General features: G+C 37.4%; 1 protein-coding gene and 1 long non-coding RNA gene across 2 annotated transcripts; both read right to left on the bottom strand.

The window, feature by feature from the left end:
• Positions 1 to 42461: 42461 nt before the first annotated feature.
• LOC128636080 (zinc-alpha-2-glycoprotein) lies at positions 42462 to 123642 on the bottom strand. Its single transcript, XM_053689145.1, has 6 exons — positions 123511 to 123642; positions 90314 to 90574; positions 79936 to 80220; positions 51437 to 51709; positions 49290 to 49394; positions 42462 to 42705 (listed from the first exon to the last, which is right to left on the bottom strand). Exons 1-6 carry the CDS (start codon positions 123563 to 123565, stop codon positions 42668 to 42670), a joined length of 1017 nt encoding a protein of 338 aa, XP_053545120.1. The 5' UTR covers positions 123566 to 123642; the 3' UTR covers positions 42462 to 42667.
• A 7831-nt stretch (positions 123643 to 131473) lies between these two features.
• On the bottom strand, positions 131474 to 138374 carry LOC128636079 (uncharacterized). The gene is made up of 2 exons (XR_008398657.1): positions 136466 to 138374; positions 131474 to 134196 (listed from the first exon to the last, which is right to left on the bottom strand). It is a non-coding gene; the product is annotated as an uncharacterized LOC128636079 (long non-coding RNA).
• Positions 138375 to 144179: the final 5805 nt, after the last annotated feature.

The raw sequence follows: 144179 nt of genomic DNA, 5'->3' as shown, positions 1-144179 counted from the left end.
GACAAAACTCTAAATCTAGCCGTAAGGATCTTAACGGACAATAAGGACATATAACTACATACAAATCTAATCATATTTATACACTATATTAAGAATCTAATATTATTTATACATTATATTAAAAGACGCACTTATTCCACTAGGAATATCATAAAAAATAATAATAATAAAAAGATATTAAAAAATGTACTGAAAAACCTTTTGTTAAAAACCTTTTGTTAAAAAACTTCTTGATAAGAACCTATAGATAAAGGACTTCTAATAAAATGTCTAATAAGAGCGGCTCAACTCTTTCCAAATTAAACAGGTTATTTAAAAAAAGGAAAGATAAAAATAGAAAAATAAAAATATATAAAAATAGAAAAATAGAAAAAAAAATCGTATACTTATATATACAGTATATACATATAAATGTTGTACTCGGAATACAACCTGTATCCCTGGGACATATGGGGTATATTTACACATACATATATATATATATATATATATATATATATATACATATACATATATATATATATATATATATATATATATATATATATATATTCATATATATATATATATATATATATATATATATATATATATATATATATAGATATATATATATATACATATATATGCATATGTACAGATGTATATAAGAACATTTCAATTTATATATACACCTGTATATCAACATAATCTTATTAGGTAAATGACATCTACACATGGCAAATTCTTCTTCTTTATATACAAAAAGTGGTGATAATAATATACATAAATATAATAATACACATTGAGGGTATATTATTGTATTACTATATCAGTGTTCATTATTGTATTATTATATTAATGTACTAGTCCTAAAGCCCGTGTACACAGGCCATTTTTTGTAGTACAGCAGTCCCACCCCTTGCTCTCTCTCTCCTCCTCTCTTTTGCTATCTCTCTCTCTCTCTCCCCCCCCTCTTATGTGCTCTCTCTCCCCTCTCTTATGCACTCTCTCAACCCCTCTCTTTTGTGCTCTCTCTCTCCCCCTCTCTTTTGCCCTCTCTCTCCCCCCTCTCTTTTGCTCTTTCTCTCCCCCTCTCTTTTGCTCTCTCTCTCTTCCCATCTCTTTTGCTCTCTCTCTATACCCCTTCTATTGCTCTCTCTCCTCCCTCTCTTTTGCTCTCTCTCCCCCCTCTCTTGCTCTCTATCTTCCCCCTTTCTTTTAATCTCTCTCCCCTCTCTTTTGCTCTCTCTCTCTCCCCCTCTCTGTTGCTCCCTCTCTCCCTCCCCCTCTCTTTTGCTCTCTCTCTACCCCATCTCTTTTGCTCTATCTCTCTCCCACTCTCTTTTGCTCTCTCTTCCCCTCTCTTTTGCTCTCTCTCTCCCCCCTTTCTTTTACTCTCCATCTCCCCACTCTCTTTTCCTGTCTCTCCCCCTTTATTTTGCTCTCTCCCCCCTCTGTTTTTCTCTCTCTCTCCCCCTCTCTTTTGCTCTCTCTCATTCCCCCTCTCTTTTGCTCTCTCTCTCTCTCTCTCCCCCCTCTCTTTTGCTCTCTTTCTCTCCCCCTCTCTCTCTCCCTCTCCCCCCTCTCTTTTGCTCTCCCCCCTATCTTTTGCTCTTTTTCTCTCCCCCTCGCTCTCTCCCTCTCCCCCCTTTCTTTTACTCTCCCTCCCATTCTTTTTTCCTCTCTCTCCTCTCTTTATTTTGCTCGCTCTCTCCCCCCTCTGTTTTGCTCTCTCTCCCCCTCTCTTTTGCTCTCTCTCATTCCCCCTCTCTTTTGCTCTCTTTCCCCCCTCTCTTTTGCTCTTTCTCTCTCCCCCTCTCTTTTGCTCTCTATTCTCCCTCTCTTTTGCTCTTTCTCTCTCCCCCTCTCTTATGCTCTCTATCCTCCCTCTCTTTTGCTCTCTATCTCTCCCCCCTTCTCTTCCTCTCCCCCTCTCTTCTTCTCTTTCTCCCCCTCTCTTTTGCTCCCATCCCTCTCTCTTTTGCTCTCTCTCCCCCTCTCTTTTGCTCTCTCTTTCTCCCTCTCTTTTGCTCTCCCCCTCTTTTGCTCTTTCTCTAATTTCTTTTGATCTCTCTCCCCTCTCTTTTGCTCTCTCTCCTCTCTCTTTTGCTCTCTTTCCCCTCTCATTGCTTGCTCTCTCCCCCTCTCTTTTGCTCTATATCTCCCCCTCTCTTTTCCTCTCTCTCTCACCCCTCTCTTTTAACCTCCCCTCTCTTTGCTTGCTCTCTTCCCCTCTCTTGTGCTCTCTCTCTCCCGCTCTCTTTTGCTCTCTCTCCCCATCCTCTCTTTTTCTCTCTCGATCTCCCCTTCTTTTTTGCTCTCTCTCCCCCTCTCTTTTGCTCTCTCTCTCTCCCCCCTCTCTTTTGCTCTCTTTCTCTGGCCCTCTCTATTGTGCTCTCTCCCCCATCTCTTTTGCTCTCTCTGCCCCCTCTCTTTTGCTCTCTCTCCCCCCTCTCTTTTGCTCTCTCTCTCCTTCTTCTCTTTTTCTCTCTCTCTCTCTCTCTCTCTCTCTCTCTCTCTCCCTCTCTTTTACTCTCTCTCTCCCTCTCTTTTGCTCTCTCTTTCTCCCTCTCTTTTGCTCTCCCACTCTTTTGCTCTTTCTCTAATTTATTTTGCTCTCTCTCTCCCCTCTCTTTTACTCTCTCTCCTCTCTCTTTTGCTCTCTTTCCCCTCTCATTGCTTGTTCTCTCCCCCTCTCTTTTGCTCTATATCTCCCCCTCTCTTTTCCTCTCTCTCTCACCCCTCTGTGATAACCAAAAGTTATCTAATAGTGTAATAATTAGAATATGAAAAATAAAGGTTTTGTTGCTCTTTTCTTAAAATAAGCAAGAGAAAATGATTTATTAAACTTACTTATTTAAGGTGAGTCATTAATTTTGTAATTGATAGAATATTATGAAACTTCACTAAGATACGAGTATATAAATATTCAGGAAAGATTTTGAGTAACTGAGATTTAAGTTCAGAGTAAGTCATATGTGTTACAAAATAATGCAACAGTTAATGTTGATTAAAGCAGATTAAGCAAAGCAAAGGTTTAGACTGCTTGATAAAGTAAAGGTAATTTCTTCACGCACTCACACTTTCACGCAATAAAATATATACACAGTCCAGACATACTAGCTTGAATCCCAAACCGCAATATACTGAGTCATATGAAAATCACAATAAAGGTTATAGATGACTCCAATAACAAACAATGGTGTTTAAGGTTTAACCTTTGAGAATGATTAATTTGTAGCGTGGAGAGCGGTACTTATCTTAACAGTAGCGGTGGAAAGAAGCGTGGAGAGCGGTAATGCCTTTTAGAAATAAAGGCTGAGAGGTAAGTTGCAGCTCTTAGGTTCAGTGTCTGTTTGGTGTGAGCGCGACTTCGGCGTGGTGAAAGAAGTTCCGATTGGCGGATGAATCCGGAAGATGATCCCGGTCAGAAAAGAGGTAACTGTAGATACCCAGCGGGTATCGAAGGCGATGTCAAAGACCTGAAGGTTAAAGAAACAATAGCACAATGTGGTAGTAGCTCCACAGAGGAGCAAGGAGAAGTGATAAACAGCTTCAATTTTCAGGCCCTGATTGAGGGGTAAGCACTTCCTTAAATAGGAAGGAAGTGCTTATGCAGGTTCAGATTTAAAGGGATATCACATGCCCCCCTCCTCAGGGAATCACCCCTGGGGATTCTGCGTGAGGTTTAAGTGGATATTTCTTATGGAAGAACCTGATCAATCGGGGCGAATGGACTTCAGAATGAATGAGCCAGGAGTTTTCTTCAGGGCCGTAACCCTTCCATTTAATGAGATATTCCAGTTTATTTCTGTGTATCCTAGAATCCAATATGGATTCAACCTCGAATTCTTCTTGATGATCAACCATAACAGGTGGTGGCGGAATAGAAGAAGGATGGTTTTTGGTTGGGAATGGTTTCAACAATGAGATATGGAAAGAAGGATGTATTTTGTAGTCTTTTGGCAGTTTAAGTCTAACCACATTGGAATTTATCACATGTTCTATTGGAAATGGACCCAAGAATTGATTCGCAAGTTTCTTGCTAGGAACTTTGAGTTTAAGATTTTTTGTTGAGAGAAGTACTAAGTCCCCAACCTTATAATCAGGACCCTTACGATGTTTTAAGTCATAATATGATTTTTGATATTGTTTGGCTTCATATAGATGTCTTTTCAGGACAATTAACCTTTCGTGGAGGTTAGATGTAAATTCAGTTGCTGTGGGAGAGTTTACAGATTTGTTAGAAAGAGATATAGTGTTTGGGTGGTAACCATATGTTGCAAAAAAGGGGGAAGTTTTGATAGAAGTATTTATGGAATTGTTATATGTGAATTCGGCCATGGGAAGAAAAACTGTCCAATCATCTTGTAGATGTGATATGTAACATCGTAAGAATTGTTCTATGGTCTGATTAAGTCTCTCTGTGAGTCCATTAGTCTGGGGATGGAAAGCAGTGGTATAAAGGTGGTCAATCTTTAGCAATTTACACAGAGATCTCCAGAAGGATGAGGTAAATTGCGTTCCCCTATCTGTAATTATGTTGGTAGGTAAACCATGTAGTCTGACTATGTGGTCGATAAATACCTTAGCCGTAGTCATAGCTGAGGGTAATCCCTTAAGTGGGATAAAATGAGCTAGTCTGGTTAAATGGTCAATTATTACCATGATAGTATTATATTGTTGAGTGAGTGGGAGTTCAACAATAAAATCCATGGCTATGGTACTCCATGGTTTATCTGGGATAGGCAGAGGTGTAAGTAGACCAATTGGTCTTTTATGAACTAATTTATTTCGGGCACAATTTTCACATCCTGATACATAGTCATAAATATATTTGTTCATGCCAGGCCACCAGAAATTACGTCGGGTTAGTTCAATGGTCTTTTTAATTCCAGGATGACCAGACATTGTATCATCATGAGTGTGTGTGAGTATTGAAGATCTCATGCTCTTGGGTATATACAATTGACTGTTATGATAGTACAATCCAGATTGAGAGTCTTTAACACAAGTTTGGTGGGGTATTGAATCTTGTTTTAAAGCCTTATGAACCTCTTGTTCTATAGGTGTCAGGACTCCTATGATTTTTTCAGGAGGGATAGTAAAATTAGGTGGTTCATGAGTTAAGCTTTCGTTTATACGTGATAAAGCATCAGCCTTAGTATTTTGACTGCCTGGTTTGTAGGTAATTAGAAAGTTAAAACGGTCTAAAAATAAAGACCATCTCGCTTGTCTGGCTGTCAAAGTCTTGTTCTTTTTTAAATATTCAAGATTCTTATGGTCAGTAAAAATAATGAATGGAAGTTTAGAACCTTCTAGGAGGTGTCTCCATTGTTCAAGGGCACTCTTTATTGCTAACAATTCTTTGTCCCCCACACTATAATTACTTTCTGCACTAGTTAAGGTTCTTGAATAAAACGCAATGGGGTGAATTTCCCCATTCCCAACTTGTTGTTGGGAGAGTACTGCTCCTATGCCAGTATTAGAGGCATCTACTTCAAGTTGGAATTGGAGATCAAAGTTGGGTAGTGATAAGATTGGGGCTGTAGAAAATAACTCTTTAAGTTTTTCGAAAGTTTCTTGAGCTTTTTGAGACCATTTAAATTTTTGATTAACACTAGTCAGTTGTGTCAGTGGTCTTACTATTGAAGAAAAGTTTTTAATAAACTTTCGATAAAAATTAGCGAAACCGATAAAGCGTTGTAACGCTTTTACAGTAGTGGGAGCTGGCCAATCTTTAATGGCGGACACTTTGTCAGGATCCATTTGTACATGGTTAGGAGTTATTATATAACCTAAAAATTTTATCTTAGAGACATGGAATACACATTTTTCTAATTTAGCATATAATTTGTGCTCCTTGAGACGGGTGAGTACCCATCTTACATGCTTTTCGTGATCAGAGGGTGTTTTGGAGTATATTAGAATATCATCTAAGTAAATTATAACACAGATGTCCATAAGGTCGTGGAATATTTCATTAATAAAATGCTGGAATGTTGCAGGAGCATTGCTTAAGCCGAAGGGCATTACATTATATTGAAAAAGCCCATAACGGGTTCTAAAGGCGGTTTTCCACTCGTGACCTTCTTTCATACGGATAAGATTGTAAGCCCCCTTAAGATCAAGTTTTGAATAAATTGTAGCTTCGTTTAAACGTTCCAATAATTCGGGTATGAGGGGTAGAGGATACCTGTTTTTAACAGTAATTTCATTTAAAGCTCTATAATCAATAATGGGTCTTATTGTACCGTCCTTATTACGTACTAAGAACATTCCAGCAGCAGCTGGAGATGTTGAGTGGGATATAAAACCTTTTCGGAGATTGTCGTCTAAATAGGAACGTAAGTAAGTAAGTTCCTCTTGTGAAAGTGGATATATTTTTCCGTGAGGAATTTGAGAGCCCGGTATCAAATCAATTGGACAATCAAACTCCCTATGAGGGGGGAGGTTTTCTGCCTCTTTTAGATCAAACACCTCTGCCAGATCCTGATAAATTTTTGGTAATTCGGGTTCAATAGCAGAGATTAACTGATATGGATAACATGTTTTTAAACAGAATGGTGATGCTAATGATACCTGTGGAGTGGACCAGTCAATGCTGGGGTTATGTTTTTTTTAACCATGTAAAGCCAAAAATAAGTGTATGCATGTGGATGGAAATTAAGTCAAAAGTAAGATATTCAGTATGTCCATTGTCAGTTGTCACTAGTAAAGGTATCGTTTGATGGGTAATGGGACCATGTTGTATGAGGGAACCATCAATGAGTTTAACAGAGACTGGTTGTGCCTTACAAACAATAGGAATTTTATTTAATTCAACAAAAGAAATATCGATATAATTTCCGGCTGCCCCAGAATCGATCAATGCATTAGACTGCACGTTTTTCTGATCCCACTGTAAAGAAAGGTTAAGAGTCAGTTGAGGGTTTTGAGTGAAGTATAAAATATTATGTTTTGAATGAATCTTACCCTTCTTCTGCTTTTGAAGAATTGGGCAATTATTAACTGAGTGTTCTTTTTGCCCACAATATAAGCAAAGATTCTCAGATCTGCGTCTGGCCTTTTCTTCAGGTGTTAAAGGTCCTTTTATGGCACCAATCTCCATTGGGGTTTGATTTGAAGTACCCTTTTCCTGGTTGGGTGTGTAAAGATATGGACGTCTAGGTGGTACGTCATAGGTAGCTCTCTCAGCCTTCCTTTCACGTAACCGCCGATCCAGGGTAGTATTTAATTTCATCAGTCCATTCAGGGTTTCGGGCATCTCCAAACGGGACAACTCATCTTTTAACAATTCTGAAAGGCCCAGTCTGAACTGGTTCTTCAAACTAATTTCATTCCATTTGGAATCATCTATCCACATTTGGAATTCAGTAATATAGTCTTCTATATTCCTCTTACCCTGTTTTAGGGATCTCAATTTCGTTTCTGCCGTCATCTGGGAATGAGAGTCCTCATATAAGGATGTCATGGCTAAAAAAAATTCTTCCAGGGAATCTAAGATTGGATGGTTATTCTCAAAATATCTATTAGCCCATGAGCGAGGCTCCCCCTGGAGGAAGGAGATGGTAGTACAAACCTTGATTCTCTCAGAGTGATAAGTTTTAGGCCTTAATGAAAAAAGTAATTTGCAAGCATTTTTAAAGTCTCTATATTCACTTCGTTTACCAGAAAAGGGTTGAGGATAGTTAATGTGAGGTTCAGGGACTTCTGAGCTCTTGGCTGGTAAACATTCTTTTACTAGAGTTTTAAGTGCTTTATTTTCTGATTGTACCTCAGTTAAGGCCCTGGCTAGATATTCTAATTTTTGATGAATGTTGGTGAATTCATTTTTTATTTCACTAGGATCCATCCTATATTCTACAGGTTATAACCTTATAGGCCTGAAAATTCTGTGATAACCAAAAGTTATCTAATAGTGTAATAATTAGAATATGAAAAATAAAGGTTTTGTTGCTCTTTTCTTAAAATAAGCAAGAGAAAATGATTTATTAAACTTACTTATTTAAGGTGAGTCATTAATTTTGTAATTGATAGAATATTATGAAACTTCACTAAGATACGAGTATATAAATATTCAGGAAAGATTTTGAGTAACTGAGATTTAAGTTCAGAGTAAGTCATATGTGTTACAAAATAATGCAACAGTTAATGTTGATTAAAGCAGATTAAGCAAAGCAAAGGTTTAGACTGCTTGATAAAGTAAAGGTAATTTCTTCACGCACTCACACTTTCACGCAATAAAATATATACACAGTCCAGACATACTAGCTTGAATCCCAAACCGCAATATACTGAGTCATATGAAAATCACAATAAAGGTTATAGATGACTCCAATAACAAACAATGGTGTTTAAGGTTTAACCTTTGAGAATGATTAATTTGTAGCGTGGAGAGCGGTACTTATCTTAACAGTAGCGGTGGAAAGAAGCGTGGAGAGCGGTAATGCCTTTTAGAAATAAAGGCTGAGAGGTAAGTTGCAGCTCTTAGGTTCAGCGTCTGTTTGGTGTGAGCGCGACTTCGGCGTGGTGAAAGAAGTTCCGATTGGCGGATGAATCCGGAAGATGATCCCGGTCAGAAAAGAGGTAACTGTAGATACCCAGCGGGTATCGAAGGCGATGTCAAAGACCTGAAGGTTAAAGAAACAATAGCACAATGTGGTAGTAGCTCCACAGAGGAGCAAGGAGAAGTGATAAACAGCTTCAATTTTCAGGCCCTGATTGAGGGGTAAGCACTTCCTTAAATAGGAAGGAAGTGCTTATGCAGGTTCAGATTTAAAGGGATATCACACCCTCTCTTTTACTCTCCCCTCTCTTTGCTTGCTCTCTTCCCCTCTCTTTTGCTCTCTAACACCCCCTCTCTTTCCCTCCTCCTCCTCTCTTTTTCTCTCTCGATCTCCCCCTCTTTTTTTCTCTCTCTCTCTCCCCCTCTCTTTTGCTCTCTCTCTCTCTCCCCCCCTCTATTTTGCTCTCTTTCTCTGGCCCTCTCTATTGCGCTCTCTCCCCCGTCTCTTTTGCCCCCTCTCTGCCCCCTCTCTTTTGCTCTCTCTCCCCCCTCTCTTTTGCTCTCTCTCCCCCCTCTCTTTTGCTCTTGCTCTCCTTCCTCTCTTTTCCTCTCTCTCTCTCTCTCTCCCCCCCTCTCTTTTACTCTCTCTCTCCCTCTTTTACTCTGTCCCCCCTCTCGTTTGCTCTTTCTCTCCCCCTCTTTTGCTCTCTCTCCCCTCTCTTTTGCTCTCTCTCTCTCCCTCTTTTACTCTGTCTCCCCTCTATTTTGCTCTCTCTCCCCTCTCTTTTGCTCTCTCTCACCTCCCTATTTTGCTCTCTTTTTCCCCTTCTTTTGCTCTCCCCCCTTTTGCACTCTCCCCCCCCTTTTGCACTCCCTCCTCCCTCTCTTTTGTTCTCTCTCTTCCCTCTCTTGTGCATTCCTTTCCCTCTCTTTTGCTCTCTCTCTCTCTCCCCCCTCTTTTGCTCTCTCTCCCCCTCTTTTGCGCTCTCTCCCCTCTTTTGCGCTCTCTCAAGCCACGCCCACTCCCTGCAGACCATACAAACCCAACGGCCATGCCCCCTCTTCACGGCCACACTGCCCGACCATGCCCCCAGCCACGCCCCCCCAATGGCCGCTTCCGCACACCCTCTCTGCTCTGCTATCAGATTCTAAAGGCCAGGTATGTTTGTCCTTGTGCAGTCTCTACTGCGCATGACTGCATCGGACAAACATTCTTGGCCTTTTACTATATAGGATATTATTATCACCACTTTTTTGTATATAAGTAAGAAAAATAGGTTCTAGCTGCTGATTGGTGGTTGCATATATATTCCAATAGTCATTGGCTCACCAATGTGTTCAGTTGGAAACCAGTAATGCATTGCTGCTCCTTCAACAATTGATAGAGAGAGAATAAAACAAATTTGATCATAGAAGTACATTGAAAAGTTGTTTAAATATGTCTGCTCTACCTAAATCATGAAATCATTGTTTTGTGTTTCATGTCCCTTTAACTGCAAAGGTCTTCAATGCAAATAAGGTAGAAGTGCACTCTCACTTTCTTTCATCCACCAGGGTGTTAGCAGAACCATTGATATCCAGCAAAACATTGAAAACATGTTTTGAATAAATACTTTGAAAAAATTCAAGAGAGTGCAAGCTGTTTTGCTGTATATATATATACTTGTATATGTATTTATGTGTTTTTATATGTGAATATATATCTGTAAATACATATGTACACACACACACTTATACATCTTTAGACTTATCTGTATGTATCTCTGTGTTAATGCCCTTTGCCTGCCTTTTTTTCCTAACACCTGTGACCTCATATCTTTCAGCTCTTATAACTTTTTTATACAATGTTTTTTTTTTTTTTAATAATTTTTATTAGATTATGTTATTATGAGTGCAACTGTGCTTTGTAATGTATTTTGTATGCGTTTTGTGACACTGTTAACCAGAGTCCTGAGGACCCGCTAACCTGACGAGCATTAACTTGAATTGCTCTCAAGCGATTGCGTTTACTTGTAATACCAGCACCGACGTGCAAACACCCACAATAAAACCCCTTTTTGCTTGCACGTAACTGTTAGCGCTCCACTCGTAGTGTAGCCCAAAATATCTATGAATCTCCCAAAGACAGACTAAAACAGTTAAAGGGACATTAAACCCACATTTTTTATTTCATGATTCAGATAGAGAATACCATTTTAAACAACTTTCTAATTTACTTCTATTATCTAATTTGCTTCAATTTCTTGATATTCTTTCCTGGGGGTCGATCCGATAAAAATCGTTGCCCGCAAAAGTCGGTGACGCCAATATTTGCGCGGGTTTGGTATCACATATACGGCGTAACCTAGAAGTTACGTGAGTATATTTCTGCCGTCGCCCGTAGTTTTTTGGGCCATAGGCAGGTATACCAAACCAGCGCAGTTTGGTATCCAATATACAGCGTAAGGACTTACGTGGCGAAAATGGAGAAATCTTACTCCATTTTCACCTCGCCACAAAAAGCAGCCGTAAGAAGCCTTTACGCTGAGTATTGGAGCCCCGTAACTCTCTAAACTAGCTGCTAAATAAAACCTAACACCTAACGCATGCGCAATTTCTATCTAACTGTCAACCGCAATCTGCTAAATAAAACCTAACACCTAACGCATGCGCAATGTCTATCTCCCTGTCAACCGCGATCCCCCGCCGCAATTCCTAATAAATTATTTAACCCCTAAACCGCCGCTCATGGACCCCACCGCCATCTACATAAACTAACCCCCTACTGTGAGCCCCTAAAACCGCCACCATCTAACTGATCTATCCCCTAATGTGAACCCCTTACACCGCCGCCATCTACCTTATCTATCCCCTAATCTGACCCCTTACCCCGCCGCCACCTATATAAAAGATATTAACCCCTAATCTAATCCCCCTATACCGCCGCCAGCTATATTAATATTATTAACCCCTAATCTAATCCCCCTAAAATAATTATCTCTATTACCAGCCCTTAAAAGGGCCTTTTGCGGGGCTTTGCCCCAAAGTAAACAGCTCTTTTGCCCTATAACCTGCCCTCCCTACACCGCCGCCACCTATATTAATAGTATTAACCCCTAATGTAAGCCCCTTACACCGCCGCCATCTATATTAAAATTATTAACCCCTTATTTAATCTACCTACCCCGCCGCCAGCTATATTATCTATATTAACCCTAAGTATATTATAGTTAATATAGTTATTACATTATATATATTAACTATATTAACCCTAATTATATTAGGGTTAATATAGTTAATATAGTTACTATAGTATTTATATAAACTATATTAACTCTATCTAACCCTAACACCCCTAACTAAATTCTTATTAAATAAATCTAATTCATATTATAAACTAAAATATTCCTATTTAAATCTAAATACTTACCTATAAAATAAACTCTAAGATAGCTACAATGTAATTAATAATTACATTGTAGCTATGTTAGGGTTTATACTTATTTTACAGGTAAATTGTTAATTATTTTAACTAGGTATAATAGCTATTAAATAGTTATTAACTATTTAATAGCTACCTAGTTAAAATAATTACCCAATTACCTGTAAAATAAATCCTAACCTAAGTTACAATTAAAATAATTAACAATTTACCTGTAAAATAAATATAAACCATAACATAGCTACAATGTAATTATTAATTATATTGTAGCTATCTTAGGGTTTATTTTATAGGTAAGTATTTAGATTTAAATAGGAATATTTTAATTAATAATATTAATATTAGATTTATTTTAATAAGAGTTTAGTTAGGATGTTAGAGTTAGATAGGGTTATTATACTTAATATATATATATATATATATATATATATATATATATATATATATATATATATATATATATATATATAATATAATAACGATATTAACTATATTAACCCTAATATAATTAGGGTTAATATAGTTAATATATATAATATAATAACTATTTTAACTATATTAACCCTAATATAATTAGGGTTAATATAGTTAATATAGCTGGCGGCGGTGTAGGGGGATTAGATTAGGGGTTAATACATTTATTATAGGTGGCCGCGGTGTAGGGGGATGTAGATTGTAGGCAAAAGAGCAGTTTACTTTGCGACAAAGCCCCGCCAAAGCCCTTTTAAGGGCTGGCAAAAGAGCTGAATTCTTTGGGGCATGCCCCGCAAAAAGCCCTTTTAAAGGCTGGCAAAAGAGCTGTTACTTTGGGGCAATGCGACGCAAAAAGCCCTTTTCAGGGCTATTTGTAGGGTTAGACTTAGGTTTAGTGGTAGGGATAGATAGATAAATAATTTAATATAGATGGCAGCGGGGTAGGGGGATTAGATTAGGGGTTAATAATTTTAAAATAGATAGCGGCGGGGTAGGGGCTCACTTTAGGGGGTAGGTAAGGTAGATGGCGGCGGTGTTAGGGGCTCACTTTAGGGGGTTATAGATTTAATATAGCTGGCGGCGGTTTAGGGGTTAATAACTTTATTAGGTAGCGGCGGGCTCCGGGAGCGGCGGTTTAGGGGTTAATATATATTTTATTGTTAGGATAGTGAGGGGGGATAGCAGATAGAGGGTTAGACGTGTCGGGCTATGTTTAGGAGGCGTGTTAGACAGTGCGGGTGATTTAGACTTTAGTCAAGTTTTGTAGGCGCCGGAAGTTTCTAACGTGGCGCAAGTCACTGGCGACGCCAGAAATTTGTACTTGCGCAGATTTCTTGACATCGCTGGTTTATCCGACTTACGGCACGTTAGCATCTGACGGCGCCGTATATGGGATAGCTCGAGTTGCGAGCTGAAACTGCAGGCGACGCGGGTTCCCTCGCTTGCGCCGCAAACTACGCCGTTTAACGGATCGCGCCCCTGAAAAGCATATCTAGATAGGCTCAGTAGCTTCTGATTGGTGACTGCACATAGATGCCTCATTTGATTGGCTCACCAATGTGCATTGCTATTTCTTTAACAAAGTATATACAAAGATTGCAGCAAATTAGATAATAGAAGAAAATTGAAATGTTGTTTAAAATTGTATTCTCTATCTGAATCATGAAAGAAAATGTTTGGGTTTAATGGCCCTTTAATTCAAAAACAAAAGGTGTGGGATGCGTTCAGACTGAGCAAGGTTAAGGATATAATATAAATAACAATGATATAAATAAATAATAGAAATATAAATATGCAATATTAATTAATATTTTAATAAAATCATAAAACATCAGACAATAATACAATATGGTTGTGGCCAAAAACCAAACTAAATTTAAAATCTAAAATCCAAGAAAAAGAAAAAAAGTCTTATAGTAATTTTAAAAATTAAATTAAATAAAGACAGATTTTTGATTTGACATCAAGATTAAAATAGATGGAAAAACACAAACCTTTGTAATAGAAAATATAATAAAAGTAATATAAATGAGATACCTTTATTGACAGACTGAGAAATAAGAGAAAAAGTGCAAATGTTTTAAGCACTGTGGTTTCATCTTCATCTTTTGTATATGAGCCTGAGTTCTCATATCCTGACCCCAGAGTAACTTTCAAATAATAAACACAAACACAAATTAATAAATATATTAACATATAAATATAACTGATTGAAAAAGCCTTCTTCTTAATAAAATAACTCAGTTATCCTCCACAGAGGTATAACACTTATTTATTTAGGTACATCACAGAAAGCATAAAACATTTTGGCATTTGAAAAGTAAATGGCACATTGTAGATTTTTTTTTTTTTTTGAGTGTGAAAGAAATGGATATAGAAAGGAGGGGAAGAAGACAGACAGATAGATAGATAGATAGATAGATAGATAGATAGATAAATAGATCATTAGCATAGTAAAGTAACATAAAGTATTTTCTTTGGTAACAAATCCATACTCCTTTAGGTATAAATGTAATATTAAAATGTTTTAATACAAAATTAAATCCAAAAGACATAAAAAGGAGAACACTTTAACAAAAGGAAAGTAATAATATAATGTAAAGTAATATAATTATTTTACAATTAAAAACTATAACAACTTTAAACATATAAAAAAATATAAATAGGCAACAATAAATGAACCATTCAGTACAGTAAGCGAGGTGACCCCAAAAAAGGATATATATTACAGCAAACTTTAGTCTTAAAGGGCCACTAAACCCAAAATCTTTCTTTCATGATTCAGATAGAGAATAGAAATTTAAACAAAATTACAATTTACTTCCATTATTTTTTTTTTGCATTTTTTAAATATCCTTAGTTGAAGAAAAAGCAATACACATGGTGAGCCAATCACACGAGGCTTCTATGTGCAGCAACCAATCAGCAGCTAGTGATCATCAAAGAATATCAAGAGAATAAAACAAATTAGATAATATAAGTAAATTAGAAAGATGTTTAAAATTGCATTCTCTTTCTAAATCATAAAAGAAAAAATGTGAGTGGCATGTCCCTTTAAATATCTGTATTATGTAAATAAAGTTTTACAAATAGCACACTTTAGTCTTAAATATCTGTATTGTGTAAATAAAGTTCTACAAATAGCACACTTTAGTCTTAAATATCTGTATTTCGTAAATAAAGTTTTACAAATAGCGCACTTTAGTCTTAAATATCTGTATTGTGTAAATAAAGTTTTACAAATAGCAAACTTTAGTCTTAAATATCTGCATTGTGTAAATAAAGTTTTACAAATAGCGCACTTTAGTCTTAAATATCTGTATTGTGTAAATAAAGTTTTACAAATAGCGCACTTTAGTCATTAGTCTTAAATATCTGTATTGTGTAAATAAAGTTTTACAAATAGCACACTTTATTCTTAAATATCTGTATTGTGTAAATAAAGTTTTACAAATATCGCAATTTAGTCTTAAATATCTGTATTGTGTAAATAAAGTTTTACAAATAGCAAACTTTAGTCTTAAATATCTGCATTGTGTAAATAAAGTTTTACAAATAGCGCACTTTAGTCTTAAATATCTGTATTGTGTAAATAAAGTTTTACAAATAGCGCACTTTAGTCTTAAATATCTGTATTGTGTAAATAAAGTTTTACAAATAGCGCACTTTAGTCTTAAATATCTGTATTGTGTAAATAAAGTTTTACAAATAGCAAACTTTAGTCTTAAATATCTGTATTTCGTAAATAAAGTTTTACAAATAGCGCACTTTAGTCATTAATATCTGTATTGTGTAAATAAAGTTTTACAAATAGCACACTTTAGTCTTAAATATCTGTATTGTGTAAATAACGTTTTACAACATCTGTGTGTTACACATATTGATTTTTTGTGTGTGTGAAAGAAATGGATAGAGAAAAGAGGGGAAGAATATAGATAGATAAATAGATAGATAGATAGATAGATAAATAATAAGCATAGTGCAAATCAGAGTAACATAGAAAGTATTTTCTTTGGGCAATAAATCCATACTCCTTTAGGTATAACTGTAATATAAACCTTTTGAATACAGAAATAAATTCAAAAGATAAAAAAAACCACACAAATTAACAGAAAGTAATAATATAATGCAATGTAAAATTATTTAACAATTAAAAACTATAACAATATTAAAGGGACACTGAACCCAGATTTTTTTTCTTTCATGATTCAGATAGACCAGCAATTTTAAGCAACTTTCTAATTTACTCCAATTATCAATTTTTCTTCGTTCTCTTGCTATCATTATTTGAAAAAGAAGGCAACTAAGCTAAGGAGCCAGATAATTGTTGGTTCAGAACCATGGACAGCACTTGTTTATTGGTGGGTGAATTTATCCACCAATCAGCAAGAACAACCCAGGTTGTTCACCAAATATGGTCCGGCATCTAAACTTCCATTCTTTCTTTTCAAATACAGATACCAAGAGAATGAAGAAAAATTGATAATAGGAGTAAATTAGAAAGTTGTTAAAAATTGCTGCTCTATCTGAATCACAAAAGAAAAAAATTGGGTTCAGTGTCCCTTTAAGAATATAAAAAATACATAAATATGCAACAGTAAATGAGCTAGTCAGTACAGTATGCGAGAAGTAACTTACCTTAAGAAATAAATGTTCACCCTTATAATGTATGCGCATTAGCTACATCATTGTTTAATAAGAGATTTTATATTCTCTGTTTCATATATTCCACAAGGTACAGAAAACCCTTAGGATATACTTTACAGACATCCTGTTAACTAGAGTTTGCTAGGAACATCAAGAAACAAACGTTCATGATAAAAATTTACTAATTAATTTATAATAAACATTATGTTATTATATTTATTCATTTTGAATTATATTGATGAATTCATTTTCTAAGATTTATTAAACCAGAACTTAAAGGGGGTGTTAAACTCAAAATGCTTTTCCCCATATATGATTCAATTATGCAGAAAAGAAAATTATGATAAACTTTTCATTACTTATTTTGCATGCTTTTCCTGTAATTTACATCTAAAAATGTAAAATGTTCTACACCCTTTAGAGAGGCAGGAGTGCATTCCATGGAATTCCACCACAGACCTTTCTGCATGCTACACACTGATTGGTTGGTATGTGCAGGAGCTCATGTATATGTGTCCATAATTAATCACACCAAACAAGATAAGATAAACCACTCAAAGGTTTTCCAAGGAGAATATTCTTTGCCTGGAATTTTAATATGATAGTGATAATGTTTATTTATGATAACAAAGTAGTTCTTTGGATTATATAAACATATTCATTATTCCAGGGTTCTTCAAACCATGTATCAGGACCCATTACTGGGTCGCAACACCATGTTTACTTGGTCGCGACTTGTATATGTATTGTAGTGTGTGGTGTGTGTGTCTACAGTCTGGTGTATGAAAGTGTGTGTGGTGTATGTGTGTTTTGTTTGATTGTGTGTGTGTTGTATGGGAGTGTGTGTGGTGTGTGTTGTATAAGAGTGTGTGATGTGTGAGTGTATGTGTGGTGTGTGTTGTATAAGAGTGTGTGATGTGTGAGTGTATGTGTGGTGTGTATTGTATAAGGGTTTGTAATGTGTGAGTGTATGTGTGGTGTGTGTTTTATTACCATTTACAACACTTTCAAATTTGAATGTAATCAGAAATAAAAGTATGCATACATTGTAGTCACTTTGCAGCTATCTTGTTGTATATTACTTCAGAAATGTTCAGACCAAGCATAAAAATAGGGCAATGAAGCTATGTGGTATCATGGCACTGGGTCTTGTGAAAAAAAAAAGTTTGAAAAACCCTGAATTATGTAATTACTAAAAATTTATTGCACACCATGAATGAGTAGCACAACTACTAACATAGTTGTGAAGCTGATTAAGAGGTTAAAATACTTCAGATCTAAGTACTCTAGATTGTGGGAGAAAAGTCACATGAGAGGGAGTATTGTTAAGTCACTTGATCTTGTCCCTCTTCTTTTCTCCCATTTTTGATGTGTTGCCCGGTCCCATGGCAACTCATTTTTCTTCTCTTTCTTCAAACTCTGCATTTTTATCTTTCACACTGACGGAAACCCCTCTTTTTAATTTGTTGGTCCCCATTCTGCTCTGTGTTCATATGGGGCTGTTCATTTTCTGCCCCCACTAAGTTCTCTAGTATGAAGGCCTTCATCCATTCTGTAGTGCAGACTGTCGGGGGTGTCTAGTGGAGGTGGGAGGACATTGGAGTGGGGGTTGTAACATATGTATAACTCTTGATGCTCCATGTACGGGTGGTGACCTGTCTGAGATTAACTCCCTGATAGACCAAAAGATGCAAGATGGTGATCACCAAACAGCTACTGGAAGTTCTTAACATGGTGCAAATAGAGGCCCTGCCCCTTTTGCTTATATACATTTTTGGGGTATGAATTCAGATGCGGAGGAGAAGATAACAGCAGAGGTCAATACATGTTGAGTGGCATGGGATAAGGTGAATGCTAAACAAAGACTCTGGGAGGTGAAGGTTTTGGGTTAAGATTGTTTTTTAACTGCTTTGCAGGAAGTGACATCACAAAATCAGGCTCCAGTAGTCTCTCTATTGATCAGACACAGTGATCTTGAATACTTTACACAAGATGAGGTGACCCAGAAAAAGGATATAAATTACAGCACGATTTAGTCTTAAATATCTGTATTGTGTAAATAAAGTTTTACATCTGTGTGTTTATTAAAAAATCGCAAATCACATTAAAAATAAACTCTTCAGCAACTTAATGGTCAGTTAGTAGAATTAATTACCACTTCTGCTGAGTTAAGTTGAAGCATATTAGAATTATTAACACCTTAAAGACCAGGAATTTCAAAATAAAACTTCACCAAAAGACCAGAGCATTTTTAGCTTTTTTGCCCTCTCTCCATTTTAGCAGAAATAGAGCCTTCTTTTTTATTCACCTATCAAAACAATATAATTTTTTTTTAGTAGACAATTCAAAGTATTGATCTAGGCCCATTTTGCAATATTTCATGCCACCATTTCACCGCCAAATGCGATCATATTAAATATAATTCTTAACTTTTTCACAAACTTTGGGGTTCTCAATGGAATTATTTACATACTGCTTGTGCAGTCATAACACAAATGGATGTAAAAACTTCTCTGCGATCCCCTTTGTTCAGAAATAGCAGACATGCATGGCTTTGCTAATGCTTTTTGGTAATTAGAATGCCGCTAATTGCAGCTGTGAACCACATTTTCATTATGCCCGGTGAAGAAGGATTTAATCAGGTAGCTTGTAAGGTTCATTTTAGATTTAGTGCAGAGATTAGCCTCCCACCTGACACCTTCCTCCCCCTGATCCCTCCCAAACAGCTCTCTCCCCTCCCTCACCCCCAACTGGTCACCCCCATCTTAGGTACTGGCAGTCTGCCAGTATGCGTTTTTAATACTTTTTAATTTTATTTAATTTTTATTATTATTATTACATTGTAGGAATTTCCCCTTACCTTCTCACTTCCCTGATCCCTCCTAAAAAAGCTCTCTAACCCTCCCCCTCTAAAAAGTATCCACCATCTTAGGTACTGGCAGCTGTCTGCCAGTACCCAGTTTTCTATCAATTTTTATGCCCCCCTCTACACTCTAGGAACCCCCTCTCCCTTCTTCTCCCTCCCACTCTCCGCCTTTATTTTTTTCTGTAGCATAGCAGTCCCACTTGTTCCCACCTTTCCCTCCCCCTCCAGAAATGGGCCAATCCTAACCCTCCCACACCAACAACTATCGGCACCACCACTAATCGATGTAGAGATGTCTGCAAGTCTATTTCTGCACTGCCCCACTTATGGGGCATACAGAAATAGTGCAATCTTGCCACTATTAGCAAAATCCCGGGAGAGAGAGGCCAAGGCCAGCAGTGTCTTACATAGTACGACGCTAGTCCTTAAGGGCTTAATGGCCAGCTCCGAAGCCCGAACAGGGTACGGCGCTAGTTGTTAAGAGGTTAAAACAGGGGCTTGATGTAAGTATAAGTGCTCACAATATAAATTAGGTTAGTGATATGAAATAGAGTTGATGTGGCCACAAACTGCTTATACAAAAGCAACTAATTCTACTTATTTCATAAAAATTATTGTTAAAGTTTTTATTTCGCCCAGAGCTCAATAGGAGCAAGTGTAACCACATTTCATAACATGCTCAGCTTTATTTACATAACTTGATATTACTTGAAAATGATTTTTCTGTTAAGCCCATAAGCTAGGAGCTGTTAAAAGATATAGGGATATAAGTAGCACGCTATTTAGTGCTTTTGCACAAGTAAAAACACCGCCAAAAGTAAACATTTTGCCCATGGTTAGCACGTGCATTACAAATTGAAAGTAAAAGTTTTATGCGCAAGCGAAACCCAATGCACATTAACCAAAGGACTCCAGATATTGTGACTGTGCTAACTTGTACTCTGCATAGAATTCAATCGAGAGTGCAAACTAGGAAAAATAAAATAAAACCTATTGCTTGCACGATAACCCAACACTCATTAGACCAACTGCTTTATCTCAAAGGTAGTTATAAATATTTTACATTCCAATGTTCTTCACATAGGATAAAAGAGAGAGGAGAGAGATAAAAGAGACAGAGAGAGAGAGAGAGAGAGGGAGAGAGAGAGAGAAAAAGAGAGAGAGAGAGGAGAAAGAGAGATAGGAGAGAGAGAAGAGAGAAATAAAGAGAGAAGTGAGAGAGAAGAGATAGAGGAAGAGGGATATATGAATATATATAGGAATATATATTTCAAAATACAAATAATATTTTCCCCTATGCAAAAACACTGGAATGTAAGATATCTGCAATAAATACACACTGAAACACATTTTTAAATATTACTATTGAATAGAAATTACATTTTCTTGTTTCCAGGTTTTTGTGTGGAAAGGGCTTAAAAGTACATATACTTATGTATATGTGTGTTTAATTGTGTATATATGTACATTTTTTATAAATATACCCATATAAACATAAATACACACACATATATATATATATATATATATATATATATATATATATATATATATATATAAAAAAATAAAATATATATATATATATACACACACACATACATATATATATATATATATATATATATATATATTATATAGATAAAATATAAATATATATAGATACAGGGTCGGCTCTAAGGGGGGCAATGCCCCCCAAATGGAATGCTGTGCCCCCCAGGGCAAAATAAGTGATTTTAATCTCTTTACTCTCCTCTATTTACAACCAGATAACAAATAAAGTCGCATTTCCCTGCTGGTGCTCTCACAGTTAACCTAGGGCTTGCAATGCCCCTCCTCCTGCTAGCCCACTTACTACTGAGCTGCAGTGAGATGATGACATCATCAGACCTCTGCAGGAAGTGCTGGGAGAAGCTAACAGTCAGTGAGAGGGAAGGCAGAAGTAATTTTGTGAAAACACAGCCGTATAACCAATGTGTGTGTGAGAGTAGTATCCCTTCCCTATTGTGCTTTATATCCTGGCAGCCACAGATAAAGAAGCAAATTGGGAATTCCTTGGTTTCCCTACTGTAGGTCACAGTGTGTGTGTGTGTGTATATATATATATATATGTGTGTGTGTGTGTGTATATATGTGTATATATATATATATATATATATATAATTTGTGTGTATATACATACTGTATATACTGTGTGTGTGCTAGTAAATATCATTAATAATATCTGTACAAGTAATGTACTGCTTGGCACTCAAACTTATTGTCACGTAAAAGCTTATTTGATCATTAGTAGGGTCATTGGTAGAGCTACACATGCAAACAGTGTCCACTGGCTGTGTCATATGTGGGAGACATTCCTGAGATATGACAAATGTAACCCCTGCACTGATATCAATCTGGTAAATGTAACTGCTGCGGCATTGCCAGACATCTTATAAATGTAACCCCTATACTCCTTGAGATATGACACATGTAACCGCTGCACTTCCAGAAATATAAACAAATCTAACTCCTGCACAGCTAGAGATCTGATAAATGTAACCCCTGGACTGCCACAGTAGGTCTGCTCTTATTTTGACTCTCATACATGCTTTTTAAATGCGTGCCCCCTGGTGAAAAAAAAATGCCCCCCCATTTCATTAGTTCTGGAGCCGACCCTGTATAGATATAGGTATATATATATATATATATATATATATATATATATATATATATATATATATATATATACACACATTAATACAAATGTACAGCATATGTATGTGTATAGCCCTTTCCATTCAGATATCTTTGAAAACTTATAACTTTTTTTAAATATTTTATATTTTTATTTAGATATAGTGATGTTGCGAACTTAAAAATTTCGGTTCGCGAACGGCGGACTCAAACTTCTGCGACTGTTCGTGAACCGCCATTGACTTCAATAGGCAGGGGAACTTTAAAACCCACAAGTACTCTTTCTGGCCACAATAGTGATGGAAAAGTTGTTTCAAGGGTACTAACACCTGGACTGTGGCATGCAGGAGGGGGATCCATGGCAAAACTCCCATGGAAAATTACATAGTTGAAACAGAGTCTGCTTTTAACGCATAAAGGGCCTAAATCACCTAACATTCCTAAATAGTTTGGAATAACGTGCTTTAAAACATCAGTTATGATGTTGTATCGATCAGGTAGTGTAAGGGTTACGCCCGCTTCACAGTGACAGACCAAACTCCAAGTGTAATGCACCGCAAACAACCGCAAACAATCCATTTGCACAACCACGAGATAGATAGATTTGATAGATAGATACATAGATTACTTAGCTCAATAGATGCAATATACATACGATCGATACAAATTACATAGATCAATAGATGCAATATACATTTGATAGATACGAATTGCATAGATCAAAAGATGCAATATACATTTTATAGATACGAATTACATAGATCAAAAGATGCAATATACATTTTATAGATACGAATTACATCGATCAATAGATGCAATATACATTTGATAGATACGATTGATAGTTAGATAGATTTGATAGATAAATAGATAGATTTGAAAGATATATAATTTCCCTGACAAAGTATAACAATAAGACATGCGGTCTGGGACCCATGGTGTGTTAAGTAGTACTATTCTTAGCAGTTTACTACTACCTGTTACTCCCCCTATCGGGGGAGGTCTATATGGCCTGCATTTTTGGAACAGGGAGATGGATGAAGATGATTGGTTTGTCCTCCTACTTCAAATTTGTCCTAAACACAAGTGGCTGTCTCAAAACAGTCCGGCCACGAGATAGATAGATTTGATAGATAGATATACATAGATTGATAGTTAGATAGAATCGATAGAAGATAAATAGATATATTTGATAGATATATAGTTACCCTGAAAAAGTATAATAATAAAACATGCGGTCTGGGACCCATGGTAACTAGGTTGTGTTAAGTAGTACTATTGTTAGCACTTTAATCCCTGTTACTCCCGCTATCGGGGGAGGTCTATTTGGCCTGCATTATTACCCTTACAAAGTATAACAACATGACACGTGGTCTGGGACCCATGGTAACTAGGTTGTGTTAAGTAGTACTGTTTTTAGCAGTTTAATTCCTCTTACTCCCCCTATCGGGGGAGGTCTATATGGCCTGCATGATTACCCTGACAAAGTATAACAACAAAACATGCGGTCTGGGACCCATGTTAACTAGGTTGTGTTAAGTAGTACTTTTCTTAGCACTTTAATCCCTGTTACTCCCCCTATCGGGGGAGGTGTATATGGCCTGCATGATTATCCTGACAAAATATAATAATAAGACATGCGGTCTGGGACCCATGGTAACTAGGTTGTGTTAAGTAGTACTGTTCTTAGCAGTTTAATCCCTCTTACTCCCCCTATCAGGGGAGGTGTATATGGCCTGCATGATTACCCTGACAAAATATAATAATAAGACATGTGGTCTGGGACCCATGGTAACTAGGTTGTGTTAAGTAGTACTGTTCTTAGCACTTTAATCCATGTTACTCCCCCTATTGGGGGAGGTCTATATGGCCTGCATGATTACCCTGACAAAGTATAACAACAAAACATGCGGTCTGGGACCCATGTTAACTAGGTTGTGTTAAGTAGTGCTATTCTTAGCACTTTAATCCCTGTTACTCCCCCTATCGGGGGAGATGTATGTGGCCTGCATGATTATCCTGACAAAATATAGAAATAAGACATGCGGTCTGGGACCCATGGTAACTAGGTTGTGTTAAGTAGTACTATTCTTAGCACTTTAATCCCTGTTACTCCCCCTATCCCTGTTAATCCCCCTACTCCCCCTATAAAACTGTTATAACAAATATGATTGGTGGCAATAATTGGCAGCAAGTGGGCCTGGCACACATGCTGGCAGGCAGGCAACTTCAATTAGATTACACTAGCAGACTGATCTTTCACAGTCCAAAAATATTTTTTTAAAATATTTACACTACTGTTATAACAAATATGATTGGTGGCACTAGTTGGCAAATGGGCCTGGCACACACGCTGGCAGGCAGGAAACTGCTATTCAATTGCACTAGCAGACTGATGATTCACAGTCTAAGAATTTTTTATTTTAAATATTTACAATACTGTTAGAACAAATATGATTGGTGGCAGTAGTTGACAGCAAGTGGGCCTGGCACACATGCTGACAGGCAGGCAACTGCAATTCAATGGCACTAGCAGACTGATGATTCACAGTCAAAAAAGTTTTGATTTAAAATATTTTCAATACTGTTACAACAAATATGAATGGATGGCACTAGTTGGCAAATGGGTCTGGCACACACGCTGGCAGGCAGGAAACTGCAATTCAATTGCACTAGCAGACTGATGATTCACAGTCTAAGAATTTTTTATTTTAAATATTTACAATACTGTTAGAACAAATATGATTGGTGTAACTAGTTGGCAAGTGGGCCTGGCACACACGCTGGCAGGCAGGTAGGCAACTGCAATTCAATGGCACTAGAAGACTGATGATTCACAGTCAAAAAAGTTTTGATTTAAAATATTTTTTAAACTGTTATAACAAATATGGTTGGTGGCAATAGTTGGCAGCAAGTGGGCCTGGCACACACGCTGGAAGGCAGGCAACTTCAATGAGATTACACTAGCAGACTGATCTTTCACAGTTAAAAAAGTTTTCATTTTAAATATTTACAATACTGTTATAACAAATATGATTGGTGGCACTAGTTGGCAAGTGGGCCTGGCACACACGCTGGCAGGCAGGCAACTGCAATTCAATGGCACTAGCAGACTGATGATTCACAGTCAAAAAAGTTTTGATTTAAAATATTTTCAATACTGTTACAACAAATATGATTGGTGGCACTAGTTGGCAAATGGGCCTGACACACACGCTGGCAGGCAGGAAACTGCAATTCAATTGCACTAGCAGACTGATGATTCACAGTCTAAGAATTTTTTATTTTAAATATTTACAATACTGTTAGAACAAATATGATTGGTGTAACTAGTTGGCAAGTGGGCCTGGCACACACGCTGGCAGGCAGGCAGGCAACTGCAATTCAATGGCACTAGAAGACTGATGATTCACAGTCAAAAAAGTTTTGATTTAAAATATTTTTTAAACTGTTATAACAAATATGGTTGGTGGCAATAGTTGGCAGCAAGTGGGCCTGGCACACACGCTGGAAGGCAGGCAACTTCAATTAGATTACACTAGCAGACTGATCTTTCACAGTCAAAAAATATTTTTTTAAATATTTACACTACTGTTATAACAAATATTATTTGAGGCACTAGTTGGCAAGTGGGCCTGGCACACACGCTGGCAGGCAGGCAACTGCAATTCAATGGCACTAGCAGACTGATGATTCACAGTCAAAAAAGTTTTGATTTAAAATATTTTCAAAACTGTTATAACAAATATGATTGGTGGCAATAGTTGGCAGCAAGTGGGCCTGGCAAACATGCTGGCAGGCAGGCAACTTCAATGAGATTACACTAGCAGACTGATCTTTCACAGTTAAAAAAGTTTTCATTTTAAATATTTACAATACTGTTATAACAAATATGATTGGTGGCACTAGTTGGCAAGTGGGCCTGGCACACACGCTGGCAGGCAGGCAACTGCAATTAAATTGCACTAGCAGACTGATGATTCACAGTCAAAAAAGTTTTTATTTTAAATATTTACACTACTGTTATAACAAATATGATTGGTGGCACTAGTTGTAAAGTGGGCACAGTATGTGCTGGCAGCCTGACACACAGGCTGGCACTAATGGCAGCCAGACTGGCCTGGCAACTAATATTAAATAACACTAGAAGAGGACTGATGTAAAAAATTTTTTTTTTAAAAATTTACACTAATGTTACACCAGATATAAGTGGTGGAAAAAAAGAGCTATTAATCACACTATATGATGTGGGCCTGACACACAGGCCTGATGGAAAATGAAATTAGATTACACTAGCAAAATTATTTATTTATTTATTTTTTATTTACAATAATGTTTATGAGTGGTGGCTGGAGTGGTGGCGAGCACAGCAATTAACCACAGTATGCTGTGTAAGCCAGAAACGCACAGGCCTGATAGAAAATGAAATTAGATTACACTAGCAAAATTATTTAAAAGTTTTTTTTTAAATTTTAAATAATGTTAAGCTGATATGAGTGGTGGCTGCTGGCACAGCAATTAAACAACGTTGTATGCTGTGTAAGCCTGACACACAGGCCTGATAGAAAATGAAATTAGATTAAACTAGCAAAATGATTTAAATTTTTTTTTTCAAATTTAAAATAATGTTAAGCAGATATGAGTGGTGGCTGGAGTGGTGGTGAGCACAGCAATTAACAACAGTATGCTGTGTAAGCCAGAAACACACAGGCCTGATAGAAAATGAAATTAGATTACACTAGCAAAATGATTTGATTTTTTTTTTTTTTAATTTTAAATAATGTTAAGCTGATATGAGTTTTGGTGACTGCTGGCACAGCAATTAAACACTGTTGTATGCTGTGTAAGCCTGACACACAGGCCTGATAGAAAATGAAATTAGATTACACTAGCAAAATGATTTAAAAGTTTTTTTTAAAAAAAAATTTAAAATAATGTTAAGCAGATACGAGTGGTGGCTGCTGGCACAGCAATTAAACAACGTTGTATGCTGTGTAAGCCTGACACACAGACCTGATAGAAAATTAAATTTGATTACACTAGCAAAATGATTTAAAAGTTTTTTTTAAAAATTTTTAAATAATGTTAAGCAGATATGAGTGGTGTCAGATTCTACAGTGTAGCTTATGCTGTCTCTTTAAGCAATTGTCCTTACTCCCTATATAACCTTCCACTTCTCTTACCTCATTGCTGGATTAATGTTTTCACATCCCTGCATGAGAAAGCTTCTCAGCCAATCTGCTATCTGACATAGGGGAATCATTCTTCTGCTACACAGAGCAACCACTTCCTGTGCTGCAGCTCTCTCCCTTTCACACAGAACCACCTGTGTGCAGGACTGACATCATCAGCTACTGCCACAGCTCTCACCTCTCACTCTCAAGCTTGTTACTTGCAGTTCAGCATTCTCATACACGCTGAACTCTTCTGTTCCTGGGAAACCTGTAGCAGCACTGGACTCTAACTGACTAAGGTCTAAGGCAGGTTGTATAACTTATTATCTTATGCTAAGTCAATTTAGCTTCATGCTTAGTAACCTGTGAATTGTTACTGACATCTCTCTCATTTATACCTGATTGTATTTGTATGGTTACCTTCTGCTTAAAGCTATAACCTCCAAGTCTGCAGTGACTCTGGAGAAATAGTTTATAGGCAAACATTAAGACAGATAGTTTAATATTGCATATTGTAATTAAGCTATCTGTAACATCTATCACTTTGCTTAAGTTAACCTATTCAAGTAAGCTGCATAAATTCTACAGAACTGCTTTCAGGAAATCCTTACAAAAACAAGTACACTCACACTTTTTGTTCAGGGTTATAACAAGTGGTGGCTGCTGGCACAGCAAGTAAACAACGTTGTATGCTGTGTAAGCATGACAAACAGGCCTGATAGAAAATGAAATTAGATTACACTAGCAAAATGATTTAAAAGTTTTTTTTAAAAATTTAAAATAATGTTAAGCAGATATGAGTGGTGGCTGCTAGCACAGCAATTAACCACAGTATGCTGTGTAAGCCAGAAACACACAGGCCTGATAGAAAATGAAATTAGATTACACTAGCAAAATAATTTAAAAGTTTTTTTTAAAAATGTAAAATAATGTTAAGCAGATATGAGTGGTGGCTGCTAGCACAGCAATTAACCACAGTATGCTGTGTAAGCCAGAAACACACAGGCCTGATAGAAAATAAAATTAGATTACACTAGCAAAATGATTTAAACGTTTTTTTTTTTTTAAATTTAAAATAATGTTAAGCAGATATGAGAGGTGGCTGCTAGCACAGCAATTAACCACAGTATGCTGTGTAAGCCAGAAACACACAGGCCTTTTACGCTAATGTTACACCAGATATCAGTGGTGGCACAGAGCAATTAATCACAGTATATTATGTGGGCCTGACACACAGGCCTGATAGAAAATGAAATTAGATTACACTAGCACAATGATTTAAAAGTTTTGTTGGTTAAATTTACACTAATGTTAAGCAGATATCAGTGGTGGCACTAATCACAGTATATGCTGTGAGCCTCACACACAGGCTGAAAGCCAGGCAAATGCAAATAAAATTACAAATAATAAAAAAAAAGACTGAAGTTATAGCCCTAAAAAGGGCTTTTTTAGGTGCTGTCCTTACAGCAGAGATTAGATGAGTCCTTCAGGACTGTAGTGGACACTAAATACACTAGCCTAGCTATCTATTTCCCTATAATGTCAGCAGCAGCAACACTAAAGCTCCTCTCACTAAGAAAGCAAGATCGTAATGAATCTAAAATGGCTGCTGCCAAGGAGCTGGGAGGGTCTCTGAGGGAGTGTCTGCTGCTGATTGGCTCAAATGTGTCAGAAGGCTGTGAGATACAGGGTCAAAGTTTCCTCAAAGATGACACATAGGGGGCGGATCGAACATCGCATATGTTCGCCTGCAGCGGCGAACGCGAACAAGCTATGTTCGCCGGGAACTGTTCTCCGGCGAACAGTTCGCAACATCACTATTTAGATAGTGTTTATATAAGTGTAAATGTATATTTTAATGGAAAATGTTGTGTTTGGTGCAACTTTTTTTTGCCCTAACCCTTTACATGAGGATTTCAGTTGCACTAAACTGACGAGTGTAAATTTAGTTTGCACTTGTGCAGATACATTTATTTTGGTATAATATAGGCACATATATACCTAAATAAAATTATTAACCACTAATCTGCAGCTCCCGATATCGCCGCTACCTAAATAAAATGATTAACCCCTAATCTGCCGCTCCCGATACCGCCGCCACTATACTACATTTATTAACCCCTAGTTACACCACCAGCCCCCCACATCACAACAAGTGAAATTAAACTATATTAATCCCTAAACCTCACCCTAACCCTAACGTAACCCTAACGTAACCCTAAACCTAACCCTAACACCCCTAACTTTAACATAATAAAAATAAAGCTACATTTACAATTATTAACTAAATAAACCCCTAAACTGCCAGCTCCCCCACAAAGCAACAAGCTAAATTATCCAAAAAAATAAAGATTAATCCTATTCTAATACCCTTAAAAAATCAAACTCACCCAAAACAAAAATCCCTACTCTAGAATAAACTACCAAAGGCCCTTAAAAGGGCCTTTTGGGGGCCCCTTAAAATGGCCATTTGTAGGGTATTGCCCTGAGATAAACAGCTCTTGTATTACAAAAAAAAACACAAACACCCCCTAACTTTATTCAAACCCCCACCCCCAAACTACCAGGGGACCTTTAAAGAGCCTTTTGGAGAGCCATTACAATGGCCTTTTGTAGGGCATTGCCCTGAGACAAACAGCTCTATTACGCAAAAAAAAATACAAACACCCCCTAACACTATACAAACCCCCACCCACCAAACTATCAGGGGCCCTTAAAAGGGCCTTTTGGGGGACCCTTAAATGGCCTTTTGTTGGGCATTGCCCTGAGATAAACAGCTCTTTTAGTAAAAAAAAAATACAAACACCCCCTAACACTATACATTACACAAAATAGCAAACAAATTATAAAAAATAAAAAAATTCCTATTCTAATACCCATTAACAAGAAACCACCCCAAAATAAAAAAACCTAATCTAGAGTAAAATACCAATGGCCCTTAAAAGGGCCTTTTGTAGGGCAGTGCCCTAAATATATCAGCTCTTTATTTGAAATAAAATTACAAAGACCCACTAACATTACAAAGCCCCACCCCAAACCCACAAAATAAAAACAATCTATATAAAAAACCTAAGCTAATCATTGCCCTGAAATGGGCATTTGTATGGGCATTGCCCTTAAAAGGGCATTTAGCTCTTTTACTGCCCAGACCCTAACCTAAAAAATAAAACCCACCCAATAAACCCTTACAAAAGCCCAACACTAACCCCAGACGATCCACTTACAGTTTTTTAAGTCCCGCTTGAATGATCTTCATCCCGGCAAAGTCTTCTTCCAGATGGCCTCTTCAATCTTCATCCCGGCAGCGACGTCCTGATCCAAGCGGAGAGAAGTCTTCATCCAGATGACCTCTTTAATCTTCATCCAGGCGGCATCTTCTATCTTGATCCCGGAGGCGCGGAGCGGGTTCATCCTGAAGACATCCGGCGCAGAGCATCCTCTTCATACGCCCGCCGCCGTACACTGAATCTTCAATGCAAGGGACGCTATTCAAGATCAGCCATTAGGAATTAGGGCTGCTAAAATCCTATTGGCTGTTCAAATCAGCCAATAGGATTAAAGCAGCTCTCATTCTGTTGGTTAATTTGAATTAGCCAATAGAATTAGAGCTGCTTAAATCCTATTGGCTGATTTTGGCCCGACTTCACCGGGATGAAGATCGTTCAAGTGGGGCTTCAAAAACTGTAAGTGGATCGTCGGGGATTAGTGTTAGGCTTTTTAGGGGTTTTATTTTTTAGGTTAGGGTCTGGGCAGTAAAAGAGCTAAATGCCCTTTTAAGGGCAACGCCCATACAAATGCCCTTTTCAGGGCAATGGGTAGCTTAGGTTATTTTAGATCATTTTTTTATTTGGGGGGGTTGGTTGGGTGGTGGGTTTTACTATTGGGGGGTGTTTGTATTTTTTTTTTATAGGTAAAAGAGCTGATATCTTTGGGGCAATGCCCCACCAAAGTCCATTTTAAGGGCCATTGGTAGTTTATTATAGGCTAGGGTTTTTTTTTATTTTGGTAGGGCTATTAGATTAGGTGTATTTCTTTTTTATTTTTGACAATTTGTTTGTTATTTTTCATAATTTAGTGGGGGGGAGGTTTGTAATTTAGTTTTTATTTTTTGAAATTAGATGCTTTTTGTAACTTTTAGAGTAGTGTTAGGATTTATTATTGGTAGTTTAGTTTCATTTAATTGGTAGTTAGTTTAATTTTAGTTTAATAATTATAATAGTTTAATTGTTAGTTTAAAATTATTTTTTTTAATTTGACAGGTACATTTTAATTTAATTTAAACTAGGGAAATTGTAATTTTAATATAAAGTTAGGGGTTCGTTAGGTTTAGGGATTACTAGTTTAAATTAGTTTTTTCATTGTGGGGGCTTTCGGTTTAGGGGTTAATATTTTATTTTAGTATATATCGTTGTGGGGGGCTTGCGGTTTAGACGTTAATAGGTTTATTATAGCGGCAGTGTGGGTAGACGGCATATTAGGGGTTAATAATATTTAAATAGTGTTTGCAATTTGGTAGGGCGGCAGTTTAAGGGTTAATAAGTTTATTATAGTGGCGACAGTCAGGTGCGGCGGAATAGGGGGTTAATACATTTTTTTAGTGGTGGCGATATCGGGAGCAGCAGATTAGGGGTTAATACATTTAATATAGTGTTTGCGATGTGGGAGGGCCTCGGTTTAGGGGTTATTATGTAGTTCATGGGTGTTAGTGTACTTTTTAACAGTTTAGTTATGAGTTTTATGTTACAGCTTTGTAGCATAAAACTCATAACTACTGACTTTAGATGGCGGTATGGATCGTGTTGTTATAGGGTGTAACGCTTACTTTATAGCCTCACCCCAAAACTCGTAATACCAGTGCTATGGAAGGCCAATGAAAAAAACGTAATTTTTACGTGTGCGGGACTGACTTTGCATTACAGGCTAAAAGGTGTGCAGTACAGCTATACCGACAAGACTTGCGGTGCTGTTTTAACGCTGAAAATGCCATATTTTCAGCATTACAAGCCGCAATGCAAAACTTGTAATCTAGCTTTAAGTGTAATATTACAGAAGAGTTGCATTAGAGAAATAAAAAACTCAGAGTCCCCAATGCCCATCAACTCCCCACCAGCTGAATAGGAAAAACATAATTTATGTAAGAACTTACCTGATAAATTCATTTCTTTCATATTAGCAAGAGTCCATGAGCTAGTGACGTATGGGATATACATTCCTACCAGGAGGGGCAAAGTTTCCCAAACCTCAAAATGCCTATAAATACACCCCTCGCCACACCCACAAATCAGTTTAACGAATAGCCAAGAAGTGGGGTGATAAGAAAAAAGTGTGAAAGCATAAAAAATAAGGAATTGGAATAAATGTGCTTTATACAAAAAAATCATAACCACCACAAAAAAGGGTGGGCCTCATGGACTCTTGCTAATATGAAAGAAATGAATTTATCAGGTAAGTTCTTACATAAATTATGTTTTCTTTCATGTAATTAGCAAGAGTCCATGAGCTAGTGACGTATGGGATAATGACTACCCAAGATGTGGATCTTTCCACGCAAGAGTCACTAGAGAGGGAGGGATAAAATGAAGACAGCCAATTACGCTGAAAAATAATCCACACCCAAAATAAAGATTAAATGAAAAAAACTGAAATTATAAGCAGAAGATTCAAACTGAAACAGCTGCCTGAAGTACTTTTCTACCAAAAACAGCTTCAGAAGAAGAAAACACATCAAAATGGTAGAATTTAGTAAAAGTATGCAAAGAAGACCAAGTTGCTGCTTTGCTAATCTGATCAACCGAAGCATCATTCCTAAACGCCCAGGAAGTAGAAGCTGACCTAGTAGAATGAGCTGTAATCCTTTGAGGCGGAGTTTTACCCGACTCGACATAAGCATGATGAATTTAAGATTTCAACCAAGATGCCAAAGAAATGGCAGAGGCCTTCTGACCTTTCCTAGAACCGGAAAAGATAACAAATAGACTAGAAGTCTTTCGGAAATTCTTAGTAGCTTCAACATAATATTTCAAAGCTCTAACTACATCCAAAGAATGCAATAATCTCTCCTTAGAATTCTTAGGATTAGGACACAATGAAGGAACCACAATTTCTCTACTAATGTTGTTAGAATTCACAACCTTAGGTAAAAATTTAAAAGAAGTTCGCAACACCGCCTTATCCTGATGAAAAATCAGAAAAGGAGACTCACAAGGAAGAGCAGATAATTCAGAAACTCGTCTGGCAGAAGAGATGGCCAAAAGGAACAAAACTTTCCAAGAAAGTAATTTGATGTCCAGTGAATGCATAGGTTCAAACGGAGGAGCTTGAAGAGCCCCCAGAACCAAATTCAAACTCCAAGGAGGAGAAATTGACTTAATGACAGGTTTTATATGAACCAAAGCTTGTACAAAACAATGAATATCAGGAAGATTAGCAATCTTTCTGTGAAAAAGAACAGAAAGAGCAGAGATTTGTCCTTTCAAGGAACTTGCAGACAAACCTTTATCCAAACCATCCTGAAGAAACTGTAAAATTCTCGGAATTCTAAAAGAATGCCAGGAAAAATGATGAGAAAGACACCAAGAAATATAAGTCTTCCAGACTCTATAATATATCTCCCTAGATACTGATTTATGAGCCTGTAACATAGTATTAATGACAGAGTCAGAGAAACCTCTTTGACTAAGAATCAAGCGTTCAATCTCCATACCTTTAAATTTAAGGATTTGAGATCCTGATGGAAAAAAGGACCTTGTGACAAAAGGTCTGGTCTTAACGGAAGAGTCCACGGTTGGCAAGAGGCCATCCGGACAAGATCCGTATACCAAAACCTGTGAGGCCATGCTGGAGCTACCAGCAGAACAAACGAGCATTCCTTCAGAATTTTGGAGATTACTCTTGGAAGAAGAACTAGAGGCGGAAAGATATAGGCAGGATGATACTCCCAAGGAAGTGACAATGCATTCACTGCTTCCGCTTGAGGATCCCTGGATCTGGACAGATAACTGGGAAGTTTCTTGTTTAGATGAGATGCCATCAGATCTATTTCTGGAAGTCCCCACATTTGAACAGTCTGAAGAAATACCTCTGGGTGAAGAGACCATTCGCCTGGATGTAACATTTGGCGGCTGAGATAATCCGCTTCCCAATTGTCTATACCTGGGATATGAACCGCAGAAACTAGACAGGAGCTGGATTCCGCCCATACCAGAATTCGAGATACTTCCTTCATAGCCAGAGGACTGTGAGTCCCTCCTTGATGATTGATGTATGCCACAGATGTGACATTGTCTGTCTGAAAACAAATGAACGATTCTCTCTTTAGAAGAGGCCATGACTGAAGAGCTCTGAAAATTGCACGGAGTTCCAAAATATTGATCGGTAATCTCACCTCCTGAGATTCCCAAACCCCTTGTGCTGTCAGAGACCCCCAAACAGCTCCCCAACCTGTCAGACTTGCATCTGTTGAAATTACAGTCCAGGTGGGAAGAACAAAAGAAGCCCCCTGAACTAAACGATGGTGATCTGTCCACCACATCAGAGAGTGTCGTACAATCGGTGTTAAAGATATTAATTGAGATATCTTTGTGTAATCCCTGCACCACTGGTTCAGCATACAGAGCTGAAGAGGTTGCATGTGAAAACGAGCAAAGGGGATCGCGTCCGATGCTGCAGTCATAAGACCTAGAATTTCCATGCATAAAGCTACCGAAGGGAATGATTGTGACTGAAGGTTTCGACAAGCTGATATCAATTTTAGACGTCTCTTGTCCGTTAGTGACAGAGTCATGGACACTGAATCTATCTGGAAACCTAAAAAGGTTACCCTTGTCTGAGGAATCAATGAACTTTTTGGTAAATTTATCCTCCAACCATGATCTTGAAGAAACAACACAAGTCGATTCGTATGAGATTCTGCTAAATGTGAAGACTGAGCAAGTACCAAGATATCGTCCAAATAAGGAAATACCACAATACTCTGTTCTCTGATTACAGACAGAAGGGCACCGAGAACCTTTGTAAAAATTCTTGGAGCTGTAGCTAGGCCAAACGGTAGAGCCACAAACTGGTAATGCTTGTCTAGGAAAGAGAATGTCAGAAACTGAAAGTGATCTGGATGAATCGGAATATGCAGATATGCATCCTGTAAATCTATTGTGGACATATAATGCTCTTGCTGAACAAAAGGCAGGATAGTCCTTATAGTAACCATCTTGAATGTTGGTATCCTTACATAACGATTCAAGATTTTTAGATCCAGAACTGGTCTGAAGGAATTCTCCTTTTTTGGTACAATGAAGAGATTTGAATAAAACCCCAGCCCCTGTTCCAGAACTGGAACTGGCATAATTACTCCAGCCAACTCTAGATCTGAAACACATTTCAGAAATGCTTGAGCTTTCGCTGGATTTACTGGAACACGGGAAAGAAAAAATCTCTTTGCAGGAGGCCTTATCTTGAAGCCAATTCTGTACCCTTCTGAAACAATGTTCTGAATCCAGAGATTGTGAACGGAATTGAACCAAATTTCTTTGAAAAAACTTAATCTGCCCCCTACCAGCTGAGCTGGAATGAGGGCTGCACCTTCATGTGGACTTGGGAGCTGGCTTTGGTTTTCTAAAAGGCTTGGATTTATTCCAGACTGGAGATGGTTTCCAAACTGATACCGCTCCTGAGGATGAAGGATCAGGCTTTTGTTCCTTGTTGTGACGAAAGGAACGAAAACGATTATTAGACCTAAATTTACCTTTAGATTTTTTATCCTGTGGTAAAAAAAGTTCCTTTCCCTCCAGTAACAGTTGAGATAATAGAATCCAACTGAGAACCAAATAATTTATTACCCTGGAAAGAAAGGGAAAGCAGAGTAGACTTAGAAGACATATCAGCATTCCAAGTTTTAAGCCATAAAGCTCTTCTAGCTAAGATAGCAAGAGACATATACCTGACATCAACTCTAATGATATCAAAGATGGCATCACAAATAAAATTATTAGCATGTTGTAGAAGAATAATAATGCTATGAGAATTATGATCTGTTACTTGTTGCGCTAAAGCTTCTAGCCAAAAAGTTGAAGCTGCAGCAACATCCGCTAAAGATATAGCAGGTCTAAGAAGATTACCTGAACACAAGTAAGCTTTTCTTAGAAAGGATTCAATTTTCCTATCTAAAGGATCCTTAAAGGAAGTACCATCTGCCGTAGGAATAGTAGTACGCTTAGCAAGAGTAGAGACAGCCCCATCAACCTTAGGGATTTTGTCCCAAAATTCTAATCTGTCAGATGGCACAGGATATAATTGCTTAAAACGTTTAGAAGGAGTAAAAGAATTACCCAAATTATTCCATTCCCTGGAAATTACTTCAGAAATAGCACCAGGGACAGGAAATACTTCTGGAATAACTACAGGAGATTTAAAAACCTTATCTAAACGTTTATATTTAGTATCAAGAGGACTAGAATCCTCAATTTCTAATGCAATTAGGACTTCTTTAAGTAAAGAACGAATAAATTCCATTTTAAATAAATATGAAGATTTATCCGCATCAACCTCTGAGACAGAATCCTCTGAATCAGAAGAACAAATATCAGTATCAGAATGATGATGTTCATTTAAAAATTCATCTGAAAAATGAGAAGTTTTAAAAGACTTTTTACGTTTACTAGAAGGAGGAATAACAGACATAGCCTTCTTAATGGATTTAGAAACAAAATCTCTTATGTTATCAGGAACACTCTGAATATTAGATGTTGACGGAACAGCAACAGGTAATGTAACAGTACTAAAGGAAATATTATCTGCATTAGCAAGTTTGTCATGACAAACAGTACAAACAACAGCTGGAGGAACAGATACCAAAAGTTTACAGCAGATACACTTAGCTTTGGTAGCTCCAGCACCAGGCAGCGATTTTCCAGAAGTATCTTCTGACTCAGCTTCAACGTGGGACATCTTGCAATATGTAATAGAAAAAACAACATATAAAGCAAAATTGATCAAATTCCTTAAATGACAGTTTCAGGAATGGGAAAAAAAATGCCAGTGAATAAGCTTCTAGCAACCAGAAGCACAAAATAATGAGACTTAAATAATGTGGAGACAATAGTGACGCCCATATTTTTTTAGCGCCAAAAAAGACGCCCACATTATTTGGCACGTAAATGCTTTTGGCGCCAAAAATGACACCACATCCGGAACGCCGACATTTTTGGTGCAAAAGAACGTCAAAAATGACGCAACTTCCGGCGACACATATGATGCCGGAAACAGAAAAAAAAAATTTGCGCCAAAAAAGTCCGCGCCAAGAATGACGCAATAAAATGAAGCATTTTCAGCCCCCGCGAGCCTAACAGCCCACAGGGAAAAGTCAAATTTTTAAGGTAAGAAAAAAATGATTTATTCATATGCATTATCCCAAATATGAAACTGACTGTCTGAAATAAGGAACGTTGAACATCCTGAGTCAAGGCAAATAAATGTTTGAATACATATATTTAGAACTTTATATAAAAAGTGCCCAACCATACCTTAGAGTGTCACAGAAAATAAGACTTACTTACCCCAGGACACTCATCTACATGTAGTAGAAAGCCAAACCAGTACTGAAACGAGAATCAGTAGAGGAAATGGTATATATATAAGAGTATATTGTCGAAATGAATAGGGAGGTAAGAGATGAATCTCTACGACCGATAACAGAGAACCTATGAAATAGACCCCGTAGAAGGAGATCACTGCATTCAAATAGGCAATACTCTCCTCACATCCCTCTGACATTCACTGCACGCTGAGAGGAAAACCGGGCTCCAACCTGCTGCGGAGCGCATATCAACGTAGAATCTAGCACAAACTTACTTCACCACCTCCATGGGAGGCAAAGTTTGTAAAACTGATTTGTGGGTGTGGTGAGGGGTGTATTTATAGGCATTTTAAGGTTTGGGAAACTTTGCCCCTCCTGGTAGGAATGTATATCCCATACGTCACTAGCTCATGGACTCTTGCTAATTACATGAAAGAAAATGTATTTCAGCTCATGCTGAGCGCACTAGGAAACTTGGCTACGTTAGCTTCAATTCAGTTCTGGGCACACAGCCATTAAGCTGCTGTTACTCAGATGATAAACATTAAAGTGATGGTAATTTTTAGTATTTTACACCATCTAATCTTCTTAAACGTAACATGTGGGTATTAGTCGCTATTTTTTTTTTGTAATTTGAATTCTATTTCATTAATAAATTATAATCTTATAGATACGTTGCTTCATTCACATGGTCCGCCCCCCTCTACTTTGTTCTATTCACACTGTTATTTAGATTGCGACCGTGAATAGCAAGCTTGCCGAGTCTCGCATGCACAATGCTGCTATCTACGCTTCGGAAAATACAATGAATCACTGAATTGATTTATTGTATATCTCCGGAGCTGTGTGAGATGCATGTTTTGTTGATCTGCTGCCTATATCAGACAGCATGATTCCCCAATTAAAAACGAGCATTATACAATTTAGATTAAGTTTGAACTGTGAACTCTGGGCAGCTATGACTTCACTATTTGAATTTGCATGCGAGTCATGAACGCTGAGAACAGCATGACTTTGCAAACGCATGCGCAAAGTAATGTTTTTTTTTACTGAAACATGCCAAAATGCCATAATTTTGATTGGACAATGAAAAAATCGTCAGAAATAAAAAAATATATATATTTGTGTCTGGGCTGTCGGCGAATAGCATTGAATAGTAGGTGTTGCATAATAATTAAACCTATTAACAGTAAAATTGTTAGTTTTGATGAATGAAACTCATATTTATTTTTAGTTTAACATTGTATGGTAATTAGTGAATCCTTTGAATTTACCATCACTTTAAGAAGTGCAATTGATACAATTTGCTTCATAACCTCAGCAAACTATGGCCAGATTACAAGTGGTGTGCTATTTAGCGCTTTCACTCCCACGCAAACAATGACAGAAATAAACTTTTTGCACGTGCAAACTAGCTTTAAAGTAAAAGTTTTGAACGTGAGTGAAACCTGGCACGTTTTAAATAAAGGATTTTGGAGATCGCGACCGTGCAAATGAAAATAAAAACTAACACCTATTGCTCTCTCGCTAACCTGATTGTGTGTAACCAAATGCGCTAATCCGAAGGTAGTTATGAATATTTTACATTCCAATGTTATTCTCGTAGAAGAAAATGTTCTATTTAATAAAATATATATATATATATATACATTATATATATATATATATATATATATATATATATATATATATATATATACTGTATATATATATAAATATACAAGATGTTTTTTTTTTTTTAAATATTGGAATGTAAAATATTTACAGTAAATACACAGTAAGACAAATAATTAAATATTAATTCATTCATTAAAAATGTTTTTTTCTTGATTTAAGATATTTGAGACTAAAGGGCTCCAATGTGTACGGACATATGTATATTTGTCTATACATGTGTACATCTTTGTTTGCATGTATGTATATACAAATATACACATATAAATACATAAATACACATGTATACAAATATATATATATATTTAGACATGCATATGTATGTACCACATTGAACCCTTAAAAATGTTTTTATTAATATTTATATGATTAATTTAATTTTAGATAGTGTATATATGTGTGTATATGTATTTTTTTATGTATTTATGTTGTGATTAATGCAACTTAGTGCGCTAATCAAACAATCACAAATTTAGTGAGATCGGTCGGTTTACTTTCAACTTGTAAAATGCACGCAAGTTGTCATGCGCATGATATTTCAATATTGCGCGTAGGCTAACGTTAGGTCGCCATTTGTAATCTGGTCCTTTTTACAGCCTGTAACTTGTGGTCTTAACAGAAAAATTATCTTCACGTAATTATAGAATTATTTAAATCAAGCTTTTGTATAAGCAGTTTGTCGTGTTCACAACAAATCTATCTCATATCACTAACTGTATTTATATTGTGAGCATTTATATTAACATCCAGCTCCCTGCTTTAATAATTCTAATATTCCTTGACTTAGCTCAGCAGAAGTGGTACTTATTTATACTAAGGGACAGTTCCCTGCAAGCGATAAGGGGTTTATGGCTGGTGATTGCACTGGGTTTTTCGCTCATATTACACGATGACAATAAACATGATGGCTTGAGCGCAATTAAAGTTAACGTGCGTTGGGTAAGTGTGTTCTCAGAGCTTTGGTTAACGGTTTCACAAAAGAAAGAAGTGTCACAAAACAATTTAAAAAAATACATTACAAAGTACAATTACACTCATAATAACCCTGCAGGCTCCACAATTATATGGTTTACTCCTATTGGCTGCCTGTGACCTTAATCTCACACATGTCCCACTGGATTGTGTGTGAGTATCATCTTAAAAAAAAAAGTTTGCCCCACCCCCTAGACAAATTCCTTCAGACGCCCATGTTTGTATTCATTTTTAAAAAAAATGTATCGCTGTCAAGTACTGCCACGTTAGCTCTCCCTTGTGGGATTATTTGTTCTAGAGAGCTTCATTTATTTTAATGCAATGAATCTTTCATACTCTTTTTTTATTTGATGAACCCATTTCCTGGCAGTTGTTTTGCATATTCTATTTTTGTATTAAAGGGAACTTAAAGCCTTTCTATGTATGTGTAGCGTATCTAGTTAAGCAAAGCATTGTATACTATCTGCATGCAATATACATGTTATAAGCATTTACATGTTGCTTTTGTTAGCACAATCTGCAGGGTTTTACTGTTTCAAAGCAGTAAAGGGACACACCCTCTTAAGTATGTGTATCTCCTTTGAAGTAGCCAATAAGAGGGCAGATATAAACAATCCTGTGCACTGTCTTAAGCAATAACTGTTTAGCATGTAGCAGGTTTAGACAAAGTGCAGCATAGAGCTGTTGAACCCCCCCCCCCCCTCCACAAAACTATATGTAGTGGTAAAAAATAGTAAATTATTCAAGATAAACAGCAACCTGCACATATTATTTATTTTTAATTAAACTGTTATAGAGGATTTCATTTTTAAATGTCCCTTTAAATGCAAATACAATCTCAAGGGGTAAAAATGGTATCCTAGAGGTCATGCAGGATGTTATTGATGTAACACATGCCCAGTATTACAAATAGCCAGGGGCCATTCTGTGAGTACCTTGTGGTGTTTTGAAATTGAATTTCACATATATATATAAAATCATGAAGGAATAATTTTTTAGTACAGTGAAAATAATTTTGTCTGATATCCCCACTTTAATGCTAATGTTTAATGCTCACCTACACCAGTGTTTCTCAACCGTGGACCCCATAAACCCAGATTTTCATTATATCTGAACTAGCGCACAGGTGAAATATTCAGCTGATGGATAAGGGCAGGTTAGTAACCATGGTTACTGATCAACTGATTATTTCACCTGTGCTCTAGTTCAGCTATAATAAAAACCTGGCCTGTTGAAGGTACTTGAGAAATAATGACCTACACCATGCATTGGGGAAAGGCAACCACACAATGTCCTTTAATTAGTTTGGCCTCAGAAGCTCGCTCAGGGCCTGATATTCAAAACCTCATCGGCATGGAGAGAAATCTTTGTTGTTTTTTTAGACTTTGTAAAGTAATGTAGGAGTCTCTGTTTCAGAACACTACATAGCAACATAAACATTTCTTAATATTCTTAAAATTTGTTTTTCTAAGGTCTTGAATATCAGACCCTCAGACCTACATATTAAAGTGATGGTAAACCCTAACTAATCAAATGCCATATATTTAATCGTTGCTATTAAAAAAGTATATATATATATTTTTTGTTTTTAATCCATCCATGAAAGGGTTAAATAAGTGCATATACTAATGCTTCTATTGCAATGTTATGCCAGCCCCCACTTGGATGAACTTTTTTAATGACAATTCCAGTGAACATCCAATCAGCATATGTGTCACATCTAGGGTGGCCATATTGCCGCTTTTAAATAGGACACATATGAAACATACATATGTCAGGACTGTTTAAAGAAATGTTTTGAATAACGTTCCATTATAAGATCCTTTTTTATGTCAATTCCAGTGAACATCCAATCAACGTGTGTGTCATATGACAATCTTGAAGTTCAGCCACTATAAAACCATTAGAAAGCCTTTGTAGAGAGTGGATGTGACTGCTCTGAACATCACAGCCCAGCTAAAAGAGGAAATGAAGGGGGGCAGAGGAACAGACAATACCAATTAGGACTAAAAATCTTTTATTATAAAATATATATATACACTTTTAAAAAAAGAATAATTATGTGGTTTTACTTGAAAACTAATATATTTTTCATTGCAACATTCTTTTAGTCTGAAAGTTATCATCACTTTAATGGAGCACAAATGAAGGGGTTAAGGTATCATAGTCAACATACGCAGATGATCAATATTAATGGTCCAGAACTTTACTCTTGCTCCCGAATGTTCACTCTGTGGTGTTGACCTGTAGAATGTAAAACAGTTTTAGGGAGAGGTTGCATGGAGCAATAGGAGGATTTACTGTATATAAATAGAATATAGGGTGCAATAGGCAGAGATATTAGGAGTTCTATTAAGCAAGGAGTTCTATTAAGCAAAAGGAGTTAAAGGAAAATGTTTTACTGAATAATAGGAGAAGTTAAAGGTAGGGGTATTGAGGAAGAATAGAAGTAGTTACAGGAAAAGGTTGTATTGAGCAATACATTATGCCATAAAGCATGAGGTGCTCTGTGTCTTATTTTTCTGGAATAGAGATTTATATTTTTATATTACTCCCAGATTACTGAGTTATTTCTGGAGTGCCCGGAATGTTTGGAATGTATGGAGCAATAGTAGGAGTTAAAAGGTTATGTTATATGGAGCAATAGGAGGAGTTATAGAGATAGGTCATATGGTGCAATAGAAGGAGTTATAGGGAAGGTTATATGGTGCAATAGGAGGAGTTATAGGGAGAGGTTATATGGTGCAATAGGAGGAGTTATAGGGAGAGGTTATATGGTGCAATAGGAGGAGTTATAGGGAGAGGATATATGGTGCAATACGAGGAGTTATAGGGAGAGGTTATATGGTGCAATATGAGGAGTTATAAGGAGAGGTTATATGGTGCAATATGAGTAGTTATAGGGAGAGGTTATATGGTACAATAGGAGAAGTTATAGAGAGAGGTTATATGGTGCAATAGTAGGAGTTATAAGGAGAGGTTATATGGTGCAATAGGAGGAGTTATAATGAGGGTTATATGGAACAGTAGGAGGAGTTATAAAGAAAGGTTTTATGGTGCAATATGAGGAGTTATAGGAAGAGGTTATATGGTGCAATAGGAGGAGTTATAGGAAGAAGTTATATGGTGCAATAGGAGGAGTTATAATTATGTTATATGGTGCAAAAGGAGGAGTTATAGGGAGAGGTTATATAATGCAATATGAGGAGTTATAGGGAGAGGTTATATGGTGTAATAGGAGAAGTTATAGGGAGAGGTTATAAGGTGCAATAGTAGCAGTTATAAGGAGAGGTTATATGGTGCAATAGGAGGAGCTATAATGAGGGTTATATGGAACAGTAGGAGGAGTTATAAAGAGAGGTTATATGGTGCAATATGAGGAGTTATAGGAAGAGGTTATATGGTGCAATTGGAGGAGTTATAGGAAGAAGTTATATGGTGCAATAGGAGGAGTTATAATTATGTTATATGGTGCAAAAGGAGGAGTTAAAGGGAGAAGTTATATGGTGCAATATGAGTTATAGGGAGAGGTTATATGGTGCAATAGGAGGAGTTATAGGAAGAAGTTTTATGGTGCAATAGGAGTAATAGGGAGAGGTTATATGGTGCAAAAGGAGGAGTTATAAGGAGAGGTTATATGGCGCAATAGGAGGAGTTATAATGAGGGTTATATGGAACAGTAGGAGAAGTTATAAAGAGAGGTTATATGGTGCAATATGAGGAGTTATAGGAAGAGGTTATATGGTGCAATAGGAGGAGTTATAGGAAGAAGTTTTATGGTGCAATAGGAATAATAGGGAGAGGTTATATGGTGCAAAAGGAGGAGTTATAGGAGAGATGGTATATGGTGCAATAGGAGGAGTTATAGGGAGAAGTTATATGGTGCAATAGTAGGAGTTATAGGGAGAAGTTATATGGTGCAATAGGAGGAGTTATAGGAAGAAGTAATATGGTGCAATAGGAGGAGTTATAGGGAGAAGTTATATGGTGCAATAGGAGCTATAGGGAGAGGTTATATGGTGCAATAGGAGGAGTCATAGGGAGAGGTTATATGGGGCAATAGGAGGAGTAATAGGGAGAATTTATATGGTGCAATAGGAGTTATAGGGAGAGGTTGTATGGTTCAATAGGAGAAGTTATAGAGAGAGGTTATATGGTGCAATAGGAGGAGTTATAGGGAGAGGTTATATGGTCCAATAGGAGGAGTAATAGGGAGAGGTTATATGGTGCAATATGAGGAGTTATAGGGAGAGGTTATATGGTGCAATGGGAGGAGTTAGAGGGAGAGGTTGTATGGTTCAATAGAAGAAGTTAAAGAGAGAGGTTATATGGTGCAATAGGAGGAGATATAGGGAGAGGTTATATGGTCCAATAGGAGGAGTAATAGGGAAAGGTTATATGGTGCAATATGAAGAGTTATAGGGAGGGGTTATATGGTGCAATGGGAGGAGTTATAGAGAGAGGTTGTATGGTTCAATAGGAGTAGTTATAGAGAGAGGTTATATGGTGCAATAGGAGGAGTAATAGGGAGAGGTTATATGGTGCAATATGAGGAGTTATATGGGGAGGTTATATGGTGCAATGGGAGGAGTTATAGGGGGAGGTTATATGGTGCAATGGGAGGAGTTATAGAGAGAGGTTGTATGGTTCAATAGGAGAAGTTATAGAGAGAGGTTATATGGTGCAATAGGTGGAGTTATAGGGAGAGGTTATATGGTCCAATAGGAGGAGATAAAGGGAGAAGTTATTTGGTGCATTATGAGGAGTTATAGGGAGAGGTTATATGGTGCAATAGGAGAAGTTATAAGGAGAGGTTAAATGGTGCAATGGGAGGAGTTATAGGGAGAGGTTATATGGTGCAATAGGAGGCGTTATAGGGAGAGGTTATATGGTCCAATAGGAGCAGTTATAGGGAGAGGTTATATGGTACAATATGAGGAGTTTTAGGGAAAGGTTATATGGCCCAATAGTTGGAGTTATAGGAAGAGGTTATATGGTCCAATTGGAGGAGATAAAGGGAGAGGTTATATGGTGCAATAGGAGAGGTTATAGGGAGAGGTTAAATGGTGCAATAGGAGGAGTTATAGGGAGAGGTTATATGGTGCTATATGAGAAGCTATAGGGAGAAGTTATATGGTCTAATAGGAGGATTTATAGGGAGGATTATATTTTGCAATAGGAGGAGTTATAGGGAGAAGCTATATGGTACAATAGGAGGAGTTATTGGGAAAGGTTATATGGTGCAATATGAGGAGTTATAAGCAGAAGTTATATAGTGCAATAGGATGAGTTATAGGAAGAGGTTATATGGTATAATATGAGTTATAGGGATGGTTATAGGGTGCAATAGGAGGAGTTATAGGGAGAGGTTATATGGTGCAATAAGAGGAGTTTTAGGGAGAGGTTATATGGTGCAATAGGAGGATTTATAGGGAGAAGTTATTCGGTGCAATAGGAGGAGTTATAGGGAGAGGTTATATGGTGCAATAGGGGGAGTTATAGGGAGAAGTTATTTGGGGCAATAGAACGGGTTATAGGGAGAGGTTAAATGGTGCAATAGAAGGAGTTATAGTGAGAGGTTATATGGTGCAATATGGGGAGTTATAGGGAGAAGTTATTTGGGGCAATAGAAAGGGTTATAGGGAGAGGTTAAATGGTGCAATAGAAGGAGTTATAGTGAGAGGTTATATGGTGTAATAGGAGGAGTTATAGGGAGAGGTTGTATTGTTCAATAGGCGTAGTTATAGGAAGAGATTATATGGTCCAATATAAGTAGATAAAGGAAGAGGTTATATGGTGCAATAAGAGGAGTTATAGGGAGAAGTTATTCTGTGCAATAGAAGGAGTTATAGGGAGAGGTTATATGGTTCAATAGGAGGAGTTATAGAGATAGATTATATGGTGCAATAGGAGGAGTTATAGGGAGAGGTTATATGGTCCAATTGGAGGAGATAAAGGGAGAGATTATATGGTGCAATATGAGGAGTTATAGGGAGAGGTTATATGGTGCAATAGGAGAAGTTATAAGGAGAGGTTAAATGGTGCAATGGGAGGATTTATAGGGAGAGGTTATATGGTCCAATAGTTGGAGTTATAGGATGAGGTCATATGGTCCAATAGGAGGAGATAAAGGGAGAGGTTATATGGTGCAATAGGAGAGGTTATAGGGAGAGGTTAAATCTTGCAATAGGAGGAGTTATAGGGAGAGGTTATATGGTGCTATATGAGAAGCTATAGGGAGAAGTTATATGGTCTAATAGGATGAGTTATAGGGAGGATTATATTTTGCAATAGGAGGAGTTATAGGGAGAAGCTATATGGTACAATAGGAGGAGTTATTGGGAAAGGTTATATGGTGCAATAGGAGGAGTTATAGGCAGAAGTTATATAGTGCAATAGGATGAGTTATAGGAAGAGGTTATATGGTATAATATGAGTTATAGGGATGGTTATAGGGTGCAATAGGAGGAGTTATAGGGAGAGGTTATATGGTGCAATAAGAGGAGTTTTAGGGAGAGGTTATATGGTGCAATAGGAGGATTTATAGGGAGAAGTTATTCGGTGCAATAGGAGGAGTTATAGGGAGAGGTTATATGGTGCAATAGGGGGAGTTATAGGGAGAAGTTATTTGGGGCAATAGAAAGGGTTATAGGGAGAGGTTAAATGGTGCAATAGAAGGAGTTATAGTGAGAGGTTATATGGTGTAATAGGAGGAGTTATAGGGAGAGGTTGTATTGTTCAATAGGCGTAGTTATAGGAAGAGATTATATGGTCCAATATAAGTAGATAAAGGAAGAGGTTATATGGTGCTATATGAGAAGCTATAGGGAGAAGTTATATGGTCTAATAGGATGAGTTATAGGGAGGATTATATTTTGCAATAGGAGGAGTTATAGGGAGAAGCTATATGGTACAATAGGAGGAGTTATTGGGAAAGGTTATATGGTGCAATAGGAGGAGTTATAGGCAGAAGTTATATAGTGCAATAGGATGAGTTATAGGAAGAGGTTATATGGTATAATATGAGTTATAGGGATGGTTATAGGGTGCAATAGGAGGAGTTATAGGGAGAGGTTATATGGTGCAATAAGAGGAGTTTTAGGGAGAGGTTATATGGTGCAATAGGAGGATTTATAGGGAGAAGTTATTCGGTGCAATAGGAGGAGTTATAGGGAGAGGTTATATGGTGCAATAGGGGGAGTTATAGGGAGAAGTTATTTGGGGCAATAGAAAGGGTTATAGGGAGAGGTTAAATGGTGCAATAGAAGGAGTTATGGTGAGAGGTTATATGGTGTAATAGGAGGAGTTATAGGGAGAGGTTGTATTGTTCAATAGGCGTAGTTATAGGAAGAGATTATATGGTCCAATATAAGTAGATAAAGGAAGAGGTTATATGGTGCAATATGAGGAGTTATAGGGAGAAGTTATTCTGTGCAATAGAAGGAGTTATAGGGAGAGGTTATATGGTTCAATAGGAGGAGTTATAGAGATAGATTATATGGTGCAATAGGAGGAGTTATAGGGAGAGGTTATATGGTCCAATTGGAGGAGATAAAGGGAGAGGTTATATGGTGCAATATGAGGAGTTATAGGGAGAGGTTATATGGTGCAATAGAAGAAGTTATAAGGAGAGGTTAAATGGTGCAATGGGAGGAGTTATAGGGAGAGGTTATATGGTCCAATAGTTGGAGTTATAGGATGAGGTCATATGGTCCAATTGGAGGAGATGAAGGGAGAGGTTATATGGTGCTATAGGAGAGGTTATAGGGAGATGTTAAATGGTGCAATATGAGGAGTTATAGGGAGAGGTTAGATAGAACAACAGAGGTTAAAGGGAGAGGTTGCATTGAGAATTAGAAGGAGTTATAGGGAGAGGATTTATGGAACACAAAGATCTATAGGGAGATATTCATTATTGAACAATAAAAGTAGATATCTCTAGAGATTTTAGATAGTGGTATGGTAAAATATATGGCAATTTTTAAGGTGGAATAAGAGGAGTAATAGAAGAAATTATGAGGTATATTTAAAAAGGTATGGGTGGATAAGTTCCCAAGCAGGATACTTGTCCAACTTTGATCACTGGAGATGCAAAATTGGTGAAATTAAATCTACTGTTTGATATTGTATCGAAAACTTTGCCTTTTAATTGGATTTTCCTCTGCCTTTCACCTTCCTCTCACTTTTTGGACTGTGTTTGACTACTCTGTGGCATGATGATTTGTCACCTCTCTTGTCCACCCGGATTCGGACCTAAGCCTGCTCCTGACTACTATTTTGCCTGAAGATTTTGTACCACTTTTGCCCACCTGGATTTCTGATCTCTGCTAGTCCTGACAACTCGTTGCTTGGTGGATTCTACCATATTTGACCAGGACATGATGACTCAGCCTGTCCTACTACTCTACGTTATCCTTTACGCTCTTTCACTACCTATTTACAGTCAAGTTCTGGGATTTACTCAGCGTTTTGGGGAATTGTTACAGTTACTAACTAACCACTTTTTAGTCTCTGGATCCTTTCATGTACAAAAATATACTACTGTCTTAACAACAATAAGAGGAGTTATAAGGCAACATTATTTCAAATAGTGACATGGAGAGGTTACATGAAGCAATAGGTAGAGAACAAAAGAGAATTATGTGTAGCAATTTGAGAATCAATAGGGGAGTTTTAGAGAGGTTACTTGGAGCAATAGAACATTTTATATAGAGAGGTTGTAGAGAATAAAAAGTAATGAAGTCTATGAGCTAAATCGAAAAGTTATTTTGAGCATCTGAGATAATATATCAATAAAGCGTTCATTAATTTTTTAATTTCTAACTCACCTGCATTCCTGTATCTGTATATACCTACAACAGCAATGATGACCAGAATGACAACAGCAACAAGTATACCAATCAATATGCTGACAGTGTTGCTCCCCTTGGGTTCTGTTTAGAAGATTAAATAGGACAAGAAAAGTGAAAATATGAGAATTGATTTCAAGCAGAGCTTATTTTAGGTTCCTAAAATTTTACGATAAAATAATTGGAGCCCTTTACAGTAAAACACCTTGCTATATACCATATCCCTTTTTAAACCTTTTTTTTCAATATTAAAATTATATCTTATTAAAAATGTAATATATATATATATATATATATATATATATATATATATATATATATATATATATATATATATATATATATATATACATACATACATATTACATTTTTAATAAAAGATATAATTTTAATATTGAAAAAAAAAGGTTTAAAAAGGGATATGGTATATAGCAAGGTGTTTGACTGTAAAGGGCTCCAATGTGTATGTGTGTGTGTGTATGTATACTTGTCTATATCTGTGTATACATATGTATTTATGTTTTTATATGTGTATCTATGTATGTGCATATATATATATATATATATATATATATATATATATAACTAACAGCACCAGCCCTATCATCACCTGCACTGGTAATATCAATCAATTATGGACCCTACCCTAGTGGAATGACACCCCTGATCAAAATCACAGAGAGAGATCCCTATTAAACAAAATTTATTCTAGAAAGCTATCTTTTGTCTCTCCAAAGGAAAATATATCTACAGATATGTAAATATGCAAATAAATCATCCAAAATATACATAAAGAAAATAATACAGAATTGAAAACTATAAGCAAGGTGTAACATGCTGCCCTAGTGAAATAAAATGAACTCCCGGGAGTAAAAAAAGGGGAGTTGATTATATGATTATTCTTATTATCCAGGGTATACACATGCCTTTGATTCCAAGGTTAATTTAAAAAATCCAGGATTTTTGCAGTGTCCATTATATATATTATATATATTAGTATCTGTCTGTATTCGTTTGTGTACTTTTAGGATTCAGATGAGCCCTTTTGAATATCTGTGTATTTAAATGTTTGGGAGTAAAATATCACAATTAGGGGCATATCTATCAAGCTCCGTATGGAGCTTCAAGCCCCGTGTTTCTGGCAAACCTTCAGGCTCGTCAGAAACGCCAGTTATGAAGCATATGAACCATAACTTGTCTGCCTGCTCTGAGGAGGCGGACAGATATCACAGCAATTCAACCCGATCGAATACGATCGGGTTGATTGACACCCCCCTGCTAGTGGCCGATTGGCCGCAAATCTGCATGGGGCAGCGTTGCACCACCAGTTCACAAGAGCTGCTGGTGCAATGCTGAATGTGGAGAGCGTATTGCTCTCCACATTCATTGAGGTCTGTCGGATCATGTCCGACAGGCCTTTCATAAATAGGCCCCTATGTGTTTAGTGTTTTCCAGTAAATAATATTGGAAATTAAAACAAATGTCTTTAATTCAGTTATTGATCTTTTTAACATTATTTATTAATAGAAAAAAAACTTTATGATTTAAATCAGGTTGGAGGTATGACTCCATTTATTTTGTACTATTTTTATATTTCTTGCTAAACAATATGAATTTTCAGTGATCCACTAAGCTAATTGGAAAATAATGCAAACTATAATTTCATACAGGCTTTTAAACATCATCAACATTTGCTAAGATGGGATTGATCAGATAAGTGAATATTTATCTGTGAGTATGGTACATATCACTGTTATTACTTAACTTTGTTGCATCTGTCTGTCTGTCTATCTATCTATATATCTATCTATCTATCTGTGTGTTCATCTCAGGGGGTTTTTGGCTTTGATTATATGTCATTCAATCCATTAAAAGTGGACAAAATGTATCATAACTTTTATAGAAAGTTTTCAAACTATTCAAAATTCTGCTTGAAAAGTATATTCTGATGCATTGAATATTGTCAATTTGTCATAATGCAACGCATGGAATTGCCTTAAATTTGAGAACTTGCCAAAAAACTAATGGATTCGAACAACCCCCATTATTAACTACAGTTCTAAAAGACTTTTGTTATGTCATGTTTTTCTCATTGATTGATCTTCAATTCAAATGAAGAGACTCACCTAACTGTATGATTATGGTCTTATTCAGGCTGCTGTGATCCACATGACAGGAGTAATTGTACCTGTCCTCAGGTAAAACCTTTACAGAGACCCTGAGTTGATAGGTCTCATCAGGATTGGGGAGGACCTGTTTAACGTCCTCTGAGTAAACCTCAAAAGTGTTGTTCTTCACCCATTTCACATCCACAGCTTGGGGGTAAAACCCAAACACGAAGCAGTGAAGCTTTGTGATCTTGTCAGAAGGACTTTCAGAAACCTTTACCTGTGGGGGAACTTGTATAAAGAGAAAAACAAGCTATGAGACTCTAATGGCTGTAACATAACCCCTTGTATATGAGTTATTACATTAAAATGATACATATAAACCATGGGGTTCCAAACATGTTCTCAGGCCTTCCTAACACACCAGATTTTTAGGATTACCTTGGGTATCAGGTTAATAACCAGGTTGAATAATCATCTGATTATTTCACCTGTGCTCCAATTTAGATATTCAAAACATCTGGCCTGCTAGGAAGGTGTGAGGACTGGTTAAAAAAACCCTGATTTAAATGTATTATTTTAATTTAGAAAAAAAGAGATCCTCAGGAATAGGGATGGGCGAATGTGTTAATATTCTAATTTGAATGTTAGAACTAATGTTATTGTAGAAATTCTATTTACATAATCGAATGTTGATAAGAAGGAATATTCTTAAAAATTCTATAATCGAATGCTATTTACAGTTTTCGAATGTCAATTTTTAAATTTGAATGTTCATAATTAGATTAATAAGATACATTTTGAATGTAACATTCAATTCAACAAATACTATACAGACGTTCAATAGTTCATGTGAAATGGAATATTGTAAATTGATACATAATAGATACATAATAGATACAAATATATAAATTCAAATGTTTCTATTTTGAAAATATTTCATAATTCGAATATTACATTTAAAGAAAGCATTAGAAATTCTATTACAAATTTGAATGTTTCGAATTTGAATATTGCATAATTCGGATTCAATTATTAGAAAAAGTTGAATAGAATATGACATTTAAAGAAAGCATTGGAAATACTATTACATTAAACGAATGTTGTACAACAAATATTCGTCCTTCTCTACTCAGGAATAAGTAAGATGTAGAGTATGGAAAATATTCTGCTCCCCAACTAAAATCAACTGAAGAAACTAAAAGCAATTAAAAGAGATATGAAGTTATTGTGTAAGAAAAAGATCAGGTGTGCTCACTGCTAACTTTAGGACTTCTAATATTATATATTAAAGGTACCTAGAAATACAAATATAAAATAGATTAAATTGTTAAAAGTTATGTCCTTGATCACAATCTATCAGGAAGAACATTTTCTGCTCTCTTTTTCAGGGCAAAAAAGCTAGTTTTCAACTCACAATATCGTATTTTCAGCTGATTCCCGCACTTGCAAATTGATTTTCAGATCCTTGATAAAAGCTCTATTTTTCCTATGGAGCCAAAAAGATCTCAACAATCACATTACGTATTTTGGTCCCTTTCAACAGTTTTCAGGACCATTTTTAAGTTACTGATTTCCACACCTCTAGGCACTTGACAACTCCTCAAAAGGACATTTTGGAAATCTTTAACACTATTTTTGAGCCCTATTCCGGCTTATCAAATTCGGTACCTCAAACCAAGGATAAGTCCTTGGAAGGACGTTTTTGGACACCTGTAGACTATTTCCTGGTTATTTCCAAACAGCCTTTTATCTTGCAAATATGTAAAACACTCTGAAATGGCCATTGTAGACATTCTAGAGGTTTATAAATATAAATGATATTGATTCCTTAAAGCTCCCTTCATCCCTATTGGAGAGGTTGTATACAGGGACCACGGTAAATTTACATATGTATATGGTCCTATATACAGTATATGTAGACTATGTGATATATTATACAACTAAGTGGTTCTGTCGGAAAACTTCAGGACCCCAACATCTGCAAATTACATGTTTTTCTTTTCAAACTTGAACTGTCGTGTTTGTCACTTCCAGTACTGGTGTTATTAAAATCATGTTTTTAAAGGAGATCACTTAGCAGTGACTTAAATAGTTAAAGGATCACTTAACACAATAGAATAGGATAATAAATAAATACATAGTAGAGAGACAATGCAAAAACACTTAAAGCTCGCTTCCATTGAGCCGTTAAAAATGGAGTTGTAAGCTACCGAAGTGACCGACAGCTAAAAGTAATTTACGGCTTCATTTTAGTACCAGGTTTCCATTGAAAACGCTTCTGCTTTGCGTGCGGTCACTCTTTTCGTGTAGGTATAAGTTAGCGTTGTGTTAACACTTCCAACCGATGCCGGATTAATAGGTTACTATGGTTTCCCCCCCACCGCAATAACTAATGTATTAACCCCTAATCCACCAACCCCATATCGCAAAGTATCTATTTAAACTATTAACCCCTAATCCGCCATACCCCCAAATCCAATTCACCAAATTAAGCTATTAATCACTAAACCACCATGCCCCACAATGCAATATAGCTATTTAAACTATTAACCCTTAATCCGCCAATAACCCACATCGCAATTATCTAATCACTAAGCCCCCTAACCTAACACCCCCTAAATTAACACCATTACATAAATTAAACTAATCCTAAATTACAATTAAAATAAAAATCCTAACATTACTTTTAAAATAAAAAAAATAAGTTTAAAATAAATTAAAATTACAGAAATTAAAAAAGTCTAACATTACATAAAATAATAGACAGTATTAACAAAAATAAATAAATTAAACCTAATCCCTATGAAAATAAAAAAGCCCCCCAAAATAAAAAAATCCTAATCTAAAAAAAAAAACTACCAATAGCACTTAAAAGGGTATTTTGTAGGACATTGCCCTAAATTAAACAGCTCTTTTCCTAAAAAAAATACTAAGTCCCCCCCTCTAACAGTAAAACCCCCCACCCACCAAACCCCCCTAAATAAAAAAAAACTAACACTAAAAAAATCCTAAACTACCCATTGCCCCTAAAGGGGCATTTGTATGGGTATTGCCCTTAAAAGGGAATTCAGCACTTTTTTAAGCCCAAATCCCTAATCTAAAAAATGAAAAAAAAAATGAAAAAATGCTTAACTCTAACCTCCAGATAGGTATTCATGGTTTCCTGAAATCCGACGGGGAAGTATTCTTCCAAGCGGCGACCTCTTCTATCTTCATCCAGGACAACTGAACTGAAGATTGGCGACCGCGGAGCCATGGAGCGTGGAGTATCCTCTTCGTACGATCACTGCCATACAATAAATAGGAATTCCAAGGTGCGCAATTAAAAATGGCGTCCCTTGCATTCCTATTGGCTGATTTGATTCTTCAAATTAAAATTAGCCAATAGGATTTCAATAGTTCTCAAGGAATTCAAGGGACTCCATTTTTAATTGCGTATCTTGGAATTCCTATTCAGTGTTTGGCGGCGATCGTACGAAGAGTATCCTCCACGCTCCATGGCTCCATGGTCGCTGATCTTCAGTTCCGCGGTCCTGGATGAAGAAAGAAGAGGTCGCCGGTCTTCAGTTCCACGGTCCTGGATGAAGATAGAAGAGGTCGCAGTTTGGAAGAAGTCTTCACTGCCGACTTCAGGAAACCGTGAGTACCTATCTGGGGGTTAGCGTTAGGCTTTTTTTTTTTTTAAATATTTTTTTATTTTTTAGATTTGGGCTTGAAAAAGAGCTGAATGTCCTTTTAAGGGCAATGCCCATACAAATGCCCCTTTAAGGGCAATGGGTAGTTTAGGATTTTTTAGTGGTTTTTCTTATTATTTTGGGGGGGTTTGGTGGATGGGGGGGTGTGTACTGTTAGAGGAGTGCCTTTGTATTTTTTTTAAGAAAAATAGATATGTAACTTAGGGCAATGCCCTACAAAAGGCTCTTTTAAGGGCTATTGGTACTTTAGCATTAGATTAGGGTTTTTTTTATTTTGGGAGGCTTTTTTATTTTTAAAGTAACGTTAGGTTTTTTATTTTAATTGTAATGTAGGATTAGTTTAATTTATGTAATGGTGTTAATTAGGGGGTGTTAGGTTCGGGGGCTAAGTGATTAGATTGCGATGTGGGTTATTGGCGGTTTAGGGGTTAATAGATTTATTAGGGTAATTGCGATGTGGTTTATTGGCGGATTTGGGATTAATAGTTTAAATATATACTTTGCGATGAGGGGGCATTGCTGATTAGGGGTTAATAGATAGTTTGCATTGTGGGGCCATTGCGGAAAAGGGATTAATAGTTTAAACAGATACTTTGCAATATCGGGATTGGCGAATTTGGGGTTAATAGTTTTAATAGCTAGTTTGCGTTGTGGGGCATGGCGGATTAAGGTTTATTGATTTTTTTATAAATTGCGATGTGGGGGGATGGCAGATAGAGGAGTTTTGACATGTCGGGATAGATTTCAATGGGAAAAAGGTCTTGAAGAGCACCTTTTTTCCTGTTTTACACCTAGTTGAGCTGAGTGTAATTTTTGTTACTGTATCGGCAGCCACCGACAGTGTAGTAACAGTTTGCATTGGAAACCGGGAATTAATTAAAGATTATCAGCTTCCTATACGTTGTGCTCGCTTCCATTGAGCCGTAATTCCATTTGCATGTGCTCACAAACCTATAAATATGCTGTCTGAAGCAATATCGTTTATCGGCTGCTTCCAATGGCCCATTATAACTCAATTTCGGCAACCAGACTCTGGCTGCCGAAAACATTATCGTGTCCCATACAAAGTATAGGAAGCCGATAATCTTTAAATAATACTTGGTTTCCAATGCCCATGCAAACCATTACTACACTGTCTCAGGCTGCCGATACAGTAACACAAATTACACCCAGCTCAACTAGGTAAAAAACAGGAAAAAGGTGCTCTTCGAGTAATTTTTCCCATTAAAATCTGACACGTAAAAAACCCTCTATCCGCCTTCCCCCCCACATCGCAATTAATAAAAAAAGTATTAACCCCTAAACCGCTATGCCCCACAACGCAAACTAGCTATTAAAACCATTAACCCCTAATCCGCCAACCCCATATCGCAAAGTATTTATTTAAACTATATAACCCTAATCCGCCACACCCACAAAGCAATCTAGCTATTTAAACTATTAACCCCTAATCCACCAATAACCCACATCACAATTACCCTATTAAATCTATTAAAACCTAAATCGCCAAATAACCCACATCACAATTATCTAATCACTAAGCCCCCTAACCTAACATCCCCTAAATTAACCCCATTACATAAATTAAACTAATCCTAAATTACAATTAAAATAAAAAACCTAACATTACTTTAAAAATAAAAAAATTAAAAAGTTTAAATTAAGCTAAAATTACAGAAATTAAAAAAGTCTAACATTACATATAATAATAAACAGGATTATCAAAAATAAAAAAAATTAAAAAAATAAACCTAATCCCTATGAAAATAAAAAAGTCCCCTCCCCAAAATAAAAAAAAATAAAAAAAACCCTAATCTAATGCTAAACTACCAATAGCCCTTAAAAGCTCTTTTCCTAAAAAAAATACTAAGTCCCCCCTCTAACAATAAAACCCCCCACCCACCAAACCCACCAAAATAAAAAACCTAAAACTAAAAAATTCTCACGGTTTCCTGAAGTGCTGTAGTGAAGTCGTCTTCCAAGCGTCGACCTCTTCTATCTTCATCCAGGACCGCAGAACTGAAGTCCGGCGACCTCTTCTTTCTTCATCCAGGACAGCGGAACTGAGACCGGCGACAGCGGAGCTATAGAGCATGGAGCTGTACGGCAGCGATCGTACGAAGAGGATCCTCCACACTCCATGGCCTCTATCTATCAAGCCGTCAACTTTCTTGCATTCGACGGCACCAATACGCTCGCCTAAGATCGCCTAATATCGCCGCCGCAGACCTGAATAAGTTCTCCAAAATTATCAAAAAAGCTGTCAAAAAGCCACACACCAAGTACGGGGAGATGAGCAGCGGACTGCTGTTAACTAACAGTCATCGATCTTGCTGCTCTTTGGCTTTTTCACAGATTTCTTGCTACCCTGTCACTAAGCACCCACACTATACTATACTGTTTACCCCCTATACCGCCACTCCCAGAGCCCCCCGCAACTAAATAAAGTTATTAACCCTAAAAAAATGCTCACGGACCCCGACGCAACTCTAATAAATGTATTAACCCCTAAACCGCCGCTCCTGGAGCCCACTGCCACCTACATTATACTTATTAACCTCTAATCTGCCGCCCCCTATACTGCCGTCACCTACATAAAGTTATTAACCCCTATCTTGCTGCTCCCGGACCCCGCCACAACTAAATAAATTGTTTAACCCCTAAACCGCCGCTCCCGGAGCCCACCGCCACCTTCATTATATTTATTAACCCCTAATCTGCCCCCTTACACCACCGCCAATATAATAAACATATTAACCCCTAAACCTAAGTCTAACCCTAAACCTAACACCCACTAACTTAAATATAATTTAAATAAATCTAAATAAATATTCCTATCATTAACTACATTATTCCTATTTAAAACTAAATACTTACCTATAAAATAAACCCTAAACTAGCTACAATATAACTAATAATTACATTGTAGCTATCTTAGGTTTTATTTTTATTTTACAGGCAAGTTTGTATTTATTTTAACTAGGTAGAATAGTTATTAAATAGTAATTAACTATTTAATAGCTACCTAGTTAAAATAAAAACAAAAGTACCTGTAAAATAAAACCTAACCTAAGTTACACTAATACCTAACACTACACTATAATTAAATAAATTCCCTAAATTAACCACAATTAAAAAAAAATAACTAAAGTACAACCCCCCCCACTAAATTAAGAAAATAATAAAATAATTACAAAAATTTTAAACTAATTACACCTAATCTAATCCCCCTAATAAAATAAAAAAGCCCCAGCCAAAATAATAAAAAGCCCTACCCTATACTAAATTACAAATAGCCCTTAAAAGGTCCTTTTGTGGGGCATTGCCCCAAAGTAATCAGCTCTTTTACCTGTAAAAAAAATTACAATACCCTCCTAACATTAAAACCCACCACCCACACACACAACCCTACTCAAAAACCCACCCAATTCTCCCTTAACAAAAACACTAACCCCCTGAAGATCACCCTACCTTGAGATGTCTGAGACGAATGAGACAAATGAATATTCCTTTAAATGACATCATCCAAGATGGTGTCCCTTGAATTCTGATTGGCTGATAGAATTCTATTAGCCAATCGGAATTAAGGTAGGAAAAATCCTATTGTCTGATGCAATCAGCCAATAGGATTGAAGTTCAATCCGATGAATGAATATTCCTTTAAATAACGTCATCCAAGATGGGGTCCATTGATGCAATCAGCCAATAGGATTTTTCCTACCTTAATTCCGATTGATTGAATCAGCCAATTGGAATTCAATGGACCCCATCTTGGATGACGTCATTTAAAGGAATATGCATTCGTCGGGTAGTCGTCGGCCTGAAAGGATGCTCCGCGTCAGATGTCCTGAAGATGGACCCGCTCCGTGCCAGATGGATGAAGATAGAATATGCCGTCTGGATGAAGACTTCTGCCCGTCTGGAGGACCTCTTCTGCCCGGCTTGGATGAAGACTTCTGCCGGTCTGGAGGACCACTTCTGCCCGGCTTCGTTGACGACTTCTGCCCGGTTGGGTGAAGATGTCTCAAGGAAAGGTGATCTTCAAGGGGTTAGTGTAAGTTTTTTTTAAGGGGGGATTGGGTGGGTTTTAGAGTAGTGTTGGGTGCGTGGGTGGTGAGTTTTAATGTTGGGGGGTATTGTAATTTTTTTACAGGTAAAAGAGCTGATTACTTTGGGGCAATGCCCCACAAAAGGCCATTTTAAGGGCTATTTGTCATTTATTATAGGGTAGGGCTTTTTATTATTTTGGGGGGCTTTTTTATTTTATTAGGGGGATTAGATTAGGTGTAATTAGTTTAAAATTCTTGTAATTATTTTATTATTTTCTGTAATTTAGTGAGTTTTTTTTGTACTTTAGGTAATTTTATTTAATTGTAATTAATCTATTTTAATTTAGGTAATTAATTTAATTATAGTGTAGTGTTAGGTGTAATTGTAACTTAGGTTAGGTTATATTTTACAGGTACTTTTGTATTTATTTTAACTAGGTAGCTATTAAATAGTTAATAACTATTTAATAACTATTGTACCTAGTTAAAATAAATACAAAGTTGCCTGTAAAATAAAAATAAACCCTAAGCTAGATACAATGTAACTATTAGTTATATTGTAGCTAGCTTAGGGTTTATTTTATAGGTAAGTATTTAGTTTTAAATAGGAATAATGTAGTTAATGATAGGAATATTTATTTATATTTATTTAAAATATATTTAAGTTAGTGGGTGTTAGGTTTAGGGTTAGACTTAGGTTTAGGGGTTAATATGTTTATTATAGTGGCGGCGGTGTAGGGGGGGGGGCAGATTAGGGGTTAATAAATACAGGGAGTGCAGAATTATTAGGCAAATGAGTATTTTGACCACATCTTCCTCTTTATGCATGTTTTCTTACTCCAAGCTGTATAGGCTCGAAAGCCTACTACCAATTAAGCATATTAGGTGATGTGCATCTCTGTAATGAGAAGGGGTGTGGTCTAATGACATCAACACCCTATATCAGGTGTGCATAATTATTAGGCAACTTCCTTTCCTTTGGCAAAATGGGTTAAAAGAAGGACTTGACAGGCTCAGAAAAGTAAAAAATAGTGAGATATCTTGCAGAGGGATGCAGCACTCTTAAAATTGCAAAGCTTCTGAAGCGTGATCATCGAACAATCAAGCTTTTCATTCAAAATATTCAACAGGGTCGCAAGAAGCGTGTGGAAAAACCAAGGCGCAAAATAACTGCTCATGAACTGAGAAAAGTCAAGCGTGCAGCTGCCAAGATGCCACTTGCCACCAGTTTGGCCATATTTCAGAGCTGCAACATCACTGGAGTGCCCAAAAGCACAATGTGTGCAATACTTAGAGACATGGCCAAGGTAAGAAAGGCTGAAAGACGACCACCACTGAACAAGACACACAAGCTGAAATGTCAAGACTGGGCCAAGAAATATCTCAAGACTGATTTTTCTAAGGTTTTATGGACTGATGAAATGAGAGTGAGTCTCTTGATTGGCCAGATGGATGGGCCCGTGGCTGGATTGGTAAAGGGCAGAGAGCTCCAGTCCGACTCAGACGCCAGCAAGGTGGAGTTGGAGTACTGGTTTGGGCTGGTATCATCAAAGATGAGCTTGTGGGGCCTTTTCGGGTTGAGGATGGAGTCAAGCTCAACTCCCAGTCCTACTGCCAGTTTCTGGAAGACACCTTCTTCAAGCAGTGGTACAGGAAGAAGTCTGCATCCTTCAAGAAAAACATGATTTTCATGCAGGACAATGCTCCATCACACACGTCCAAGTACTCCTGGCTGGCAAGAAAGGGTATAAAGGAAGAAAATCTAATGACATGGCCTCCTTGTTCACCTGATCTGAACCCCATTGAGAACCTGTGGTCCATCATCAAATGTGAGATTCACAAGGAGGTAAAACAGTACACCTCTCTGAACAGTGTCTGGGAGGCTGTGGTTGCTGCTGCACGCAATGTTGATGGTGAACAGATCAAAACACTGACAGAATCCATGGATGGCAGGCTTTTGAGTGTCCTTGCAAAGAAAGGTGGCTATATTGGTCACTGATTTGTTTTTGTTTTGTTTTTGAATGTCAGAAATGTATATTTGTGAATGTTGAGATGTTATATTGGTTTCACTGGTAAAAATAAATAATTGAAATGGGTATATATTTGTTTTTTGTTAAGTTGCCTAATAATTATGCACAGTAATAATCACCTGCACATACAGATATCCCCCTAAAATAGCTATAACTAAAAACAAACTAAAAACTACTTCCAAAACTATTCAGCTTTGATATTAATGAGTTTTCTGGGTTAATTGAGAACATGGTTGTTGTTCAATAATAAAATTAATCCTCAAAAATACAACTTGCCTAATAATTCTGCACTCCCTGTATAATGTAGGTGGCGGTGAGCTCCGGGAGCGGCGGTTTAGGGGTTAAACAATTTATTTAGTTGCGGCGGGGTCCGGGAGTGGCGGTGTAGGGGTTAATAAATTTAATGTAGGTGGTGGCGGTGTAGGGGGGGCAGATTAGGGGTGTTTAGACTGGGGGTACATTTTAGGGTGTAGACATTACCATAGGAATCAATGGGATATCGGGCAACAGCAAACATAAGCTTTCGCTGCTTTCAGACTCCCATTGATTCCTATGGCATCTGCCGTCTCCAGGGCGGCTGATTAAAAACCAGGTACGCTGGGCCGGAATAGTGGCGAGCGTACCTGCTAGTTATTTGATAACTAGAAAAAGTAGTCAGATTGTGCCGAACTTGCGTTCGCAACATCTGTACTGATGTAAGCATTGATCTGTGTCAGACTGAGTCTGGCGGAACGTATGTTACGTCACAAAATTCTACTTTTGCTGGTCTGTAGGGTTTGATAACTAAGGTGAATCAAGCTCGCCACAAATACGCTGCGGAATTCCAGGGTATTTGCGATTGACAGCTTGATAAATAGAGCCCCATGGCTCCACGGTCGCTGGTCTTCAGTTCCACGGTCGCCGGTATTCAGTTCCAGGGTCCTGGATGAAGATAGAAGAGGTCGCCGCTTGGAAGAAGACTTCACCTCTGGACTTCAGGAAACTGTGAGTATTTTTTTATTTTAGGGATTTGGGCTTGAAAAAGAGCTGAATGCCCTTTTAAGGGCAATGCACATACAAATACCCTAAACCTAACACACACTAACTTAAATATAATTTAAATAAATCTAAATAAATATTCCTATCATTAACTACATTATTCCTATTTAAAACTAAATACTTACCTATAAAATAAACCCTAAACTAGCTACAATATAACTAATAATTACATTGTAGCTAGCTTAGGTTTTTTTTTTATTTTACAGGCAAGTTTGTATTTATTTTAACTAGGTAGAATAGTTATTAAATAGTTATTAACTATTTAATAGCTACCTAGTTAAAATAAATACAAAAGTACCTGTAAAATAAAACCTAACCTAAGTTACACTAACACCTAACACTACACTATAGTTAAATAAATTCCCTAAATTAACTACAATTAATTACAATTAAATAAAATTAACTAAAGTACAAACCCCCCCACTAAATTAAGAAAATAATAAAATAATTACAAGAATTTTAAATTTATTACACCTAATCTAATCCCCCTAATAAAATAAAAAAGCCCCGCCAAAATAATAAAAATCCCTACCCTATACTAAATTACAAATAGCCCTTAAAAGGGCCTTTTGTGGGGCATTGCCCCAAGGTAATCAGCTCTTTTACCTGTAAAAAAAAATTACAATACCCTCCTAACATTAAAACCCACCACCCACACACACAACCCTACTCTAAAACCCACCCAATCCCCCCTTAACAAAACCTAACACTAACCCCATGAAGATCACCCTACCTTGAGATGTCTGAGATGAATGAATATTCCTTTAAATGACATCATCCAAGATGGCGTCCCTTGAATTCCGATTGGCTGATAGAATTTTATCAACCAATCGGAATTAAGGTAGGAAAAATCCTATTGGCTGATGCAATCAGCCAATAGGATTGAGCTTGCATTCTATTGGCTGTTCCAATCAGTCAATAGAATGCGAGCTCAATCCTATTTTCTGATTGGATTAGCCAATAGGATTGAAGTTCAATCCTATTGGCTGATTGAATCAGCCAATAGGATTTTTCCTACCTTAATTCTGATTGGCTGATAGAATTCTATCAGCCAATCGGAATTCAATGGACCCCATCTTGGATGACGTCATTTAAAGGAATATTCATTCGTCGGGTAGTTGTTGGCCTGAAAAGATGCTCCGCGTCAGATGTCTTGAAGACGGACCCGCTCCGCACCGGATGGATAAAGATAGAAGATGCCGTCCGGATGAAGACTTCTGCCAGTCTGGAGGACCACTTCTGCCCTGCTTCGTTGAGGACTTCTGCCCGGTTGGGTAAAGACGTCTCAAGGTAAGGTGATCTTCAAGGGGTTAGTGTAAGATTTTTTTAATGGGGGATTGGGTGGGTTTTAGAGAAGGGTTGGGTGTGTGGGTGGTGGGTTTTAATGTTGGGGGTATTGTAATTTTTTTACAGGTAAAAGAGCTGATTACTTTGGGGCAATGCCCCACAAAAGGCTATTTTAAGGGCTATTTGTAATTTAGTATAGGGTAGGGCTTTTTATTATTTTGGGGGGCTTTTTTATTTTATTAGGGGTATTAGATTAGGTGTAATTAGTTTAAAATTCTTGTAATTATTTTATTATTTTCTGTAATTTAGTGAGTTTTTTTTTGTACTTTAGTTAATTTTATTTAATTGTAATTAATTTATTTTAATTTAGTTAATTAATTTAATTATAGTGTAGTGTTAGGTATAATTGTAACTTAGGTTAGGTTTTATTTTACAGGTACTTTTCTATTTATTTTAATTAGGTAGCTATTAAATAGTTAATAACTATTTAATAACTATTGTACCTAGTTAAAATAAATACAAAGTTGCCTGTAAAATAAAAATAAACCCTAAGCTAGATACAATGTAACTATTAGTTATATTGTAGCTAGTTTAGGGTTTATTTTATAGGTAAGTATTTCGTTTTAAATAGGAATAATGTAGTTAATGATGGGAATATTTATTTATATTTATTTAAAATATATTTAAGTTAGTGGGTGTTAGGCTTAGGGTTAGACTTAGGTTTAGGGGTTAATATGTTTATTATAGTGGCGGCGGTGTAGGGGGGGCAGATTAGGGGTTAATAAATATAATGTAGGTGGCGGTGGGCTCCGGGACTGGCGGTTTAGGGGTTAAACAATTTATTTATTTGCGGCGGGGTCCGGGAGCGGCGGTGTAGGGGTTAATAAATTTAATGTAGGTGTTGGCAGTGTAGGGGGGCAGATTAGGGGTGTTTAAACTGGGGGTATATTTTAGGGTGTTAGGTGTAGACATTACCATAGGAATCAATGGGATATAGGGCAGCAGCGAACATAAGCATTCACTGCTTTCAGACTCCCATTGATTCCTATGGCATCCGCCGCATCCAGGGTGGCTGATTCAAAACCAGGTACGCTGGGCCAGAATAGTGGCGAGCGTACCTGCTAGTTATTTGATAACTAGCAAAAGTAGTCAGATTATGCCGAACTTGCGTTCGCAACATCTGTACTAACGTAAGCATCGATCTGTGTCGGACTGAGTCCGGCGGAACGTATGTTACATCACAAAATTCTACTTTTGCCGGTCTGTAGGGTTTGATAACTAAGGCTAATCAAGCTCACCACAAATACGCTGCGGAATTCCAGGGTATTTGCGGTTGACAGCTTGATAAATAGAGGCCCATGGCTCCGCGGTCGCTGGTCTTCAGTTCCATGGTCGCCGGTCTTCAGTTCCGGGGTCCTGGATGAAGATAGAAGAGGTCGTCGCTTGGAAGAAGACTTCACCTCTGGACTTCCGGAAACTGTGAGTATTTTTTTATATTAGGGATTTGGGCTTGAAAAAGAGCGGAATGCCCTTTTAGGGCAATGCACATACAAATGCCCCTTTAGGGGCAATGGGTAGTTTATGATTTTTTAGTGTTAGGTTTTTTATTTTGGGGTTTTGGTCGTTGGGTGGGTTTTACTGTTACAGGAGGGACTTAGTATTTTCTTTTAGGAAAAGAGCTGTTTAACTTAGGGCAATGACCTACAAAAGGCCCTTTTAAGGGCTTATGGTAGTTTAGCATTAGATTAGGTTTTTTTTTTTATTTTGTGGGGCTTTTAAATTTTCATAAGCCTAGATTTACAGTTCTGCGTTAGCGGTCAAAAGCAGCGTTAAGGGCTCCTAACGCTGCTTTTTACCACCCGCTGGTATTTAGAGTCAGTCAGGAAAGAGTCTATCGCTCACTTCCAAGCCACGACTTTTCCATACCGCAGATCCCCTTACATCAAATGTGTATCCTATCTTTTCAATGGGATCTTCCTAATGCTGGTATTTAGAGTCTTGGCTGAAGTGTGCGGTAGACCCTCTACCGACAAGACTCCAGCCACAGAAAAAAGTCAGTAGTTAAGAGCTTTCTGGGCTAACGCTGGTTTATAAAGCTCTTACTACTGTGCTCTGAAGTACACTAACACCCATAAACTATCTATGTACCCCTAAACCAAGGTCCCCCCACATCGCCGCCACTCTAATAACATTTTTTAACCCCTAATCTGCCGACCGCACACTGCCGCCACCTACATTATCCTTATGTACCTCTAATCTGCTGCCCCTAACATCGCCGACACCTACATAATATTTATTAACCCCTAATCTGCCCCCCAACATCGCTGCTACCTAACTACACTTATTAACCCCTAATCTGCCGACCGGACCTCGCCGCTACTCTAATAAAGTTATTAACCTCTAAACCGCTGCACTCCCAACTCACAAACACTATAATAAATAGTATTAACCCCTAATCTGCCCTCCCTAACATCGCCGACACCTAACTTCAAGTATTAACCCCTAATCTGCCGAACGGACCTCGCCGCTACTCTAATAAATGTATTAACCCCTAAAGCTAAGTCTAACCCTAACAATAACACCTTCCTAAATTAATTATAATTTTAATCTAACTAAATAAATTTAATATTATTAACTAAAGTCTTCCTATTTAAAACTAAATACTTACCTGTAAAATAAACCCTAATATAGCTACAATATAATGAATCATTATATTGTAGCTATTTTAGGATTTATATTTATTTTACAGGCAACTTTGTATTTATTTTAAATAGGTACAATAGCTATTAAATAGTTATTTACTATTTAATAGCTACCTAGTTAAAATAATTTCAAAATTACCTGTAAAATAAATCCTAACCTAAGTTACAATTAAACCTAACACTACACTATCAATAAATAAATTAAATCAATTAACTACAAGTACCTATAATTACCTACAATTAAATAAACTAAACTAAATTACAAAAAAACAAACACTAAATTACAAAAAATAAAAAAACATTAAAAGAATTTTAAGCTAATTACACCTACTCTAAGCCCCCTAATAAAATAACAAATCCCCCAAATTAAAAAATTCCCTACCCTAATCTAAATTAAAAAAGTTAACAGCTCAATTACCTTACCAGCCCTTAAAAGGGCTTTTTGCGGGGCATGCCCCAAAGAAATCAGCTCTTTTGCCTGTAAAAAAAACATTATACCACCCCCCAACATTACAACCCACCACCCACATACCCCTACTCTAACCCAAACCCCCCTTAACTAAACCTAACACTACCCCCCTGAAGATCTCCCTACCTTGAGTCGTCTTCACCCAACCGGGCCGAACTCTTCATCCGATGGACCAAAGGAAGACATCCGGAGCGGCAGAAGTCTTCATCCTATACAGGCAAAAGATGACATCCGGACCGACAGACATCTTCATCCAAGCGGCATCTTCTATCTTCATCCATCCGACGAGGAGCGGCTCCATCTTCAAGACCTCCGGCGCGGAACATACAGACCGACGACTACCCAACAGATGAAGGTTCCTTTAAGTGACGTCATCCAAGATGGCGTCCCTCGAATTCCGATTGGCTGATAGGATTCTATCAGCCAATCGGAATTAAGGTAGGAAAAATCACGTCTATATATAGATATTTACAGTATATACATATATATATATATATATATATATATATATATACTGTATATATATATATATATATATATCATATATATATATATATATATATATATATATATATATATATAGAGCATGTCTATATATACAGATATATACAGTATATATATATATATATAAATATAAAATATAAAATTTGATGCAGTCTATGAGTAAGGCTCCATAGGAGCTGAAACGCGTTAGACAAGCCCATCTTTTGTGCTCCTAACAGCCCTTATACTCTGGCCATGCTACTCTTTTGCCTGCAATTAGTTTCAAAATAATTGTTTTTGCAGAGCTATGCTGTTTTTTTATACGCTATATCTAATAAAGGAACCTTGTTTTGAGCTGTTTGTCCGGACTTCCTTCTGTTTTATATATATATATATATATATATATATATATATATATATATATATATATATATATATATCATGTCTATATATACAGATATATACAGTACATATATATATATATATATATATATATATATACATATATATACATATATATATATATATATATATATATATATATATATATATATATATATATATATATACATACATATGTAAACAAATAAATACATATGTACACATAGATAGACAGATATACAAGTGCATTTGAGCCCTTTCCAGTTAAGTAGATAAAAATATGTAAAAGCATATTTATGCAATATTCATATTTAATAAAGGTTTTAACTACGTATTTACTGTAAATATTTTGCATTCCAATGTTCTGAACATAGTAGCAAATGTTCTAAGTATTTCTAAACTTATAACATCCAAGTGAAAGATATAACACCAACATGTCAGACAAAAATAAAGACAATTCAAAAACAGAATCACTGAGACAGAATCATTCCTAAAATTACTTGTAAAATCAATCAGCTAATCAGCTAATCATCTTCTCAACAGCACACACAAAGCCATTTGACCTCCAACTGTGAACAGCTGTGGGTGTATTAATTAGCTCAGCATGAAAAGAGCTTTCCTGCATAAAGTTGTGGACATGCACAAGTCAGCAGATGGATGCAAGAAAATATCAAAGGCTTTCTCAATGCCTAGAAGCATGGTGAAGGTCAGGCAGGCAGGCAGGATTTTGCAACAGTAAAGCAGTCCAATGGCAAACCACTAGAATGGTCAGGCAGGCAGGGTTTGGCAATGGTAAAGCAATCCAAGGGCACAGCACTATAATTGTCAGGAAGGCAGGGTTCAGCAACAAAGAGGCAATCCAGAAAAACAGGGGTTAATAAGCAGAGTAGTCAGGCAAGCAGAGTTCAGCAGCAGTATATCAGTCCAGCAATTTAGGGGTTAAACAGGCAGAGTAGTCAGACAGGCAGGGTTCAGCAGCAGTATATCAATCCAGCAATTTAGGGGTTAAACAGACAGATTAGTCAGACAGGCAGAGTTCAGCAGCAGTATATCAATCCAGCAATTCAGGGGTATAACAGGCAGAGTAGTCAGACAGGCAGGGTTCAAACACATTAAGGCAATACTGAGTAGTAACGATCTATCACACCCAGGAGCACAGTGATGGGCAGTGATAGATCGTTTGACTAGGCTTACATAGGCGCAGGATTCACACCACAGACATCCGGACCAGCATAAGGAGAGCGGAGCGTGCGGCAATGACAGCCCCTCGCAACAAGCAGGGAAGGAGACCAAATAATTGTCTCTGAGACGTAGAAGAACTTGTCTCACGTGTTTATGATGTTCCTCTAAAGTGGAAGAGAAAACAAGGATGTCATCCAGATAGATGATGACAGTGCGGTTGAGGAGGTCACGGAAGACTTTGTAACAAATGCCTGGAAGACTGCAGGGGCGTTACACAACCCAAAGGGCATTAAAAGGTTTTCTTAATGTCCGGATTGTGTTGAAGGCGTCCATTCGTGGCCTGGAAAGATATGTTATATGCCACGTAAGTCCAACTTGGTAAAAAAGCGAGCATCCTGGAGCGAGTCATACAGTTTGGTGATCAATGGAATGGGATAGCGATTCTTGATAGTTATGTTGTTCAAGGCCCTGTAGTCGATGAAGGGTCAGAGCCCACTATCCTTCCTGCTGACGAAAAAGAAGCCTGCCCCAGCAGGAGAGGAGGAAGGGTGAATGAAACCTTTAGCTAGGTTCACTTGGATGCACTCATCCATGGATTTGGATTTAGCTTTGGAGAGTGGATAAGTCCTCCCTTGATTAGAGTTTGAACACTGCTGATTTGCATTCTCAATTTCTTGGATATCTTTTTATATCTCTTTCCTGTTTTATACAGTTCAACTACCTTTTCCCGCAGATACTTTGACAATTCTTTTGCTTTCCCCATGACTCAGAATCCAGAAACGTCAGTGCAGCACTGGATGAAAGATGCAAGGGTCTGACAGGAGTACAGAAACTAATTGACCTTTTATACACACACACACACTAATTACAAGCAAACAGATCACAGGTGAGGATTGTTACCTTTAATAGCCATTCAAACCCCTTTGTGTTAACGTGTGTGCATGTTATCAGGACAAAATCACCAGGGTATGTAAAGTTTTGATCAGGGTCATTTGGGTAGTTTCTGTTGTCATTATGATTTAAAAAGAGTAAACACAGCTGATTGATAATAAATGGCTTCAGCCAAACACTAACCATGAGTGAAAGAAAAGGTTTTGTGTTATTATTCATATTCTCTGAAAAATGGCCAAGAAATCATAAATTCTGCCAGGGTATGTAAACCTATGAGTGCAACTGTATATAGTGTATATATATATATATATATATATATATATATATATATATATATATATATATATATATATATATATATATATATATATATATATATATACGAACAAGTTAAAGTCCAGCACAAATTCACTTCTAGGTAAGGGTGCAAGCAGCCTCTGTCTCACCTTGACAGGTATTAATATGCAAAATAGAAATGGCTGCAGCACACCAAGTTAGATTTATAACATTTTTATTACAAGCAGTGAAATACAGGCGACGTTTCGGGCTTCTGCCCTTTCTCAAGCCAAGTGATTAGTGCATAATCCAACTCCACCTTTTATAGGCAGTACATGTGACAAACTACAGGTGTAAATAATTACAATTGTAATAGTGCATCTTCTTTCAACAAAAGAGAGACAAAGAATAAACAGTGATTTTGTGTCATAATCATAACTATGCATTTCTTATACAAAAAAACTTTGTGATTCTGAACATTTATAATTCTTTAAACACCTTCTTATTATAAAAAACCTAGTGATAATATGAGAAAAAAAATATATATAAAAAATGACCTTAACGGTCCATTATCTTATCTGTGAATTATGTGAAATATTTTCTTGTTAGTGAATTTCATTACCATCTATTACTGATATCTGAAAAACCTTTATTTTATTAAAAACAGTAATCAAACTAACAACTAAATTCTAATCTTGCAAGATATGTTATTTCTCTGATGGATGTTAACAGGGGAATGCACACACTCTAATGTTATTTACAATATGGAAACCATAAAGACAGCGTTCAAAAGGAAAAACTTATAATCTTTCCAAAAAACCTCTTTTTATATTATGTTATTCAACACATTTCTTTTTCAAGTTGTTCTTTTTTCTTTATGTAAATCTTGATCTAAATCATGGAGAAAAAGTTCACAATAAATTATCACAATTAACCAATCATAGGAACAAAAACAGGTTATAATCTTTATTTAAACCTTTAGGGTACATACTTTCTAGTCTATTAATCCAGATAACCTCTCTCTGTTGTAATTTTTTAACCCTATCCTGGCCCCTTCTCTGTATCGGAACATGTTCTAGGATTTGAAACCTTAACTGGTTCACATTATGGTTTTTTTCTTTAAAATGTGCAGATACAGGCAAATCTGAGATGGCTTTACGTATAGTGTATTTATGTTGTGAGAGTCTATCTTTCATTTTTTGAGTCGTTTCCCCTACATATATTAATCCAGAGGGACATTTTAGAGAATATATGACATGATCTGTTTGACAGGTAAACAAACCATTAATCCTATATTTTTTACCCGTATGAGGGTGGACCACCTCACTGCCTTTAATCACACAACTACAATGTGAACAATTATAACAGGGAAAAGTACCTTTCTTTTTTGAAAATGACATTCTTGTCTTACTGCTGCCTATGTCAGTTTTAATTAAATAGTCCTTTAAATTTTTAGGTCTTTTATATGATAGCAATGGGAAAGATTGAAATTCCTTTATATCCTGATAATTATTTTTTAAAATATGCCAATGTTTTTTGACTATACCAGATATCTGCTTACTATTAACATTGTATGTACTCACAAATGGAATTCTATCCATCTGTGTGTTTTTCAATGTTTTTTTTAAAAGTTGATTACGAGGGATTTGATTAACTTTTTTTAATTCATCTTCCAATATTTTTGTCGGGTAACCCCTTTGTTTAAATTTTTGTCCCATTTCAAGCAACCTTCTATTACATACATCCTCATCGCTCACTATTCGTTTGACATGAATATATTGTGACTTCGGTAGAGATTTAATTGTGTTTTCTGGATGGCAACTTGTATACGATAGAAACGTATTTTTATCCGTTTTTTTAACAAAAAGATCAGTTTTAAACTTATTCTCTTCTATTGATACAGTCACATCCAGAAAATCAATACACTTTCTATCATGCTGCATTGTGAATTCAATATTAGCCGGATTAGAATTGATTTGTTTGAGGAAAACATCAAGGGTATCCTCATTGCCCAACCATATCATAAAGACATCATCTATATAGCGCCACCACACGCATGCATGCTGTTTAAACAATTCATTTGGATAGATGAAATCATCTTCAAATGTACCCATGTATATGCCTGCGTATGGTGGCGCCATATTAGCACCCATGGCGGTGCCTCTCTTTTGCCTGTAGTACATGTCCCCAAACAGAAAATAATTATTATTCAATACAAATGCCAATAAATCAATTATGAAATTAATTTGTGAATCTGTATATATTTGTTCCTTAACCAAGTATTGTTTCACTGATTGTACACCCCCTATATGGGGAATACTGGTGTATAGATTTTTAACATCTAAGGTAACTAGAATCGAATTTTGTTGACCATTTAATTTAATCTCATTAAGCCTATTGAGGAATTCAGTAGAATCCTCCAGATACGATGATAATTTGGACACTATTGGTTTAAGTATTTTATCAAGAAAAGTGGCTATATTTGATAAAACTGAATCTACACTTGCCACAATGGGGCGTCCCGGTGGATTAATGAGGGACTTGTGGATTTTAGGAAGTATATATATCAGGGGAGTGATACATTCTTTCTTTAGCAAATATTGACTTAATTTCTGGTCAATAATACCTTTATCAAGGGCATTTTGGACAATAACTTTCAATTCATTTTGTATTGTTTTTAATGGATTATTATCCAACTTTTCATATACCTCTGTATCCCTTAATTGATTGTTTATTTCTTCTATGTACTTTGTTTTATCCATGATTATAATAGCCCCGCCCTTATCCGCTTTTTTGATAATTATATCAGGGTTATTTATGATTTTATTAAGGGATTGTTTCTCTTCAGCTGTTAAATTGTACTTAATTTGTATCCCCTTATGTAACCTGATATTATGTTTAAGTCTTTCTATATCCTTACTTACCAATGTGATATACGTTTCTATAGGATGGTAATTTGTAGGCGGAATAAAGCTAGACTTAGCAATTAAATCAAAATCTGAAAATTTTAAACAATCGTCATTGACAGTATTTAGATTTACAGTATTATACGGCATTTTAGAAAAGTGAGCTTTAAGACGCAATTGTCTAAAGAATCTATATAGCTCAATGTCCAAGTCCATTTAATCAATGGTATTACTAGGGCAAAAGCCCAAACCCCTATTAAGTAAGTTCAATTCCCCTTCGGTGAACGGTACCTGTGATATGTTAATCACTAGATCATTTACCGTTTCACCCGACGTCCTCTCTGTGGCCGACTTGCGTTGCCTCTGATATTTTCGGCCGCCCCTCCGCCTCCGTCTTGGCCCGGTACCTGTTGGGAAAAAGAAGAAGGAGAGGGAGACTGGAACTGGAAGATAGTCCCCACTGAGTTGCTTCGTGATGAGTCGCTAGCCTCAGATCGTGTATGGCATTCTCTTCCTCGACGACTCTGGTGTCTGACGTCACCTCTGGGCATTCGTGTCTCGCGGGACTCCCATCTGTACACGTGACCATACAGGTAATCGTCCGCATCTCTGGAAAATTTGATTATTTTCTTTTCTTCATTGCTTTTTCGAAATTCATCCAATTTTGTATCCAAGTCAGCTTTTAAGGTATTGAAATCAGTGATGGATAATTTTTCTTGTAAACTGACCTCCAACGCTTGTATCTTTTGTTGGTTCGTTTGTATCTCTTTTTGTATACGTTGTATCGTCAGGATCATAAGATCAAAGGAACACTTGTTAAGGATCTTTTCAAAGGTTGAACAGTATTCTTTGTCTTCCATAAAAAGTGTCGGTCTTAATGACACTCTCAGGCCTCTCGGGATTCGGCGCAATTTGTAATATTCAGCAAGAGTAGAGGAATGTAATTCCCAATTCACCTCTTTCTTTTTTTCACGTTCCCACTGTTTAGAACATAGATCTGTGTCGGGGATAGCCAAAAAATCCCGTGGGCCTCTTACCAGAGTGGCAATAGCGGCAGCCTCCACATCAGAGAACGTAAACACATCTTGTTGAATCTCCATAGCTTGTATTTAGAATAATTTTGTTCAGAATTGTGCTATTGACTGGTGAATAAATTACACGAACAAGTTAAAGTCCAGCACCAATTCACTTCTAGGTAAGGGTGCAAGCAGCCTCTGTCTCACCTTGACAGGTATTAATATGCAAAATAGAAATGGCTGCAGCACACCAAGTTAGATTTATAACATTTTTATTACAAGCAGTGAAATACAGGCGACGTTTCGGGCTTCTGCCCTTTCTCAAGCCAAGTGATTAGTGCATAATCCAACTCCACCTTTTATAGGCAGTACATGTGACAAACTACAGGTGTAAATAATTACAATTGTAATAGTGCATCTTCTTTCAACAAAAGAGAGACAAAGAATAAACAGTGATTTTGTGTCATAATCATAACTATGCATTTCTTATACAAAAAACTTTGTGATTCTGAACATTTATAATTCTTTAAACACCTTCTTATTATAAAAAACCTAGTGATAATATGAGAAAAAAGAAATCTTGCAAGATTAGAATTTAGTTGTTAGTTTGATTACTGTTTTTAATAAAATAAAGGTTTTTCAGATATCAGTAATAGATGGTAATGAAATTCACTAACAAGAAAATATTTCACATAATTCACAGATAAGATAATGGACCGTTAAGGTCATTTTTTATATATATTTTTTTTCTCATATTATCACTAGGTTTTTTATAATAAGAAGGTGTTTAAAGAATTATAAATGTTCAGAATCACAAAGTTTTTTTGTATAAGAAATGCATAGTTAAGATTATGCCACAAAATCACTGATTGTTTATTTATTATCTCTCTTTTGTTGAAAGAAGATGCACTATTACAATTGTAATTATTTACACCTGTAGTTTGTCACATGTACTGCCTATAAAAGGTGGAGTTGGATTATGCACTAATCACTTGGCTTGAGAAAGGGCAGAAGCCCGAAACGTCGCCTGTATTTCACTGCTTGTAATAAAAATGTTATAAATCTAACTTGGTGTGCTGCAGCCATTTCTATTTTGCATATATATATATATATATATATATATATATATATATATATATATATATATATATATATATATATATATATATATATATATATATATATATATATATATATATATAATACAGGTATGGATATAGTGTGTATATATATATAATATATATTATATATATATATATATATATATATATATAAAAAGTTATTTGAATTATTTCTATAAAAGAAACTAAAATAACATTCACTTTGTTTAAAAGGGATATTTAAGGTGTTTGTCTGGGAAGGTTTTAAAGTTGTATAAAACTGGGCTAAAAAGCTGCACCCAGGTGGTAAATCGCCATAGAACAGGCTAACAATGGTATTGAGCCGATTGTTCGTTCCTGTGAGTGTGCTTCTCTCTGTGTGTATTTAGTCTCCCTTTGGGAAAAAGGGGCAACCAGACGTGGACTCCTTGCTCAGTGTGCTTAGAGGAATATGGATACACCTCACTGACGAGGCCCAATGAAGGCTGAAACGATCGTCTGGGGTTGCTGTGTTCCTTGTTCAGAGAGGAATTGCCTGGTATTTCGGCGCTGGACTGACCGTAATAGTCGGGATCAGACTGATATACTACAGGAAAATTCTACTCTGTGAAAAGCATTACTGGTATAAAAAGCTGCACCCAGGTGGTAAATCGACATAGAACAGGCTAACAATGGTATTGAGCCGGTTATTCGTTCCTGTGAGTGCACTTCTCTCTGTATATATACTGTATATATATATATATAAAGTATATATGTATACATACACACGCACACGCACACGCACACATGAATATATTTATATTTATATATATATATATATATATATATATATATACATAAAAATGTCTGTGTGTATGTGTGTAATACTTTATTATTTATATTTTATTTGTGTTTTGTGAAGCTAGCCTTTAGGTTTCAAGCTGTGCTAATTCAACTTAATGGCAATACATAACTTTCAACTTGTAATATGAGTGATGCTTAGCAAGGTCATTATATCCATTAAAGTATATGGTGCGTTAAAGGAATGTTGGCTGCGCTAAACATTCTCTGGTTATACTATGGACTTGTAATACCAGATTTTTTGCTAATCCATGCGCGGTCCAGCGATATTGATAACGCACTCCCACAATTTTGCCCACATGATTTCCTGACTGGATAAGCATTTGCCCTCACATTAATTGGTTTATGGAACTGTCATTGGATAGGACAATAGGAATAAAAAAAAAACATGCGGTAGATGGTATAATGGAATGACAGTGAGATGAAAAAAAGTTTGAGAAATGGATTGAGAGGAGAGAAAAATATAATACATAAAAATAATAGGGAAAGAGAATATGGAACTAAAAACACAAGCTATGTTCTCCCTCTGTATTTTCTGCAGCTTTCCATCAGCTATATTACAAGTTTTGCGGTTTTGCAGTATGAGTGAAAAAGCAGCGTTAAGGCTCATAACGTTGCTTTTTCACTACTTCTGGTATTACGAGTCTTGCAGGTTTAGGGGCACCGCACACTTTTTTGGCCATAACGCAAATCAACTTACGCAAATTGCATAAAGTCTTTTTCAATGGGACTTCCATAGCACCGATATTACAAGCTTTTCCTCAGAGGCCAAAAAGTGAGCGGTACACCCTAAACCGCCAAGATTCGTAACGCAAAGTCAGTAGTTATGAGTTTTACGCTACAAAGCTGTAACATAGAACTCATAACTAAAGTGCTAAAAAGTACACTAACATCCATAAACTACCTATTAACGCCTAAACCGAGGCCCTCCCGCATCGCAAACACTAAAATAATGTTTTAACCCCTAATCTGCCACTCCGGACATCGCCGCCACTAGAATAAACATATTAACCCCTAAACCGCCGCACTCCTGCATTGCAAACACTAGAAAATATTATTAACCCTTAATCTGCCGCCCCTAACATCGCTGCCACTATACTAAATATATTAACCCCTAAACCTAAGTCTAACCCTAACCCTAACACCCCTAACTTAAATATAATTAAAATAGATCTAAAGAAAACCTACAATTAATAACTAAATAATTCCTATTTAAAACTAAATACTTACCTGTAAAATAAACCCTAAGATAGCTACAATATAACTAATAGTTACATTGTATATAGCTTAGGTTTTATTTTTATTTTACAGGCAAGTTTGTATTTATTTTAACTAGGTAGAATAGTTACTAAATAGTTATTAACTATTTACTAACTACCTAGCTAAAATAAATACAAATTTACCTTTAAAATAAAACCTAACCTGCCTTACAATAAAACCTAACCTTACTTTACAATTAAATAAATTACCTAAATTAAATACAATTACCTAAATTAAAAAAAAAAAAAAAACACTAAATTACACAAAATAAAAAAAGACATTATCAGATATTTAAAATAATTACACCTAATCTAATAGCCCTATCAAAATAAAAAATCCCCCCAAAATAAAACAAAAACCCTAGCCTAAACTAAACTACCAATAGCTCTTAAAAGGGCCTTTTGCGGGGCATTACCCCAAAGAAATCAGCTCTTTTACCTGTAAAAAAAATACAAACAACCCCCCAACAGTAAAACCCCCCACCCACACAACCAAACCTCCCCAAAAAAACCTAACTACAAAAACCTAAGGGCATTTAGCTCTTTTGCAGCCCAAACCCTAACCTAAAAATTAAACCCACCCAATAAACCCTTAAAAAAACACTAACCCCGAAGACCGGACATCCATCCTCAACGAAGCCGGGAGAAGTCCTCAACGAAGCGGCAAGAAGTCTTCAACAAAGCCAGGAGAAGTCTTCATCCAAGCTGGCAGAAGTGGTCCTCCAGATGGGCAGAAGTCTTCATCCAGACGGCATCTTCTATCTTCATCCATCTGGCGCGGAGCGGCTCCATCTTCAAGACATCTGGCGCGGAGCATCCTCTTCTTTCGATGGCTAACGACGAATGAAGGTTCCTTTAAATGATGTCATCCAAGATGGTGTACCTTGAATTCCGATTGGCTGATAGAATTCTATCAGCCAATCGAAATTAAAGGTGAAAAAATCCTATTGGCTGATCCAATCTGCCAATTGGATTGAGCTCACATTCAGCCAATAGAATGATAGTTCAATCTTATTGGCTGATTGGATCAACCAATAGGATTGAAGCTCAATCCTATTAGCTGATTGCATCAGCCAATAGGATTTTTTCACCTTTAATTCCGATTGGCTGATAGAATTCTATCAGCCAATCTGAATTCAAGGGACGCCATCTTCGATGACGTCATTTAAAGGAACCTTCATTCTTCAAGAAGACTTCGATTAAAGAGGATGCTCCGTGCCGGATGTCTTGAAGGTGGAGCAGCTCCGCATCTGATGGATGAAGATAGAAGATGCCGCCTGGATGAAGACTTCTGCCCGTCTGGAGGATCACTTCTGCCAGCTTGGATGAAGACTTCTCCCAGCTTCGTTGAGGACTCCTTGCCGCTTGGATGAAGACTTCTCTCAGCTTCGTTGAGGATGGATGTTCAAAATTGAAAGTGGATCTTCGAGGGTTAGTGTAAGGTTTTTTTAAGGGTTTATTGGGTGGGATTTATTTTTAGATTAGGGTTTGGGCACTTGAAAAAGAGCTATGCCCTTCCAAATGCCCTTTTCAGGGCAATGGCGAGCTTAGGTTTTTTTTTTAGTTAGGGTTTTATTTGGGGGTTTGGTTGTGTAGGTGGTGGGTTTTAGTGTTGGGGGGGTTGTTTGAATTTTTTTTACAGGTAAAAGAGCTGATTTCTTTGGGGCAATGCCCCACAAAAGGCCCTTTTAAGGGCTATTGATAGTTTAGTTTAGGCTAGGGTTTTTTTTATTTTGGGGGGCTTTTTTATTTTGATGTGGCTATTAGATTAGGTGTAGTTAGTTTAAAAATCTTGTAATTCGTTTTTTTATTTTGTGTAATTTAGTGTTTGTTTTTGTAATTTAGGTAATTGTGTTTAATTTAGGTAATTTATTTAATTGTAGTGTAAGGTTAGGTGTTAGTATAACTCAGGTTAGGGTTTATTTTACAGGTAAATTTGTATTTATTTTAGCTAGGTAGTTAGTAAATAGTTAATAACTATTTACTAACTATTCTACCTAGTTAAAATAAATTCAAACTTGCCTGTAAAATAAAAATAAAACCTAAGCTAGCTACAATGTAACTATTAGTTATATTGTAGCTATCTTAGGGTTTATTTTATAGGTAAGATTTAGTTTTAAATAGGAATTATTTAGTTATTAATAGTAGGTTTTATTTAGATTTATTTTAATTATATTTAAGTTAGTGGGTGTTAGGGTTAGGGTTAGACTTAGGTTTAGGGGCAGATTAGGGGTCAATAAATGTAGGCAGGTGGCAGCAATGTTAGGGGCGGCAGATTAGGGGTTAATCATATTTATATAGTGTTTGAGATGCGGGAGTGCGGTGGTTTAGGGGTTAATGTGTTTATTATAGTGGCGGCGATGTCCAGATCGGCAGATTAGGGGTTAATAAGTATAATGTAGGTGTCGGCGATGTCGGGGGCGGCAGATTAGGGCTTAATAAGTGTAATATTAGGGGTGTTTATGTTAGGGTGTTAGGTGTAAACATAAATTTAGTTTCCCCATAGGAATCAATGGGCTGCGTTCACGCTGCTTTATTGAGCTTCACGCTGCTTTATTGCAGGTGTTAGACTTTTTCTCAGCCAGCTCTCCCCATTGATGTCTATGGGGAAATTATGCACGAGCAGGTAAAAACAGCTAACCACTGCTTTCAGCAGCTCTAGTATTGGAGTGCGGTATGGAGCTCAATTTTGCTCTACACTCACTTCTTGCCTGCTAACGCCGGGTTTTTAAAAACCTGTAATACCAGTGCTGTAGGGAAGTGAGCGATGACAATAACGTGCAAGTTAGTACCGCATCCATCATAACGCAAAACTCGTAATCTAGCCGCATACCTTTTGGATTTATGAAGTGTACTCTTTTATAAAAGCTCAACTTATATTTAGGAAGAATATTATAAAAGTGACCTCACCTTTTTTCTCAAGCTCCTTCTTTCTATTGTTGAATCCCTTTTTTAACAAAAAAAGGCACTTTTGTTCAATTGACTGTCTATAGGTTCGGGGATGAACCTTGACATGTTCAAACCACTTTATTATAGTCTGAGCCTTTTGCATTAGAGGAGTATATGTTGATTTCTCCTTATCATAGACCAGAAGGTCATTTCCATCAATTCCATGCACGTCATAATCACCAGTGCTACCATCTTCATGTAAAGAACAGGTAAACTTCACCTGGTATATACTGACATCCTCGTGGTCTGAAAATAATATGTACTATAGGTTAAAACACTTACTAACACCATTAAATAAAGTCCTTTATCATTCTATAAGCGGTAAAGTGCATTTAAAGTGACACAAAACCCAAAAATGTTCTATATTGATTCAGATAGTGCATACAATTTTAAAGGAACAGTCTACTCCATAATTTGTATTGTTTTATTGTTTAAAAAGATAGATAATCCCTTTATTACCCATTCCCAAGTTTTACATTAAAAAAAAACGGTTATATTAATACACTTTTTACCTCTGTGATTACATTGTATCTAAGCCTCTGCAGGCTGCCCCCTTATTTGCATTTTAGCCAATCAGTGCTAACTCACAGGTAAATCAACAGGAGTGAGCACAATGTTATCTATATGTTATATATATCTATGCATGTATACATATGTATTTATGTGTTTATATGTGTATATATGCCTGTAAATACATATATACACACATAAATACACATGTATACACATATAAACATATATAAATACATAAATACATAAATATACATATTTAGACATGCATATGCATGTATCGCAATGTTAAAGCCCTTTGCCTACCTTTTCTAACACCTAAGATCTCATATCTTTGAGCTTTTATAACTTTTGTGTGCAATATCTTTTTAAAATCATTTTTATTAGATGGTGTTATTATAAGTTTAACTGTACTTTGTAATGTATTTTTTTTTTTTTTTCCAAAAGAGCTTTATTGGTAAAAGAAGTTTCAAACAGTACATGTATTTTAAATTTTTTGCAGTGAAATGACATCTTGCACTTATACATGTGATCTTTAACTCTTCACAACATTTTCATTGAATCTTTGACCATGTTGTATGGATCAATAACAGTTACATCTTTTACTAAGAATATAAACATCATTTCTTACATTTGACAGATAAACTTTGAAAGAACTTATCAGGCATATACAAAGAAAACACTAGTTAGGTCTCCAGCTTTTAAACTTCTCATAGCTGAGAGTACTTAAGTGCCTGATACTAGCAAGTGCAGAGAAATAAAACAGAGCAGATAGAAAAACAAATAGGAGAATAAGGGTGTGAGGTAAGGGGGGAGAAAGAGAAGGGGTACAAAACAAACAAAAAGGGGTGGGGGTGGGGTGGAGGATGGGGATAAAAGGACAACTGCGCTGTCCAGTATGAATCCAAATATTGCAGGTATTTCAGAGCCCGCGTCCCTCCCAGGTCAATAACATCATTTTGTGTGTGCTTAATTTACCAATTCTCAAGTAGTGGTATCTTTCCAATCTCAACAGTTCGCCTATCTTAGCCTTCCATTCCAATACACTTGGGGTGTTTTGTTTTTTCCAGTATAGAGGTATTAAACCTTTTGCCCCATTTAGCATTAATAGGAAAAGCAAATACCTATCTTCCCCAATAATCTTGGGCAGCTGGTGATATATTAAATTACTAGGATTGGGAGGGATAATAATCCCAAGGACTCAGCTCATTTCTCCCAGTATTGCATCCCAGTAAAATCGTATATGCGGGCATGACCACCAGATATGTTGGAAGGGAGAACCTTCCTCCCACGACTAACAGTTTGTACAGTTCTGAAATCAGGTGTGAAGGGTTGTGTGATGTAGTACAAAGGGCCTCAAAAGGCGTTCTGCATTTTGTCAAATTAGACCACTCCCTATGTGTATTAAAGTAGTGCCTAACTTGCGCCTCCCTAAACCAAGATGAAAAAAGAACACCATCCCATTCAATCAGCTCTGGGTGAGTTTTTAACTTGTCCTGTTGTATGACATTAAACATTGCTGCCTCCAAGAGACTATAAACTTTGCCTGGGAAGTATGGACCCGTCTCAATTCCCACATCAGGGTTCTCCTTTATGGGGGTGATAGGGGAGTTAAAATTAGATATGCTGGGATCACTCTTAATCAGTCTATCCCACTCTGAGAATACTTCCTCATATAGTGGGAATTGTTTAAGTACAGATGGCCTATTATTGGCAGATATCCATACTTAGGCACCCACATTACCCTTTCTAAGGATTGCGTTGTCTACTTGGACCCACGCTTTATGGGGTGAATTATGGCACCACTCCACTAATCTTTGGAGAGATATTGCCCTTTGATATATCCTCAGGTCGGGAACCCCTATTCCTCCCATATCCCTGGGCATATAAATAGTTTTTTTCTTTATCCTGGGCCTGCGTCCATTCCATACATAAGCCTCTATAGCTGATTGTATCTAAGCCTCTATAGCTGATTGTATCTGATGTAAACAATGGGAGGCTGATGACAGAGGAACAGTCTGCAAGATGTAAAGTACTCTAGGTAACACATTCATTTTAACCACCCCTACTCGACCCAGCCACAAAATGGTTTTGTTCTTCCAATTATCCAAGTCTCTAAGGACCTCATCTCGGATATGCTTGTAATTTAGTTCCGTTAATTCCCGTAGATTCGATGTAATTGAAATTCCTAAGTATTTTAATGCATGACGTGCAACTTTTATTGGGCAGTCCAGGCTGAGGGCCTCAAATTCCCTGTGAGGAACTGTAATGTTCAAAATCTCTGATTTTGAGGGGTTGAGCAGAAAATTCGACACTCTGCCGAACAGTGTAAATTCCACTAGGGCAGCCCCTAGTGATTGACATGGGTCAGTGATTGTCAGCAGAACATTGTCCACGTACATCGCAAGCTTTTGCTCAGTACCTCCAACAATCAACCCCTTTATATGTGAATTTGCACGAATTTTGCTCGCCAGGACTTCTATTGTAAGGGCAAACAAGAGGGGCGAGAGAGGGCAAAACTGTCTGGTCCCGTTTTTAATTAGAAAAGTGTTAAAGTGCCATTTACCCTTACTTTAGCATTTGGCGCGGAATATAATGACATGGCTCTGCTAATAAATTTGGGCCGGAAACTGAATTTACATAACGCGTGTTGCATAAATTACCAATTAATCCAGTCGAATGTTTTTTTAGGATACGTTGAGACCAGAGCAAGTGGAATCTCGTTGTTGTGGGCATAAGAAATTAATTGTAGGACTTTTAGGGTATTATGAATCCCACCTGATCCGTCGAAATTAACTGTGGGAGGAATCTATTAAGGTGGTTGGCAATGACCCTAGCCAGGATTTTAACATCAGAATTTAACAGAGATATGGGACGATATTTTTCTGGTCTATCCTCAGCTTTGCCCGGTTTTGGAATCACAGTAATGTGCGCCTCTAGCATAGTATTCGGCAGGCAAGGATTATCTGATAATTCACTGAATATTTTTAACATCTCGGGGCTAATGTATCCACGACCAGTTTGAAATACTTGGCTCCATAGCCATCCGGCCCTGGGCTTTTGCCCGCTGGATGATCTTTTATAGCTTGCTTAATTTCTTCCAATGTGAATGGAGACTCTAAAGCTTCTGTATCTTGTGCAGTTAGTCTAGGCAATTCCACAGCGGAAAGATACATCTGAATCTCCCGCACCTCACTAGATGAGGGGGGATCCACCCCATCATTCCCTCTGTCCGCCTGGATGTTATATAGGGACCCATAATATGAGCTGAATATTTCCGCTATTGATTTCCCATCCTCTTGAACCACGCCCTCATGATTCGTCATTTGATGAACATAGTTTTTTGTTCTTTTGCGCGCTATTGGCCTGGCCAGCAGCCTCCCTGCTTTATCCCCTTGCTCAAAAAATCTCTGCTTCAGAAGCAATGCTTTCGTTTGATAATCTACTTGGAGGAACCCAAGCAGACCCGCCCTTGCCTGAGCCAATTCCTTACGGAGCCCCTCATCTGTTGGATGCAGCTTATGTTCCCACTCAGCAATCTCAACCCTGGACAGCAGAGCCTTGTACTGTTCCCTCCTTTACCTAGCAAGCTTAGATTTTTGTTTTATCAAGAGACCCCTAATGATACATTTATGGGCTTCCCAGATTGTTGTATTCTGAGATCCAGTATCTGTGTGAATGTGAAAATACTCTACTAGTGCTTTTTCAATATCTGACTTGAAGACCTGATCATCTAATAATGCGTCGTCTAGTTTCCAATTATAAGGTGTGACAGGTGTATTGGGCCAGAGAATAGAGCAACTGACCGGTGCGTGATCTGATCAGGTGATAGCGTGTATGCTGCTACTTGTGGTTATAGTGAGACCCGTCGTGTCTGTGAATAAGCAATCTATCCTAGAATACTTTCTGTGTGGGTGAGAGTAAAATGTAAAGTTCTGTGTGGTAGAATGATGCGTGCGCCAAATATCATGTAGTGCTAATTCTCTTAGAGAGGAGGCCAAGCGTTTAAGGTTCTTGTGGGGGATGCTGGAGAGTCCATTTGAAGTATCCAATGCTGTATTTAATGAAGCATTAAGATCTCCTCCCAAAAATAAAATACCAGACTGTACTTCTAATATTTTATGCATGAAATTCTGAAAAAAGAGATGCTGGGATTGATTGGGGCAGTATACGTTAGCCAGCATGATAGGTCTGCCATATAAGGAGCCTGTGAGGATTAGGTATCTGCCCTCCAGATCTCGGTGTGTTTGAAGGAGCTGAAATGGCGTATTCGCATTGATATCCTTATATCCTTACCCACCCCATTTTTTTTCCTGGGGCCTGACGCAAAATAAACCTTAGGGTAGCAGTGACTAAACCATCGAGGTTCATGTGCAGCTGAAAAGTGCGTCTCCTTTAAGTAAATGATATCTCCTCCTAGTCTATGTAGATCTCTCAAAACTATTGAGCGCTTACCTGGACTAATGAACCCTTTAACATTTACAGATATCAATTCCATAGGTTGAGATCTGACCTTAGATTGCAGAAATGCCATCTTTCCTGGAGGAGGAGAGAGGAGAAAAAAAAAGGGGGGGGAGCGGGAGAAGGGAGGGAATGAGAGAAGGGAAGAGGGAAGGAGGGGAAAAGAAGAAAAAGAGGGAGGGAGTAGAATCGAGATAAGTGAACTAAGAGAAGAGTAAATAGAGAAAAGTGCCTTGATTCTCAAGGCAAGATAGAAAAGCAGTGCAAAATCAATGCATCAAATATTATAATATAATTCTCATTTCTATCTTAGGAAGCACAAGTGAACAATATTTTAGCAGTAAATACAGTCAAAGAACAAAATTACAATTCAGGGAAAGTGTTCCCTGTGTTCTTACAAATCATATAAACTTTTAAAGATTATTAATTAAATGAATACATTCTTGGGGATGGTTACTTTTCATATCCCCTACTTATATCAATCCTTTTCAAAATGTAGGTTGTAACAGCCTGGATTAGTAATATACATATACACTTTTTGTAATATAACTAGTGGACAAGAGGACTCAATCTCGGGAGCAATTATTACTGTGCATATTGTGTTATGGGCTTTTATTAGTAGGGAACTAGCCCAGCAGCGCGTCTCGGGATTATGACTATGGCACAACCTCCTAGGGTCCCACCATACCCAGCTTAGTCCTAGAGGGACATACAGGACCTCAGGCAGCTACGTGTCAAAACCATTTGAGAAGAATTATAACTATAAATCATGACTACATGAGTATAGGGAGCATCTGATGATAAATTATCCCTCAATCACCCACTCTATCTCATATGTGAACCCTTTTTGGTGACATGCCCCCAGGACCTGTGAAATATAAAACAGTACAAACAAACAGAATAAACAACAGTATATGATCAAAAATCAGAACTTATCTGAACTTGTCCTTGGTGCCACCCTAGTCTTTCACAGTCCAAACTATTTTCTATGTTATTGTCCTTTCTCACCAAGACACCAGGATTTCAACCTGGAAGTTGTTGGATTTCATCAGGTTCGTTGTCAACCTGGCCCGCTGGGGCCGCCGACAGTTTCAGAGGTGGCCTTATGTTCAGGCCAAGGGCTTGATTGAAAGAAGGTAAATCCTCTATGGTTCTGAAGACATGTGTTACGTTGTTCCTAGTGACAATTAGGCTCGTAGGAAAGCCCCATCTGTAAGGGAATTTTTTGTCCTTCAGTACCGTTGTAATGAATCTTAAGTCCCTCCTTTTTTGCAAAGTGTTCGGACACAGGTCAGAGTAGACTTCTATCTCTGTACCTCTGAATTCTATGGGCTGTTTAGCTCTGGCCAGTCGCAAGATGTCTTCTTTGTCCTTAAAGGATAATAATTTTAGTATTATGTCTCTGGGAGGAGCTCTATTTGGAGGCTTAGGATGCAAGGCCCTATGTGCTCTTTATATTGGAATTTCATGACCTGAATCTGCATTTTTAACATACTTGACAAACTCTTGTATATAAGCTTGGATTGCAGGGGGTTCAACCGTCTCTGGGACACCTCTCAGTCTGAGGTTGTTTCTTCTACTTCAATTTTCTAAGTCTTCAATTCGTTCCATTAATGTATGTACCGTGCTCTCTTGAGCTTGCATAAAGCTCGCTTGGAGTTGAAGGTCTGAATTGAGTGCTTCGTGTTTTTCTTCAATTTGGATCACTCTTTGGTCCACTGCTGTTATGTCTCTCTTCAGTTCACTAAACATAGACTTGAAATCCTTCATGGCGTCTTTTATATCTTCTTTAGAAGAAAGATGTCTGATGTCCTCTTTCGTCACAAAATTCTGATGCCTTATCACAGAGTCAGTGTAATGAACCTGCGCTGTTGTGGCTACTACATTTGGCTCAGGCCTTACAGCTGGTGCTGCCGGGTCTGCAGAAATCAGATAGTTCTCCATCATGGAGGATTGATTACTTTTTGTAGGTCTAGTATGTCTTTTACTTGTCATCACTAAGATCTAGGCCGCTGATCCAGCTGCTATTGTCTGTTAACTTTTCCTGTGCCCTGCTATAGGAGCATTCAAATCCTTATTCAGTATGCAAAGTGCAAAGTCCCAGGTAGAAGGTAATCTAGGACTTAGGCCCAACAGTTGTTGTCACTTAATCACTGTCTCCCAAAATTTATATTTTAGCTGAATAAACTTTAATAGGGTGATGGGAAGTGGGAGTACAGCCCCAAATCCGGTTCAAGTCACTGATGAAAGATCCTGTTTGCAGCTTGGAAGTTTACCGGACTGAAATCTGCTATCCCACTCCCAGCTTTGATGAGTCTTTTAATTGCAGTGAAGTTCACTCTACACTCACTGAACTAAACAGTAACCGAGTCCCCAAATTATTCCAGGCTTTTGGCCTAGTGCGGCCTAGCCCTGACTGCCACATGTATTTAGTTTGCAAGGAACCGGGCACTTATTCAGACTGTTGCGATATCGACAAGGTCAGCAAGCAAGCCAGTTGAGTGACCAGTGACCCCCTTAAAAATAGTAAAATTATCTGTTAGTAATTATATACCGGCAGCTATATCAATCTATGGGTTAACTCTGCTGCGTGTGCTCTGTGTGACGCCACCGGAGTACTCTACCGGGCTGTGATTTATACCTCCGTGCAGCCTTTCAAGATAGATGATCACTGTCCAATCATGGGGTAAGTACTTACAGAGTCCGCGGTAGACGTGTATCTCAGCGCCTGAGAGAGTATGTTGCGACCTGCTAGCCGTGTCACTGCTGCGTACACCGGACCGGGACTGATTACTGGCCTCTGCAAGATCCTTCTGTTCAACGAGACCTCTTCTCCGGCTGTCGCTTATAAAGGAGCACTGCCAAAGTCCGTAAGTGCTATGTTGCGATGTGGTTAGGCAAGACACTGGCTCCAATCCCCTCAATCAACAGGATATGCTCACAGGGCCGCAACTTCTTAGGTAGTCTCTTACCGACTAACGCTTATATTCAAGCGTGCCAAACGATCTCCCTGACAGGGGAATTAACTAATTATACTAGCTGTCGCCAATTGTAGGGGATAGTATGAAGGTGAATGTATTTATTTTAATGTAAAAACATCAGGGACTACGGAGCTTTCTTAACAGGCAGCCATTTCCAGTCGTGGCTTGGCTCCGCCCCCTGTAATGTATTTTTTATGTGTTTTGTGACACTTTTATGTTTTGTGAAACAGTAAACCTGAGCTCTAAAGTCGCAGTCATCATTTTAGCGTAAATCACAATTGTGCTCAAGCGATTGTGTTTACTTTCAACTCGTAATACCAGCCATAACTCTGGTGAGCGCAAACCGCATGATAAACCCCTTATTGCTCTGGCCCAAAGTGTTTTTTATAAAATATTACACGTTATGGAATATATAATGTCACTATGACATATTTATATATTAACATTTGAGTGCTTGAAGTGTATTCTGTTAAGTATTCTAACTGATTTGAACTATACATACTATAAAAGCCCTTTGCAGCCTTTTTTTCTAACACTTGAGACTTCAGGGCCGATTTATGAAAGTGCGAGTGGACATGATACAATGTCAGCATTAATCAATCATTGCACAAGCAGTTCTTGTGCAGATTTTCAGCCAATCGGCCGCTAGCAGAGGGTGTCAATCAGCCCGATCGTATAGGATCGGGCGGATTGATGTCCGCAGCCTCAAAGCAGGCAGACAAGTTATGGAGCAGCGGTTTCATAACTGCTGTTTCCGGCAAGCCTGACGGCTCGCGCGGAAACAGGGGCATCAAGCTCCATTCGGAGCTTGATAATTCGGCCCCTTCGTATCTTTGAGCCCTTACAACATTTTTTATACAATATTTATTTTCAAACAATTTTATCAGATAGTGTTTTTATGTGTGTAACTGTACTTTTAAATGTATAATTGATGTGTTTACTGCAACTTTTTTGACTTGCGAAACAGTTAAAGGGACCGTCTAGTCAAATAAAGAAGATAGGAAACAAAAGCGCAACCTCGATTCAAGTGGATTTTATTACACTTTTAAAAAATAAACAAAGCGCAAGTTAAGTAATGCACTTACCAAATACAAAAGATAAAAAGGCACATAGAAATTGAGCAGGCAAGACAGGAACAGCAGGGTACACCGGCAAAAATCATCACTTCCCACTAGGTAGATTCCGGATCCCAAATACACCTTCTGGCCTGTAGCAGCTTAGATTTCTGTAGTTTGTATCAGTCATACATCAAATGTAAACAACTCAACGCGTTTCCCTCGTTTAACGGACGGGCTCTTGAGAAAGCCCGTCTGCTAGTAGCTGTGTGTCATATAGATAACATTGTGCTAACTCCCATGGAGTTATTTAAGAGTCAACACTGATTGGCTAAAATGCATGTCTGTCAAAAGAAAGGGGGCAGTCTGCAGAGGCTTAGAAACCAGGTAATCACAGAGGTAAAAAGTGTAATAATATAACTATTGGATATGCAAAACTGGGGAATGGGTAATAAAGTTATTATCTATTTTTTTAAACAATAACAATTCTTGAGTAGACTGTCCCTTTAACCAGAGTTCTGAAGTCAATCTATCCTGACGCACTTTAAATTATTTGCGCTCAAGCGAACATGTTTGTTTTCAAATAGCAATATGGTGCTCCTTTTGATGTGCATAACAAGTTGCGATAAACTTCTTATCACTTGCGCACAATAGTTAGCGCCCCACTCATTATCTAGCTCTAAGTGAGCCAATAAGAGATATATGTTTGCAACCACCAACCAGTAGCTGGATCCCAATAGTGTATTGCTTCTACAGAGCCTACCTAGGTATGCTTTTCAACCAAGGATACTAAGGGAACATATTAAATTACATAATAGAAGTAGTTGGAAAACTGTTTAAAATGGTATGCTCTTTCTGAAAAAGAAAGTAATTAGCAGCTACAGCTAATCAGAAGGCTCATTAGAGCTAAACAAATCATGAATTCACTTCTCTGCTCTAGCTGCTCAGTTATATGGGAGTTGCCTCACACAAGTAGCTTTGTGTATAGCGGTCAGCTGAAACGCGCCAGCCTGCTAGCTGACTTAGGGACATATGGCATCTGTTCCTGTTTGTATTTAATATGACATGAATAATAGTTAAAGGGACGTTATACACTAGATTTTTCTTTGCATAAATGTTTTGTAGATGATCCATTTGTTTACTTATTCTGCATGAGCAACCTATCTTCCATATGTTTGACCAACTGTAGCAGAAAGGATTCTTTTGTAACTGATGTCCAAAGTGAAACTGATACCAGCTTTATTTTGAAGATTGATGTACTTGAGGTCAGTATATGTTAGATTGATATCTTTTTTAATTAAAAGTATTTTAATGTTTTATTTTTATACTCACATGTCTCGTTGAATAGCGTCTGTATAGCTTTACCCAAATATTTTAAGATGCTTTCATAGTGTTGACCAAATTTTGTCTCTTCTTTCCACTCTTCAGGATTTTGAAGACTTTCCCACCATTTATATAGTGGCTGAGGATGTTGAGTGTCACTGTTGTAATTTACAATGCGTAGGTCATTGAAAGAAACAACAGCAGTGAACACTGGCAGTCCAGGAATGGGATTTAAGAGTGTAGTGGCATAATATGTCAGTGAGTGATTACCTGAAAGCCAAGAATTAATAGATAGTTTATTACCACGGTGGTTGACAAATTTACATCAAACATAGACAAGCCAGACTATAATAACAGCCAATTACATCATTCAGAAGCCGGGAAAGAAATTAAAGGGACAGTAAAGTCAAAACTTTCATGATTCAGATAGAACATGCAATTTTAAACAAATTTCCACTTTACGTCTGTTATCAAATTTGCTTTGTTCTCTTGGTATCTTTTATTGCAGAGTAAAACTAAGTAGGCTCATAAGAGCTCAAGAGTGTGCACGTGTTTTTAGTACTCTATGGGAGCAGTGTTTTGCAACATTATTTGTTGCTTTGTTATACAATGTTGCAAAACACTGCTGTCATAGAGTACTAAAGACACGGGCACACTCCTGAGCTCTTATGAGCCTACCTAGTTTTACTCTTCAATAAAAGATACCAAGAGAAAGAAGCAAATTTGATATCAGAAGTAAATTGGAAAGTTGTTTAAAATTGCCTGCTCTGTCTGTATTATGAAAGTTTAATTTTGACTTTGCTATCACTTGAATTTATAGATAAATTTAGAAAAATATAAAGACAAATTCATTGACAAAGATAAGTATATGTAATAAACTTTATTAAATTCACGGATTAACTGGCAGAGCAGCACATTTTGTGAGATGGCCAAATTCATGCACATCAATTTCCTTTACCATTAGTGGAGGCTCATAAATGTTGTATGCAGGGGTTTTGTCCTTCAAAAAAAAGAATTTAATACAAGAATATATTTTTATTTATATTCATTATTCCTGATATCAGTGTTTTTAATGTATTTATTTTTTTATTTAGAGAGTGAAAGAGTGAAAGAGAGAGAGGGAAAGAGAGAGAGAGAAATAAAGAGAGAAAAAGAGAGAGAGAGTGAGAGAAAGAGAGAGAGAGAGTGAGAGAAAAAGAGAGAGAGTTAGAGAGAGAGAAAGAGAGAGAAAGAGAAAGAGAGAGGGAGAAAGAGAGAGAGAAAGAAAGAAAGAGAGAGAGAAAGAGAGAGAGAAAGAAAGAAAGAGAGACAGAGGGAGAGAGAAAGAGAGAGAGAGAGAAAGAGAGAGATAATATGAGTGGAACAGCTACTTAGGGTGATATACTGATTTATAGTTGTGATTATGGGCCAGATTATAAGTGGAGTGCTAAATATCACTTGCATGCAAGTAATATTAGTGCTCCACTTTGTAATACCAGTGCACGATAATGTCTTCATGCCCTCCAAGTCCAAACATAATAATGACCGGGCATTTGAAAATTCTTGTACCTACAATACTGTACGCCTAAACAAGAACATGCCTTTGTGACCCTGAGTTCAATAATGTAGGGCAAAAACCCAAAGAAAATTGCAACTTGCCACCAGTTCGTCAAAAAATATAAACTTTAATGCCAAGTATGGATGAAGTCCCACACCAAGCGGCAAACATGTAATTGAAAAGGAGTGCTTGAAAAAGAATGTGGCAAAAAAAATAATCAATCCACTTACTGAAATGTAAACCACAATGAGTAAGACCCAACCGGAACCTCTTCATGGGGAAGCAATACTGACTATCAGCTTTAGCAATCGCACTGTCCGTGCCTATGCTCCATCTTCACTGCCAGTCACTTACCCATTCACGTGGTGATCCATTGCAGTCACACAACACCTCCACTTCTCATTGGAGATACATGCACTGGATGTTGACGCCTCAGAGGCTACCACTGGTCATGCAGGGAACAACAACTCAACTAAGTCAACAAGGCTTAGAAAAGAGGTTCTCCTTAAAACTTAGCTTGTATTAACAAATAAGCACTAAAAATACATCCATGGAAAAGGTCAACAAGTAAAGAACACTGACTGGATATTGCTTATGCATTTTGGCTTGCTGCCGTACTCATAGCTACCAAAGTCAGTCTTGCTTTCAAAAAATAATCATTTAAACACATTCATTGGTTAAAATCTTCACTAAAAATCCATGCTAGTGATTTAAACTCTATGTATATCACTATTATCATCAAAAACTACTATCACAACTTAGCAACATTTATATCTACTCAATAATTATGTAAATATATACACATGCACAATTGTACAAATATAACAATCCATATATACAGTACAATGTTATAACAGTTCAGATAATGCCAAAGTGGATATGATCATGATGTAAACATGATTAGAAAAAGTATACATAAGTCTGCAATATATCCATACTGGATTTACCTTTTAAATTTTTAAAAAACAATGGTCAGACCTATGCAGTTATTAAATATCTTTACTAGTTTATGGAGATATAATTATATCTTCCTTGGGGGTTTATTTCATAATATATTCACTTAGATGTTGGTTCTGAAAATCCCCCAATATTTTGCCTTGTATATTTACTAGGTGTGATCAGTTCTAATCAACACCAGAAGCGGGTTTGTAAGAAATATATTATTCTATTACTTCCTGATCCTGGAATTGGGAACATTTTTAAATGATAGCAGGATATCAGATTAATTCCCAGTAAGGGATGGGCAAATGTTTCAAAACATTCGAAAACTATTTTTTTGTTATACATTTGTTTGTTCAAATTGAATTTTGAATATTCATATAACATTGTAACATTCTTTTTTTGAATGTTATTTTTAATTAAAAAGAACATTTTATTCAAATCAATTTTTTAATATTTAATTTCAATTTTTAAATAGTATTTCTAATCTACATATATCTTTTATAAATGTAATATGCAAATTCAAAACCAGCATTCGAAATTGAAACCAAAATTCAAAATCGAAAGTTACATTTAAAATTGTCACTAAAAGTCAAGATCGAAAGTTACATTCAAAAACTGGAAATAACATTTGATTTTTGAATTTTGAAGAATATTCGTTACAAACCAAATTTTGACAATAAAATTAAGTCTACAATTCAAATTTAGACACATTCACTTATCCCTATTCCCAGTATTAAATCTGAAACTGATAAGACAGCAGTAAATAGAACAGAAGCTGTAAAATAAAAAATAAGGTGGCTTAGGATATGTGGGTATATATATATATATATATATATATATATATATATATATATATATATATATATATATATATATATATATATATATATATAAAATAAGGTGGCTTAGGATATGTGGGTATATATATATATATATATAATATATATTCCAAAAGAAATGGTCGCACTCTCAGGTCTTTTAGTGAAAAATCGTAGTTAATTTTAATGAAACGTTTTCGGGGTATTCTTCCCCATCATCAGCATAAACATACAGTGCATCAAACAAACTTAAATAGAAGCATGTTGCTCATTAAACAAATCAAAAATAAATCAAAAGTACCTGTGTGTGAAAATTTCTCAGTGTGGTGACGCCAAACAGTGTGTGTGTGGACCGCATATTTTGCGTTCCACTATGAGGACCGGAAGTGTTAAGTGCAGTATTATATCCGGTATCCTCAATTTTATAGAAAAACTTATAATGTTATTTTATACATACAAGCTTACTGTGTTAATTAAGTTAAGTTACTAAGTATGTAATAGTGTTTCAATCTCTGTGCCGTTATTGACAGTGTATCACACTCTTTGTGTATTGTTGCAATTGCGTAAATTTATTTAGCCGGTGCCTTATGCACTGCTCATAGGCTCATATATATGTATGTACATTGTTCCCTGTTATCTAAATTACATCTCCCTTAGTGAAGTGTTACTACTGTCTGTTACGATGATCTCTGTGACAGGTTCTATAGAACTCGCTGTCATGTTCTAGTTGTCATAGTAACCATTTGTTGTGCCGGTTCTACTTGGGCGGATTGATCTATTGGTTTACCTTACTCAGATTAAACGTTATCCTATAGCCAGTATATGTTACCTTCATGTCTCACTGTTAACATGGTTTTATGGACTTCATTCATTTACATATTTCTTATGCTTGTCCTGGAGTGTGCTAGTTAAAGGCATATATAGGGGCTAAAAAGTATTCTCTGGCACTTATTGTATATAGTATCTGTATATCATCTCGAGTATGGTACATGTACTACCAAGCTGTCTTTGTGGATTATGTGGTTGATCCCCACAATTGAACCTAGATAACAGTAAAGAAAAATAAAAGCATCAAACCATCTAACATGGATAGAAAATACAAAAATACAAAAATAACTAATAAATAAATAGCAACCTATCTACTGTTGCTACATTACACACTTAGCTTTAGTAATGTATGATTGGTTTTGATTTTGTTCTAAATTATATCTATCTCTCTTGTGCCTGTATACACTTTACGTATAATATACACATCTTGGCTCTCTTAATGTGTATTAAAGACAGCTATTGTTGCCCTGTTAGTCCATATAGTAACTCCGTGTCATATTGCTATATAGTGATGTCCATCCTTAATACAATCTTTGGTTTCATCATAGTTAGACAGTCCTAGTACAGTGTCCCTATTTCTTGGTGTTGGCACAACCTGACCCTAAGGTGTATGGGGTATCATCCTCAATTGAATGGTTGATGTCATCTCTGTCATGGTTATATGTCCATGGTTCCTAGACCTGTGGCTTTTCTGGTGTTCCTGTCGGTTATTCTCTGCACGTTGAGATTGTCACCTTAAATTGGTGCAGATGGACGATCTCTATGTAGTTGCCATGGATTTAAAGGAAGCTCAGTGTTTTAAGACTGCATGAGAACTTGTTGGCAATAGGCATTAATATACCGAGTAAATAGAACAGAAGCTGTAAAATAAAAAATAAGGTGGCTTAGGATATGTGGGTATATATATATATATATATATATATATATATATATATATATATATAAAATAAGGTGGCTTAGGATATGTGGGTATATATATATATATATATATAATATATATATATATATGTATATGTATATAAACACACACACACATATATATATCAAAATAACAAGAGTATTGCATTGAGCAATGATATTTTTTTATTGGACTAACTATACATTTATAAGATGACAAGCTTTCAGACAAGATTCCTTTTTCAACACAGGGAGACAAAAAAGAGGCGCATGTGTGTACCAGTAGATAGAACCAAATAGAGGAAAACCACAACAGGGTACTCACATTTATTATGAGCACTCATACAGTGCTATCAGGCACGTACTGGGCATTCACAGCAACCCAGCTTGCTGCAATCCTATATGGCAACAGGATCACTCCAGAAGGATTCCTTAGAGGCTGCACGGAAGGCTTGTCCACAGAAGCTACTCCACACACTGGATACAAGGTCCCAGGAGCAAACACAGGAACAGGACAAAATCTTGACAGCAAAATAGACTCAATCCCAATTAAGAAAGGACATAGGTGGTCCTGTTCCTGTGTTTGCTCCTGGGACCTTGTATCCAGTGTGTGGAGTCGCTTCTGTGGACAAGCCTTCTGTGCAGCCTCTAAGGAATCCTTCTGGAGTGATCCTGTTGCCATATAGGATTGCAGCAAGCTGGGTTGCTGCGAATGCCCAGTACGTGCCTGATAGCACTGTATGAGTGCTCATAATAAATGTGAGTACCCTGTTGTGGTTTTCCTCTATTTGGTTCTATCTACTGGTACACACATGCACCTCTTTTTTGTCTCCCTGTGTTTTTTCCCAGATGTCTTTCTACATTTGATGTAAGGAGAGAGCAGCTGACGTGTCCATTGGTGCAGAATTCCCATTACACACTCATTCTGGATTTGAAATTTGGGACTTTTTATTCTTCCATTTTAATTTGGTTTGATATATTTCTTTGCAATTTTTATTCTGTTTTTGCATCATATTCTTTTTATTTTATCTGTATTTGTCCAGTCTGTTAGAGCGCCCCCTATTGGGATCCCCTTTGTGGGTTCTTTGTTTGTACTTCCTTTTTCAAGTCTGAAACAATACTGAGCAATTTGATGGAATTTACAGATTATATCTTAAAACACAGGCTAAAAAGTGTTACCGAGGTCTGAATGCAGGGGGAGGAGGGGTGTCATAAAAAAACATGATGGGGGTTTAGGAGACAGGAAGATAGTGTCAGTAAAAGATTACAGGCAGGGGAAAAAATATGGTAATGCACACAGCATATATTGACATAAAGTTATATATCAACATAGAATCCATATGAATAAACATGGGAAATTAGGTATACAGGGGAATATAAAATAGTCAATAAAAGGAGAAAGGAAAGAAAGAAAAAAAAGGGGAATAATAATAATGACAAAAGTGTGGACATAGGCTTTCCTGCGTACCTATGCATAGAGAGTGTGGAATATACAATGTAATTGACTACAGTATATGAAAGTACATATATTTGTTGTCAGAAGTCCAGAGAGTGCTTGGAATCATTTTCTGATATATATATATATATATATATATATATATATATATATATATATATATATATATATATATATATTTGCTGGGTTAGCACACATGATAATATGTGATCCAGGATTGCTCACGAGTTCGGAAGTTTTGCCCTTTTTTTTTTCTCCATTGACTTCTATGCACAAGTGATAGTAGCACATCCTCAAAAGTATTTTTAAGAGGCAGTCTGTGACTTGGCATATGACACAGAGGAGGCAGCTTCCTTAGCAACCGATAATTAAAAAAAAAAACAACATATTTACACTAAGCCAGGTCACATGTAAGACTATAATATTTTTCATGACTATGATTTCAGCAAAGGTGAAGCACAAATTAGCATGTCTATTTATTACACATAAAACAAACAATATTTAAAGTTAAAAAATTCCATGACCCACATCCACACTGGAAGGATGAACAAAGACATAAGTTATCATTGTCCAAATGAAACCTACACTATTCTCTAGCTGTTTTTACAAGATATTTACTCAAAGATTAATTGCATGCATAATCATTAATAAAGGGATGGTAAACTTTAACTAATCAAACGTCATATATGTAATCTTTGCCATTAAAAAGTATATGTGTACCTTTTTTTTGTTTTTAATCCATCTGTGGAAGGGTTAAATTAGTTCATTTAGTATTGCTTCTATTGCAATGTTATGCCGGCCCACTTGGATGAAATTTTTTTTTATAGTGACCTATTTATATCTGTCCTAATTGGCCACAGCAGAGAAGTTAACCTAAGTTACAACATGGCAGCTCCCATTGTTTTGTAGACACAATGGGCTATATTTAACAAACAGCAAATGCTACTGTCTCCACCTGAAGTTTTCAGCTCGCTGCGCCTTGTGGTTTTTTTGTTGCAGAAAGAGTTTCAAAATCACTAAGGAATAATAAATCCTCCAAAAGATAAATATATTTCCCTTTTGATTGTGTTGGGTAAAACACTGATTAAGGTTTACATTTAATGTGAGTGAATGATATTTCCTGTATGTCCTCTTCCTGAATGATTTCTTCATTATTTAATTCTTCCAAGTTTGTTACTGTATCTTAGTATCTTTATGTTAGAGCTATATGATCAGGGAGCTCCTTATCGTGAAAATTCGTTCTCATTTCCTTACATCTGTAAAATTATATATAATATGATACCCTTAAGCAGGCAAGTGAGTCACAATTATATATAAATATATTTGTTCTATCTTTATGTCTGTTGTGTTTTGTTTGTGGAATAAATTCCTCTTATACACACACATATACATTTACAGCTACACACATATATATATATATATATATATATTTATATTATTATTATTATTATTTTTATTTCTATTTTTATGTCTGTTGTGTTTTGTTTGTGGATTGAGTTCCTTTTATACACACACACACATATTTTAATATAAATATATAAATATATATATATATATATATATATATATATATATATATATATATATATATACATGGAGTGAGGTGGGTTTAGAGAAAAGCGCCTCTATAGAAATCTATTCCCACATTCCCTGTATAGGTTAGTATACAAACAAGTCTATTTTGTGTTGGAAATATACAAAAATAGAATATACACTGTATAGAATTCCAACCAATAATACAATGTTATATTATGGTAATCACTAATTGTAGTAGGTACACTCAATTGTGTGTGTTCACATATGTTCCATATATGTATTACCAAAAATAATAATAATAATGGAAACAATAATAAAAGTAGTCCAGCCACAAATTAGATGTGGAAGAGTAAATGTTGAAAATGAAATGATGCTTATCACACTCTATCCAGTAGGTATTGCACTTACTAGAACAAACCTCAATCGTATGAGGTAAGTTGCCGCCTCTTGTAAGTGAGAAACTTCAGGATTTCAGTAGTGTGGGTAGATGCCAGGCCGTCTGTGTCTTGCCTTCTCCTCTCAGAGTATGGATTCTGTATTCTGTGTCTTGCCTTCTCCTCTCAGAGTATGGGTTCTGTATGCTGGTGATGGAAATTCTCCAAATTCCCTGCAGTGTTATGTAGAAATAAAGGCAGATGAGAAATACATAGCGTAAAATCGTTTTATTAGATTAAAAAAATATTATAAAAAGACAAATGGCCACTCACATGTTCAATCCTCAAACATATGAGGTATGTAAAAGACACTCAGTATTAACCTGTGTTGCTCCACTTCGTGGATCTGGTGTGCAAGTGTTTTTCCCTTCAATTTCAAAGAAATGTCTTACAGAAATGTCTTACAAAACCACAGATCCAGTGGTGTCCGTTTTTTGTAGACCCAGGTAACACAGAGTTATTATAAAAACAATAATTTGTGCAAAGTGCAAATAGTAACAATGAAGTCAGAATTGACTCCTAAACAAACAAAATCTTGTATTAAAATTCCCGTACGCGTTTCAAAGCCTCTTAATATGCTTCTTCCTTCTACCTGGGTCTACAAAAAACGGACACCACTGGATCTGTGGTTTTGTAAGACATTTCTGTAAGACATTTCTTTGAAATTGAAGGGAAAAACACTTGCACACCAGATCCACGAAGTGGAGCAACACAGGTTAATACTGAGTGTCTTTTACATACCTCATATGTTTGAGGATTGAACATGTGAGTGGCCATTTGTCTTTTTATAATATTTTTTTATTCTAATAAAACGATTTTACGCTATGTATCTCTCTTCTGCCTTTATTTCTACATAACACTGTAGGGAATTTGGAGAATTTCCATCACCAGCATACAGAACCCATACTCTGAGAGGAGAAGGCAAGACACAGAATACAGAATCCATACTCTGAGAGGAGAAGGCAAGACACAGACGGCCTGGCATCTACCCACACTACTGAAATCCTGAAGTTTCTCACTTACAAGAGGCGGCAACTTACCTCATACGATTGAGGTTTGTTCTAGTAAGTGCAATACCTACTGGATAGAGTGTGATAAGCATCATTTCATTTTCAACATTTACTCTTCCACATCTAATTTGTGGCTGGACTACTTTTATTATTGTTTCCATTATTATTATTATTTTTGGTAATACATATATGGAACATATGTGAACACACACAATTGAGTGTACCTACTACAATTAGTGATTACCATAATATAACATTGTATTATTGGTTGGAATTCTATACAGTGTATATTCTATTTTTGTATATTTCCAACACAAAATAGACTTGTTTGTATACTAACCTATACAGGGAATGTGGGAATAGATTTCTATAGAGGCGCTTTTCTCTAAACCCACCTCACTCCATTTTTTCCACTGGAGGGATATCCCAGGACACCCCCCCTTTCTTTGAGATTAACGGCTGCCACTACTGAATCCCCTACCTACCCTGTTACTTACTCCACTTCCTGCGCTAACTAGATCTTGTAGGGCCCTACCCCCTACAGAGCACCCCCCACTATGTCCATATATATATATATATATATATTTGCTTTTAAATATCACTGTGGGTGCAAGGTTTTCTGTGTGGTATGTTGAGATTTTTTATATATATAGGCTGTCACAGTGACGAAGATCATCGGACTATTGTTAACAGTCATCGATCTCGCGTCTATTCGGCTTTTTCCCAACTTTATTTATACCCTGTCACTAAACGCTGACACTATACTAAAATGTTTAACCCCTATCCTGCCGCTCCTGGACCCCGCCGCAACTTTAATAAAGTTATTAACCCCTATCCCGCCGCTCCCCGACAACACTGCAACCTAAATAAAATGTATTAACCCCTATCCCGCTGCTCCCGGACCCAGCTGCCACTAAATAAACGTATTAACCCCTAAACCTCTGGCCTAACACATCACTACCATTAACTAAACCTATTAACCCCTAAACCGCCAGCCCCACACATCGACATAAACTAAATTAAGCTATTAACCCCTAAACCTAACAACCCACTAACTTTACATTAAAATTACAACATCCCTATCTTAAAATAAATTTAAACTTACCTGTAGAATTAATAGAGACTAAGAGGCATATTTAAGAAATGTGTTGCCGACCTGATCCGACAGTGCGGATCAGGTCTGCAAGACATCGCTGAATGCGGAGAGCAATACGCTCTCCGCATTTAACATTGCACCAGCAGCTCACAAGAGCTGCTGGTGCAACGCCGCCCCCTGCAGACTCGCGGCCAATGGGCCACCAGCAGGGGGTGTCAATCAACTCGATCATACTCGATCGGGTTGAATTGTTGCGATTCCTGTCTGCCTGCTCAGAGCAGACGGACAGGGTTATGAAGCAGCGGTCTTTGTGATCACGGCTTCATAACTGCTGTTTCTGGCGAGTCTGAAGACTCGCCAGAAACACAAGCCGTCAAGCTCCTTTCGGAGCTTGATAGATAGGCCCCATATTCTAAACTATTAATTAACCTACCCTAACTATTATACTAAAATTACATTAAACTACCAATTCAATAAACTATATTACATATTAAAAAACCCTAACCCTACTCAAATTATTTAAATATACTATTAAACATTACTAAATTACAAAAAAAAATAAACGCTAAGTTACAAAAAATAAAAAACACTAAATTAAGATAAAAACAAACCACATTATCAAAAATAAAAACGAATTACACCTTATCTAATAGCCCTATCAAAATAAAAAGCCCGCCCAAAATACACCCCCAGCTTACAATAAACTACCAATAGCCCTTAAAAGGGCCTTTTGCGGGGCATTGCCCCAAAGAAATCAGCTCTTTTACCTTTAAAAAAAAAACACAAACAGTCCCCAACAGTAAAACCCACCACCCACCCAACCAAACCCCCCAAATAAAAACCCTATCTAAGAAACCTAAACTCCCCATTGCCCTGAAAAGGGCATTTGTATGGGCATTGTCCTTAATAGGGCATTTAGCTCTTTTACCTGCCCAGATCCTACTCTAAAAATAAAACCCACCCAAAAAACCCTTAAATAAACCTAACACTAATCCCGACAATCCACTTACAGTTTTTGAAGTTCTGCTTGATGGATCCATCCAGCTGGCAAGAAGTCTTCATCTGGGCGGCAAGAAGTATTCACCTGGATGGCCTCTTCCATCTTCATCCATTCGACAAAGTCTTCATCCATGCGGCTTCTTCTATCTTCATCCATCTGACGCAGAGTTGGTCCATCCTGAAGACATCCTCTTCAATACGGTCGCCACTCCTCTTCAATACGGTCGCCGCCGTAAACTGGAACATGAATGCAAGTCATCCAATAGAATGAGTGACGTCAGCCAATAGAATGAGAGCTCAATCCTATTGACTGTTCAAATCAGTCAATAAGATTTGAGCTCAATCCTATTGGCTGTTTCAATCAGCCAATAGGATTGAGCTCTCATCCTATTGGCTGTGTCAATCAGCCAATAGGATTGAGCTCTCATCCTATTGGCTGATTGGAACAGCCAATAGGATGAGAGCTGCTCAAATCCTATTGGCTGACTGGAACAGCCAATAGGATTTTTGCAGCTCTAATCCTATTGGCTGATTGGAACCTTTCAGCCAATAGGTATGCAAGGGATGCCATCTTGGATGACGTCACTTGCATTCAAGCTCCAGTTTACGGCAGTGACCTTATTGAAGAGGAGCTCAGCGTCAGATGTCTTCAGGATGGACCCCCTCCACGCCGGATAGATGAAGATAGAAGAGGCCGCATGGATGAAGACTTCGTCGGATGGATGAAGATGGAAGAGGCCGTCCGGATGAAGACTTCTTGCCAACCGGATGAAGACTTCTTGCAGGCTGGATGGATCCTTCAAGCGGAACTTCAAAAACTGTAATTGGATCATCGGGCGTTAGTGTTTATTTAAGGGTTTTTTGGGTAGGTTTTATTTTTAGAGTAGGGACTGGGCAGGTAAAAGAGCTTGATGACCTTTTAAGGTCAATGCCCAAACAAATGCCCTTTTCAGGGCAATGGGGAGCTTAGGTTTTTTTAGATAGGATTTATATTTGGGGGGTTTGGTTGAGTGAGTGGTGGGTTTTACTGTTGGGGGCTGTTTGTATTTTATTTTACAGGTAAAAGAGCTGATTTCTTTGGGGCAATGCCCCACAAAAGGCCCTTTTAAGGGCCATTGGTAGTTTATTGTAGGCTAGGTTTTTTTATTTTGGGGGGGCTTTTATATTTTGATAGGGCTATTAGATTGGGTGTAATTCGTTTTTATTTTTGATAATATGTTTTTTTTTCTTTTCGTAATTTAGTGTTTTTTATTTTTGTAACTTAGTAATGTTTAATAGTATATTTAAATAATTTGAGTAGGGTTAGGGTTTTTTAATATTTAATAAAGTTAATTTAATTGGTAGTTTAATGTAATTTTAGTATAATAGTTAGGGTAGGTTAATTAATAGTTTAGAATTAGTTTATTTAAATTCTACAGGTAAGTTTAAATTTATTTTAAGATAGGGATGTTGTAATTTTAATTTAAAGTTAGCGGGTTGTTAGGTTTAGGGGTTAATAGCTTAATTTAGTTTATGTCAATGTGGGGGGCTGGCGGTTTAGGGGTTAATAGGTTTAGGTAATGGTAGTGATGTGGGAGGCCAGAGGTTTAGGGGTTAATAAGTTCATTTAGGTTGCGGCGGGGTCGGGAAACGGCGGAATACGGGTTAATACTTTTATTTCGGTGGCGGCGATGTAGGTGCGGCAGATTAGGGGTGTTTAGACTCGGGGCTTATGTTAGGGTGTTAGGTGTAAACGTAACTGTTTTTTACCATAGAAATCAATAGGATTTCTGGCACATCGAACATAAGCTTTCACTGTATTCAGACTCCCATTGATTCTTATGGCATCCGTGGCCTCCAGGGTGGTGGATTGAAAACCAGATACGCTGGGCCGGAATAGTCACGAGCGTACCTGTTAACTATTTGATAACTTTTAAAAAGTGTCAAATAGTGCCGAATGTGTATTCGGGACATCTGCAATGACGTAAGCATTGATCTGTGTCGGATTGAGACCGGCGGATCTTATGTTACGTCACAGATTTCAACTTTTGCCGGTCTGTAGGCTTTGATAACTACGTTGGATCAAGCCCGCCACAATTACCCTTGCGAATTCCAGCATATTTGCGGTTGACGGCTTGATAAATATCCCCCAATTAGTTATTTTCCCTTACACATTATATAAAAAAGACCAATTCTTTTAAGTTTGCCATCTTAAGGATTATTGAGGGTATGAGGGTATGTATTTTGAAGACAGTTGGATATTAGTGGCAATAGATGTAGAGTCATTATACTCTTCAATACCACACAAAGAAGGCATTGCAGCCTGTGAATATTTTTTAGAACAAAGGGGTCACATATTCTCTAAACACACAAAATTTGTTAATAAGTTACTAAGTTTTGTGTTAGAACACAATTTCTTTACATTTGGAGGCAAATTCTATCAACAGGTGAGGGGCACATCAATGGGAACTTGCTGTGCCCCCACTTATGCATGCCTATATTTAGGCAAATGGGAAAGGGATGTCGTCTATGGGGGAAGCCAGAGTGCAAACATAAAACTCTGGCTCGATTCATAGATGACATTCTATTATTTTGTTCAGGAACAGAGCAAATGTTGCATCATTTTATGAAAGAATTAAATATTAACAACTATAACCTAAAATTTACATATGATTCCAACAAAACAGCAATTACTTTCTTGGATCTAAGAATTTCAGTACAAAATAATAAGATAATAACTAGTACTTATAGAAAAAAGACAGCGGGGAACAATTTATTAATGGCAGATAGTCACCATCCCCCCTCCCTGATTAAAAACATTCCTAAAGGACAATATTTGAGACATTGCAGAAATTGCACAGAATCCAATACATTTAAAAAAGAGGCAGGATCATTAAGTAAAAGATTTATAGATAGAGGATATTCTCAGAATGTACTGAAAAAAGCTTATACTTCTGCTATTAAAAGTAATAGAGAAGAACTACTATACAAGGAGAAAGAAGTTGATCAAGAAAATAAAATTAGATTCATTTCCATTTTTAACAATAAATGGCAAGACATTAGAGCTAAACTAAAGAAACATTGGCCTATTCTTACTTTAGATAGAGATATTGTAAACTTTGTAGGAGATAGACCTCTAATGTCAGCTCGTAGAGTTCCAAATTTGAAGGATAGGTTAGTCCAGAGTCATTTCACAGATACATCAAAAGCTAATTGGTTACAAAAATATCAAGATAAAGAAGGAAATTTTAAATGTAAAAAATGTTCAGTTTGTTGCAATATGCAACAAGGCACATACTTTGTAGACAAATATGGCTGTAGTAATAAAATAAGAGGTAAAATCAATTGCAAAGGTGAGGCAATTATCTACCTGGCTTTCTGTTGTTGTGCCATGTACTATGTGGGCAAAACCTATCGTGAACTGAAAGAAAGGATTAAAGAACATAAAAGGGACATTTCAAATGTGGTTAAAACGAGTAGCATAGCAAGACACTTTAAGCTATTTCACAACAGTAATGAAGAAACACTAAGATTCGTGGGATTGGAGAAGGTAGATATAACGACAAGAGGTGGTAACTTAGATAAAATATTGCTACAAAAAGAATGTAGGTGGATATATGAACTTAAAGCCCTAAAACCATATGGGCTTAACGAAGAAATAAATTATGCTCCTTTTCTCTAATTCATAAATATGAAAACAATAATGGAACTTCAGGGTATGAAGAATACATACAATTTAATAAATATTAGATGTCCTGAAAATAGGAGAATATATGATCTCAATACCCAGAAATTTTACAACAAGGATAATGAAGTGTTAGTCTCTTTACTCGAACTCTAAAATTGATGTCAGAATGTTGCAATAAATATGATATAAATGAATAAATAAATTAACAATATTCATTGCAATAATAAAAAACTATAATATATAAAAGTAAAAATGCCAAGCAATGAAAATTATGACATTTCTTTGTATATAAATAAAATTGTTTTCAAGATAATTACATGTAACAACATTGTATTAAAATAGAATGAAATAATGTATATATATGTTTTAATTTAAACCATAAATTCCTCAATCTATGGATGAAGTTAATCTACAATATTGAGTAATGCCATATTAGAATACTATTATTTCACCTAAAGGGCGGTACAAACTAAACGGTACAAAAGGTCTGAACTTTGACCAATGAGAAAGAAGCCGGATGAAGCCTTAAACAAGCAACCAGTAAGGGTGAAACGCGCGTAGCTGAGAGCTAAATCAAACTGAGGGCTGCAGCTGAGCCCTCAATATTACGTTAAACCAACAAAAAGAAAAACAATGGTGCAATGTTTGACACACTCGTTGTGAGTTGGAAGAAAGGAATAATTGAAGAGTGCATGTGAGTATTCCCTAAGGGGAGGAAAAAGGAAAACCGGAGATCTACAATCAAGGTAAAGCTTTTGATACTTGTTACCTATGTTGCAACATAATGGATACAGACAGCCTAGCAAGGTGTGCAGAAGTCTAGTTACATAAGCCCTAATTCCTTGAGGCGTCACACAGTCAGCAACTATTACGGATAAACTTTACAAGCTTAAATTCACATGCACCAAAGTGACATACAGCACAATATTATAACTCTTAGAGTGATCTCTTACCTTTGCACCATTATTCAAAACGAACATTTTCACCAAAGTCCTAGTATGTTCAAGGACTTTTCATATGGCTGAAGAATGCAATTTGCAACACTTGAGAAATAAAATTGTTTGGGATATACTTGAGGTCCAATATTGGACTTTAATCACAATAGTCTGTTATAAGGACATAATACAATGTGTAAAACAAGTGGGCCCACGTTCGTTATTTAATAATAGTGATTTTTCTTTAAGTTGGCAGTGAATAAATCATATGTGCATAAGGAGAATTGTTCTTTATATGTGACCTTATTATTATTGTCCTCTGTAATTTGAATGTAGGTGTTGTGATGATATGGGAGCAATCATATTTTGAATACATAGTGGTATGGAATTTAAAGGGGTAGTAGACCTTTGTAGGAATCGCTAGTTATTGAACAATTTAACCCTATACTCTGGTGCCGGATAAAGGGATCTAATAGTGAGGATTAATCTCCCCACAATCTTCTCTTCCAAATTATTATTTAAATAAATTATTCCCCCCGAGCACAGTGCTGATCTGATATTAACTCATAAGTCAGATCACTCGAATGAGTTAGTGAAAATAAGTGAAGTGGTGCGAATCAAACTTAATATTCTATATATATATACACATATACTGTATGTATATATATATATATATATATATATACATACGTATATGTATATATATATATATACATATATATTTATATACACACACATACATACACACACATACATACACACATACATATATAAATATTCTATATAATAAATAATAATATATAAAATGCTAGATTACAATTGGCCAACTATAGTTAGCATGGGCACGATCTTGCATATTGTGCATGCCTTAAATTGCGCTTGTATTACAAGTTAAAAGTAAATGCATTCACTTGAGCGCAAAAGAAATTAACGCGTGTTGGGTTAGCGTGACTTAAGACCTTGCAGAAAGATCTACGGCCAGATTATAAGTGGAGCGGTATTTTGGGCTTTCCCTCATGCATAAGCACCGCTAAAAGAAATATTTTAACGTGGACGAGTTAGGGCTCATATTACAAGTTAAAGGGACACAAAGCCCAATTTTTTTTCCTTCATGACTCAGATAGAGCAGCAATTTTAAGCAAATTTCTAATTTACTCCTATTATAAATTGTATCTTTGTTCTCTTGCTATCTTTATTTGATAAAGCAGAAATGCAACTCTCAATCAAGCAAACTGGGAACAAGTCAAGGGTTCCCAGTTTGTTTGATTAAGAGCTTGCATTTGTATTGCTGTATTAGGGACCCAGGTTTTGGGAGAGACCTTGACGTGGTACCTGGGCTTGTCCCATTTGGCCAGATGCGGTAAATAACTCTTCCAGTTTAGCTTTTAATCTTAGCTGAGAGCTTGCAAGTGAGTGCTGGACTGTCTCTGTGTGTTGTATTCATTTATTTTGTATTTTTCCTATGGGCCTTGCACCCAGACTTGTCTGGGGCTAACTGCCTGTGACTCTGGAGACAGCACAGCTTCCTGAGAGTGCTATGGCACCCAGGGCTGAGCATGTTGCAGGGTCATGGGATGTGTACCCAGTCCAGTCTGAAAGTGCAGTCCCCTTCCGTGTTTTGTATATGTCTAGGGAGATTACATAAGTCTGTGAACCCTGACTTGTTCCCAGTTTGTTTGATTGAGAGCTTGCATTTGTATGGCTGTATTAGGGACCCAGGTTTTGGAAGAGACCTTGACGTGGTACCTGGGCTTGTCCCATTTGGCCAGATGCGGTAACTAACTCTTCCAGTTTTGCTTTTAATCTTAGCTGAGAGTTTGTAAGCGAGTGCTAGGCTTTCTCTGTGTGTTGTATTAATTTATTTTGTAATTTTCCCTATGGGCCTTGCACCCAGGCTTGTCTGGGGTTAACTTCCTTTGACTCTGGGGACACATCACAGCTTCCTAAGAGTGCTATTAGCACCCAGGGCTGAGCATGTTGCAGGGTCATGGGATGCGTACCTAGTCCAGTCTAAGGGGTCAATTTATCAAGCTCCGTATGAAGCTTGATGCCCCTTGTTTCCAGAAGTTATGAAGCAGCTGTCTAAAGATCAGATCGAATACAATCAGGTTGATTGACACCCCCTACTAGTCTGGCCGATTGGCCGCAAATCTGCAGGGGGCGGCATTGCACCAGCAGTTCACAAAAACTGCTGGTGCAATGATAAATGCTAACAGTGTATACTGTCTGCATTTATCGATGTGTGGCGGACATGATACGCTACATAAATAAATTTACCCCTAAGAGTGCAGTCCCCTTCCGTGTTTTGTACATATGTAGTTATGTGTTTATATGTATATATATATATATATATATATATATATATATATATATAAACACACATATATACATATTAATACATAAACACAAATGTAGATATATATATACATATATTTATTTCATGTAATTGGCAAGAGTCCATGAGCTAGTGACATATGGGATATACAATCCTACCAGGAGGGGCAAAGTTTCCCAAACCTCAAAATGCCTATAAATACACCCCTCACCACACCCACAAATCAGTTTTACAAACTTTGCCTCCTATGGAGGTGGTGAAATAAGTTTGTGCTATGATTTCTACGTTGATATGCGCTTCTCAACATTGTTGAAGCCCAATTCCTCTCAGAGTACAGCGAATGTCAGAGGGATGTGAAGGGAGTATCACTTATTTGAATACGATGATTTCCCTAACGGGGGTCTATTTCATAGGTTCTCTGTTATCGGTCGTAGAGATTCATCTCCTACCTCCCTTTTCAGATCGACGATAACTGTTTTAGTACTGGTTTGGCTATCTGCTATATGTGGATGGGTGTCTTTTGGTAAGTATGTTTTCATTACTTAAGACACTCTCAGCTATGGTTTGGCACTTTATGCATTTATATAAAGTTCTAAATATATGTATTGTACTTATATTTGCCATGAGTCAGGTTCATGTATTTCCTTCTGCAGACTGTCAGTTTCATATTTGGGAATGTAAACATTTTTAAGAAATTTATTTCTTACCTGGGGTTTAGTCTTTTTTCAATTGACTACTTCTTGTAATTGCGGGTATTAGGCCCACGGGTGTGTCAAATGCGAAACTTTATTGCGTCATTCTTGGCGTGAAAATTTTTTTTGGAGCGAAAAAGTGCGTTTATGTCGCAACTTCGTCATTTCCAGTGTCATACGTGACGCCGAGACCTTTCACACGGCGGTGTCATTAGTGATGCAAGTGTGTCATTTCCGGTCATTTTTGGCGCCAAAAAAAGACTTTACGTTACATTGTGCATCATACTTGGTGCCAAATTTTTTTCATTATTTCTATACCCCTTGTTTGTTTGCCTCTTGCTTTTTGCTTTCAGAGGCCTATGCTATTGCATTTTTTCCCATTCCTGAAACTGTCATATAAGGAAATAGATAATTTTGCTTTATATGTTGTTTTTTTCTCTTACATTGAGCAAGATGTCCCAATTTGATCCTGTCTCAGAAGTTTCTGCTGGAACATTGCTGCCTGACATCGGTTCTACCAAAGCTAAGTGCATTTGTTGTAAAGTTGTAGAAATTATTCCACCAAATGTCATTTGTAACAGTTGTCATAATAAACTTTTACATGCAGATAGTGTTTCCATCAGTAATAGTACATTGCCAGTTGCAGTTCCTTCAACTTCTAATGTGCATGATATACCTGTAAATTTTAAAGAATTTGTTTCTGATTCTATTATGAAGGCTTTGTCTGCTTTTCCACCTTCTAATAAACGTAAAAGGTCTTTTAAAACTTCTCATTTAGCTGATGAAATTTCAAATGACCAACAACATAATAATTCATCCTCTTCTGATGAGGATCTATCTGAAACAGAAGATCCTTCCTCAGACATTGACACTGACAAATCTACTTATTTATTTAAAATAGAGTATATGCGTTCTTTATTAAAAGAAGTGTTAATTACTTTGGATATTGAGGTAACCAGTCCTATTGACGTTCAGTCTAATACACATTTAAATGCTGTTTTTAAACCTCCTGTGGTTTCCCCAGGGGTTTTTCCCATTCCTGAGGTTATTTCTGATATGATTTCTAGGGAATGGAATAAGCCAGGTACTTCTTTTATTCCTTCTTCAAGGTTTAAAAAATTGTATTCTTTACCAGCAAAATCTATAGAGTTTTGGGAAAAAATCCCCAAAGTTGATGGGGCTATTTCTACTCTCGCTAAACGTACCACTATACCTATGGAAGATAGCACTTCCTTTAAGGATCCTTTAGATAGGAAGCTTGAATCTTATCTAAGGAAGGCCTATTTATATTCAGGTCATCTTCTCAGACCTGCTATTTCTTTGGCTGATGTTGCGGCTGCATCAACTTTCTGGTTGGAAAATTTAGCGCAACACGAATTGGATTCTGACATATCTAGCGTTGTTCGCTTACTGCAACATGCTAATCATTTTATTTGTGATGCCATTTTTGATATTATCAAAATTGATGTTAGATCCATGTCTTTAGCTGTTTTAGCTAGAAGAGCTTTGTGGCTTAAATCTTGGAATGCTGATATGACATCTAAATCTAGATTACTATCTCTTTCTTTCCAAGGTAATAATTTATTTGGTTCTCAGTTGGATTCTATTATTTCAACTATCACTGGGGGAAAAGGAGTTTTTTTTGCCTCAGGATAAAAAACCTAAGGGTAAATCTAAGGCTTCTAACCGTTTTCGTTCCTTTCGTGAGAATAAAGAACAAAAACTCAATCCTTCCCCAAGGAATCTGCTTCCAATTGGAAGCCTTCCTCAAATTGGAATAAATCCAAGCCATTTAGGAAACCAAAGTCAGCCCCTAAATCCGCATGAAGGTGCGGCCCTCATGCCAGCTCAGCTGGTAGGGGGCAGATTAAGGTTTTTCAAGGATTTTTGGATAAAATCTGTCCCAAATCATTGGATTCAGAGCATTGTCTCTCAAGGGTATCGAATAGGATTCAAAGTAAGACCTCCTGTGAGAAGATTTTTTCTCTCACGCATCCCTGTAAATCCAGTAAAAGCTCAGGCTTTTCTGAAGTGTGTTTCAGATCTGGAGTCTTCAGGGGTAATCATGTCAGTTCCTCCTCAGGAACAAGGTTTGGGGTTTTAATCAAACCTATTCATTGTACCAAAGAAAGAAAATGTATTCAGACCAGTTCTGGATCTAAAAATTTTGAATCGTTATGTAAGAGTACCAACTTTCAAGATGGTGACTATAAGGACTATTCTGCCTTTTGTTCAGCGAGGACATTATATGTCCACAATAGACTTGCAGGATGCATACCTTCACATTCCGATTCATCCAGAACACTTTCAGTTTCTGAGATTCTCTTTTCTAGACAAGCATTACCAATTTGTTGCTCTTCCATTTGGCCTAGCAACAGCTCCAAGAATCTTTTCAAAGGTTCTGGGTGCCCTACTATCTGTAATCAGAGAACAGGGTATTGCGTTTCCTTATTTGGACGATATCTTGGTACTAGCTCAGTCTTTACATACTGCAGAATCTCACACAAATCAATTAGTGTTGTTTCTTCGGAAACATGGTTGGAGGATCAATTTACCAAAAAGTTTCTTGATTCCTCAGACAAGGGTCACCTTTTTAGGCTTCCAGATAGATTCAGTGTCCATGACTCTGTCTCTAACAGACAAGAGACGTTTAAAATTGGTCGCAGCATGGCGGCTCCTTCAGTCTCAGTCATTCCCTTCAGTGGCTATGTGCATGGAAGTTTTAGGTCTCATGACTGCAGCATCGGACGCGATCCCCTTTGCTCGTTTTCACAGGAGACCTCTACAGCTTTGTATGCTGAATCAATGGTGCAGGGATTATACAAAGATATCACAATTAATATCCTTGAATCCCAATGTACGACACACTCTGACATGGTGGATAGATCACCATCGTTTGGTTCAAGGGGCTTCTTTTGTTCACCCAACCTGGACTGTGATCACAACAGATGCGAGTCTTTCAGGTTGGGGAGCTGTTTGGGGATCTCTGACAGCACAAGGGGTTTGGAAATCTCAAGAGGCGAGATTACCAATAAATATTTTAGAACTCCGTGCAATTCTCAGGGCTCTTCAATTCTGGCCTCTGCTAAAGAGAGAACTGTTCATTTGTTTTCAGACAGACAATATCACAACTGTCGCTTATGTCAATCATCAGGGCGGGACTCACAGTCCCCAAGCTATGAAAGAAGTATCTTGGATACTTGCCTGGGTGGAATCCAGCTCCTGTGTAATCTCTGCGGTGCATATCCCAGGTGTAGACAATTGGGAGGCGGATTATCTCAGCCGCCAGACTTTACATCCAGGGGAGTGGTCTCTCCATCCAGATGTGTTTTCTCATATTGTTCAGATGTGGGGGCTTCCAGAGATAGATCTCATGGCCTCTCATCTAAACAAGAAACTTCCCAGATACCTGTCCAGGTCCAGGGATGTTCAGGCGGAAGCAGTGGATGTGCTGACACTTCCTTTGTGTTATCAACCTGTTTACATCTTCCTGCCTCTAGTTCCCCTTCCAAGAGTGATCTCCAAAATCATCATGGAACAGTCTTTTGTGTTGCTGGTGGCTCCAGCATGGCCACACAGGTTTTGGTATGTGGATCTGGTTCGGATGTCCAGTTGCCTGCCTTGGTCACTTCCGTTACTTCCGGACCTACTATCTCAAGGTCCGTTTTTCCATCAGGATCTCAAATCATTAAATTTGAAGTTATGGAAATTGAACGCTTAGTTCTAAGTCATAGAGGTTTCTCTGACTCAGTGATTAATACTATGTTACAAGCTCGAAAAATCTGTCTCTAGGAAGATTTATCATAGAGTTTGGAAGACTTACGTTTCATTGTGTTCATTCTCCTGGGATTCTTTTAGAATTTCTAGAATTTTACAGTTCCTTCAGGATGGTTTGGATAAGGGTTTGTCTGCAAGTTCCTTGAAAGGACAAATCTCCGCTCTTTCTGTTTTATTTCACAGAAAGATTGCTATACTTCCTGATATTCACTGTTTTGTACAGGCTTTAGTTCGTATTAAGCCTGTCATTAAATCTATTTCTCCTCCTTGGAGTCTTAATTTGGTTCTGAAGGCTTTACAGGCTCCTCCATTTGAGCCTATGCATTCTTTGGACATTAAACTACTTTCTTGGAAAGTGTTGTTCCTTTTGGATATCTCTTCTGCTAGAATAGTTTCTGAGCTATCTGCTCTTTCTTGTGAGTTTCCTTTTCTGATTTTTCATCAGGATAAGGCAGTTTTGCGGACTTCTTTTCAATTTTTACCTAAGGTTGTGAATTCTAACAACATTAGTAGAGAAATCGTTGTCCCTTCCTTGTGTCCTAATCCTAAGAATTCTTTGGAGAGATCCTTACATTCTTTGGATGTGGTAAGAGCTTTGAAATATTATGTGGAAGCTACTAAAGATTTCAGGAAGACTTCCAGTCTATTTGTTTTATTTTCTGTTCCTAAGAAAGGTCAGAAGGCTTCTGCTATTTCCTTGGCTTCTTGGTTGAAACTTTTGATTCATCAAACTTATTTGGAGTCGGGTCAGGCCCTGCCTCAGAGAATTACAGCTCATTCTACTAGATCAGTCTCCACTTTGTGGGTATTTTAAGAATGAAGCTTCAGTTGATCAGATTTGCAAAGCGGCGACTTGGTCCTCTTTGCATACATTTACTAAATTCTACCATTTTGATGTATTTGCTTCTTCGGAAGCAGTTTTTGGTAGAAAAGTTCTTCAGGCAGCTGTTTCAGTTTGATTCTTCTGCTTTTTGATTTAAGTTTTTTTCTTTCAAAAATGAAAATAAACTTATTTTTTTGGGTTGTGGATTAATTTTTTCAGCGAAATATGGCTGTTTTTATTTTTATTCCCTCCCTCTCTAGTGACTCTTGAGTGGAAGACTCCACATCTTGGGTATTGATATCCCATATGTCACTAGCTCATGGACTCTTACCAATTACATGAAAGAAAACATAATTTATGTAAGAACTTACCTGATAAATTCATTTCTTTCATATTGGCAAGAGTCCATGAGGCCCACCCTTTTTATGGTGGTTATGATTTTTTGTATAAAGCACAATTATTTCCAAATTTCTTTTGTTGATGCTTTCTACTCCTTTCTTTATCACCCCACTGCTTGGCTATTCGCTAAACTGAATTGTGGGTGTGGTGAGGGGTGTATTTATAGGCATTTTGAGGTTTGGGAAACTTTGCCCCTCCTGGTAGGATTGTATATCCCATATGTCACTAGATCATGGACTCTTGCCAATATGAAAGAAATTAATTTGTCAGGTAAGTTCTTACATAAATTATGTTATATATATATATATATATATATATATATACACACACACACATATACATATACACACACACACACACATACATATCCATCTTCAGACATGTATATGTATGTATCTCTGTGTTAAAGTCCTTTGCCTGCCTTTTATTTTTCTAACAACTGAGACCTTGGGGTTGCCGGAAACAAAAGTGAGGAAGCAGCGGTCAAGCCTTTGGCCTCTAGTTATGAAGCCGTCTACTTTCCAGCATTTGCCGGCCCAATACGCTCGCCTAAGCTCGCCTACCATCGCTGCCGAGGACCTGAATACGTTCGCCAAAGTTATCAAGAAAGCTGTCAAGAAGCCGCGCACCAAGTTTGGAGCGATGAGCAGTGGACTGTTGTTAACTGACAGTAATCGATCTCGCTGCTCATCGGCTTCTTCGCAGCTTTATTGCTACCCTGTCACTAAGCACCCACACTAAACTACACTGATTAACCCCCTAAACATCCGCTCCCGGAGCCCCCCGCAACTAAATAAATTTATTACCCCCTAAACCGCCGCTCCTGGACCCCGCCGCAACTCTAATAAATGTATTAACCCCTAAAACCGCCGCTCCTGGACCCCGCCGCCACCTACATTATACCTATTAACCCCTAATCTGCCGCCCCCTATACCGCCGCCACCTATATTAAAGTTATTCACCCCTATCCTGCGGATCCCGGACCCCGCCGCAACTAAATAAATTGTTTAACCCCTAAACTGCCGCACCCGGAGCCCACCGCCACCTACATTACATTTATTAACCCCTATCCTGCCCCCCACTACACCGCCGCCACCTACATTAAACTCATTAACACCTAAACCGCCGCTCCCGGACCCCGCCGCAACTAAATTAAATGTTTAACCCCTAAACCGCCGCTCCCGGACCCCGCCGCCACCTATATTAAACTTATTAACCCCAATCCTGCCTCCCTATACCGCCGCCACATATATTAAACTTATTAACCCCTAAACCTAAGTCTAACACTAACACCCCCCTAACTGTAATATTATTTTAATAAATCTAAATAAAACTTACTATTATTAACTAAATTATTCCTATTTAAAAATAAATACTTACCTGTAAAATAAACCCTAAGATAGCTACAATATAATTAATAATTATATTGTAGCTATTTTAGGGTTTATATTTATTTTACAGGCAACTTTGTATTTATTTTAACCAGGTACAATAGTTATTAAATAGTTATTAACACTACACTATCATTAAAAAAATTACATAAATTAACTACAATTACCTAAAATTAAATTCAATTAAATAAACTAAACTATAGTACAAAACCCCCCACTAAATTACAGAAAATGGCCCGGAATAGTGGCAAGCGTACCTGGTAGTATTTTGATAACTACAAAAAGTAGTCAGATTGTGCCGAACTTGCGTTCGTAACATCTGTAGTGAAATAACCATCGATCTGTGTCGGACTGACTGAGTCCGGCAGATCGTAGGTTACGTCACTAAATTCTACTTTTGCTGGGCTGTAGGGCTTGATAACTACGGCGAATCAGTCTCGCCACAAATACGCTGCGGAATTCCAGCGTATTTGTGGTTGACGGCTTGATAACTAAAGGCCTTTATGTTTACTTTCAGCTTTTAATATAAGTAAAAAAAAACAATGCACTCAAAAAGCTGTGATAAACCCTTATTGCTTGTGCGTAACTGTTTATGTGCCACTCCTAATATGGCCCTTTATTTGTATTACTCATTTTTACTTTGTGTCACTTACACTCTGGGGCCAAATTATCAAGCTCCGAATGGAGCTTGATACCCCTGTTTCCACGCGAGCCTTCAGGCTCGCCGGAAACAGAAGTTATGTAGCAGCGGTCTAAAGACCGCTGCTCCATAACTTGTCCGCCTGCTCTGAGACCACTGACCTGTCCGATCCTATACGTTCGGGCTGATTGACACCCCCTGCTAGTGGCCAATTAGCTTCAAATCTTCAGGGGGTGGCATTGCACAAGCAGTTTTATCGATGTGCCGCAGACATGATACGCTACATCGTATCATGTCCGCTCGCACATTAATAAATTGGCCCCATTGTGTAATATTTTGTATTTTTATAAAATTAACTGTATTTTAAAGCAACTTCCTAATTCGCTGCTCCCTGCTGCTGCACTCCTAGGTGCTGCTGCTGCTGATACAGTAAACAATTCCTTCAGTACATCAGCTGCTGCTGCTGCTGCTGATACAGTAAACAATTCCTTCAGTACAACAGCTGCTGCTGCTGATACAGTAAACAATTCCTTCAGTACAACAGCTGCTGCTGCTACTTATACAGTAAACAATTCCTTCAGTACATCAGCTGCTGCTGCTGCTGCTGATACAGTAAACAATTCCTTCAGTACAACAGCTGCTGCTGCTGCTGATACAGTAAACAATTCCTTCAGTACAACAGCTGCTGCTGCTGCTGATACAGTAAACAATTCCTTCAGTACAACAGCTGCTGCTGCTGATACAGTAAACAATTCCTTCAGTACAACAGCTGCTGCTGCTGATACAGTAAACAATTCCTTCAGTACAACAGCTGCTACTGCTGATACAGTAAACAATTCCTTCAGTACAACAGCTGCTGCTGCTGATACAGTAAACAATTCCTTCAGTACAACAGCTGCTGCTGCTGCTGATACAGTAAACAATTCCTTCAGTACAACAGCTGCTGCTGCTGATACAGTAAACAATTCCTTCAGTACAACAGCTGCTGCTGCTGATACAGTAAACAATTAATTCAGTACAACAGCTGCTGCTGTTTATACAGTAAACAATTCCTTCAGTACAACAGCTGCTGCTGCTGATACAGTAAACAATTGCTTCAGTACAACAGCTGCTGCTTCTGCTGATACAGTAAACAATTCCTTCAGTACAACAGTTGCTGCTGCTGATTCAGTAAACAATTCCTTCAGTACAACAGCTGCTGTTGGCCCTGTTCCTGTCGTTCTTGCTCTCTGGGGTCATCAATTAATGCCAAATCCTTAGGGAATAACTAGGCACCGTGCCCAAGGGAGTTGTGGGACGTTTTTGTTCGCCTTTATTTGAGGTGTATTTTAAAGTTTGTTTACTCTAATATAGAGGACTAATTCAGTAATCATCAGAGAGAATAGGGTGTACTCTAAGTGCAGTATATTTATTTAACAGTGAGAACATAAATAAAACCAATTTATAAACACACATTTATGCCTAAATGTAGCCCCCAATCAGCAAGTGTTACCCAGGTGCTGAACAAAAAAAATGGGTTGACTCCTAAGCTTATATTCCTGCTTTTTCAAATAAAGATACCAAGAGAATAAAGAAAATTTGATATTAGGGGGCCGAATTATCAAGCTCCAAATGGAGCTTGATGCCCCTGTTTCCACGCGAGTCTTCAGGCTCTCTGGAAACAGCAGTTATGAAGCAGCGGTCTTTAGACTGCTGCTCCATAACTTTTCTGCCTGCTCTGAGGCTGCTGACATCAATCCGTCCGATCCTATACGATCGGGCTGATTGACACCCCCTGCTTGCGGCCGTGAAACGGCAGGGGGCAGCATTGCACAAGCAGTTCACAAGAACTGCTTGTGCAATGATAAATGCCGACAGCGTATGCTGTCGGCATTTATCAATGTGCAGTGGACATGATACACTACATCGTATCATGTCCGCTCGCACTATAATAAATCGGCCCCTAGGAGTAAATTAGAAAAATGCTTAATATTGCTGCTCTAGCTGTGTCATGAAAGAAAAAAAAATTGGATTTAATATCGCTTTAAATATGGTATATGTATGTTTCATCTTTCAAAGCATTTACTTTTCTGTAATCATCTTTTATAATTCGCTAGATTATATGTATCATATTTCTCCATTTGCTGGGGTTTGAGATTGTGGTAAGAAAACGATTCTACATTCTTCTTTTAAGAAATGTCTTGCTGTAAAGTGTGATACAGATTAATACACAGAAATTAAACATTGTGGTTAGACCACCTGTCACAAGAGCTCTTTATAAAAGTTCTTTAGATGTTATCTTTTTCTCATATTACCTATGCCCCCTGCTAATGCGGTTATGACAAGAATATCATGTGCTAACATCTTAGTTTTAGAGATGCAGACACATCCAGTTTTAAGTTTACATAAATTATACGTTATGGGTCAGATCACAGGTGGAGAGCTAAATATCACTTTCGCAAAAGTGATATATGCACTCCACTAAGAAATAGCAGCGCTGGTATGAGTTAAGCGCAATGTGAAAGCGAGCTCGCGTTCGTATTAGTATGAAGCATTGCACTTCCATAGGCTCCAATGGGAAATGTATATGACTATATACATATATATTTATGTGTTATTATGTTTATATACACATACTAACACATAAATATATATGTATATAAGCATATACATATATATTTACTGAGGACACACAGTTTCTATAGACAGCAAGGTAAAGCAGTGCATTTTTTTCTAACACCCCAAACCCGCCCCTTTTAACCCCATAACTGCTTTTTGCAGTTATTTTATTGAAAAAAATAGAGATTCTACTATGTTTATTTGTAATGACTGGTTATTTATCTCGCACCCGCAAATGGGCAAATTTGCCCGTTTGCGGGCGCGCAGAAAATTAGCGCTCCACTTGTAATCTCCTCTTGCCAATCCATTTTATTCATTATTGACAAAAGGTGTGGAGTGTCCCTAATATAAGAGTCTAAGAACAACCCCCACACACACATTTTAAAATCCTAAAAACTGCTTTTTGGTATGTATTGGTATGTAGCCAACAATAAGCAAGCACTATCCAGAGTGCTGAACCTAAATGGGCTGGCTCCTAAGCTTTACATTCCTGCTTTTTAAATAAAGATAGCAAGACAACAAAGAAAACATGATAATAGGAGTATATTAGAAAGTTGCTTAAAAATGCATGCTCTATCTGAATCATAAAATAAAAAAATTGGGTTTAGTATCACTTTAATAACAGAATATAGATGTATATTGTTTGTGAATAAAAAAATTACATACAATTGCAGTGTTTAGATCAGTGTTTTTCAACCAGTGTGCCATGAGAGATCCTCAGGTGTGCCACGGCAGACTGACAACAGTGTGACATATTTTACTCCCAGTGCAGGGGTAGTTTGTAGGAGGCATAACAGCACAATACATACAGTATGTGTGTGTTTGTGTGTATGTGTATATATATATATATGCTGTATTAGGCTACAATGTGTGATTTTTTAAAAATAGGATGGTGGTGTGCCACAGGATTTTTTAATGTAAAAAAGTGTGCCACGGCAAAAAAAAGGTTAAAATTCACTGGTTTAGATGATATTCAAAGAACAACTTTCAAGATATTACACTTTTCTTCAGGTCTAGAACATTTTTATGAATGATTTTCATTTGATACAGATATTGGCAGAGTGTTTTATTAAATGTGTACATTTAAAAGAATGGACAGTGAATAGTGGTGTGCCTCAGGAGTCAGTCATCAAGCATGTTTTGTTTAACGTATTTATTAGTGGTACTGGTAGGCAGCATCAAGGGAAAATATGCCTTTTTTAAAAAGCTAAACTAAACTTAAATGCTATTGATCCAACCCTACATAACATAATTAACCCTAATCACCACCTTTCCCGTGCAATTAACCCTAAATAACTCTGACCCAGCCTAACACCATACATGCATAACAATCATCCCCTCTATGCAATCTTACCCTTCAGAATAAACCTCTCTTGCATTAGCTTAGTCCCCCATATATATATCTAAGCACAATAGACTCCCTTTAAATTAATTCACATTATAAGATTCCCCAGTACAGTTACTCCTTGTACACTTGGGGGTATATTAATCAAGCAACAGATGCTGCTTATTCTGCGTGAGCCTTCAGGAAACTAGATGTGTGCAGCGGCGAAAAATTTGGTTCGGATCGATTCGGACCGATTCGAATTTCGGTTCGGAACGATTCGAATTCGGGAGAAATCAAATTAATTCATTTCAGATTCATTCGGATTCTTTCGGATTCGTAAAAAATTTGGTTCGATTCGGTTCGAATTGATTCGGAATTTTGGATTTTGGTAAGTGTTAAGGGGATATGCTGTGTATTACACTAGTATACTGTACAATACTAGTGTAATACACAGCCATCCGAATACATCCGAATCTACCGAATAAATTCGAATCGATTTGGATTTATTCGGTAGATTTAGCACTACCGCAATTCGGAAATTCGAATCGATCTGAATTCGGCCGAATTTCGATTCGGACCGAATCGAATCGCACATGTCTACCGGAAACATAAGTTAAAAAGCAGCGGTCATAAGACCGCTGCTCCTTAACTCGTCCGCCACCTCTGAGGTGGCGGACAGAAATAATCCCGATCAAATACGATCAGGATGATTGACTCTGCCTGCTAGCGGCGAATGTGCAGGGGTGGCATTGCACAGACATTTTACTAGAAATGCTTGTGCAATGTTAAATGCCGACAGCATATGCTGAAAATAGAGGATATATCCTACGGAGGTGCGCACAAATGGCGGTCAGTACTTGACTCACAAAAACAGTTTCAAGATGGAAAAAAGTTCCTGGAGCAGCCAGCAGCCAGCAACCAACTATGGCGGTAGCAGTCGGTATCCAAAATGGACGGCAGCACTCTTGAAGGGAAAAGGTGACAACAAATCTGTGGGAGCAGATAAAAAGAGAGGCGCCTTATGGGACAGTATCGTGGTGTAACAACGAGAACAGGAGACAGGACAACACAGACGGTCAGGGTACTCACAAAATTGTTGGCAGAAACGTATGCCACACTAAGCAGGACGGAACCTTAGTCGTCCGCCAGACGGTCCAATGGGAGGATAGATCCGGCAATCCAGGGTCCAATCCGCAGCAACAGAAGTCAGAGCGTCAGAGGCACACAGCGTCTGTGATAGGATCAGTACCTAGGAGCCCAGCATTCTCCTGTTAACCCCTTTAGGGCAGCTGAAAATGTTTTAAGTTCCTTTATTGCTCAATTGAAACATTTTCTTCCTTTAAATACCTGTTCAGATAGTGTGGTGTAACCCAATCCATTAGAAAATCCATTTTCAATTTTAGCTCATTTTTATTCATTAGACAACACCGTATTCTATTTTTTTTTTTATCTTTACAATGTGAAAAATATATTGGGTTTGTTAAATAACTAATACATCATAAAGAGAGATACAGACACTGTTATTTATTTCCATCAGACAACCCTTATAAGGTTTATCCCAATCTATTGGTTGTTGCAGTCAACTAATGAATTCTGAACATCAGTCAAGTTTTTCCAGTGATCGCAATAAAAAAATGACTCTGCCGATAAATACCCTTGAAGCAAAAAAATCGTTAACTCCCAAAAACCATAAAAAACATTATTTTCCTTGTTATTCTCGCTATATTGTAGTAAAAAACATAATGCACACTCTGAAGAACAATGTGGTAATTTCAGGGGTTTATACCTACCCTATTTTGCAGAAAAAATACTTCTTTAGTGCTATCCTATAATATAAAAGGCCAAGTGTGTTAGAGACAGCATATGACAAACACACCTGGCCTTACCTGACATGCTGTGCTGTTTGCTGCAAAAGTGGGCGTGGTCAGGCGGAGCTTGGGCGTGGCCGGTCGTGAGCCTGGGCGTGGCAGGCCATGACCGGGCATGGTGGGGGGCGTGGCCAGGCGAGGTCGGCGCGAGAGAGAGGGGAGAGAAATAGAAAGAGAGGGGGAGAGACAAAAAAAGAGGTAGGAAAGAGCTAAAGAGAGGGGAAAGTGCAGAAGAGAGGGGGGGGGGGAGTGCAGAAGAGAGGGGGGGAGAGTGCAGAAGAGAGGGAGGAATTAGGTATCAAAGCCCAGTGTTTAGGAAAATTGTTTTTCTTTCCCTGCTTGATTTTTCAGATGTATAAAGCATTGTTATGACAACAATGTAATTCACTTAGAGTTGTCAATACTCCAATAGATAATTATATACATTAATAACTTATTTAAACAGTCATTTATGGATTTCCATGTCCCATTGAAAAAATGGCAAGGTGAGCTGAGAAATATGTTTAGGCAAGTTATTAAAACAATTCCAAAGAGGTTGAGGAGTGATCACATTTAATAAGAATGTCCAAATTTCAGCATCATAGTTCTAGAACTAGGGGTGGGTGCATTTTTATATTGTGAATACAAGCCATGCTACTTTGTAATACCTACTGTTTTGTTTGCAACAAATAATACCAAGAGAACAAAGCAAATTTAAAGAAACGTAAATAGGAAAGCCGCATGCCCTATCTAAATCATGAAAGTCTAATTTTGATCAGACTATCTCTTTAAGTGAAACTTGCACTGTATTGCAGTCCAGGGATATACCTCTTAAAAAGCCTCAGGCTTTTGTATCTTATATCCTCTGCTGTGGCCAGATAGGGCCAAATGTATATGACTTACTGCAAATACCAAGAAATCTTTTGTCTTGTGTCATATCTTGAACATTTGTTGGAAATAGACCAGAGTTAAATTGAAAATGAAGTACAATTTATGAGCTCTTGTGAAGATTGTGATGATATTTGTCTTTACACTTCTAGGGTTAAAAAGCAATTCAGAAAATTACAATGTTTACTATCCAGTAAAATACTGGTGCAACTGTAAATACAATTTTGGCTGAATTGTCCCTTTAAGTAATGAACAGCTACAACAAATAATAACATTTATATTTCAGTTTATGACAGATCAGTTACAAGGGACGTTTTCGAAGACAAGTACTCACCACAAGTCACACCGTAAACCAGCAGAGATAATAAAAATATTGGTTGTATTTCCATAGCTCTTAATGCACAAAGCTTCCAGAACTGAAACAGAAAAACTGTGCTGCCTAACGCCTTAAATCAACATGTGTTCTCCAATTACAAAAATGATGCAGTAAATAGAAAAGGTTGCTAGTGATACACTCCCCCTTCCCTCTAAAGGCTTGCGGCTGCAAAAGGCTGAGTCAGAGAGAGGGCAGTATTTGCAGCAAATTTAATCTTCTCTTTTCTTACAACCACCTTGGCATTATGTTGTGGTCTGTTAAAGGGACACTCAAGTCAAAATTAAACGTGAATGAATCAGCTAGAACATGCAATTTTAAACAACTTTCCTAATTTACTTCCATTAAATTATCAGCTCCTACTGAGCGTGTGCAAAAATTCACAGAATGATTTATAATTGGCTGATGGCTCTCACATGGTACAGAGGAGTGGAAATAGATATTACTTTGAAATTTGTCAGAAAAAAATGTACTACTCATTTGAAGATCAGACTAAGGGGTCTATTTACTTATGTGCGGACAGACATGATACAATGTAGCGTATCATGTCCGCCGCACATTGGTAAATTTATCATTGCAATGCCGCCCCCTGTAGATTGTGAACTGCTGGTGCTATGCCACATGATTCAGGTTAAAGGGACATGAAACCCATTTTTTGTTTCATGATTCAGATAGAGCATGCAATGTTAAATAACTTTGCAGTTTATTCCTACTATCTAATTTATTTCATTCTCTTTGTATCCTTTGTTGAAATGTTTACCTTGGTAGGCTCAGTAGCTGCTGATTGGTGGCTTCACATATATGCTTCTCGTCATTGGCTTTCAACTAACGCCCAGCAGTGCACTACTGCTAATTCAACAAAGGATAAGAGATTGAAGCAAATTAGATAATATTACTAAATTAGAAATTTGTTTAAAATTTGATGATCTATCTGAACTATGAAAGAAAAATGTGGGTTTCATGTCCCTTTAACTCTGTGGCAGTTGGCAAGGGCACAATAGCCATGGGAGCAGGAGGAAAAGATAGGTAAGGGATCTTTATGGGCAATCCTCTGTCTTCCCACTGTGCCCTGGGTACATGAGATTGTCCTTGGGAACTGTTATGCTTGTAGGAGGAGTATGGACTCATCAAATTTCCTGTTATCCAATTGAATAACTTGCTCAATAAAGTGACCTTTCTCTCAACTAAAATGTTGCTTTGTGTCCTCTGTGTATGTATGTAAGGATTTTAAAGGCATATGTACTTATAGTGCCATAAAACATTTTGAGTTATGTTAATATTTTAAAAGTGTCAACTGAGGAAAAACAGTGTGTGATAAAAAGTGTAAAAAAACAAAACAAGTATTTTAATAAATTTCAAAAAATCTGCAAAATTACTTACACTTTAGTGTTGCCAAGTGTAGCTTTCCCCCCCCCCCCCATCAGTCTCCTACTCCATACCTTGTGGTATCATATAACAAAGTGTGCATGTGAGGATAATTACTTATGCAAACTGCTTTAGTCAGGTGTCATATTGCTCCATCATGCATGAGCACAAGTGCTTTCTGTAGAAGCTATGGCCTGGATAGCACCTTCCATATATGCAAACAAAACTATGCCTGAATTAAAGGGGTTAATTGGGGTTAAAACAGAAACCATTTTGCAGGTAAGCTTTGGCTGCATTACATATTTTATAAACAAAAAAACAAAGGTGTGCAAAAGCTACTCTGAGGTGTCAGAATATGTGCTAAACCCTAGAAATAATCACACTAATCTCTCAAAAAATGTGTGATAAAAGTAAAGTAAAAGAGAGGGGTAAGGGTTAACGCTCCGGGATAAGCGCTATCTGACTGAGATAAGGTATTGAAAGGTATCACAACTATATTAAATGATGTCTCAAGGTAGCACATAATATAAAATACAATTTATTTAAAATTGTATGTAATATACAGAAGTGTGCCGGCACTAATAACTAAAATAAGTTAAAACGGTCAACTATATAGTTGTGCTAACAAATAAGATACTAAAGTAATGTATTTATAACAACAATAAGACTTATTCCCTGCTTTTCAGTCATTTTACTCCAAGTCTCTCTTTTTGGTATGTGAATTAAGGCCCTGCATTGAAATCCTGCTATTCCCTGCTTTTCTGTCATTTTACTCCAAGTCTCTCTGTGTATATGTATATTGAGCACATGAATTTAGGCTGTTAAAATTAAGTCCTGCATTTATTGTAATGATTTTTCCCAATGTCTCAATTCTAATGTCTAGTTAATTGCCATGTGATGCTCAATCCTTATCAATACTTGCTATAACTCTAAAATTTATAGTTGTCTTATGTCACAGTTTTAACCCCTTCAAAGTTTATTGTCGTTTACTTAACTCATCTCACCCTGACCAGAATCTAACATTCCAATTGGCCTTACCAACTGTCTTTGATTAGCAATCAACTAAATTTAGTGGACTCAGCCCTTCCCGTATATATTTCACACTAGTTTGGGGATGTGCATTGCACAGGGGTGTGCATTGCTTACAGGGCAGTGTACTTTTTAACAATAGCACATGTTCACATTTTCAAAGTGAACATTTTATAAGTGAGGCACTAATTTTTAAGAATTATACAAGAATTCAACAAGGATTGGGCAAGGGGCAAGACACAAGGCAAGTACTCTTGTAATACTATGTTTTATGTATGTCATTGTATCCTTTAGCAGGTGCTGCTGTAACACTGTGTCTTATGTGCTTACTTGGTTCCCACTTTCATAATAATGCACAATATCTTCATATTCCTTTTTGCTACCTCTTGTCTCTATAACAAACTACATTACTCAATTACTCCTTCTCCCTCTCCACCTGCACTGCTTATTAGCCCATCTCTCTTAAACTCACCTTACTTTTGTACTCATGAACTTTACCTATTCCTAAACACTCTCTCTCCCCCCTGCACTTCAGCCAAAAAACAGTCTCATTACTGCAAATCTGCTTCTCATTTCATGTCACTCTCCCTCTTGCTCATACTAGCTGCTGGTGACATATCCCCTAATCCTGGTCCCTCACAACCTCCTAGCCTTTCACATCCTTGTGTGCCTTTCAATAGACTTCCTAAACTAAACTCTAGTAACCTTAATCGCATTCCTCTTACATCTAAAACCATCTCCCCCTTCACTTGTGCACTCTGGAACTCTCGCTCTGTTTGCAACAAGCTCACTTCTATCCATGGTCTCTTTATCTACCACTCTTTTAACCTTCTGGCTCTTACAGAAACCTGGCTCTCTGCTTCAGACACAGCATACACTGCTGCACTGTCACATGGAGGTCTCCATTTCAGCCACACTCCTAGGTCTGGCAATAGACAAGGAGGTGGTGTCGGTATTTTACTTTCCTCTCGTTGCACCTTCCAACAAATACAGCCCTTCTCTTCACTCAAATTTTCTTCATTTGAAGCACACATGATTCAGTTATTCTCTCCCCTCTCTATACGTGTTGCAGTCATATACCGCCCCCCCCCCCCTGCTCCCCAACTCAATTTTTAGATCACTTTGCTGCCTGGCTTCTTTATTTCCTTTCCTCAGACACCCTACCCTCATTCTTGGTGACTTTAACACATCCCTCTTGACAATCCCACTGCCTCCTCTGCAAAACAACTTCTTCAACTGACTTCCTCTTTCAGCCTGTCACAATGGACTGACTCTCCCACTCACAAATATGTCATTCCATTGATCTGACTTTCACCTATCGATGCACTCTTTCAAATTTAAGAAACTCCCCTTTTCCTCTCTCTGACCATCATCTCCTAACTTGCAACATCACTTCCCTACCTACAACTCCCCCTACCTCTACCCCTCACACCAAACTTCACAGAAGCACTAAGTCACTAGATCTGCATCAGCTCGCTAGCTCTCTCAAACCTCTCCTCTCATCCATCACCTCCTTTTCCTGCCCTGACCAATCTATCTGCCAGTATAATTCCACCCTTACATCGGTCATTGTCACTCTGGCCCCTCCAACCTTAGCTCTGAAACCACACTCTCATCCTCAGCCCTGGCATACTCCTCTGACACGATACCTACGCAGATGCTCCCGTACTGCTGAGCGACACTGGAGTTCAGCTGACTTTCTTCACTACAAGTTCATCCTGAACTCCTACTATTCTGCCCTTAATCTTTATAAGCAACAATATTTCTCTAATCTCATCTCTATTCTTTCCTCTAACCCTAAACATCTGTTCTCCACGTTCAACACTCTTCTCCGCCCACCCCCACCTCCTAACACAACCTCTCTCTCAGCTCAAGATTTTGCCAGCCACTTCAACAACAAAATTGACTCCATCAGAAGTGAAATCAGCTCTCAACATACTTCCAATCTCCCACCCCCTCAAAAGCTAACAATCACCCAAAACCCAAATATACAAGAATGCAGCTCTTTTGCCCCTGTTAACAAGGACAAAGTTTCTGCCATTATACTGTCCTCGCACCTCACTACCTTTCCCCTCGACCCCATCCCCTCACAGCTACTCCCCTCCTTCTCTTCTACCCTCACCCCCATACTAACACACATTTTCAACCTCTCTTTCAGCACTGGTATATTTCCCTCATCTCTAAAACATGCACTGGTCACACCTATACTCAAAAAACCTTCCCTCGATCCAACCTCCCCTTCTAACTACCGCCCCATTTTCCCTACTCCCTCTTGCCTCAAAGCTCCTCAAAAAGCTAGTTTACGCATGTCTATCCCATTTCCTTACACTAAACTCTCTCCTTGACCCACTGCAATCTGGATTTCGTTCCCATCACTCTACAGAGACAGCAATTGTCAAGGTTACCAATGACCTACTTAGAGCAAAAGCCAAAGGCCACTTCTCTCTGCTTATCCTCCTTGACCTGTCTGCAGTCTTTGACACTGTTGACCACCCTCTTCTCCTCCAAACCATCCAATCCTTCGGCATCTGCGACACAGCTCTCTCGTGGTTCTCTTCCTATCTGACTAACCTTACATTTAGTGTAGCCTTTTCCGGAGCATCCTCTGCCCCGTTACCACTTTCTGTTGGGGTACCTCAAGGCTCTGTCCTTGGTCCCCTTCTCTTTTCAATCTACACGTCATCACTAGGTTCCTTAATAAAGTCCCATGGGTTTCAATACCATTTTGTATGCCGATGACACCCAAATCTACTTCTCTGCACTAGACCTGCCTCCTTCCTTACTAACCCATGTCACTAACTGTCTTTCTCACATCTCATCTTGGGTGTCCTCTCACTACCTTAAGCTAAATCTCTCCAAAACTGAACTCCTTATTTTTCCCCCTTCTTCCAATGTCTCCACCCCCAAAATTTCTATAACTGTTGATAATTCCATCATTACCCCTACCCCGAACGCTCAATGTCTTGGGGTTACACTTGACTCAGATCATTCCTTCACTCCTCACATTCAGTCCTTGGCTAATGCTTGCCGCTTTCACCTTTATAACATCGCTAAAATTAGACATTTCCTTACACAAGATATAACCAAGATTTTAATCCACTCTCTCATCCTTTCCCGCCTCGACTACTGCAACTCCATCCTCTCTGGGCTACCTAGCTGCCGCATAGCTCCTTTACAATCCATTACGAATGCCTCTGCCAGGCTCATCTTCCTACTCGTCGTTCTTCTTCATCTGCTGCACCTCTCTGCCAATCCCTTCACTGGCTTCCTCTTGCCTCTAGGATTAAACATAAAATCCTCACTCTGACATATAAAGCTCTCACCTGTACTGCTCCCCCCTACATCTCAGAACTTGGCTCTAGATACTCTCCCTCCTGTCCCCTTCGATCAGCTCAGGATCTCCTCCTCTCCTCCTCTTGTGTTACTTCCTCACATTCCCATTTACAGGACTTCTCCAGACTGGCCCCCATCTTATGGAATTCCCTGCGTCGCTTCATAAGACTCTCCCCTAGTTTTAACAGCTTCAATCACTCCCTAAAAACTCTACTATTCAGGGATGCATACAACCAACACTAACCTTTCCTAACTCCATTGCTTTCCCCTTGAACCCCTTGGAATGTAAGCCTATGGGCCCAGCTGTTTACAGATCACTTCATAAGAGCCGACTACAACAGTCAAACTCTCAGGCAGGGCCCTCTACCCACTTGACCCCTACAAAAGCTATCCTGTACACCGACTATGTTTACAGCGTTGCAAAATCTGTTGGCGCTCTACAAATACCTGATAATAATAAAAATTAGATAAGCTGATATAATAAAAAAGTACCTGTTGGGTTTATTCTGTTAACGGATAAATAAACAGTTCTGAAATGTTTCTGAAAGGAGTTAAACGTCTGATTTGGAGGTGTTAGAAAAGTCTGCCGCAAATAGCGGCGTTACCTTTAGTTGTTTTTTTCATCGGTAGGGTTCAGTTGCAGTTTAGACGACCGATTGTTGGGCAATATTCCTCTTTATTTGTTGTCCTCCAAACAAGTGTGAGACAAGGGCTCCTTTTTGCTGGTTTTCCAAATGCTGGGCTGTTTCAGACAATCTGTGTTCCCTAAGGACAATCTGGAAGCCTTTGGCTTGTAACCTCCTGACGCTGTATGGATTATCAGGGTATGCCACAGTCAAATTGTGGTTTCCAAAGTAGCAGGGTGAAGAAACTTTCAGTGGATAATGGGGTCCGTTTCCTGTAGGCACCACAGCGGCAACGTGTATATCTGTCCCTCGTTATTTTGTACTGGGGGGCACTTTGAAATCTGTTCAGCCTAGTGAACTCGTAGGGAACTCCTCCACTATCCTCAGTTGTACAGGTGATAGAGAAAATGCATCTACGCGTTTCGGCTGTATGTCAGCCTTTATCAAGATGCTCACCTGTACTATCTGATCCCCTTTTATAGCTTAGCATGCTTAATTAATGTGTGATTGACAACCTGTGTTGCCAATGAATGTATGCAGGGTTGATTATGTATTGTTACAAGCTTTTTACAGGTAAGTATTTCTTATTATTTAGTTAATAATTGTAGGTTTTATTTAGCTCTATTTTAATTATGTTAAAGTTAAAGGTGTTATGGTTAGGGTTAAACTTAGGCTTAGTGTTACATTAGGGTTAGGTTTAGGGGTTAATATATTTATGTAGAGTTAGTGATGTCGGAGGTTAAAGTTTTAGGCGTTAATAATTTATTATAGAATATTTTGTTGTGGGGGGCTTGCGGTTTAGTGGTTAATAGGTTTATTATAGTGGCGGTGTGGGCGGATGGCAGATTTGGGGTTAGTAATCTTTAAATAGTGTTTGCGATGCGGGAGGGCAATGGTTTAGGGGTTAATAGGTTTATTATAGTGGCAACGATGTCGGGGAACGGCAGAATAGGGGTTAATACATTTTTTTTAGTGGTGGCAATGTCCGGAATGGCAGATTAGGGGTTAATAATTGTATTTTAGTATTTGCGATGTGGGAGGGCCTTGGTTTAGAGGTTAATAGATAGTTTATGTGTGTTAGTGTACTTTTTAACACTTTAGCTATGAGCTTTATGGTACAGCTTTGTAACGTAAAACTCATAACTACTGACTTTAGATGGCGGTACGGATCTTGTGGTTAGAGAGTGTACCGCTCACTTTTTGGCTTCCCAGGCAAACTCATGATACCAGTGATATGGGAGTCCCATTGAAAAAGGACTTTTTTAAAAGTGCGGTATTGACGTTGCGTGACGGCCTAAAAGGTGTGCGGTACACCTATACCTACAAAACTCGTAATAGCAGCGTTAGGGAAAAAGCAGCTTTATGGGCCATAACGCTGCTTTTTCACTCATAACACCAAACTTGTAATCTAGCTGAATGTCATTTAATTAGTTTGGCCTCAGAAGTTCACTCAGGGCCTGATATTCAAAACCTCATCGGCATGGAGATAAATCTTTGGGTTTTTTTTAGACCTTGTATTGTAATGTAGGAGTCTCTGTTTCACATAAAGAAAACTACATAGCAAGATAATATACATTTCTTATTTATTTATTTTTTTCTCTTATTTTATTACAAAAATTTAAGATTTCTGTGTCAGGATATAGAATAATCAATTATAAAAATAGATTCCAGAGCCTATTTACAAAACTAAAAGAAAAAAAAAAGATATTACATACACGGAACTTATGAAATCCATTATATTTTATACTACTTTACAGTATGTATATTTCAAAATCAATAATCAGTACAGTTATGTTCAGAATTCTGTGTTTGTGTACCTTTTGTAAATTTTTCAAGAAGAGACAATAAAAAAGGGAGCAAGGAGGGAATCCTCTCGCTCCCCGCCCCCTTCTCCATCCCCAAACCACTGCAAAGCTTAAATCCATTTAACCTCCTACACTGTAACTATCTCATTTATTTGAATTTTGTATTCAGTACCCATGAATATTATGCATGTCCCCTATGTTTTGACATAGTTATTTAAACTATTTGTTTTGTATATCTTATAATCATACGCTTTCAGAATTGCTTATTTAGATAGAGGATTTTTTACTTTTCAATTGAAGGAAATTTTCTCAAAAATCCAGTTATTAAAAATAACAAATCTAATCCTTAGAATCGCCAACTGAATAAATTTGTTGTTGGATCTCCGTAGAGGCTTTCTGGTAATGAATATTATGGTTTCTCTTGAGAGAGAGATTTTAATACCAAGTATGCATGAAAAGAAATATTCCACTTTTGCCCTTAATTGGATCAGTCTAGGACAATTAAACATTAAACATTAAATGTAATATATTAGGATTACAAGCTGAGCACTTCATACATATATTTTTAATTTCCTTTTTCCATTTCTGTGCTCTTCTAGGCGTAATATAGTCATGATGAATACGTCTAAATTGGGACTCTCTGACTTTAGCAGAATTTGTTAAATGTTTTGTAGTGATCAGGCTTTTTTGTAGAATCATATCATTGTTTGAAGTAGAAAGAAGTTTATCAGATTTAGCGCTGAAATCATTTACCAATCCTCCTCTAGAGTAAATAACAGTATCATATAAATAGATAATAAAGATCCTCCCTTAACCTTCAGAGGATCTTATTAAGGATGTTTTTGAAAAAAATAGGAGAGGCTTTAATCAGTTGAGTTAGCTAATATTTAGCTTGCATAAAGTAGAATCTATTAATATTAGAGACCTTATATTTCCTTTGAAATTCTTCAAATTTGTATATATAAATGCTTGAAAAAGCAACCAAGTGCCCTATGTTGGTCACATGTTTATCTTTCCAAGTCTAAAATCATTTGTTATGGAGGCCTGGTAAAAAATGGTTATTGCCAAGTAAGGGGAGCTATGTAGAAGTTCTGTACTCTAGACCCAGAATAAGTTTAATCAAGGCTCTCCAGGCCACAAGAACATCTCTCATTAATGAATGTGAATAAATATATCCGTATTGAAAGCATGATGAATGAAGTTTAAAGAAAACTGTTCACATATTCTATCATCCATACTGTGGCTTGTATATTTACAAGATTGAAATAGCCAGTCTAAATGTGATCTCAAAAGGATTGTATAGTTGCATAACTTTAAGTTAGATAAAGCCAACCTCCCCTATTATAGGGTAGGAATAACTTCCCCATTGTAATCCTGGCCTTTCTGCCTTGCCAGAGAAAATTTCTCAAGGCTTTTAAAAATCTTTTTATACCTTGATTATTGATTAATAAAGGAAGCATAAGAAGAGTGTACAATATTCTGGGTAAAATAAACATTTTAAAGGATGCAACTCTTCCAGACAGCGAGAGGGGGAGTTTTACCCAAGTTCTCAATTTAAAGATTACAACAGTAATTATTTTTTCATACCAATTATTAGGGGAAGCCGACAAATGTAGGCCCAAATATTTTAACAATGCTGTTTCTGTGAATGGATATGGCCGATCTAGGTTAATTTTCTTAAACCATAGAAATTTATATCCGGAAATCTGTATTATACTTTTTGAGTTGATTTATAATCCCAGTTATTTGCTTATCTGGAGTAGTTATACACACCAGTAGGTCGTCTGCAAAAACTTAAATCTGAAAAAAGTCCTTACCAATTCCATGACCCATTATACTATTCCTCAGCCTCATAGCCAAGGGTTCTAAGATCAAATTAAAAAGAAGTGGTATCATCAGACATCCCTGTCTAGTCCCTCTATATAGAGGGAAAGAACATGATATATAATTATTAATTAATAAAGTAGCAGTGACTTCTGAATAAACATTAGAGACAAAGTTCAGAAAGTTACCACTGAACCCAAAATTTACTAGAGCTTTACACATGAAATCCCACTCTACTCTGTCAAATACCTTCTCTGCATCCAAAGACAGCAGGAAAGCCTCCGGCAGAGCAGGGAACACTACCTTCCCCATCTCTTCACTATACTGACAAATGATGTTTTGGATCTTCCTTATATTAAGTTCAGAAGTTCTGCCCATCACAAAGCCCACCTGATCTGGATGAAGAAGTTTAGGCAAAATTAGTTTTAATTTGTCCACCAAGATTTTCATTAAGATCTTGTAGTCAAGATTTAAAAGGGAGATATAAACATCTCTTAAGATAAAATTTGTGTTTCTAAGGTATTGAATATTAGGCCTTCAGACATATACATTAATGTACCACACATGAAGGGGTTAAGGCAAACATAATCCACATATGCAGATTATCAATATTAATGGTCCAGTTCTTTACTCTTGCTCCTGAATGTTCACTCTTTGGTGTTGACCTGCAGAATGTAAGACAGTGTTAGAAAGAGGTTGCATGGAGCAATAGGAGTATATACTATACAGTATATGAATAGAAAATAGGGTGCAATAGGAGGAGTTATTAAGAGTTCTATTAAGCAAAATACGTTAAAGGAAAAGGTTATACTGAGTAATAAGGGAAGTTATAGCTAGGGGTAATGAGGAAGAATATAATGAGTTACAGGAAGAGGTTGTATTGAGCAATACTTTATTATACAAAGCATGAGGGTGCTCTGTGTTTTTATCTTATTTTTATTGAATAGAGATTTATATTTTTATATTACTCCCGGATTGACTTATTTCTGGAGTGCCCAGAATGTATTGAGCAATGGTAGGAGTTATAAGGTTATGTTATATGGTGCAATAGGAGGAGTTATAAGGTGATGTTATATGGAGCAATATGAGGTGTTATAGAGAGAGGTTATATGGTGCAATATAGGAGTTATAGGAAGATGTTATATGGTGCAATAGGAGGAGATATAGGGAGGGTTATATTGTGCAATTGGATGAGTTATAGGGAGGGGCAGTAGGAGGAGTTATAGGGAGATATTATATGGAGCAATAGGAGTAATTATAGGGAGAGGTTTTATGGAGCAGACGAGATATATGGAAAGGCTATAGGGGGCAATAGGATGTGTTATAAGGAGAGGTTATATAGAACAACAGAAGTTAAAGGGAGTGGTTATATGAAGCAATAGAAGGTCTTATTGGAAACATTTTATGGAACAGGAAGATCTATAGGGAGATATTCTTAATTGAACAAAATAAGTAGATGCCTGAGGAGGTTATAGACAGTGGTAGGGTGAAATATATAGAGATGTTTTATGACAGACTAGGATGAGTTATAGGGAGAGATTATATGGAACAATAGGATAAGTTATAGGAAGATGTTTTATTTGAACAATAGAAGTAGATATCTGTAGAGTTTATAGACAATATGTATGGTGAAATATATCGAGATGCTTTATGGTGGAATAAGTGTAGTTAATAGAAGAAATTGTGAGGTATATTAGAGAAGGTATAGGCAGACAAGTTCCCAAACAGGGTACCTGTTCACCTGTGATCACTGCCAGAGATGCAACATTGGTGAAATGTAAGGTTGCGCAAAAGCTCTCTTGCGCAATCCTGCCCCTGCCAGCAGCTTCTGAAATTGTGGTTGTAGGCTCAAGGGCTCTGAAGCTGCTTTATGTAGGAATAGGATGAGTTATACATATTGGCTATATTGGGCAACAATAGAATGAGTTATAGGAAAATGTTTTATGGAACATTTGTCAGAACGCTCATTTTTGCTACGGTCAATAGTGTGCCTCAGTCCCATTTTATTGCTCCATTGTTGTGTTTTTTCTAACATCCATAGTAATGAGCTACTTTCTATTTATTACCCAAGCTATTCTTTGGGACACGTTGGATTAGCAGGCCTATGCTGTTTTCTTGCTAAACTGTTTAAATAGCTTTGCCCGTGTATTAGATCAGATTGTTACTGGGTACAGTAAATCTAGTTTTTGATATTTCATTGCCAACTTTGCTTGTTCATTGAATTATCCTCTGTCTGTCACCTCCCCTTCACCTTTTGAACTGTGTTTGACTACTCTTTGGCATGATGATTTGGCACCTCTCTTATCCACCTGGATTTAGACCTAAGCCTGCTCCCGACTGCTCTTTTGCCAGAAGATTTTGTACCTCTTTTCCCGTCTGGATTTCTGACCAATGCTGGTCCTGACTACTCCCTGCTTGGTGTATTGTACCATATTTGACTGTGGCGTGATGATCCAGCCTGTCCAACTAAACTACTATTCTCTTTCACTACCTATTGAGAGTCAAGTTCTAGGTTATTCTCAGCGTTTTGGGACAGTGTTACAGTTACTAACTAGCCACTTCTCAGCCTCTGGGTCCTTTCTTGGACAGACATTTACTACTGTTCTAACAACAATAAGAGGAGCTATAAGGCAGCATTATTTGGTATAGTAACATGGAGAGGTTACATGAAGCAATAGGTGGAGAACAAAGGAGAATTATGTGTAGCAATTTGAGAATCAATAGGGGATTTATAGAGAGGTTACTTGGAACATTAGGAAATTATAGTTATATAGAGATATTGTAGAGAATAAAAACTATTGTTGTAGCAAAAAGTTATATGAATATATAGAATGAGCGACAGAGAAAAGTAATAAAAGTTATTTTGAGCATTTGCGTAAAATGCATGTAGATAAAATATCACTAAAGCGTTCATTCATTTAATTTCTAACTCACCTGCATTCCTGTATCTATATGTTCCTACAACAGCAATGATGACCAGAGCGACAACAGCAACCATTAGACCAATCAAAATGCTGACATTGTTGCTCCCCTTGGGTTCTGTTTAGAAGAATAAATAGGAATAAGAAAAGTGAAAATATGAGAACTGATTTAAACGGTTCTGTTTCAAGCAGAGCTTATTTTAGGTTCCTAATCCAAATATCTATGATAAAAGTAATAACTGTAAATTCATGACATTTAAATATAATTTGAGCCATTCCAAATTTCCAGTCCATTAGAATTTCCATGGAAAGTGTCTCCCATGGCTTTTGGTGGGGCTTTCAAATTTTTAACTATTCCAATCTGTTTGAAAAACCTTTGATTATATTAATATTATTATTATCAGTTATTTGTAGAACGCCAACAGATTCGGCAGCGCTATAAACAAAGGTATGATATGCAGGTACCATTTATAGGGAAACAGTTGGTAGAGGGCCCGGCCGAGAGTTGCTCTGTTGTCAGCTCTTATGAAGGTGATCTACAAACAGCTGGGCCCATGCTAAGGGGGTTCAAGGGGATAACAAAGGAGGAGATGAACTGAGGTTAGATAAGGTTAGTGCAGGTCGTATGCATCCCTGGACAGTAGAGTCTTTAAGGAGCTCTTGAAACTTTCAAATCAAAACTAGGGGAGCAAGGCAGAGAGGTCCACAAAATAGGGGACAGTCTGAAGAAGTCCTGTATGTGGGAATGTGAGGAGGTAACAAGAGAGGAAGAGGTCGTGAGCATAGCAAAGGGGATGGGAGGGAGAGTGAGAAGGTCTGAGATATAGGGGAAGCAGTGCAATTGAGGGCCTTGTTTGTCAGAGTTAGAATTTTGTGTTTAATTATACATTTATATTAAGTGTTTGAAATGCATTTATGGTATGATTATACTCCTATACCTTTATATGGACCAGATTACAAGCGGCGGACTAATTTGATTATCACTCATGACCACTAACTGCACGCAAGGTAAACATAGCGCTGTTGGGTTAGCACTTAGGCTGAGCTGAGCCTGTAATGCAGATGCATAAGGGTCAGATAACAGGAAGGGAACTGATGCCCCAGGAAGTGCTCAGCTCTGAGCAGTCAGGAAGAGCTCAGCAGACAGAAAGCAGCTCAGGTGTCAGGGCTCAGAAATAAAAAATAAGTTGATTTAAAAGAACTTTGTGGATCATTTCAGTACATCATACAGCTGAACAACACAGCACTGCTATTACATGTTAAAAGTAAATTGCTAGCACATGCGCTAACTTCAAGATATTGCAATTGTCCTTACTGTCCTCCCGCTCCCTATAGACTTCTATGGGGTGCACTAAAGAAAGCCTCTTCTATTTATTGCTCATGTGCTAAGCTGAAATTGTGCTAGACCAACTGCGCTAAAGCCGAAGGTGTGTTAGGAATACTTTACATTCCTATGTTCTTTACTTAGAAGATAAAATTATTTTTATTTTTTAACCCTTATACTTTGTCAGATCTCAAGTCGCGTTCATTCCTTTAGCACTATTTAGGCTTCTACTTGATCGCAACTTATAACTTTCGACTTGTAATATCAGCGCTATTTAGCACAGTCCCGATATCCACTGAAAATAATGGGTACGCTAGAGCGATGAGGGCAGTGCTAAAACTTCTCTGGTAAATCTGATTTAATATTATAAGTGCGCCACTTGTAATCTTGCCTTACGTGGGCAATTTAACTCTAGCATTCCAAACCATTAGACCTGTAGATTTTAAGATTTTTTTACTTTTTTAATTCCACCCTTTGGGCCTATTGAAAAAAATGTAAGCTTCTCTTGGGTGTTCACTCAGGTCACAGGTTAATAAACTACATAGGCTGAGTTCACCTTAGTGCTGTTAAAGGGACACTGAACCCAAATTTTTTTCTTTCGTGATTCAGATAGAGCATGCAATTTTAAGCAACTTTCTAATTTACTCCTATTATCAAATTTTCTTTATTCTCTTAGTATCTTTATTTGAAATGCAAGAATGTAAGTTTAGATGCCGGACCATTTTTGGTGAACAATCTGGGTTGTCCTTGCTGATTGGTGGATAAATTAATCCACCAATAAAAAAGTGCTGTCCAGAGTTCTGAACCAATAAAACAGCTTAGATGCCTTCTTTTTCAAATAAAGATAGCGAGAGAACGAAAAATTGATAATAGGAGTAAATTAGAAAGTTGCTCAAAATTACATGCTATATCTGAATCATGAAAGAAAAAATTTAGGTTCAGTGTCCCTTTAATCATTTTTGGTCACTAAAGCTGCTGCTAAAAAAAAGTTTACACCATCCAACAGCTTACAAAGCTGTTCAATGTTAATTTTGCATTAGTGGTGGGGGACCGTTGTTTTTTTATACTATTGAAGTCAATAGAAGATGAAAAATGATCTCTGAGCCCATTGACATTTCGTGGCTTGTCATATTGCTGTTGTTAAAAGTACTCAAGTTTTTTGGTTTCCTTCAACAGGTGTAAGGGGTAAAAATGCCCTTTACAACTAGTATTGCAAAACATGAAACAGTTTTAAGACATAAAAATCAAACACATTTTTATTAAATCATATTTATAATTAAAGAATTATTTTGGCTGAAATTTTCAACCCTTTTGGGTCATCCGACTTTAGATATGCATTCCATTCGTTTGAGATAAATGTCATTTGTTGAATAAAATTCGTTAACACAAATGAAATGCCTAAAATAAAAAAAAATAAAAACTACCATACCATTTAACCCCTACACCACCACATCACAATAAAACACCCTACACTATTAACCCCTAAACTGCCACAACTCCCATCTGTGACAAATTAATGAATTAGGTAATATTCGGACAAATAGAGATTTGTCTGAATACGAATATACATGTCTAATAAATATGAATAGAAACCAGGGGTGCAGAGGTTGCAACTGCGACTGGGCCATTGAGGAGGGGGGGGGGCAACTTCAGAAAAAAAATTCAACTTTTTTTTTCTTTCAATAAAAAATGTTGACCTCCCGCTGCCTGCACTGATATCATGTGATGCTTCACTAATCTCTCGGTCTATGACTACAGGGCTTAGGGTTTCTGTTTTACCCATTGATGTTTATGTGTGTGTATGTGTGTATGTATATATGTGACTGTGTGTGTATTTATGCATGTATGTGTGTGCATAGGGTTGTGGAACCAGCAGATTACAGAACTTGTTACTTCAGCATGGGGGGGGGGGGGGGCAGGGGGTAAACAGTGTCACTATACAGTACCACTATAAAACAGTATGGGGGGGCTGGGCCATGTCCCAGACTACCATGGTCATTATATAAAGTACTGGGGTGGGTAGGGTCAGCCCAGCCATCTCACCTGCAGATGACAGACTGTGTCACTAACTCACTATATACAGTACTGGTGGGTTAAACAGTGTCACTATATACAGTAACAGGGGGTCAGACCATCTCACAGACTGTGGGCACAGGGTACCCCCTTTTGCAGACATGTTATCTGATTCACAATTTTTGTGAGTGGTGGGCCCTTCTTAGATTCTTGCACCTGGGCACTGTGGTTTCTAGTTACGCCTCTGAATAGAAAGTTAAGTATAAAAATTACTGGAACCTTGTAATGATGTTTTTCATAATTATTGAATCACATCTTGAAGTGTCATGTATTACATTTGTAGCTATTCTGTATGAGTATGCACAACAGAACTTATAAGATGCATCTAAATTGTTTTAGGTTCCTGCTACCAATTCACTGTGAAACACATTCTCTCTTTAGTGTTTTCCAGTAAATCATATTGGAAATTAAAACAAATGTTTAATTCAGTTATAGTTTTTTTCTTAACATTATTTATTTGTAGAAAAACTAAATCTATGCTTACCTGATAAATTATTTTCTTTCCTGGCATGTAGAGTCCACAAATCCATTCAATTACTAGTGGGAATTTAACTCATGGCCACCAGGTGGAGACAAAGAACACCCCAGCAAAACTGTTAAGTATCACTCCCACTTCCCATAAACCCCCAATCTTTCAGCCGAAGGAATATGGAAAGAGAAGATGACCCAAGGGTAAAGAGTTGCCTGAGGTTTTAAAAATATACAAAAAGCCGTCTTAAAATTAAATCAAGGGCGGGTCATGGACTCTCTATGCCAGGAAAGAAAAGAATTTATCAGGTAAGCATAAAATGTGTTTTCTTTCTAATGGCATGGAGAGAGCCTAGTGGAATGAGCCATGGTTCTCTCAGGAGGCTATAGTTCAGCTAGCTCATAAGCCAACCGAATAACACTTCTCAAGTAGAAGAAGTGGCCTTCAGACCCTTACATTTACCATAGAATACAGCAAAAAAATAGCATTCGATTGTTAAAAATCTCCATTTGCTTGTAGCTAGAACATCAGAGTATGCACAACATCCAGGTTATTTCCTGATTCATATTGAGGTCCAACACCCCGTAGGAAGAAATCCCCATTAGGTACAAAGGATCTCTTATATCCACATCAAAAGTAAGATAAGGAGGGGTCACACTGCAGAGCCGAAAGCTCTGAAACTTTAGGATAAAATGAAAAAAACAAGAGGAAACAAAAACCTTCCAAGATATTAATTTAATATCAGCTGAGTGCATACGCTCAAATGGAGCCAGCTGCAGAACTCTAAAAACAAGATTAAGATGTATACAGATAGGGAGAAACTTGATAAATATAGAAAACCATCTCAAAATCAGAAGCCTCATCTAGCCCTTAGCCACTTCTAAAAACTATACAGAAATCAAAAGTTTTAGAACCTTACTATGCTTAAAGTCATTATTGCCCAGACTACCTTTGACAAAAGGAACGCCATCACTTTCAGCTAGATTACGAGTTGTGCGTTCGTCTTTTAATGCTGAAAATATGTCATTTTCAGCTTTAAAACAGCACTGCAGCCATTACAAGTTCTGTTCGGTATAGCTGTACCGCAAGCCTTTCAGTCTGTAACACAACGTCAGTCCTGCACACGTAAAAATTAAGTTTTTTCATGGGATTCCCATAGCGCTGACATTACGAGTTTTGAAGTGAGGCTAAAAACCTGCGATACACTCTAAAACGACAAAATCCGTACCGCCATCTAAAAGCAGTAGTTATGAGTTTTACACTACAAATCGATTACAAAAAACTCATAACTAAACTGCTACAAAGTACACTAAACACCCATAAACTACCTATTAACCCCTAAACTGAGGCCATCCCGCATCACAAACACTATATTAAACTTATTAACCCCTAATCTGCCGCTCCCAACATTGCCGCCACTAAAAATAATTATTAACCCCTATTCCGCCGCTCCCCGACATCATCACCACTATCATAAAGTTATTAACCCCTAAACCTCCGCCCTCCTGCATCGTAAACACTATTTAAATATTATTAACCCCAATCTGCCATCCACCCCCACTATATTTAAGTTATTAAGCCCTACACCGCTGCTTTTATAATAAACCTATTAACCCCTAAACCGCAAGCCCCTCACATCGAAATATACTAAACTAAACTATTAAGCCCTGAACTGAAAGCCCCCCCACATGGCAATAAACTAAATTAAACTAGTAACCCTAAACCTAACGCCCTCCTAACTTTAGATTAAAATTACAATTTCCCTATCTTAAATTAAATTATCCAAAATAAAAAAAGAATTACACCTAAACTAATAGCGCTATCAAAATAAAAAAGTCCACCCAAAAAAAAAAAAGCCTACTATAAACTACCAATATCCCTTAAAAGGGTCTTTTGTAGGGCATTGCCCTAAGTTAAACAGCTCTTTTACTTGTAAAAAAAAATACAAAGACCCCCCCAACAGTAAAATCCACCACCCAATCAACCCCCCAAAATAAAAAACCTAACTCTAAAAAAAACCTAAGCTACACATTGCCCTGAAAAGGGCATTTGGATGGGCATTCAAATGAGCCGATAGAATGAGAGCTGCTTAAATCCTATTGACTGATTTTAACAGCCAATAGGATTTTAGCAACTCTAAATCCTATTGGTTTATTCAAATTTTTCAGCCAAAAGAAATGCAAGGGACACCATCTTGAATCGCGTACCTTGCATTGAAGATTCAGTGTACGGCGGCGACCGTATGAAGAGGATGCTCGGTGCCGGATGTCTTCAGGATGGTCCCGCTCCACGCCGCCGAGATAACGATAGAAGATGCCATCTAGATGAAGATTGAAGAGGCCGCCGAAAGCTCTGAAACTCTACGATCAAATGATAAAAAACAAGAGGAAACAAAAACCTTCCAAGATATTAATTTAATATCAGTTGAGTGCATAAGCTCAAATGGAGCCAGCTGCAAAACTCTAAAAACAAGATTAAGACTCCATGGAGGAGCAACCTTATTAAAACATAGGCCTGATTTGAATCAAAATATATATGATATACCAAAATATCAATTGGATGCGCCTAATGGATGTGCATATAATACATGTGCAAAAAGTTTTACAACAATGATAAAGTGTAATCCAAAATCTACGTGTGAGTGATCTAAATGTAGATTAACAGATCTAGTGAGTTAAAATTGGGCAATGTATGTTGCTGGATAGAGTAAAATGATACCCCTCCACTCTGGTTAAAAAATTATCCAGAAAAATAAATCAGATACATTAAATTAACACAGTGTCAATATGTTATATAGCCAATCGCTATATCTATCTATGTGAAAAATAATACAGTAATGAAAAGATGCAAACAAAAATGCAAACAATAATTGTGGTGTAAATGTCCACTTATCAGTTCATGCAAGATGATGAGTCCTCAGACTATAATGTTTCCTCCTCTATAGAGATGAATACGATGTTGTGACGAATCACACTGTCATCGGTGGCAGGCTGCTTCTTCTGGAAGTAGTTGGGATACACTCCTATAGTACCAAAGATAAAACAACAGGATTCAAAGCACTGGAATAGTGCTACACAGGCATTCTGGGCTCTTAACAGTCGCCCAGCTGACTGCTCCAGGTAAAACAGCATGGCTCTTCTATAAACCAGCACGTCTCTGGGAGCCCCAGCATCAGATCTTGGTAGTCCTTAAACTCCTAGTTAGCTTCCACTAGGAACCAGCAATCCATGTTGATCACTATAACCTCTGTGAGTCAGTCTGGATCACTGACAGCCACAAATGCGGTGTTAGAAATAGACTTAAAAATTAAAAGTACCGTGGCAAGTCAAATATAAAATGTATACAGACTTTATTAAAATGCAATCACAACGTTTCACGGTCTCAGACCGTTTTATCAAGTGTGTGCACTTCAACTCTAGAATATTTATTGGGAGGACGGACTCCTCCTCATTCAAAGTCCCTGAGCTCTAAAGGAAAACAAACTGCTCTCTAGTCCAAAAGGCTGGCGTCACAATCCCCCAAGATGTCTCAGGAAGCATGTGCCCTGGAACAGAGTGTCCTGAGAGAGCCACCAGGACATATAATCTCTTGTCCTGATGTCTAAGATTATCGTCTGAGAGAGGTCAGAGAGGTCTCTGTTCCAAAGTCTGAGCCTGCAAAACCATAGAGGTCTCAGATGGAAATGAACAAATGGAATAATGTCCATGGAAACTCCCATGAAACCAATTATTTCCATATACATAGTCCCTGATGGACAGACAGGTGACTGAAGAGAGAGAAGAATCTGAATGAAATATTGCTAAATGAAAAGATGGGGCCTAAACCAAGATATCGTCACAAAGATATCGTCCGGGTACAGAG

Source organism: Bombina bombina, chromosome 7, assembly GCF_027579735.1.
Source record: "Bombina bombina isolate aBomBom1 chromosome 7, aBomBom1.pri, whole genome shotgun sequence".
Classification (NCBI taxonomy): Eukaryota; Metazoa; Chordata; class Amphibia; order Anura; family Bombinatoridae; genus Bombina; species Bombina bombina.
This window is presented reverse-complemented; position numbering and strand designations above follow the sequence as displayed.

Bases quoted from the DNA above. Each gene is read 5' to 3' on its own strand.
- LOC128636080 (XM_053689145.1), bottom strand. From the start codon at position 123,565: ATGGAAATACAACCAATATTTTTATTATCTCTGCTGGTTTACGGTGTG. The intron at 49,395-51,436 runs GTGAGTCTCTTC...TCTTCTAAACAG, and splicing joins GACCATAATCATACAGTTAG to AACCCAAGGGGAGCAACACT. The intron at 42,706-49,289 runs GTGAGTTAGAAA...TACATTCTACAG, and splicing joins ATACAGATACAGGAATGCAG to GTCAACACCACAGAGTGAAC.